At 40.7% G+C, this 144,179-nt stretch overlaps 1 protein-coding gene across 1 annotated transcript; it reads right to left on the reverse strand.

The window, feature by feature from the left end:
- Window positions 1-12,516: 12,516 nt before the first annotated feature.
- Window positions 12,517-107,875, reverse strand: IQCJ (IQ motif containing J; the record flags this gene model as incomplete). Its single annotated transcript, XM_084639896.1, has 6 exons — window positions 107,768-107,875; window positions 26,179-26,243; window positions 24,946-25,026; window positions 20,132-20,185; window positions 16,655-16,805; window positions 12,517-12,570 (listed from the first exon to the last, which is right to left on the reverse strand). The coding sequence occupies exons 1-6, from the start codon at window positions 107,774-107,776 to the stop codon at window positions 12,517-12,519; spliced, it is 414 nt and encodes a 137-aa protein (XP_084496022.1). The 5' UTR covers window positions 107,777-107,875.
- Window positions 107,876-144,179: the final 36,304 nt, after the last annotated feature.

Below are 144,179 nucleotides of genomic sequence, written 5' to 3' on the forward strand. Positions count from 1 at the left end.
GAAAAAAATGGGTTTGTTTAGTTTGGAGACGAGAAGACTGAAGTGGGACATGACAACCTTTTTCAAGTACATAAAAGGTTGTTACAAGGAGGGAGAAAAATGGTTCTTAACTTCTGAGAATAGGACAAGAAGCAATGGGCTTAAATTGCAGCAAGGGAGGGTTAGGCTGGACATTGGGAAAAGCTTCTCAACTGTCAGCATATTTAAGTGCTGGAACAAATTGCCTAAGAAGATTATCTAACATGTTCCTAAAAACCTCCATCATTGGAGGTTTCTAGGAATAGGTTAGACAAACACCTCTCAGGACTACATAATAACTAAACCATTCCTGCCTTAAGTGCAGGGGACAGGACTAGATGACCTTGTGAGGCCCCTTCCAGTCCTACACTTCTATGATTCTATGAAGGAAAAAAAATAACTGAGGACTAGGTCATTAGTAGTTCTTCTATTTTTCTTTCAGCATGGAATGATCCATCATTTTATCACTTTACTATAGTCTATTGCTAAATATTCTACATAGTTCAAGTGTGTTATGGGTTCTTGTAACTATGGAGTTGGAATCATGAAAAAACCAATCCACATGTTCCATGTAAGCCTGTGGAAGCCTTGAATTTGCATAAATTGTTTGTTTTTTCTACTACTTAATCAGTATCTTAGATATACAGTGACAATAAGGTCAATCAAATCTCTTGATGCAGTGTGCTCTGCTTAGAACCTATACTCTGTTTTCATGTGCATGCTAAGCCTTCAATAATTTGAGATTCACTCAGCATGGTTTTCAAAAGAGATGGAAGTCCACTCACCATAATCCCTAATATAAGAGACATCTACAGAGGATACTCTAGTTCTATTAGTAAGAAGAGATTTATATGCTCAGGAGGATGCAGCTATCGGATGAGTATTCTAGGCATGAGACAAAGGAAGTCAATAGGTTTAAAAAAATAAAAGGTGAAATACTGTGAAAAAGATGGAATACATAGGGTTAAAATACAGCCATTGGAACACTTTACAATACATAAACCCCAACACTGCAATAGTAAAATAAATTAGATTTTTCTTTATTACTATGGGCATTAAGGGCCTGAGCCAAAACCACTTGAGAGTCTCTCCATTAGCTTCAATCAGCTTTCAATACAGCCCATATACTAATGCAGTCATCTTAGGCTGGGATTTCCAGAGCAACCTACGATTTTGATGCGTAAATCCCATTAAAATTTCAATTGGAGTTATTTTCAAAGGGGCCTAAGAGTGTTAGGAACCTAACAGCCCTCACATCTGGGCACTCCTCATTATCATGTAAGAAAACCTTTGGTGTTTAGATTATGGACAAATCTTGCAGTGATTGACCATTGAATCTGATGGGTATGTATAACTATGATAAACCATGGTAAGCTGTCCCTCTAATGAGGCCCCCCCTCCCGGCAATTTCTTTATTCATATTTATAGCGTACCTTCACCCTTGCGCCTGAAGTTATTGCTGCACTTTGGAAATTGAAATTAAAAGAATATTCATCCATTTCTTAGTGTTGCCGTGTAGTCAGAGGTGAAAGTAAGTCGGTACGCTGTGCTGGACTGGACCGGCTTCCCCAGACTGGTGATTTACAGGGCCCGAGGCTCCCTGCACCAGCCAGAGCGTCATGCCCTCTAAATCGCTTCCAGAGTCCTGCTGCCGGAGCCCCGGGGTAGCAGCAGCAGAGCTCCGGTGGTGATTTAAAGGGCCCGGGGCTCCGGCCACTGCTGGGAGCCCCAGGCCCTTTAAATAGTCACCCGAGCCCTGCTGCCGGAGCCCCTGGGGTAGTGGCGGCAGGGCTCCAGCAGTGATTTAAAGGGCCCAGAGCTCTGCTGCGGTAGCGGCAGCTGGAGTGCTGGGTCCTTTAAATGGCCCCTGAGCCCTGGGCTCCTAGCCACCTCTGCAGCTGGTAGCTCCAGGGCCTTTAAATCTTGATGTAAAGAGCCTGGGTATTTAAAGGCCCCGCCTCTTCCAGTTGAGGCCACGCCTCTTCTGGTTGAGACCACGCCCCCTGCTCAGGACTCTGGCATACCGGTAAATCCTTTACCTTACTTTCACCCCCGCATGTAGTACATGTTATACATGCGGGGACATGCCATGAGCTACAAGCTTTAAAAGACTGGAACTTTTATTGGAAATCTGATGTACCAGAGTGATATCAAAGCAAAAGGAAAAAGCAACATGAGACAGCTAGAAGTGAGGGAAGAAATGAGGCATGTCTTAGCTGAAACTGCCACCAGTTTGTAGTACCACACTTCCTCCTCTTGATATCTGATCAGACACAGAGAGAAAAGAAGTCCTTAACTAGTAACATACCATTGTAATTTGTCAGAATACTTTATGTAATGTCCTCTCACCCATGCTGAGGTGGTAAGTTAACCTGGTTTTGCTCTCTGATGTTTAAATGCAAGTCCCAAGAGACTTAATACACTTTCCTCCATAGGAATGTGTAAAATCCACCCAGAAGTATGAACATTTTTACTGTATATTTGCCTTCTTGTTCTTCACTGACTAATGGGAAAATGAAAGCTAGGATTGTCAGGCACTGGAAGAAAACAATTCCTGAGGCCCCAATTCCCTCCTAAAATGGAAGATGCCAAAGAAATGTAGGTTCATCGCCTGATTTGAAGTTTTCTTCTATCTGGAATACAGAATAATGAGATAATAATGCTGCTGTCCAACTGACTGCTGCAAGGCATTTGTGCCTGGAAAACTTGCTACATATAACCATACTACCTGCTAGGTCACAATTCCTATTACTCAAAAAATAATTAGGAACACGTTCAATTATTAGGACTTTCAACTGAATGCCTCAATAACTTCCATTATCCCTTCAGTGCACGCCTGAAAGAACACACAAAAACAACCCCACAAAAAATATTAGAATGTAATCCCTCAAACATGCATAAGGTTCTGAAGAACACAAGCACACAGATATCCAAATACAGATACAGTTCTGGTGTTTCCTGATGTACATGGTATGGCTATATAGGGCTGAGAAGCATACCGAACAGCTGACATTACTCTTCATCTAGAGAATATTAGATACATTTAGGAAAGGAAGAATTTGGTGAATACCTGTAAGACAGACACTTCAGTGGTCATCACCAGCGCTGGAATCGGAGGGGCCAGGAGGCCATGCCCCCCTTTTTAAATAAACATAAGTGCAGAAGTCATGTCCCCTGCAGATTCTTCCCACTCCCACCCTACCCCTGGCAGTATAATAGAGTCTGCCAGGGAAGCACCTTTCTCCCACCAGGGGCTGCTGTGGCACCAGAAGAGAGCAGCTGGCTCACTGCTGGAGCAGCCAGCTGCAGAGAGGGAAGGAACACGTTTGCTGTGGTCCCCACTTCTACAAAGATTCCAGTTCCCTTGATGGTTGCTAGCTAATGTTGAAAAGGAAGATGTCTAATAGCATAACATAGTATCTTGTATGTATATATGTACTTCTGCCATCTACCGTACTGAACTTCAGACTTGATCATTGGTCCATCCTAACAGAGAAGTCAGTGGAGCTCCCACTTCCTTGTCTGATAAAAATCTGGTTTTGGAACTAAACTTTGCTCTTTGAAGCAGATATGAAGATAACTGGTAATTATGGAGCAGCCATAGACTATTACAGTACGGGACGGGTCACTTCTAAAAACTGACCTTGGCTTCAGCTGAAATACATTAAATTGACTAACTATATCAATACTCAACATTTACTATATATACAAAGAAAATAATACTGGTATATCCTGCTACCAAGACAAAAAGAACTGAGATGCTAATTTTGCATTACAGTGTTAAAAAGCCATCTGAGAAGCGATTAGTACAACACACACACACAGAGTCATTACATGTCTAAAATTGTACACAAAACCTTTTTGCATGTAAAAAAGAAAATAGATTGGTTAAGATAACTATTACTTAAATAACTGGATACCCCACCACATCCACTGATTCCTCACTGTCCCTACATGTAAACAGTCTGACTGAACCCTGCAAACATTTACCTACATACTTAACTTTACGTGTGAGGAACCCAAGTTACATCAACAGTACTCGTCAGGTGCATAAATGCACGTGGCTGGTAGTTACACAAATTAGACTTTCAGTCACTTAAGTGTATTAACTCCAGATCTTCCCTCCAAGCTCCTCCCTGCTCTCTTGCTACATCCCTCCTTTTTATGTAATGTCTGTTATTAGGTTTATAAGCTTCTTGAGTTATAGATTGTGAAGCTGTCAAGGTTCCTTCCCCACTCTGAACTCTAGGGTACAGATGTGGGGACCTGCATGAAAAACCCCCTAAGCTTATTTTTACCAGCTTAGTTTAAAACTTCCCCAAGGTACAAACTATTTTACTTTTTGCCCCTGGACTTTATTGCTGCCACCACCAAGTGTCTAACAAATATATAACAGGGAAAGAGCCAGCTTAGAAACGTTCCCCCCCCCCAAAATCCTCCCAAACCTTACACCCCCTTTCCTGGGGAAAGCTGAATAAAAATCCTCACCAATTTGCATAGGTGAACACAGACCCAAACCCTTGGATCTTAAGAACAATGAAAAAGCAATCAGGTTCTTAAAAGAAGAATGTTAATTGAAGAAAAAGTAAAAGAATCACCTCTGTAAAATCAGGATGTTAAATACCTTATAGGGTAATCAGATGCAAAACAGAGAATCCCTCTAGGCAAAACCTTAAGTTACAAAAAGACACAAAAACAGGAATATCCATTCCATTCAGCACAGCTTATTTTCTCAGCCATTTAAACAAACAGAATCTAACGCATATCTAGCTAGATTACTTACTAAGTTCTAAGACTCCATTCCTTTCTGTTCCCAGCAAAAGCATCACACAGCTAGAGAGAGCCTTTGTTTCTCCCCCTCTCCAGCTTTGAAAGTATCTTGTCTCCTCATTGGTCATTTTGGTCAGGTGCCAGCAAGGATGTCTTAGCTTCTTAACCCTTTACAGGTGAAAGGGTTTTTCCTCTGGCCAGGAGGGATTTAAAGGTGTTTACCCTTCCCTTTATATTTATGACAGAAGCCCCGAGTACTTGTTCATGCTGTTATAAACAGTAATATAATAACTCCTTAGATGTGGGCTTTCAGAGTAAAACAGTGAATTATAGGACTTTTCTGGCACAGATACTGATAATTTTCTGGCAATGTTTGATTCATACAATATATAAAAAGCAATTCTTCTCATTAATATTTTTTAGATACTTACAAATGTGTGACTCAGTATAGCATAAACACCAGACAGGTAATGTTTTAAGATCGCCATATGAAATAATTTAATTAGTATTCATATATAATACAATCTTTTGGTAATCTAGAATTCTAATAATTACCTATGCCAGTGGGCTAAAGAGTGAAGACGGCAGTGACACACAGAATGTCCAAATCAATGATTCACTCATAACTGAGATAGTGAGGGTCAGTGTTAGAGAAGAGAGCGAAAATGTTACCCCTTCAGCCTTGAACAACCAATGCAAAAAAGTTGTGGGGCCCATAAAAAAATTGTGAAAAAATGTTTTTAATATTATTCTCTGGGTTCTGCTCTTGCTTACCTGTAAATCTGATGTTAATGAAAGTGTCCCTATAACGGGGTGGTTACCCCGCTCCCGAAATAAGAGGAGTGAGAACAGCTGGGGGAAGTTGACTGAGTAGCTGACCACAGGTGTGGCCAGCTCAATCAGGGCCCAGCTGGCCCTGATAAGAGGGCTGGAGGCCAGGAGCAACATGTAGTCTCTCTCTAGCTGCTTGGGAGCAGGGTACCAGAAGTACAGTAGTGCTGGGGAAGGGCAAGAGGAGCTGGGGGGTTCTAGCCTAGCAACTCCCCAGGCTGTGGCCTTGATAAAGGCCGAAAGAAGGTACTAGGGCTACAGAGATGTAGCCCAGGGATAGGCAAAGGCAGCAGGTCTAACCCCTTGCCAATGATGAGTGACCATGACAGGTAGCAGTCTTCCCCCAGAAAAGGGGGCTAGCTGATGACTGGCAGCACCCACTAAGGAAAGGTAGTTTTAGAGGGTTGGGGGTTCCCCTGGGAGGGGAAACCCAGAGAGTGGGGGTACTTCTGGGGCAGAACCCTGAGGTAAAGGGCACTGGGGGCTGGGAGGGACACGGGGCCAGCGGCAGGTGAGACACTGGTCTGTAGAGGGTGCTCCATATGCTGTAAAAGGGCTAATTTCCAGATGAGCAGCAGGAGGTGCTGCACCAGTGAGTCATTGCTCTGCTACAGTCCCCTATGGCATCTTTTGAGAGAATACTGTACATGGGAAGTAAATGGCGGGGAATATGAAGCTTCACTGCTGTAACTGGACACCTTCTCTTGAAAAGATATATTTTTAAAAAGTTTGGGGTCATGTCATCTGGAGCTGATGGGAATTAGAATTCATATGAACTATGTAACTACATCTTGGGAAGATCACCAGTTGCAATGGTGGGACAACTTATCAAGAAATCAGCATCCAGGACCTACCAAAAATTCTATATAGGAATATACAGTATCACCTGCATTTTTGCAGACTCCTAGTGAAAATGCTTTATTTCAAATTGCTTTAGACCAGGACATACAAAAGCTTTAGTCTTGTGTAGGATTTTCCATCAGTGTGAGGAAAAAAGTAGAGTGCAATGAGCCATAAAGACATTTCTTCAATCAACTATTTTGATTCACTGAAGGCTTCTTTTAATAGGTGTGTGTGCAGGAAGGCAGAAGAAAGATGTTGCTTTTTTAAAACTTCCAGACAACGTGCCAGAAACTTTGTACTTAAGATCACAGCTGGTGAAAAGTTTACAAACTTTCTGTCTTCACTTTGGATGTGAAAATACACACTTTAAAGAAGGGGAAAAAAAGAAAATCTAGTTGGGAGTTTCTGATGGAGTGAAGGAATATCCCTTTCAAGACTATGAAGATTCTTTTTATTATTATTTGTATTGCCTAAGGACTCCAGTCAGATCAGTATCCATTATGCTAGGCACACCAGAAAAAACTGCCACAAAAAAGCCAGTCCTTGCTACTTTCACTGTAAGCTCCTTAGAGCAAGTGTGAGTAAGCAGAAATGAGCTATACGTGCCCAATAGTGAGATTAGAGAAAGGTGCAGAAGAAAAAAAATTCACTGCATCCAGAAGTCAAAGCAAAACAATCAATAAAAATTGAAATAATTGCAGCTATTCCTCATTCTAATGCATTACCTTTGATTTCTTAAGCCTTTAGAGAGAGATTCTCAACTCCCAGTCCTCTGCTTTAAACTCCAGGAGTGAAATCCTAGTCCCATTGAAGTTAAGGAGTTTTGCTCTTGACTTCATGGGAGACAGGAGTTCACCGTAGACCTTGCTTCCTACTTCTAAGTAGTACTGCACTTGCAACATACAAAGCAGAGATCATTATTGCTAATGCAGACAACTTCTGAATACATGATGTTAGGAAGATTAAATGATTATTTTTAAGCTCTAGGGGTGACATACAACAGGTGATACAAATTAAGCACAGAAAATGCATGATACTGCACAGGACTTTTTAGAAGACCCTAAATTGAACCTTCACACAGCTGAGTGCTGAGGTGCAATCTCAGACAACAGTAGGTGACAAATGTTATATACCTCATTTAATACATCATCATCATGAATACATGTTTAACTATAACTAATATTAAACAGCTAGCAGCACTTGAAAGAGATGTCAACTTTTACCAAAGAGTTAAATAAACTTTCAGGCAGCAGCAGACAATAACGTTGTTGACTTTATTTTTGCTTTGTTCCATCTACAAGTCTTTACATAGTAAAGTAAATGTTCTGAATAGTTGACTTTATATATGAAGATATACAGCTACACACAGACACATTTTAATGGAAAAGTATACTCATTTTATTCTTAAATTATTCATTTTACATAAATTAGTAAATGTATATAGGCAATTAAGCTCGGAATTTTATCCAAAATGTTTAGTATTATAAAACCTGTTGTAAAGGAAACTGAACACACAAACTGAGTGGTGGGATCTAGCAAGAAAAATTGTATTCACATAACTGTTTTAAATTTTAAAAAATTAGACAGTTCTAGGGAGGAAAAGGAAACTTCTTGTCATTTTATTCAACTGCTCTACCAATTAGCTTTTTTCCAGTTGCTACAAAAACCTTTGCAAATTATTTTGTGACTTCTAAGTAAATGTAATGGATTTACCTGTGCAAAAAGACAGCTGTTACAAAATTGGACATTTGGGCTGATAAGTGCTCTGATTATGAATACTCAGAGTTGCATAAATATCTGTGCTATTCTCTGTATCCTCCATTGTGTGGGACCATTGTACCTGACCATTAAGCTATTTTTTCAAAATACTTTCCTCCTAGTTTCTATTTGTTCTCTCATCAAATACTGGCTACTATATTTTGTAGTAAGTAACAGTAGTCACATTCTTACTGCCCAGAACAGTTTTATACAAAGAATTAGGAATCATATGTTTACAGAGGCATCTTATGTTACTTTAAAACAGATGCTGTATTTTTAGTTATTTTTGCTAAAAATGTTAGTTACTTCCTGCAACATAAACAAAAGTCAAAGACCTGACGATATTAAAGTTGACAATTACTATGAATCAGAAACTCTTTTCATCTGCTTATAAAGCTATAAACATTAGATTCTATTTTTGCTATTCTTCACTAATTTCATTGTTGTATGTATAATGTCTAAGAAATGACCATTCCAAAAAGTGAGTTATTTTTATGTCAACACAAATATCAGATGAAGCATTATTCTATTGCAGAAAATAGTTAAGTATTTCTAGGCAGTAATGAAGTCACTAAATGGGGATCGCAATCCTATTAAAATGCAGTAAATTGTTAAATTCGGGTTTGTGGACATTTATATTCCTTCTTACAAATAATTACTGAACCCACTGTATCTTATTTCAGAGTTTGAGATAAATCCTTAATGCCAGATGCTGCAGAAAGCATGGTGTTTTGTTTTGAACTCATCTGCATATAAACACCCTAGGAAATTTAAACAGGAATATTTTTAAAACGTACATTAGAAGAATATTTGTCCTGGCCACACTTCCACATGATTGTAGGCTGTCCAGAGCTGTCCATGGTACTGAAGAATGCAAGCCTTGCCCATTTGAGTAAATAATTGTTTACTCTGATTTTATTTGAGAGAAATCCATAAGCTGCTATTCAGTAGAATTAACTTGTCTGAAGAATCACACACACAAATCAAAAAGGCTATTGTTACCTTTCTGTTCTCAAGAGGTTGTCTGAAAAGGCCTAGAGACTGGAGAGCAGAAATCTTGGAGTGTTTCCAAAAAGGTGGAGACTAAAATGCCTATAGACTGAGTTTTGTCACTTGCCACCCCAGAAACTGAAGAGCAGAGACTTAACTGCTGAGGTGGAACATATGATTCCAGACAACTAATTTAAAATTATGCATAGAAGAAGCTGCTTCTGCCCAAAGAAGCAAATTTATTTCATTCCTATGCCAGTGCTTCAAATTAAAGTGAAATACAAATAATCCAGGATACCCCACCAATGCTGTGAAAAACTCTGGACACAGGTATGTCTCACACCAGCCATTGCTTGCCTATTGAGGATTATCACAGGAGAGAGAAGGCTCTCCCTGGCTCTGGCAGATTGTGTCTTTCAGGCTAAACCATTTAAAGAGCCACATGACGCTAAATGAGGTCATCAGTAAAACAGGTCACAACCACAACCATATGTAAAGGAAGGCTTTGTGAGAGCGTTTGGCATTAACATTTTTCTCAAAGAAAAACTTTATAATAGGTTTAGCTTCTCTAGGAGCACATTTACTCTTAGAGACCAGCCTCCAGAAGGGTAATTAAAGGTCATTCTAATCTTATCTATCTAGGTAGTTTTTACTTACTGAACTCAAATGGACTGCTCCCAAGAATAAAGTTCACTTGTGTTGCTAAAAGTTGCATTATCAAGCCCTAACTTTTTAATTGCATGTTAGAATCAGTTTTAAACAAAGTAGCTTTGATATTTACAGATTAGACCACCTACTTCAGGGGAAAATGCAGAATTTTCAGGCACAAAGCATAGAAAGAAATGGTTTACCTACCCGTTTCTGCAGTGAAGAGAAATGAACTATTTAGATGCAATGCGTTATTTTAAAGATAACTGCCCTTTTTACCATACTTTATTTTAATTTGTATTTTGCTGTTAAATATTTTTTTTACAATTTGGAAGATTGCTCAAGCATTATCAATATGTTTGCAGTACAATAATCTGTCAGATGTTCAATGGTAATTCCTATCCAACTAATAAGAAAAAAAATCTAGTATTACATCTACATGTTTAGCAATAGCAGTTCTTAATCAGAATGCAAATAGATTTACAAGAGAAGAGTCTTAGCAGAAAATCTCACTCTCTCATCCTACTCCCATATCCTCCCTTCAAGCCAACGTGCCACTTTTCTGCCGAAACCCAGAAAAAAGTGGTTTCTAACCGTGACTGGGATTTTCAAATGAGCTCAAGCTAGTTAGGCACTGAATTCCTATCAAATTTCACTGTGACCTGGGTGCATAACTCCCTCAGGATTCTTTGACAATCTCACCCCCTGCATTATTTTAGCATTCAAATCAGTTATGAACTCTTCTGTATCCTATTAAAGTATTAATTGTATAATGAGCTATAATGAGTTTGTGGCTATAATTCCCAAATGTTACTCATTAATACAAACATTAATGCTAAAAAGATTGTAATTTAGAATTATTGAAGTCTTTGAATGTGTCTGCAATCTCTTCTGCAAAACCTGTGGTTTCTTATTAAGAGACTTAATTTCCAGGAAACACATCTTACATAGATAATTAAAGCAGGTAGAGTCAGAGGCCTTATTGTGGGAGGCCTCTCATGCTTGATCTATTGTTCCCTCTGGCCTTCCTGACTGGTTGTATGGGCTGAATCTTGCTCCACTGAAATCAATGGGAGTTTTGCCACTGGACTTCAGTCAGACCAGGATCAAACCATATGTTGGTGGGGCAAGGTATCTGAGGCAGGTAGAAAAGTACTGGTAATAGTCAGAGCTAGTCTGATCATCCTTTTTTGGAGGAGATTCCCCCCCCCCCATACACATACACACACACACACCTGATTAACGGAGTTTTCCACATTCCTGACAAGATTCACAAGGCAAAAAAAAAAAAAAAAATAGCAACCACCTCCCAAGAATAGGAAGGGTAGCAAAGTGTCAGGGACATGTATGTTGTACTGTATCAGTGCTGTTAATGAGAGTCTATACAGGTAACCTGGAAGGGCTTGATTGGGATCCTCCCACAAGGACTCCTAACCAAAGTTATGATAAAGTCCAAGGTAAGCTTTGGAGAAGGAGGTGGCTAAAAGACAGAAAGAATGTTTTACATATAGGCTGGAACCTTACTACCATGCACAGACACACCACACCACATGGATAAAGTAAATGGAATCACATTGGCATAAGAACAGTGAACAGAGTGCTGAATTAGGCACAAGATTTTTAAAAAGATTTAAAAGAATAAATAAATGTACAAAATTAGATGAAGTTTAACAACAAAAATTTGTTTTAGTTTGTCCACAAAATTCTAAGAAGTGATATCCTGGACTTTAGCACACTTGCAGCAGTACTAAATTAATTGGGGAGTAACTGAAGAATTATATTTGAATTAAGTTTGAATCTGTTATATTAAATGGCAGAAAAGGAGGATGCCTACTATACATTTGAAATCCATATGCAACACTTGCTGCCCAGTTGAATTATGCAAGTGTATAATTTCAGTAGTTTAAGGTTTTTCTTTGAAAAATGCAAATGCATTGTAAAGTTGAAGCATGCACTGTCCTTATGGAAGTTCTGCTGTAAATATAATGTAATGTTCTGTAAATGCAAAGAACAGAAATGAGCTGAAGTCCAGTGATTATATCACTAAGATCTTAGCTGTGCACTGGAGGTTTTGAAAGGGGTCTGATTTTTGAAGAATTCTGAAGTACATTTATTTTCCTACAATAGCTGGAATCAGAATCATGGTAGTCAACTAAAATTACTTGGGATGGCTCAATTTGGTCCTTAATATAGAAACTGCCTAATGGAGAGACCCACTACAGATGGCTTTTCCTCCTAAATAAAGTGGCAATCTATTATAACAGTAAAGTTGTGATTTGGGGGAGATCACACAGAGCTGCAATAAGGATGACATTGCTGGATCATCTCATGGAGGCTTGTTGCTTGTCCATCTCCAGCTGAGGGATGTCCCGCTTGGCAGCCCTGGCCTAGCATGTGTGTCACTTGAAGGCATCCCAATTACATGGAATTATCATTCTATTTAAGCAGCAGTCATCACCATTTATCATCATTAGGTTTAAATCAGGCCTGCCAGACACTGTTGTTAGTCCTCAGAACCACCATAATGTTTTTTCTCTCTCTTTCTTTTGGTTGGTGGGGCTGGGGTGGCAATCCTTTTCCTGACAGTCTAAATTATGGAAATATTTTCTTTTCAACCCTTCTGATACGTTCCTTTTGGAAGTGTATGGTTGATAAAGATTATTGTTGCTTTCCACTGTGAAAAGTTTTAAATTCAGGTCTTTTGTGCTGTATCTAGAGACAAATGGATGCATAGTAAGATTTTAAAATTAAACTTGTAGATTTGATGGGTCCCAATTAAATAGATTTCTTAATGGGAGAGGGTGTTATATTACAAAGTATACTTCTAAATATAAAAAATTCCAGTACATAGGAAGCTGTTCAAAATACTTCTGTATCACGCCTCATAAATCATTCACACTATATCTGTTGCATAGATCCAAGAACTAAAAGTTAGTTAGTTTGTAATTTCACAATCATTGAGTGCCAGAAAATATTAACATATCCTCTCTTCATAATGCATGTGCACCATTCACATACGTTTTGTATGAAGGAGTAAATAACCTGCAAAGTTTGAAATACATTGCATACACAATTTCATTAAAATGTGCAGTCTTTGATTATAAGAAGTTCAGAAAAGTTGGATTTCTGACTACCTATAATCTTTACATTTTAACTAAAGTTACTTGTGACTAAAACTCTTAAACCCTAGAGGTAAGCCTTTACTTTCATTAATTGTCATTCTAACCAGCCCTGGTGCCAGAAGAAATGAGGACAAACATGGCAGCAGTCCAAAAAAATAAATGGGAGCCCTTAGCACTATCTGCTTCTTATAAGCCAGCCAAAAGGAGGAGCAGGCACACCTGGAGGCAATGCTATTGAAATGCCATTGAGACAAGTAGCCCTGGCTCCAGTGGCAAAAGGCCCTATAAACAAAGCCTGCTGACTGGCTTAGTGAGGAGGAAGAGTATTATTTGTTTAACATCGGGGACACAGTGTCTTCTGCATGTATAGCCAGCTCACTGCCCACTGTGGATACTATCTTAAATAATGTAGTTGAAGACAACATGCTAGGTATGAGGGCTGGAGGATGCAGTCAACACACATACAGTTTTTATGTACATTTTTCTCAAACAAAGAAATAAACACTTGTACTGGGAAGAGCAGTGATAATAAAATTATGTTTCTAACTCTTCAAAGATTGTGAGTTTCCTTCTCTAATAGCTCCCTTTCTATAGCATGAGTTTCACGTCAGTGCTTCACTTTAAAAACAAGAGTTTTTTGAATACATGAATGCAGGTAGCTGGTCTAAAACAAGTACCATTGCATAGAATTAAAGGCATTTTAATCAACGGTTTGTCAAGCTGCTGAGATTCAGAGTGACACAGATTCAGTTCAAAGACAAAATGTAATATGGTTATCTGCAGCAAACTAGTCTAAGCCACAGCTCGCTGAAGCCCTATACATATGAATGGTGCATGATCAGAATCAAGTTAAGGAGGGTTCACATCACCATAGATCAATAAGTAGTGATCAAATGATTGATTACGTGTCAGGCACATCATACTGCCCTCAGGGAAATTCGATTTTACTGGCTTTCCTAAGTTTATGAAATCAAATAGCCTTTAAAAAAAACCCACCTTATAAAAACCCACTAGAAATGAAAATTGTGATATGATTGACTGAAGAGAATTTCAACCCAGTAAATTAGGGTTGAGGCAGCTGGTTTAGAGGAAGAAATTAATCTGATCATTTTGCCCCAAAATTCCCATAACTTCTTAATGATTATTTTTAATTATTGCTTTATGTTTCTGTATTCCTGGTTCTAACTATGACCAAAAGAAGGAAGTATCACATTTGATGAATTCAGAGAATTCAAATTATAAATTCCAATTACTATCTGAACTTGAGGTTCAAACAGTGTTAGTCATCCTGACTCAGTTTATGCACATTTTGGATATATCACTTTGCAATATGTACTGTGTATATGGGGCAATGCCTGGCCAATCCATCTCAAATGCACATCTCAGGTTCTGACCAGTTGTGTGTGTGGGGCTTCTTTGTTTGGGTTCCCCTCCCCCTCCCCCCCACTTAGGTAGCCTTTTCATCAGACTGTTACCCTCCATATTTTTCAGTCCTTTGTATGTTTCTTTTCTGCTTTCTTTCATGTCTGATTTTCAACAGGGGGTGCAAAAAAGGGAAATAGGTAAGATGAGAAAGGGGGAAGTAAAAAATAAATTAATATGTTTTAAAATATAGTGACTGCTCTCAGCCTGGAACTTCCCCTTTCCTTGACAGTTTCTTTAACAGCATTTTATTACCTCATAGGATAACTATATTAAAAGATTGTAAGATGCTCAAATGCTTTGGTAATTGGGTCCTGACAAGTACTGTAGCTAAGATAGCTAGTCCTTCACCTTCAAAAAACAGATTCTGTTTTTTTTAAAGGGAGACAATAGAAGAGTCTTAGCATTATCAAAAGTCAAGGAAAATGACTTCCTCTTTCTTTATTCTAACTTTGGCAAGTTTACTGAGGACTGGAATTCCTGAAGTGAGCATTTCTTTAAAAAAAAAAAAAAATCCCAAAAGCAACCCTAGTGTCCATGCTTTATTTTCCACATAAAATAATAAAACTCAAAATATACTAATTTTGTTGGAAGAAGTGAAAGCAATACAAGTAGTTTTCCAGATTAAGTTACCTCCTTCCACCCCCACTGCAAAATGAATTATCTTTGAAATCACCCAAGCCCTTAAACCACAAAAAATGTTCCTGAGCGGGAGGAGAGAGCCATCTTGTGGTATTTCAGCAAATATAAAGCATGATCAAGAAATGGCTATTTAAAATATCCAGTGACATTCCAGTGTCTCACAAACTAGATCTACATTTGTTTTATCTATTAGAGGATAATAACCCATTTAGTGCATATTATATTACATTCAGAACTCAATATTGCAGTATCGGTTCATACTAAGAAAGTGGCCTCTAGGTATGAACAGAAAACATCTAAAAATAAAACAGTAATATTTTATTGAACACTTTCAAGTTTAATATGGCCTAACCCACTATGGTGTCACAGAAGACAATGGCTAGGGGAAACAGTTTATTTAGTTTAAGTTTATCTGGATAATGTAGTTGATGGGCTAAAAAGGGCCCTTCAGAAGAGCTGTGTGCTTAATACTATAGGATTTTGTTGTTTCTGTGCAAAAGGTAGCAGATTATACGAAATTCTGTTGCTTGATTTTTAGAGTGTTGGATTCCTGAATGAAAATTGATTTCCAGACTTAAATTTTTACCAAATCGAGTCATGGTTAAACTGACAAGTATCAAATTCACATGTAAGTACGGCTAAGTATCTTCCATCTACTTGTGATATGCAAGAACAGGTTTTCCAGTCTGTTAGTGAATTTTGAGGTCACCAATTACTGTCCCTATGACCCAATAAGCAATATACAATGTACCTGACCAATATATACTTTCCACTGTTTAGGAGACAATGCCCCAGCCAAAAGCTAGAATGCCCCCTGCCTTGATCTATTTGAAAGGCCTGGCATGCCATGATAGGTTACAATCTCCTACATGTTTTTGGAAGCTATTTGTATTTTTTGTGTTTTCACTCTGAATCAGTTAAGTTATATCAAAATCAATGTAATCGGTCACAGATTTGAAACAGGTTATAGATGAGTATGATCAATTCATTTATTTTTAGATCCAAAGAGTTCCAGAGATGGTCACAATCTTCATAATGTTCCTGAGTATAGATATTGCATTTGGTTCTCTAATTTACCACATTTTAGAAAAGTGTGTAAAAATCTCCCCTGAAGAGGCACAAATATTCCTTCCAAAGCTAGTTATAATTTATGATCATTAAATTGGCTTATATACCTCTCTTTTAGAGAGCAGCATAGGAATCACATTTATATTGCAGAACAGCACCAAGGTTCCCCACCTTTTCCTGGAGAACACAAACACAAAACTCTGAGGATATACTTAACTAAGGATCCATACTTTTTTCAGGAGAACAAAATATCAATGAAAATCTGTCCTCCAGCGGCTGCTATCACCACCTAAAATGCTTAGCAATCAATGTTGTTCCATGTGGCTCTGGGAAAAATGGTCTGATGCACGGTTGCAATCTTACTTGTTTAAACACTTTTGCCTTAATGCATGTTTGAGAAACCATGAAAAGTTTTTACTTTGTAATTAATTAGTCAAAAGCTTAATCCTAAATTCCCCCCACCGGACTTGACTAGTTCATTTATATCAGTGCCTACTGGTGAAACCAGCAAAGAAGTAGTTGTAGAGAGAAACTGTACTTACAGGAGTGCTGCCAACGGAAAAAGTGTTCATGCTGATCGAACTGCTCATCTTGTCAGATGACAAGGAAGGTGGTGATGGACTGCGCTTCTCCAAGTGGTCCTGGCACGGCAAATCCTGACGCTGTAGATATTTGCGCCATGCTTGCTGAATACTGATTGTAATTCAAAATACAAGTGAATATGTATAAACAACAGGTTCTCCATCCAGCACAACTTCGTAAAGTTCGAGGAGACTTTCTCTGGGGGGGAAAGCTACATGCATTGTATTAGCAAAAAGGTATCCAACTTATTTAGTCCTTTTTTGCTTTGTGACTTACTTGTGAACAGATAAGCTTTTACTAATATTATTTATATTTTTTCAACATATATTATGAGAACAGATAACAATCCATAGAGGGTTCTTATATTACCCACTATGTCTGTTGTTTGTGGTGTGCTATTGGCTACCTAAGTCAAATGGTTTCTGCTCCTTCATTGGCTATCTCAAACTTTATAAACAGAGAGGAAATATTCCTGGTGTGAATAGTGGATACTCATATTCATATACAACACACTTGTTCACATGGAAGTTCAAGTATTCACACTCAGAACAGCCACTTACAACCCCAAAAAGCATTCAGAAATATGCCCACAGAGAAGCAAACAATAAAAAGATACTAACATGGTTGACCCAAACAACTATTCAATATAGAGCATTTGCATTAGTCACTCAATTCTAACAAAGATATTCGATAGACGAGAAATATTTATGCACTTTAAAAGTGTAACTGGAAACAAGAATTGCTTAGGAATTCTTGGAATTGCAAAAGTGATTAACTCCTTGAAGACTATAATTACATCAACAATTCTAAAACATCTTAAATAGGTTGTAATAAGTAAACATCTGTCTCATCAGAGAAAAGATGGGCTTCAGAAGCTCATTTGTCAATCTTGCTGCCAGCTTATGATACAGACACAATTAGAATATCAGAGGCCAGATCCTGGCCCATACCGAATCCACTTTGTGCTGCTGTAGAAGGACAAAGGGGACTTAAGATTGTCTTAAATAAGCAACTGAGGAGTCATCTGGAATGGGGCATTTTCAGCTGTCACTGAACTAGAGCTCTATGCCACCCCTTCCATGGAGGGAGCATATTGGGGGCACACCAGGGCACTCCTGGAACATGCTATGGCTCTGTGATTCTTACAACATGTAACTTCCCATAGCTTTTGTGCAGAAAAGGAAAAATATGACCCTATGTGACTATGAGTTATAGTCCATTTCTACCAGATAATTTGTATGATCAGCCTGGGCATTTTCTCATTGCACTAATTTCTCTGTTTATTTCAACATATACATATCCCACTGTAATTTTACCTAGCCAGGACACCAGCAGGAGGGAGTCATACACAACACACCTTAAAAGAACACTAAGGTTCTGATGCAAACTAGCAAAAACTAAAGTCAGAAGTTAAGGCTGAATTGGTCTTGGGAACAGAAGCACCACACTGGCAGACTCCTCCTTCCAAAGTTACATAAGGAGCTTTTCATTCCAAATTTTCAGCTTGAAACAAGTTTATAGAGTTCTCATATTAAATTCAGTAATTTATGAGAGTACCATGTAATGTATACTTGATTTTGGGTGCTAAACAAATACAAACAATAAAAAGACTTTGCTTTCGAAGTGAAATTTTATTTTTAGAGCATGATTTCAAATACTCAGATTCCCCATTCCTAATTATATCTCTGTTGCTGTACTTGTCACCAGATGGCAGTGTGATATCAACTATGCATTTATGGGCGGGGGAAGACAGATTTGTAAGAAATATTAGTCATCAAAATATCTAGAATAGTAATAGCTTTAATGTGAAATATTTGAATGCATTCAAGGTATAATCTACGTACTCCGCAAAAAGTCGGTACTAAAAACTGTTGTAATGCTCCTTATTTATCTATTGTTCTAGTCTAACAGGCTATTTATAACATCTTTTAGGTTTAAAACAATGGAGGTTTTCATTTAATTGGGTGTGAAAATTAATAAAACAATCGATAAAATAACCCCCAGATGATTTTGATATTACATTAATTTATTTTATGCTTCCCTCCTTTTTCAGTTTTTGATGTACACCAAAGATTTTTTTTTTGATTGACAACATGTAAATGCAACAGAGAAGTCAGGGAGAAGGCTGGGGGCTTTAGGTGCTGAGTACAAAGGCAATTAAGATTTTTGGACCTGAGGAGGTGGACATGGGAGTCATGTTGGATTGTGTGATAAGCACATTAGCTGCTTGTGCCTACTAAAATATCCCTTCTATTTCGGCAGGGGAGTGGCCATCCTGGGTGTCTGGTTCAGAGGGAGGGTGTGACCTCTAGTATCTAGGTTCCCTCTCCTTCTCCTTTCCACCTGCCCACAATGCACGTGAGGATCATGCGTGGGTAGGGGTGGGGGAGGCTGGAGTCTCCTCCCCTGGTCACCCACTGGTTAATTCAGTGCATGAAGGAGCTGATTGGCTCTACCAAATCTCCCATCCCCTCTGTATTTAAGCATTCCAAGTATCTAGCACCCATTCTTGCCCCTGGATGCTTCCCCACCCACCCGTCCTTCAGGAGGTATAGGTGTGTCACAGCTGGCTTTCCAGGCTTGCTGGAGGTCTGATGAAAACCCCTGATCCTTCCTTAGGATCAGGAAGGAATTTTTCCCTCTGAGCAAGATTGGTATCGGATGGTGGGTTTTTGTTCTGTTATTATTGCTTTTGGCACAGCATCCTGGAGGTGTGGTAGGTGGAGACAAAGGTAAGGGACATCACCTGCAAGGGTGGAGGTAACAAAGTCCAAAACAGGTAGGATGTGTCCAGTGTGAGTAATACGCTTCAGGGGCCCAGCTCCTGTGAAAAACCTGAGCATAGAAGATAGGAGGTAGTGGTGGACTGTGAACTCTCCTCATCTGCCCTCATTCCCACTTGCAAGGGGAAGGTGGTGGGATTCAGCAATGCACTGAGCCAAACTCATGATTAAGGTGACCAACCCTAATTCCTTGGTTGAATAGCATGAACCCATTTAACCTCTCACAGGACTCAGTTAATGCCCAGTCAGCCCCCACTTACTGTTAAATCTAATAAATGACCACCTGCTGGTTTAAGTTCATTCTCGTGTCTATGTCTTTGTTCTCTGTCATGCCCTGATCTTTAGGTTTCAGAGTTAACAACCCTTTGAGAAAGATGCCAACAGTTCACCTCTCCCACAGCTATTGTTACCTACAGGTTACCTGCAGACTCAGGAAGACATATAAATATTGATTTACATTGGGTTAATATTCTTAAGAATTTATTCACAGGTGTGAGAACTAGAAAATTTTAAAAAACCAGTGAATACTTAAAAAGAAAAGGAGGACTTGTGGCACCTTAGAGACTAACCAATTTATTTGAGCATAAGCTTTCATGAGCTACAGCTCACTTCATCGGATGCATACTGTGGAAAGTGTAGAAGATCTTTTTATACACACAAAGCATGAAAAAATACCTCCCCTCCTTTTCATGCTCTTTGGGGTGGGCACTAGTATAGAAAAAAAAATGCATGAATGAAAATTAGATATCATCTCACTATACCCAAATAGTACAACTACCAAACTTTGTGCAACTCCATGTGAGATATTTTATGAACATTTAATGAGCTTGTGATACTTTGTACCTCGGAGGAAACACCTTACACCCCCATTTTCATTTTTATAAAATGATCGTGCGGTATCCAGTGCAAAGTTTGTCATGTTGAGTGTCTTCAGAAGGCTCATGATGCACTGAGCATGGCTGTTATAGTAATTGTTACAGTAATGTTATAGGTTATAATTTCATGTATGTAGTTATGAGGCTGAAAATGTATCCTGTGGCTTAAAATAAGCCCAGGAAAAAACTTTCCAAGAGCAGGGTGTTGGGTTAGGTAGGTGGGTGGGAGGTGGTTGTCTTGAGTAGCTGGAAGGCTGGATACTATTAGGGTGTGCTGTTGGGAATGGGCTGGGATTGCTGGGGGTGGGGAGGTAGAGTGCTGGACCGGTAGCTGAGGGTCTGATGGCTCTGAGGGTGTGGCTGGGGCATGGTCAGGTGTTTAGGGTCTAGCAGGGAGGCAAGGGTCTGGAGTCAGGCAGAGGGTCTGGGGTCTCTCTAGGGCAGTAGGCTGGGAGTTTGGAGGAACCTGGGCCAGTACAGAACCTCCTCTCTTTCTGCACCTCACAGTGAGTCACCGGCCACTCTTCCCCACTCTGGGGCTGTTCTTCCTCCTTCTCTGCTTGGATGCAGCAGGGAGAGGTAGCCATGAAGCCTGACGACTTGAAGTTTGGCTTCACCGTGGCCGCAGATGGACCTGCGGCACTTGCCCTCAGCTCCACCAAATGTATGATATTCAGGCTGAGCAGCAGGCATGAGTGACCGGGCTGCCAAACATGGGAGTATCACATGAGATGAGTGGTAGTACTGAGAAAGCCATAAAATCATTGCTGACATGCTTTGGATTATTTCCCAAGACACTGGATGGACTGCTGTGTCACATGCTCAGTATGATACCATGCTTCCATCAGAAAGAATGCATAAATGCCAGAGTTTAGGTTCAGATTCTTCTTATTTACAGAGTAGCAAATATTTAAAGATGCAGTATTATATTCTAGATTTTTGACCATCCACTTGTTCTACAAATTCCATCTGCAATTCTCCCATACTTCCATATTTATTCATTTTTGTCTGTTTATACACCAACCCAAATTAATATTAAGCCTAGTGTGTCTTCTGTTTATTCTCTCCTTCCCCCTGAATTGTCCAGGATGTTGCAATTTTCATGGGTCACATTATTTTTCATCTCTACACCTAAGTCAATCTCATCAATTTGTCATTTTCTATAGTCTTCTGTGTTACTCCCCAGTAATCCTTTCCACCACCTAATTCCAGGTGCAAGTCTTAAGATAATGGAGTCCAAATTGCAAAAGAAATGGTTCATTTCAAGAGAAAATGTCTTCTAAAAATGAAGACATGCTCATTATTTTTGTTAGAACAAAGAAATCATCCTGGTCTCATTTGTAACTGGGCGCAGTCACAAATGGGGGGCAGTGACCCAGAACAACAGGCATTTTGAATAATGCATTAACCATGGTGTTAGAGCCTGATAAGTGCCCATTTTAGTCAATGGGCAACTTTCCTTAGAGTCCCAACGTGACACACTGTACTTCAAAGTAACTCCCTGGAACCCCATATTCACCACTGTGATACAATAGGATATGTTCCATACAATGCATGCCTTGGGAGGTATCATTTAAGAAGTCTTGATCTGTTGAACCTTAACATCCTGTTGAATTGCATGTGTTGTTATTGTATGTGAAGTTTCGAAGTATTGCTATATGCACTTGTGAAGGAGCAAAGAGACTGCAGCCAGGCACAGCAGGGGTTCAAGAACACCTATGGGTTCAACTAGCTCTGCCCTGTTATACCTGCAGCCAATGCCAGGCCTGGAGGAAGAAAAAAAGGGAGCCTGGCAGAAATTCTCGACATGCCTGCCTGAAGGCACAGACGAGCAACCTGCTGCCAGTGCAGCCACTGGAGGCAAGTAAATTTTTGTCTGCCGAGGGGAGCCCACAGATAAGCCCCAACTGTGGGGCAACTGGACTAGCAGGGCCATGCCCCAAACGAAAAGGACTTGCATAAGGAGCAGGCCAGGAAAACAGACCCTGAACCCCCACTCACGGCTGGGAGAAAGTCCCATCTCCCCTGTTTAGGGGTTGAGCGATACAGGACCCTGGGCCAGGACCTGAGGGAGAAGGAGGGGTCAAGTCCCCCTACAGCCCCCCAACCAATGATCTAGCCAGTAGGCTACCCGGCCACTGAGGGCCCTATCGGTACTACTGAAATATATTGTGAGGTTAGGAAACACCCAGTGTCAGCCTTTCAGGAAGGACAAAGGAGCACCTATCACTGGTCAGATGGGTGTTGATGGCCCATCAATAAAACAATCCATTCTCCCAGAAGCTCCTTACAGAAGGCATGTACACAATGGAGGCTGCTTTACCAAAGGGGACTGACTGATCCCTGGGTCACAGCAAGGATCTTTCTAGCAGCTGGAAGAAGGCATAAAAAGAGAGACCGTGACATCATCACTTGGCCTCCTCCCCTCATCTCAACACCTGGAAGAGCATCTGGAAGAAAAAGACTTTGAAGTGGGGAAGCTTGGTCCCAGGTCGGAAGGGCTCCAGTCTGTGCATTGAGGAAACGGAAGCTGCCTGTGCCATTTGTTAGAATGAGACACTGCTTGATTTAAATCTTGCTAAACCTGTTTAAGTTAGAACTTAAGAAACAAAAATAAATTGAGTTTAAGTAACCAACTCTGATCTCTATGTCAGCAAGTCATCACTTAAAATCTATCTTTCTGTCGTTAACAAAACGGTTATATTTTACCTAAAATTGTGAAGTGCTTGAGGAATCTTAGCTCAGACCACACAGCCTAGTGCAGGGGTCTCAAACTCAAGTGACCATGAGGGCCACTGCATTGGCCTGAGGGCCGCATCACTGACACCCCCCCATCACTGCCCCCAATCCCGCCCCCACTCCACAGCTTCCATGAGGCTCTGCCTCTTCCCACCCCTTCTCTGCCCCCATTCCAACCCCTTCCCTGAAGTCCCCACCCCAACTCCATCCCCTTCCTGCCCCCCAGGGAGTTGAGGTGCAGGGTGCAGCAGGGGGTTGGGGTGCAGGCAGGGGGCTCAGGGCAGGGGGCTGGGGTGCAGGATGCAGGAGGGGCTCAGGGTGCGGACTCTGGCCGGTGCCGCTTACCTAGAGCGGCTCCAGGGTGGCAGCAGTGTGCACCGGGGCCAGGGCAGGATCCGGCCTGCAGGCTCTAGTTTGCCCACTCCTGGCCTGGAGATAGGCTGGGGCGGGGGAGGAGGAGGAGGGGGTGCGGGCAGGCACGGGCTGCTTGGCTGGCTGCAGGAAATAGCATGCAGCCTGCGGGCAGTGTGTTTGAGACCCCTGGCCTAGTGTATGTTCATTCCACACTGAGGGAGTGGCAAATGAGCTTATACTGGCCAGGCTTCTGACCAGTGCAAGATGTTGCAGTTCATGGGTGCAAGGGTGGAGAGCGTCGGGGAATTGGCTGAAGTCTCCCTATTGATGGTTCATGAGTAACTCAGTTGGGTGTGTCCCTGCCTATTGATGGCTGTGAAAGTGCAGTGCCTGCCAGAGGCTTGTGACTTGACATTAGCATCACAGCATGGGGGACACCCACATTGGTGGGTTTGGAGGGCTCAGCAGTCCCACAGTCCAGGTTGCACCCCAGGGAACTTGTGACACCCAGGTCCGGGTTAGGCCCAAAATAGTGTCCCTTATGGCATCACGAGTCTATAGATACTTTGGAAGTAAACACCTAAGTACATTTGTTTTGACTTTATACAATGATTTGGAAAATGTTTAGAGAATCTACTAAGACTTCAAAACCTGTGTGTTATTGAAGTAGTTAAAAATTATGATTTAAAACTTGTGACTTCACCCATGAAACATTTATATCTTGTTCACTTCAATCAGTTTTATGGTTTAGTGCATTACGTTTATATGGAGATGCACTTATCCGTAACACATTTTCCATTTTCAATAAAGGGAGGATATTAAATTTTCCAGACATAACTATCTTCTAGAAAATTCTCTGAAAATATATATATATTATTGAATCTAGTCAATATTTGCATCACTAAATGACACTGACTGGATTTTAATTTGAAACCTTATGTCCCATTAATATTTTAATATTGTATTAATATTTTAATATCTTAAAAACATTTGAGCTTTGCCTTCCAGCAGAAAGTGAAATTCAGTGTGAAATGTAGTTATGAATAATGTTCTTTAAGTAAATTTGCATTGTATCTTGGAAGTTGAGTGAGGCTACCTGAGGCAATTTAAATTTAAGCACCTAAGTTTTCTAAGGTTTCAAAAATGCTACAAGGGGCCTTCTTCCCTGTCTCTGTTTTCTCTTTCCCTCTAGGGATGTACAAATTCCCTTTACATAGAGTTATCAGGCAGGTTCTGAAATAGTCTGTCAATTTTACATGGTTAAATACGAAATGGGTACAACTGTAACAAGTACAGCATTAAGGCCCCAGTTCAGCAGAGCCACTCATATGCTTAAGTTAGTCATGTGCTTAATTACCTTGCTAAACTGAGGCCTCAGAGATTTTTTCCTATTTAAAGCTACTTAGAAATCCAAAACAAACACTAGATAAATTCAGCTCCACAGAAGTTTAACAGTCTCAGCTGTATTGCTGAATCATTTAAACATCTTATATTACTTACATTTTCACTTTTGATTCCAGGGGCTGTAAATTGATAGGATATTTTTCTATATTATTCTCCACATCCATAGCAATCTGATGGCTATAAAAAAAAGTTTTAATCTATTTCAGCTGACATTTTTATAATCACTATGAAACTACATTCAGACATTTTGACACGTACATAGCAGAGCTACTTATTTAAAAATGCCCCGAGGGGAGAGAGGGGGGGGAACACAGCATCAACCCGACTTAGAAGGGTAACCAAAAAATTTTTTTTGAATTCCAAATTACAATCCCTATCCTGCAACCAGATGCATGCAGAACTACATGAACTTTCAGCACTAGAACTTTCAGTTTCAGATGCTACAGCACCAGAGACAGATATGCCCGGTGAAGAAACTGATGGACATAAAAAACAGTGACAAGTATAACATATTCCTGCTAATTTAACTTCCATCCCAGAGGCTATACTTGAAAAGCTGGCAAGTAAAATGGAAATACTAGAAACCAAATTAATTACAGTAGCAAAAGTCATGCAAGAATAAGAAGAGAGATTCTTATCAACAGAAGTTGACAAAGGAATTTATGATGCAAAGTGTGATAAAGTTAAGAAAACCATAAAAATGCTGGAAGATAAAACTGAAGATCTCAAGAACAGAGGTGAACTCACACAATGGGGACATTGGCTGGGATGGGACTAATTGCATGAGTGAGGACACTGGGCATGAGAGTTCACAAGATGAACTCCACAAGTTCATCCATTTTTATTTTGAAACTTTGGCAACCAATTACATCATCTAACCAGCAGAAGTTTTCAGAAGTTATCCTCCCTTAAGTAAAAATCAGCAAATATTTAGGTGTGAGATATAAAGCCATAAAAATTCTTCGCATCTCTCCAAGTGAAATATAAAACGTGCACACACAAAAACCCAAACAAACCCTCTGCAAGCATCCCTCAGAAGGCAATACTTACAGCTCAAACTTATAAGAGTGCATATTTAAAGCAAGTGATTACTCTTTGCTATGTCCCCTTTTGTGTTTTGCTATTCTACTTTGTACAGCTCCAACGCCTGCTCCCAGTATTGTCAGTCCTGACAATAGTTGTAGCATGTTGAAACATTATAGTTACTTCTTTCAAACTAGCTTGTCCAGTGCACTAATCGTTATACTAAAAATATATTGCTTGAGTGATTTTTTTACTATATTATGAGAAAATGCTATGCAAACCACTCCAAAATCTTTTCGTACGTACCTTTCAAGTAAATATTTGTCATCAATAACTTGTTCTAAGGTATGCTGCAGCCTTTTGGGTTCTTCCTGCAAGGAAAGAAATAAAAGATTTCAACACGCTGACATTATTATTATTAATTATTATTAACAAACATTTATATTGCAGCAGTGCCTGAGGCCTCACCCAAATCAGGACCTAGGCACTATACAAACATATAGTAAACAGCAGTCCCTACCCCAGTCTTTATCTAAACACCTATTCTTAGATTTCTAATCACATTTATTTATCTCAAAGTACCTTTCAAAGGAGGTCAGTATCACCACCACTAGCTATCCATGGGGAAACTGAGGCACAGAGGTGAAGTGACTTGCCCAAGGTCACCCGGCTTTGCACACACAAGAACACACATGTTTCTATCTATAAATGCATCCAAAGGTACTTCAATAAGTGAGCAAAACAGACAGAACCGCCACCTCCAAATGAATTGTATGCCTCAAGGTGTTCCAAAGGCCAAATTCACAACAGCTAAAGGCAGTCGCCCATATATTATCTTAGCCTATACTTCACAATAGCCAACAGCTAGCTACAGAAAGTATCACATACTATAATGGCCAGGGTCACAGAATCAACAGCTCTGATAAATACACATGCCCAAAGCGTGCACAACATAATGTCAAAACAAAACAAGCCTCCCCACGCACACCTCAATGAAACAGGTTTTCAGAAATCCACTTTAACTCCCTCTAAACTGGAGAATCTTAGTCAGCTTTGAAAGAGTTTAAGCTTTAGCAGATATTTCTTGCACAAATTCGAGGGTCCCCCCCCATTTTCTTTTAAAAGCCATCTCTTCCCTCACTTGTTGTGTTTTTATTCTGTACATATAAAAGACTACTATGACACTGAATGCTCCCTTCATAATCCATTATTTGGGAAACTTTGGGCTTCTTACGTGAGCACCTAATTTAGAGTTAGGCATTTTCCCCCAGCCTGGATGAAACGGTTTAATTTCTACACCAGCACGGTATGTTTTGTAATCCAAAACAAACCCCTAAGGGCAACTGAGAGGAAACCAGTAAATTCTTCAACATGCCCAGGACTTTCCCTGAAAAATAGGTACTGAACCTGCAAAAACCAGTCTGAGGGTATGTTCCTATTGTTGCGTACTTATCTTTTCTGATTAAGAAAAAAGTAGGTATGGACAAGAAACTGCCAAGGGTTCTCACTTTCAGCCATTTCCTTTTGTTCTACCATTGAACAATGCTAAGATCTCATAAGTAAGGGAATCACTAGCTGGGAGTTTAAGCCCAACATCTTTACTGTGGCGTCAGCATTAGTCCCTGTTTTTCATAGAGGAAATTCCTTAAAGATTTCTCTTAGTAAAAACAGGTCAGGGATTGTTTAAATCCAAACATGGCCCAGTCCATCTCCCATTCCAGTTAATAGGGGTTTTCCCAGTGAATTCAATAGGAGTTCAATCTACCCCTTAAATCACAGCACTGAGCTACAGTTTGACAAGCAGAAATTGAACCTGGTTGACAGGTTTTTATTGTCCAAAAGGTGTGACAAAAGGAAAAAGTCCACTTACATTTTTAAAATTCCTTTGCTTTTAATAAAACCATTAGTAACCGGTGGGAAAATTGGTTTACAAATATGACTCAAAACAGTTTTGTTTTGCTTGAAACATAAATCTAAGTAACAATAAACTGCTGAATAAGGTTTAAGGCAGCGCAGGACAGGACTATTGGTCACCAAGGTCCCCTAGAAAAGCAATCCAAAGCACCTCTAGGGTCTAGACTGGAATACAGCCATATTCCTTTACTCCACCCTGACAGGGAATGAAATCTCAGAACATACCGCAAAAAGATTCCCTAACACACCAAACACTGCTTTCTCACAATGAAAGGGATACAGAGATGACTATTAGTCAACTTCCATATAGAGATAGATTAACTCTATCTACATCCAATAGTGCATAGAAATTCTAGGGTGCAGCATGGATATTGAGTATTTGCAGTACAGTACAGACCAAGAGGCCCCAATCAGTGATTTAGGGGGCAGAGTGGAGGAGCGGCTCATTATGCTAGGCACTGTACAGGTGTGTAGTACAAAGAGAGTCCCTGCTGAAAGAGTTTACAATCTTGGATAATGACAAGATGCTACAGATGGATGAAACAAACAGGGACGTGTGAAAACTAAGACAGACCCGTAGGAGCATGTTTTTATATAGACTAACTTTGTACACAAAACATAGCTCACTACCAGTCTTGCCATTAGTAACCAGCAGGTTTCTGTAGGCTTCGTGGCAGAACTGAGTCTTAACAAGAGATCTGAAGGACAATAAAATGTCAGTTTTACTTTCGTTTTCCCGGGGAATTTTGGTCATAAGTGAGGGGTGGACGGGAAAAGTGTGTGGAGTTGTTTGTGGTAGAAGGAGCTTGCCTCTTCTGTTGCTTATGGTGAAAGGGCTTCACCCAACGCAATTTTTATGTTTCTGAGTGATGGTTCCAGCCATTAGAAGTCATCAGTGGGAACTTCTTAGAGGATACAACTAACGTCATGGGGCTCCCATTTGTCCCTCTTGCAGTGGGTTTTCCGATTCTTTCACTGGGGTGAGTACTTCATGCAACTGTTTGCACACCCCTCTTTGGGGAAATGGATGTGGCCTATTGCCCCCTTTGCATGGTGAGACCTTCTTCCCAGACAGCTAAATGCAACCACTGTTTGTGATCTACTCCGGGGAAAGCAAGTTCCAGTGTCCGGAGCCTCACTGACCTGCTCGTCATTAAACAAACAAAGTAACGTATTTTACCCCCATAATATAAAGTTATTAAAAACATGGACTATTCAAAAACAGCAGCACTACTCCATCTGCAGCTTCATGTGTCTTGCAGTTTGTTTTTGTGAATTAGTCTCTTGATAATCCAATATACATACTGCACTTGAAGGCCATTCAGGAAGTCAACATGTGGTTTCATGTCATCTCTTAACTCATTAATTTCAGAATAAAAAAAAACAAAACAAAACTAAAAAAAGAAGCCAATGAGGGTCAAGCAAGGATTTTAAGTAAATTATCTCTCCTGCTAGCACAGATTTTCTCAAGGTCAGGAAGGTTAAAGTAATTAAAAAGACAAAAATGAGGAAATTTGCATTATATAGACCCCTCCTGTATCTTAGCTGATCTGAGGATAAATTAAACAAACATTTTGGTTTGCAGTAAAATCATTGCCATATTTAACACCACAACAGCTCAGCCATCCATATGCTCTGCCTTCTCAAATAAAGCCTATATTGTGGAACAGAGGAATTTTAGATGGCACTTTTTAATCTTATACAAGAGTGCCTAGATAGTGTGCTGTATAAAATGAAACAAGATCAATCAGTAGCTGATATACAGCTTTTATTTCCTGGTGGCCTTGGAAGCACTATTATGCATAAAACATAGTTTTGCAGAAGATTTGTAAAGATGGCAAGTTTTTTGCCCCAAATTTTCCCCTCTAATTGTAATAATCACTATTGTTGACATACAGTAACTGCTAAATTGCTGTGCAAGGTTTAGAAAAGTTTACCGTTTCCTACTACTTAGCCAGCAATTTAAACTGGCCGAACCATGAAACATCTGTTTTATTCTTACCTTCTATTTCTACTCTCCTACAAGATTATCTTTTTCTCATGTGATATAAATTAGAAACTCCCTCAAAATTGCCTGTCTCTGAAGTACGATTGAACGTAAAAGATAACCTTTTAGTTTCCTGAATCACTCCACTGGTCATTTTGTTTTCAGTATATCCCAGAGCATCGCAAGGTAATTTAGAATGTGAAAACAATTTGTGATTGACTTTATATATTGCCATGGGTGACAAAACCTGCATTACTTACATAAATCATTTTTGGTGTTTGACATCATTTTATATTAACCTCAGGGTGAAGACAAACTGAAAAAATTGGTTGTGACATTTTTGACCATTCAATCATTCAATTAAATATCATTGAACATTCTTTATGGAAGTTGTAATAAGGCAACTACAAAAGAGGCGAGTAATGTTTGTATAATTTGGAAGAGTAGAAGACATAAAATCTATACTAATTTCAGTTTTGTGTCATTAAACATGAAGTATTGATTATTGCTCCTTGCAACAAAATTTATGAAGCTAGCTATGTTGTTGTGTCCACATAAAGTGATTCTGATGTTTTGCCCTCAGACCCCAAGTGCTATAAATGATGGGTTACAGTGACAGCTGGGATGCTGTTGTTCCAATTCACAGCCTGAGGAGATACATTTCATAGATTACACCAGAAGTGACCCAGCTGCAAACTCTAACTTCAGAAAATTAAATTGGAAGAGATCCAGACCTCTGTTGCAATACACTGAGACTTACAATGCCTCTATAAACCTTGTTATAATGTAAATCTACTGTAACATCTACTGTAGCTTTCTCTTTCTTTACTGTTATGCATGGACATTAATAAGTAATCGGGTTTATAAAAAGTTTGCAATGACAGCTAGAAATGCAAGGTTGCTTTTTAGATGAGGTGGCTAAAATAGCTGTATCCTGTCATTTTGTCAATGAGGTTACACATTCTATTTGTGTATTAATGTTTCTGTAGCCTTGTAGATCTGTACATTTAACGAAGGATAATGCCTAGCTATTGCACATAAATTTGGGAACACTGTAACGTTCCAGTATGGAAAACTATTTCAAGATGTAGATGTATCACAAGCATGTAATCTGCATAAAAGCAAAGCAGGGCTTAGACGATATTTTCATATCCTACTAGCATATTCAGAATACATTATGAGAACTTGCTTTTACCAGTTACATAGGGTCTCAGTTATAGAATAACAAGGAGTGTGGATCTTATTTCTTTCTCTCTCTCTGGGGGATTGCTGGATCCTGCTCTGTACAGCCAAAAGGCCAGCTCTGTGAGGGCCCATATGTAGTGATACAGGCCCTTATCTTGCGAAATTACCCATGTAGAGTTCAGAGTAGCAGCCGTGTTAGTCTGTAGCCGCAAAAAGGAGTACTTGTGGCACCTTAGCGACTAACAAATTTATTTGAGCATAAGCTTTTGTGAACTACAGCTCACTTCACTGGATGCATACAGTGGAAAATACAGTGGGGAGATTTATATACACAGAGAACAGTAAACAATGGGTGTTACCATACACACTGTAACAAGAGTGATCAGGTAAGGTGAGCTATTACCAGCAGGAGAGTGGGGGGCGGGGGGAACCTTTGTAGTGATAATCAAGGTTGGCCATTTCCAGCAGTTGACAAGAACGTGTGAGGAACAGTGGCGGGGAGGGGGAGGAATAAACATGGGGAAATAGTTTTACTTTGTGTAATGACACATCCACTCCCAGTCTTTATTCAAGCCTAAATTAATTGTATTCAGTTTGCAAATTAATTCCAATTCAGCAGTCTCTCGTTGGAGTCTCTGATATTTCTACCTTGAGCTTTGGTACTAACCAACCAGACTCAGATTATGTCGCTGTAGAATGTTAGATACCTTGTTTCAGACTCTATAGACAGCAGACATGTTTTTTTGGGGGGGGGGAAATCAGTGTTCACGTCACACTCCCCGTCAGTACCTAGCCCTGGCAAGCTAATGATCTAACCAGTGAACCAAATTCGGTGATAATTCTGGTCATATGCCACCTGAGGCACATACACTAGGAAGATAACTTGTTTGGCCCATCTGACAACATAAGAGGTGTGAATGGGTAATGAATTTAGGGAAAAGCCTGGTAAATATCACATCTGCCACCTCCCTTGGCACATGGTAAATTCAAATCAGTATTATACTGCAAATGTGGACCATAAGGGAGGTATGACAGTGTGTCCCCATGTGCAATGGCATTACTGAGTCCAGGTTCAAAAATGAGAGATTTTCAGAAAGATTTTGGCTCTTCTGTTACCATATTAAGCTCCACAGCAGTGGAAATATAGAACTCCCAAGAGACTCTGCAACCACAACTGCAGAACCTGTAATATTAAATATACACTTGTACCAAAGCAAACTGTGAAGTTTCTCCATATATATTTAAAACTCTAGAACATCTACTTTTTTTTTTATAGTCTGAGTTCTCTTTTCATCCAGTTTAAGGCACTTAAAGGGTTAACTGTCCCTCATAATAGTGCTGGGGTTGCCATGGTGACAGTTCCTCAATCAGATGGATATATTTCTGAGAATGCATGGGAAGTACCAGAGTTTTGCAGAGATTACTCACGCAAGGTACTTGCAAGAAAGGGGTTTACTTTCACATTAATAAGGAAGTGGGGAGGGAAGGAAGAAAAATAAGCAGCAGCAACAGTAAAAATGTTGGGGGCAAAAAACTGTACTGATTTCTGGCGAGTTGCATTTAACTTTATACCAGAAACTGACAGAAAACTGCCTTTTTATGTTAATTACCAACCAAAACCAAAATGATTTACACTTTGCAATTAAAGGGGACTAAGGGAAGGGTTTTGCACTAATTCAGAACTTACCTCAACGGAGGAAGTGATAGTCTTTGGAATGTGCAGAGAAGAGAGAGACTTATGTGCAGGAACATTTAGTAAAGAAAACATTTCTTGAACATTTCTAGGCCAGGGGAAATAAATAGTCCAAAAATCTAAAGGACAATCTAATTTCATTCGGAAATGTCTGTTTTTAAAAGCAGTTATTAGTTTAGGTTAAAGAAAATCTGTAACCAAGATAAATTCTGTCAAGAAGACAGCTTTCTATTGAGTACTAATAGGGAAGCTACTAATTATGTACATTAGTTTTTTTCCCCATTTTACTTCATTTCATGAAGTCTACTGCACTGAGATGAACTGACTCAAGTTACTGCTGGAGGATACAGAAGAGTGCCAATTCTGGTCCCTGCCTTGGTCCCTATTCACTGCTCTCACAAGGCAAAAGGGGCCCAAAATGACCAAGGAAGAATTGCCCTACACTGCTGCTGTGCTGAGGGCACTATACTGATAGTAGCCTTACACTGCTCTGTCTCCCTGACCCTGGCATAGTGGGATATGGCAGGAGTGGGGCTGGATCAGGAATGGCAGAGGGAAGGCTGCCCCTTAGTGTTCCACCCTACACTGATTCAGAACTGTGGATGTAGCTCATAAGCATGTGTGTGAAGGCTGCTATGTTAAAGCAGCGTAGGTCCACCATTTTGCTCCCCTCAGCATCCCAAAGTCCAGCCCATACAAATGCAACACATGATCTCTTCCAAAGTATCTAGCAATATCAGATAATCTGTCACCACTGCGCACAATATCACCGTACCTATTGCAGACTTCCCTACGCTGAACAAGAGGTTTGAAGTTCAGGCTTTTTGTCTCATGGTATCTGGAAGAGATTTGGTGAGGAAGCATGCAATCCAACAGACTGGTTAAAAGAGAATGGTATGACAACTATCGGATTCTGTGGCAAAGAATTTAAGAGTTTAGTACATGTGATTTGACTTGAAAATATTAAAGCTTTAATGGACATTTTTCTCACTAACCAAATAGCCATAGCTCTGGGAGGATGCAATCTATGATAATTAGAAATTCATTACAGTAAAATCAATCAGTCACAGGTAATGGATTTTTTAAATATTGACATGTAAAATTGCTCATGTAAAATTGTTCATGTCTTTCCTTTTTGTGTCAGTAAAGCATCTAAAACCAAAACATGGCTAATCTTGCCTGCCCCTGCAGCTCCCATTAGCCGTGATTCCTGGCCAATGGGAGCGGCAGAGCCGGTGCTGGGGGCAGTGCACAGAGATTACCTGAATGCCCCTCGCCTAGGGACCGCAGGGGCATGCCAACAAGCCGGCACTCGCAGCTCCACCCCCAGCCCCGTGAATGGGAGGAGGCTCTGAGGCTCAGGGACTGGTGTCCAGCCCATGGCACTGAGGCTTGCTACGGGCTGGATGAAAAGAAGCAGTGCCCCCCCCCCTTAGCCCAAGGCCCTGGGCTGCAGCCCCTAAAGTCCCTGTGTTAATCTGGCCCTGTTCATGAGGTAGGGCTTCAAGAGAACATGGGACATTCAGCTTCTGTACCTAGAGTTTAGGTTTGGGGCCCATGTGAGATATGCTTGGTCAGACATTGTCTGTGGTTTTCTCTGGACTCTATGGATGATTGGGTGTGGGGCAGTAGGAATCCCAGCCAGCTATTCCTGCTTTCAGCTCTGGGGACATAGAGGCTTAAAGCACCATGTGCTGAGCCCTTCATGCTGGTGGCCAGTTGGGAGCAACATGGCAAGAATGGGAGAAGGATCAAGGGAGGGGATGACCCCAAAGAGGAGACAAACCAGGGGTGGGGGAGGAAACCTGCCTTTCTCCCTTACATGGCTGATGATCCTCCTCTGGCTGTGGGGGAACTGAGAGATTTGACAGTCAGAGCCCTTGGTGCTGGTAGCCATGCTGCTGGTTAGCTAACCCTAAATAAATGTGGGTGTTTGTAAATCTGCCAGAGCAATTTCCCAGGGAAAATGAAAGCAAGTTCTCCCACCAGACACAACTACAACAACAATCTTCTTCACCTGCTAATTTGCATTAAGAGACTTTGTAAGGTTTTCCTGGTGTAAGTAGATGAGCAAAAATTCTGATTTAGCTGCCATGATTACAGAATGTGGAGTTCCATATAGCTGTCCCTACACAAGAAAGGGTGACGGGGACCGACCCACAGAGCCATGCCTATCTGGAGGTAGGACAGAGGAACGACAGAGGAACAAATGACTGGAAGGATGAACTGTGGAAACTAGCTCTTTTTCTGTCAGGAGCAAAAGTCAATATTAATGGCCAAGAATCAACATTCCTTGCAACCGAAGTTTTGTAGCAGCTGATGTGGTCTATAGTGTTACGTAAATGTGGCCATGAAGTGATTGCATTGCAGATTTCTTTCCAAGGAGGCCTTTTTGCTTTGGTTCCATGAGGCAGCTAAGGCATGGGAAATATGGCATCTTATCTTGGTACAAATCTTGGCAGGCAGCTCATGTAGCTGTAGAATAGCTTCTTGAATACAGGAATTAATTCATTTAGATTTAATTAACTTCAAAGTCTTGATGCCTTGCTTGATAAGACAGTGACCACATGATCCACACTGGAAGCAGCAAAGCAGATATCAGAAGAGTCTTAGGCAATTTGTATGTTTGAGATTTTAAGGAGAGCAGTCATTGGGCCTCAGTCTTCTGACATGAAGAATGGATGGCGAAAGCTTTCTTACCTTCCTTGAAGGTAATACTGTACAATTAATTCCATGAAAAGAGCAGTTTAGCATCCTCACATAGCGGAGAAGATATTTAAGGTAATCCTAGGCCTTCTGAGAAACGCTGCTGGAGGGTGATGTGTCTATCATCCAAGACAGAATCAGGAGAAGTGGGAAAAGTATAGTCAAGGCATTACTTGAAATAGATGCAAACAAATCTCCAAGGTGTACAGGGGAAAGAGCAACAAGTGCAGAGGAGCCTTATTTGGCTTGAAAGAGAGAGAGAGAGGAACCACTTTGAGGAAATTCTACCCAGATAGTGAAAAAAAACCAGGATTCATTTATCCTTGTTAAGATTATTGAGGTATAGAATACTGGGTAAAAGGATTCAGATTTCTCTTATTTAATTTGTGGATGAGTTCCTATTCTGCCAATGGACAGAATTTCTGGTCTCTAGAAGCTCGCTCTACATTTTCTAGAGAGTTCTGAGCTTGGTCCTCGTTCACATGACCTTGGTCTGCAGTCCAGTGACTGAGATCAGAGTCTCGGGCTGTGTCCAATTTGCCGGGTGGCCAGCTGAGGCAGGGGCACTTCTAGACTGATACAAGGCAGACTAGCGTGGAAACAGGCATGGGCTAGAGTAAGGGTGTACGGAAAGATTTCAGCAAACTAGTAAGAACCCCAGGTAACAAGAGGAGCAAGAACACAGGGAGTCTATTAAAATTACTGGCAATGGGAGTGTTCCTGACTAGGTAGTGACACTGAGCAGACAGGAGAGACCATTTCCCTTAGGAGCCTGTATACCTGCCTTGGGATTACCAGGGTGGGTCCTCACCTGCAGATAAACCCCACCCCATTCAACCAGGGTTCAGCCAATCACAAAATCTGCAGGTAATTGCCTCTGATGACTCACCCCACAGTCTGGCTCAGGGATGACTCATCAGGCTTAAGCAGGCTCAGAGGTAACTCATCATGACGGGACTAGCAACACCGTCAGAGGACCCAACCACATCAGCCACACCATCAGAGGCTCGTTCACCTGCACATCTACTAATGTGATATATGCCATCATGTGCCAGCAATGCCCCTCTGCCACGTACATTGGCCAAACTGGACAGTGCCTTCGTAAAAGAATAAATGGACACAAATCAGACATCAGGAATGGTAACATACAAAAGCCAGTAGGAGAACACTTCAATCTTCCTGGACATTCTATAGCAGATTTAAAAGTAGCTATACTTGAACAAAAAAACTTCAGAAACAGACTTCAAAGAGAAACAGCGGAACTAAAATTCATTTGCAAATTTAACACCATTAATCTGGGCTTGAATAGGGACTGGGAGTGGCTGGCTCATTACAAAAGCAGCTTTGCCTCTCCTGGAATTGAGACCTCCTCATCTACTATTGGGAGTGGATTACATCCACCCTGATCAACTTGGCCCTGTCAACATTGGTTCTCCACTTACGAGGTAACTCCCTTCTCTTCCTGTGTCATTATATAATGCCTGCATTTGTAATTTTCACTCCATGCAGCTGAAGTGGTGTTTTACCCACGAAAGCTTATGCCCAGATAAATCTGTTAGTCTTTAAGGAGCCACCAGACTCCATTGTTTTTGTGGATACAGATTAACACGGCTACCCCCTGATACTTGACAAATATCATCCACATTCTATTTTTAATAAGCATAAACTAATAAAGTAGACATCGCCATTATCTCCTCTACCACTCCTACTTCCCCTTCATCCCTCGCCCCCTTCAGTTGTCTTTTGTGGGTCATCATCCTGATTACTGGGATAATCATGTGTCTTTTTAACATTGCTGCCATTTTACTGCATAACAAGATTTTATTCTTTTGTTAGAGGTAATAATATACAGGCTGAATGTTGTGGGTGCTCTCATGCATCCATTTGTCTTTCTAAATAATCAAATAAAAATGTCAATCAAAAACCAAAAGCAGTCTGAAGAAAGGAAATGTCACATTGAACAGAAAATTAGGCCAAGAGCTAGAAACAAAGGGCAGGCATAATTTAAAGCCTTTCAAACTGGAAAGAGGTTACCTGCTAATTAGAATACCACTGGGAAAAGCATTAACCATCTTGGCTGTTTAGTGCAAATGACTAAGTGATGGTACTGCAAGCAAGATTTCTCGAGATCTAACTGATAAGTTGGACACTTACTGGAGCAGTAGCCATTAAGCAATTGATCCATGCTGTGTATTGCTCATGTTTTAACTATTCTAAATCGTGAGAGATGCTTCACTCGGTATGTATTCTTTTAATTTATTAAGGATCAAAGTTATACTTATAGGGCAGTAATGGCCAGGACCAATTTATTTCTTTGAAGATTAGTACCAGGTTGCTTTTCTCCGCTCCCCTAGAATCACCAATTCTTCATGAATTTTCAAAAACAAAATTATGGTTATGGTAAATATGCTCGCTAATCTCGTTAATGCTCTCAAACACATACCATACAGACCACCTAATTTGTACATTTGCAAGTTGTCTAGTTATTCCCTAACCTACTGTCAGGAATCAGGGCCTGCAGCAGAATCAGTCTGCAAGCTCCAGGCAATCTAATGAACATAGGCAGCCTGTTACAGGCAGGCTAACTGGCTACAATGCCCAAGCCCAGCAGTAGCAATTTAGTGGCTACTCAAAAGCATTCACCCAGGCTGGGATAGCTCCTGTGCATACTTGTTCCCAGCCTTACTCCTGCCCCATCTCAATCTGGGTAACCTGGCTCTGACTCTTAGCTCTGGCATCTGACTCCTAGCTACTGAAGCCTGCTCCAACCACTAGGCTTCACCACCCACCCCCTGGTCAGTGACACCTGTTTTGTAATCACTAACTTTATTTAGAAAATGTTTAAGGTATCATCAATTTGTTATTTTCATTCCTTATTTATACTATATTGTATGTACTTCAATATATTTCCAGTATAAAAGATATAGAAAAAAAATGTATTAGACTAGCCAGTCCATCTCGCTACAATATTTCTGTGTGTTTTATACAGTCTAGTTTAAATTTTCTGCCACATCCCTAATAAAACTATTCCACAGCTTAATAATCATCAAGAACCCTTTAGGGACATTCATGCTTAGTTTTGTTTTCAGCCTATTCTTCATTTCAGCACAGTTCTACTTCTACTACACCCTCATGCACACCTGTATGATAATTGATTCTTTCCCTTGGTGTTTATACCCGTCAGCTATTCATAGGTCATTATTTTCCCTCATTCTAGTTCATTGCTTAGTTAATGACATCTTATTCATAAGTCTCCTCATTTCTGTTGTTCTTCCCAGATGTAAGCTCTTTGGGGTAGAGGCTGTTTTTAATTATAAGACAGCACCTAGCACCATGTATGTACATCACTTAGCACAATAAACTACATCCAGTTGGAGGCCTTTAAGCACTAGCACAAATAATCTCACTCTCATTCGTCATTATTATATAATGAGGGTCAAAGTTGAAATTTCTCGTATGACCAAATGTAAACCAATGATGTGGAAATCTAACAATCATTTCTCACATGTAGGTATGTATCTCTCTGAGGATGCCCTCCAGACCTTTGCTCCGTTTTCCATTAAATTAATAAAATAGTGCACTTTCCTTCCTTCCACTTTGCTAGCATTGGAAGAAATCTTTATTTTCTTCCCCTAAAGCAGATACCATTGCTCTACTGCTTTACTGCATTATACCAGGGTTTCTCAAACTGCGGTCCATGGACCCCCGAGTGTCCGCAAGGGTACGCCAGGGGATCCATGGTTCTCGCTGATCAACTCCTCTCCCACCTTCCCTCAACTCCTGCACACCAAGAAACAGCTGTTCCCCAGCTTGCAGGAGGTGCAGGGAGGAGTAGGGACTGGGCGGAATCATGTCCAGGGCCACCAGCCCCACTGATCAACTCCTCCCGCTTTCTCCCAGTGCCTTCTGCACACCACGGAACAGCTGTGGGGGAAGGGGTAGTGTGGCGGTGGGACCTAGGGCTGAGTGGTGGGCTTGGGGGTTCACAAAAATTTTTAAATCCAAAATGGGGGTCCTTGAGTTGCTAAAGTTTGAGAACCACTGCATTATACCATAGTTGCAACAGTTCTGAAAAGCTTGCACAAGAGTGAAGTGTTACTCAGAGCCATGTTAGATTCCTTTTAAAAAAGGCTTTTTTATGTGTTTCAATAATAGTGTTTCATCTGAGACTACACCAGCTTTTTAACTTTTGCTAAGAAAACCAAACTACATGAATTCTCTCTATAACTGTGTTTTTCCATAGCTGAAGCACAACTAAAAGTTACAACCCTATGGGCATTGAGGAGAGGGAGTGAAGCAATAACAGAGTTACATAAAGCCTGGTGACAAATATTAGAATGCAGTTACAGCATAAAACCAAAGAGAAAATATTCTTTAAAATTTAGTCTTAGTTACACTATTTTTGAGCTTGATGTCTGAGTTGTAGAATCAAGAGAGGTAAATGAAATATCACTATATGATCATGAATCATTGATCAATATCCCTTAAACAACTTTAATTATGGCATAGTAAGAAAAATCTCTACTTTACCCATTTAAAAATATTCAAACAATACTTTTGTTTTAAATTGCTGCTACAAATCTGGCTGAGGTTTAAAACTAGAAACTTGGAATGGACAGATTTCAGTGAAGGCTAGTTTGCCTGGAATGAGAGAGTTAGATTTACCTGAATAATGTTAAGACTTCTTAAATTACAATATGTATGTACAGTAGAAAAGTGTATACTGAGGACTCAATTAATGCAATAAGCACATGTACACTGTTGTTGTTTGAAAGAGTGTATGTGCTCATATACCATGGTGATATAGGCCATATTAAAAAAAATAGAAGTAAGATTGCATGATCACTCAGTATTCAGGTTACTTTTCCAGGAAACATAAACATGAGTGGTCATCTTGCCAAAGAGGTCAATAAGCATTGATGCTGCTGCTGCTGCTGAAGTCTTAATACCCCAAGAAAAACCAATATAATGCTGCTTTCTTCCTCTAATCAAAACCATAGGTGCCGACTCCATGGGAGCTCCAGCTCTGGAGTACCCATGGAAAAAAAATTAGTGGGTGCTTAGCACCCACCGGCAGCCCAGCTGATCAACTGTTCCCCTTCCCTCCCAGTTCCTCCTGCATGCCGCAGAACAGCTGCTCAGCGGTGTGCAGGAGCTGTGGAGGAGTGGGGATGGCTCATGCTCAGGGGATGGGCGGGAAGAGGTGGGGAAGAGCTGGAGTGGGTGTGGGCCTGGGGCAGAGTAGTGGGGGGGGGTCAAGCACCCCCACCCCCGATAGACAGTTGGCGCCTATGCACGTAACATATGCATAATGTGCCCACCAACAGTGTATGTAGTGCAGGAATTGGAGGTAGAAAGGCAGGAGAAGAAAGCTTGATAAACTTTACAGTTCTTAATAATTGACCTTGTTCTCAAATAAACAATGGGCATCAGTGGACCAAAATCACTGACTATGCCTGCCAGCCCCAATGGCCTCTGCTAACGCAGATCAGCAAGTATTAAAAACATGCTGCTCAGAATGCATCTTGCCAGACTGACCTAGTGTTCCAAAAGAATCAGTAAGTAATTATCTCGTCCCATTCAAAGCAACAGGTCAGATATAGCAGTAATAGCTGTTTTTTCCTTCTGAATTAAGGGGGTCAGCACACTTTATACAAGTTGAGAAAAAAAAAACTACTTTCTTCACAGTGTCTGGAGCATGTAGGATCACTGTCCCATTTTGGTGTGTGGCCTAATATAGTCAGAGCATGCATCTTACAGTCAAAACATTAATCATGCACTGTAGCTTTTCTAATTTTTTCTGCTGGCTCTAGTACACTCATGTGATTGAAGGACTATCCCGCCTCTAGCCAAATCAGAGACCAAAACAAGATTCAAACTTTATCACTTGAAATAAATCTTCTGAAATAGACTTTCCACTCAGGAGAACCTCCCCATATGCAACAATTGTTTATATGATTGAAGCTGTGTCATCAGTTATAGTATTAAGCAGTGCAAATGGGTCCTCAAAAGTACATCATCACTTCCCAGCTCATGCAATAGAAGTGCCATCGCAATCTGCTCCCACTTTGAAACATTTAAGGCATATCAGGTAACAGGAAATTTAAGTTCCTTAACACAGGATATTACTTATATGAGACAGCTAGGGTTACCAACTTTCTAATCGCACAAAACTGAACACCCCTGCCCTTGCCCCACCCCTTCTCTGAGGCCCTGCCCCTGCTTGTTCCACCCCCGCTCCCTCCCTCAGTTGCTCGCTCACTCTCCCCCACTCTCACTCACTTTCACCAGGTTGGGGCAGGGGGTTGGGGTGTGGGGGTGGGCTCCAGCTGGGGATGCAGGCTCTGGGGTGGGGCTGGAAATGAGAGGTTTGGGGTGTGAGAGAGGGCTCCAGGCTAGAGCAGGGGGTTGGGGTGAAGAGGGGTATGGGCTGTGGGTGTGGGCTCTGGGTGGGGCCAGAAATGAATGGTTCAGGGTGTGGGAGAGGGCTCCAGGCTGGGGATGGGGTTTGTGAGAGGGCGAGGACTCCAGCTGGGAATGCAGGGTCTAGGGTGGGGACGGGGATGAGGGGTTTGGTGTGCAGGAGGGGGCTCTGGGCTGGGTCTGAGGGGTTTGGACTGTGAGACGGGGTGCGGGCTCCAGTAGGGGGTTTGGGTGCAGGAGGGGACTCGAGGCTGGGGCAGCGGGTTGGGAGAGGACTCTATGCAGGGGGATGGGGTGTGAGATCCCGGCAGCGCTTACCATGGCTCCTAGGAAGCGGCCGCCAGGTCCTTGCAGCCCCTAGATGCATGGGCGGCTGGAGAGGCTCTGCAAACTGCCCTCACACCCACAGGTTCTGCCCTGCAGCTTGCATTTTAATTGTGGTTCCCAGCCAAAGGGAGCTGCAGAGCCGGCCCTCGGAGCAGGGGCAGTGTGTGGGAACCTCCCTGGCTGCCCATGCATATAGGGGCTGCAGGGACCTGGCAGCCACTTCCGGGAACTGCACAGAGCTAGGGAGCCTGCCTTAGCCCCAGGCCCTTACTGCGCCACTGACCGGACTTTTAACGGCCTGGTTGGCGGTGCCAACTGGAGCCGCCAGGCTCCCTTTTCAACCAGGTGTTCTGGTCGAAAACTGGATGCCTGGCAACCCTAAGGACAGCCAATGTTATCAGCAGATTCAAGATCTTATACTTCAGGTACTGCTTGAACAGTTACCTGTCTAGAATGTTAATAGTTCCCCCTCACCCAGTACAAGATATCCTAAGTGTTCCAAAATCATTATCATCCCCTGTAATTAATTATCTCAGTAAGGTATGCTGCAGCATAAAGGTAGATTTCTGTAGATAAGGGGGAAGGGCAATCTATGTAGGCTGTTTGGTGAGTGAGATTTGGGGAACCCACTCAGGGTATTTAAGATTAACTGACTGAAAAGTAATTGCCCAAAAAGCGAGGCCTCTGTCAAAGTGAGATACACCAGAACTGATGAAGACCTAAGAGCTCTGTGTGGCTCAAACATTGCCTCTCTCACCAACAGAAGTTGGTCCAATAAAAAGATATCATCTCACCCACCTTGTCTTTCCAGCACTGTTAGTTATCTGCCACCTGGAAATGCTAAAATAGCTAATTGATAAGCCCAGGTGTGAGCAGCTGTCTCTGCATATTTTTAGACTACAGTGGCTCATGTGCATTTGTGTAAATATTTCCTATGTTATATGCTGAGCTACTAACCAACCAGTTTTTATTAGCGTCTTAATCTTTATGTATAGTGTAATTTCCACCAAACTGTCTTGTTTACCATCAGCATGAAATACTGCTTCTCCACACAGATAGTAATGAAGACACTCACTCATTCTGATAACTATAGCCATGTAGGCACCCTAAGGACCCAACCCACCACTCATTAATGTCAATCAAGGCTGTGCTTGTTAGAAACGGTAAACACATCTTATGCCTCACTCTTTGTCCCCAGTACATTTCCTGCTTCTCTTGTTCAAATTGGATGCTAGCATCTAGGTACATGTAAGAAATACTTCATACTCTGCATCTAACAACTGTTTAGCCACGGGTATCAGTGCAGCTTCAAACAATTTTAAAGAGATGCTGAAACAGGAAAACAGTCCTGCCAAATGGAAAAACCTTATGACACTATCACTGCACTGCGTCTGTTCTGAGTGATGCTGTTCCTAATCTGCTTCCAAGACAACATCCTGCAAAGTAGACAATAATGCTTTGCATTTATATAGCACATCTAATCAGAAGGATTTGCCAGTTCATTACAAACAGCTTCCACACTCCTGGGAAGTAGGTTTGCATATCACTTTACAGGCTGACAGAATAAGGCCACACAGCAAATCTGTCACAGGTCACATATCAATAGACTGCAACTCTTAAGTAAACATCAAGTCCTGGTCTCTGATCATTAGACCACACTATCTAAGGCACCTGGTTACACCAGTGCTAGACTCCTTTATCCAACTCTTATCAATTAGTCAAAGTAATCTTATTCTTGACTGGAAAAATTGAAATTGGAAAATTTTAAATCCCATGTAATATAATTGCCAAAAGAAGGCAATAATAGCAAAAGAAGATTAAATGTCATATGGTAAATAAAAGCAGTTTGATAATGGAAAAAAGAGTGTTCTGGACTCTTATTTAAAAATATTGTTTCTATGGTACCCGAGTATGTGAAGCAGAAGCATTTACAAAGTGAACAATTTCATCAACTGCAAAAGCTGTTTATTCCAAGTGCATAGTAGGTACTGCAGGCCATGACTGGTATTGTGCAATGGAATAAGAGTTTTACCAACCAAAGCCCCTTCTAAGAAGAAATGTTAGTTTGAAGATATGAAATGGCTTTTCACTATTGCCATCGTTTCATAGAGCAGTCTCCAAATAAAAAGGTGTTTTTAGGGGGACTCAAGCAGAACTCTAGTTGCACCGGTTCTCACTCAGATCTGAATAGGAGACAATTAAACTTTTACTTTTATGTAGTGAATAGTTTGCAGGAGTCAACTCTGTAGGATTCTGCAGTGACACGGATATCTAGTATTTAGACTGGATGGCACAGTGAACTACAATCCAAGCAATCCTCTTTGAACCGTGTTTTAGCTTAGCTATGCCATTCCCAGTGACTGGATATTACTATCAGTGTATGGGACCATGGTGGGTTATTGGCTTTCCCCATTTGTCATAATATACAAATGGAACAGCCAACCACAGCTAATAATCTTTCACATACCTTAATAGCGTGATTTGGGATTAGTTGTTTCCTTTGGTCATATCAGCATCTTACAAAGGGTATATTAACATGAGTAGACAATGCATATTATTCTCAAGCATATTCAATTAGAGCTAGATTGTAAATTCATTGAGGCAGAGATCTGGTGTTTGGTAAAACACTTTCCAGATAATACTGTGCCGCATAAATAGAACACAGTTAAATGTTTGTCACCTTTGAAACAATTAACACATCAGTTTCATCCCCAAACAATTTGAAATGTCCAACATGCAGAATACAGAATAGGTGATTACAGCAGACATGCTGACAGGCCCTTAACTTTTGCAGCACTGTTGGGGACCACTATAATATGGAACCATACTAATTTCCCATGTGAAACATCTTAACTACATGTCTGTCTCATAGGTGAAATAATCTCATTTTCATAACACTGAATCCATAGTTAATCATTTAATAGTCATTAATATAATTGTTCAATCTGTGTATAATTTAACATGCCATATAAAAAGCTGGCCATAGATTAGTCTCAAAGGCAAATTACAGCAGTATTCACTGCCTTTTTAATATCTAGGCTACAGTTAAATGAATCCTACAGTTATCATGGAAAGTAACAGGTTTAGGAGGAAACATACGCATCTAATCCACCTATCTAATTTTCTGTATAAAAAAATTAATTTAATTGCCAATTGTAGGAGATTCTGTTCAATGAAAAATAAACCATGTGGGCTTTTTCTTCCATTAATAGCAACAAATGACAGTTACAAAATAGCACAAAATGTTTTGATTAATGAAGCTAGGATTTAGCTACTCAGCAGTTTACGCTAAATTTCTACTGCCATTAAATGTTCAGATTATTTCTATTATATAATTTGACGTGCTGCTAGATCCTAAGCATTCAGTGGTTTCACAGCAGAAGAAATGGTGAAGGTACTGAACCTTGTAAAGATATAATGAAGTAAATTTTAGTCTTTTTGTGCATTCCCACCTTTCAGTATTAGGGTCTAAAATCCATCATGCACAAGCCTCAAACCACAAAGTGTCCTGGTTTACCATGCCTAAGGGGCTCACTTTTATTCAAGGCATTTTTAGACTGAGAAATGGCTTTAAAAGGGGGAGGGGAGCAATTTTCACTACTTTTCACACCCAGTACTGGATTTCATTTAAAGCTACACAGTTCTTTAAACATCTCTTTGGGGCAGACTCTGAATTTTCAAATACATTTATAGAGTGCCTTGCACAATGGGACCCAAATTCTGATTGGATCCTTAGGGAATTTCCAAAATATTTCAGGCAGGTGGGATTTTCACAGGGATCTAAAGTAGTTAGACATCCAACTCCCATTGACTTTCAATATGATTTAGGCACCTAATTCCCTTAGGCACTTTTGAAAATCTTATCCTTAAAAAAAACAAAAACAAAAAACACAAAAAAACCTCCAAAGTACTTCCCAATATAAAAACAATGGGACCCCATCTGTACATTTCTTCTCCTTCCTCATAATCACCACCTCACAATACCAGATGTTTTCCATTTATTTTGGTCTTTAAATAAATTAAATAAACTGACTACCAATGGGGAAAATAAGCATGTCTCAAAATTCAAGAAGTTTTAATATCCTCATGATTTTACTACATTAGTAAAGTTTTGAAATTTGGGGTGGTAAGTGGCTGCGACACTTTATTTCCCTGTAATTTCTCTAACTTTTCTATCCCTGAGGATGAAACCTATTACTTGGAGTCTGGTATTGAAAGGGTGTATCTTTAACTCAAGTGAAGGTCCGTACGATTAAATGATTTAAGTCGCCTTCTAAGAAAGCAGACTGATCTGCATTTACTGGGATCCTTGTAACTGTTAGAGAACAGAGCCTGACTGGCACAGTTGTGGTGAGAAAGGAAGGAGTGGTACAAGGCAGTGGTTGTAGGGAGATGTAGTTGAGAATTTTAATACCTACACAGGTTTCAGAATAGCAGCCGTGTTAGTCTGTATTCGCAAAAAGGAAAGGAGTACTTGTGGCACCTTAGAGACTAACCAATTTATTTGAGCATAAGCTTTCGTGAGCTACAGCTCACTTCATCAGAGCCGATGAAGTGAGCTGTAGCTCACGAAAGCTTATGCTCAAATATGAAGTGAGCTGTAGCTCACGAAAGCTTATGCTCAAATAAATTTATTAGTCTCTAAGGTGCCACAAATACTCCTTTTCTTTTTGCGAATACCTACACAGTTATACTGTGAAGTTACTTGTAGTGCTGGAACAAAAAAAAAGTGATAAACCTCCATCGGCAGAGGATCTCTCAGGCCTTTGTTGCTGTTAAGGCCCCTCAGGTGGGGAGCTTTGTCTCTGAAATATTTTAGCTACTTAACTCAAAACTGAATATCATACACGAGACCATGCTCACTGAAGACTAGTTAGAAATACATTTTTCCTGGGTGGTAAATTGTGTAGTATCAATAGTGCAAGGGATTAGGGCTGTACTGAACTTAACTTTCGGATGCAGTGAAACATATGGAGATGTTATTCAGACAAAATTTAAGTGGAGAAAGCAATAAATGGTTTACATTTGAGCGTAATAAATACTGTAACAATACTCTAGTCACTTAACCTCAAGCACCCAAACCCCAGCATTAGATATTACTTTTGCTTTTGTACTTGCTATTATCATAGCATACCACTAAAGTAGTAATTCAGATGGAACTTTTTGATTTCACAGGAATGAACAGAAGTTCTCATATATTTAATAATTTAGGGATTATTCCAATTTAGTAACTGCAGCCTGAGTCCCACAATGAGCTCCAAGCAGGTGTTGGTCCACACAGAGTGCGCTACAGGATCAGGGTCTAAATCTATTCTCAAAGGACTGTGTGAAATCTATTTAGGACCAGCATTCTAATAAGGCTCACTTCTGAGCTCTAGGAACTATGCAGGAGACTGAGTCCTGTAAACTCCACAGGAGCAGAGCTTAAACTCTGAAGCTCCTTCTCCCAATCCCACCCCCCACCTTTATTTGTTTAGTAAAAATCAACAATTTTTCCCACATGCACAAGAGTGGTGTTAGAGTGATCCCCTGAGAACCTGAAAAGCTTTGGTGACAATTCATTATCATGGGGCAAGCATCCTGAAGTCAAGAGTGTCACCTTTGTCCCAGACAGAACTAAAATAGTTTATGGAAGTTTGTGATACTGTTGATAGAAAATAATAGCTAATGGTGGTAGGAGAGATACTGTGACCATTTATTATTAGGTTCGTAGGTTGTTCCCGTATGAGTGCCCGAGGAGTTAAATCTAATTTCTCATAGATAAATATCTGCAGATATTTAAAAGGAACTTTTAACTGAAAATTGTTGCCTAGCAACTCCACCCTACATTGCATGTTGCAGCTATGATTTATACCTTCAGGAGATAAACATCAATACAACTCTGTAAATCTGAGCAGCAATAAAATTGTTGTCCACCATAACTAAGTCTACCTTCAAGAGTTTATTACAAGTTAGTCTTCCAACATGAACCCCCAAAAGCAAGCAAACTCACTTCTTAGATGAGAAAGCTATTTTCTTTCCAAATGTACTTAAATGAGTTTCTAACCACTGGACCTTGTCAGGGGGAGAAACTTTGACAGGATTTTTTCAGTTGAATTAACATACTTTAATTGAACATACAGAGACACAAAACATTAAACAACTTGGTTTCATGGTCAGATAGTTACCTAAGCCGAGTTATGACAATCTGGAAAGTACCAGAAAGCAAATTTCTAGCACTTGGTGAGACAGGAAAACATTGCTGAGTAATTTCTGTTACTGTACAATGTTTATAAAGATTTCAGTTAAAACAGCTTTAAATGGTTACCTGGTAAGCTTGTTGTCCTTGTTTTTCTAGAAAAACACTGTAAGCACAGGGATAATGCATGAAAGTCCTGGTATTAACGAGACTGCTCACATGCCTGAAGTTAAGCACATGCTTAAGTAATTTGCCCAATAGAGCCAAAGTCTAACTAAATCTTCAAGGCTTGGAAAATGGTCCAATAAAATTGAGTTCCAATTCCTATCAGTGATTAGAACATGAATTGCGGAGTTAATAAAAAAAATCTTCTCATTGCATTTCAAGCCCTGATCAAAAACACATCATGGATTTCAAAATACCTTACTGAACAACTGCCTATAAAGCTCCAGGGTATTTTACATTTAAGGGTCTATCAAATGTTTCTGGGAGTCACTGTCTTAAAAAAAAAGAAAAAGAAAAGAAAAGGTCACCAGAGTTGTTTAGAGAAGGCCTCAGTAGGCAGTGCCTCAAAGATTCTGTAAAGAGAGCAGGCCTCCTGGCCACTACAGGAGACTAGTGGGGAAGCTGCTTAACATCCCCTACGTACTACAGGAAAGGGCCTGTCAACTACTCAAAAAGGTGAATTAGGGGAACAGAGACTGTCTGGCTCCCTGGACAGGCCAGAGAGGCAGAAAAGGATTGAGAAAGAGTTATTACCTGGGAACATCACTTAATCCTGAAAGGAGGTAGGAGGACTCTGAACCATCTCAGGTCAGAGCCTTAAGAGGAAGGTTTGGTCAAAGGATTTTCTAGTTAGTTCTCTGGAGGAAAACTCCTGTGTACCCTGAGACTTATTTAGCTGTGACCTGACTATGGGGTTTCTGAAGCCAAAGATTATTTCTTTGCCATTCTGTTCTTCCCCCTCATTCTCAGTGACCGTGCAACTGACCCAGCATGGATTTGAACTCAGGACCTCCTCCATTTAGGGCCCCAATTCAAGAAGTCTCTATTCATGATAGCACTTAAGCATCTGCTTAAGTCCCTTGAAGCCAGTAGGACTTAAATACATGTTTAAGCGATATCCTGAATGGAAAGGGATTTACACATAGGCTTAAATCTTTTCCTGAATAGGGCCTACAAGCATGACTCTTAATTGTTTGCGTGAAAGGACAAACTCTTAGTGTGGGTTGCACCAGCTTTGACCCAACATTTTAAATGGGTCAATGTAAGGTTGTCTGTGTAATCTGCAGAGGCTTATTATTTTGCAATAGTTTCTCAGCATTGTGTGGTGGCTAACCAGATATAAGCGAGCAGTGCTGTGCATTCTGTTCTCACTGCTTTGTGATAATACTGGAATGTGCTTATCAATGTTCTGCTGTCGTTACTGAGCCATTCAAGTCCTATTGCTGTAGTGCTCATTACTGAAAGGTGGACACAGAACATTATTTAGTCTGAGCAGCACCAGAGCTGTTGCCCCACATCCATTCTTCACCTGCAAGATCAATCCTGTCAAATTATGTGCTGTGAATAGCATACAGAATTGAACTGAAGGCTAGTCAGTTTGTTTAGTAGGGCAGCTTCCCAGGTGCCCCAATAGTAGGGCCTTCACTGTTCTCCTACCTAGTTACTAATTCCTCTATTCCCCAGTCTCTCTGAAGCTCTTCATTCTTGTAAAAGCTGGAAGAGAAAATAATTCTAAGGCATGAGGCTGCCCTCTATGCTTCCAGGTCTAAGGAAGTAAAGTGAGGTGAAAGAGTAGGGTTGGTGCCTTTACACCAGCTATGTTATTTTTTGCCTCCTAACTTAGAGACAGGTGAGGCCACAATGTCTAATGTAAGGATGATGATGTATGGGGGGGGGGGGGGAGAAGACTTGCAGTAATCTAAAAAAAGCAAAGTAGAAGGCATTTTCCTTCACTGAAAATAAGGTTGTAAAGAGCCATCTTAGTCTTAAACGGAATATCACTAGCCACATGTTAATGCACTGGAATTTTAAAGTTTTATTTAGAATAAACAGGAAAATATTTCAGAGCCTGGAAATGGAATTCACTTCTTCAAGCAGTCATCTAATCACAACTCTATAGCTGGGTAATTGCAACCAACATTTGTCATTATGAATGCTGGAAGGCAATCAACCCTTATGCTTTTGGATGCAAGTTCAGGAAGAAGTTTCCTTCTCTCTTCCCCACTTCCTAATATACTGCATTGCACACTTTATTAACTCTGGGCATGGGGCAAGAGTGGAGAGTTTCAGTTTCCTCTGAAGAGTCACAAATTTGCCAGTGAAAGAGACAGGACACCTAACATGAATCATTGGTCTGATCCACTGTGTTAATGCTGCAAATCATTACATACAGATTTTAAATGTCAAGCTGCTGAAGACTCATGTAACATGTAGCACTGTGATCTAAAACTAAATGTGTATTTTCTTAATGCTGGTACTCCAATGTCAAAGCAAAAAATACAAAAATATTTTCAAGGTTTATTAGCTCTTCAGTTACTACATTCCCTGATTTCCCTATTTGCATGGAAAACCTCAGTATTAAACATAATACAGGTTCTTAATGTCTAATGTTCAGCTGATAGAATGCTATGCAGCACCCAGCAGTGTCTTTGACTAAAAGACATCGTATAAAAAAACCTTAAATGCAAACAAAAAAGCAGCATGTGAAACCACACGATGGAAGCTGGTCGCATTCAATCTCTGAAAGCAAAAAGCTACAGTTTATATGAATAATTCAAAAAACAGCCTCAGACAAATGATCCCAGGTCTATACGGAAATAGTAAAACCTCTAGAGTCTGCAGCTCTCTTTTTTTTATTATAGCCTGGTTCTTGATGAATGCCATTTTCTCTGGGGTTATTTTCTATTTTATAAATTAGCAGTCAGCTAGACAGCATATGCAGATAACACTTACAGTACACCCTACAGAGAAATATTTTAATTTTATATTCATTTCTGACTCGTAAATTATTCATTAACATGGATCAGGCAATTGGATAAAAATTAACAAATTAGTTTTCATTTGTTTATGTTAATTATTTAGAGTTCTCCCAGTTTATTAGAAAAACACAGGAAGATTAGTTTCAGAGGGAGATTAGTCTTGTTCTCAGATTTGTGCTTGCTCCGTAGACATCATACAAATTAGCACTGTAACAGTTACTTTTATAGAAAGCTTTTAAAAGTAGAATTCTAGTGGTCAGTTTTTGGCTGAAACACTGTGGTACGCAGTAGATCTCTAAATTACGAAAATGCCTTTAGATATTGTTCAGCAGCATTATGAAAAATGGATAGTAAGTGCTTTATTTACAGAGGAAGTCAGAAGTTTCAATAATTTTTTTATCACCCATTAAAAATTCATATGCAGCTCCCAAATGTGTTCCTTATCAATCTTTAATACAGTCTTTAATATAAATTTTGTTTAGTACTCGGAGAACATTTTAACCCACAAAAAGCTTTACCCGTCAAATTAAGATATAGTCATTCTGTTATGTTAAACACTGACTTCAGTTACATGATTTTTCACTTTTTGTTTCAGACTTACTGTAGGGTATAACCATATATGCAAAAGCTTTGAGCATTATTCACTAACACAACATCTATAGCAGAAACCATAAGCATTCAGAGTATACCTAGGCAATACACATAAGCTGCATTTGCACATTGTAAAGCCCAGTCCACCATGCACAAGTTTTTCCAATGTCATTTGTTGCCCTTTTAAGTCAACTCTCTTTCGAAAGCCAAGAGCTTATCTTACCATAGATATTAGCTGAGTGTCAGTGTCATAGTTGCGAGCCTGCTACCCTCTCTGGTCTCTCCAAGTATATGCGTATAGGTGACAGGTCCTGCACCTTCACCTCTCTCATGGTGGAATCCTACAATTCCCCCATTCTTAGAGTGAGTTCCTGGGCTACAGCACCCTGTGTACTAACTGCAGTTATTCAGCAGGCCCAATAGGGTTTGGTTGTCTACAGTTTTCACCCCTTTGGGTGCTGTGACCGGTGCTGCATACTGTGACCCAAAACAGCTTTTTCAAAACAAAAGTATTTTTTAATCACAAGAGAAAAATGTTTTTAAACACAATCAGACATCTATGTGCATATCTGTCTTCCCTATAGGCATAGGTGGGCCTAGCTTATCCTAGATATCCCAGCCTCTGGGGATTGGCGTTCGGTCTGCTCCCCAGCAGTCTCACTCTCCCCCTTTTCCTTTAAGGACTTCTTAAATCCACCACAAAGTTCTTTTTCCAGTTTTCCCACTTGCATTCCCCCAATGTCTGTCTACAAACTAGTCTGGTGAACTCAGCATGGCCAAATATGAAATGTCAAAAGCAAATGACACATGGATTGTCCTTTTAGTACAAGTAAGTGAAGCTATCTAGAACTATTGCCCCTTTCCTGGGTACATGCAAATAGCTCCTGCTTGAATTAACTCCTTGTAATCATATAGCAGTATGGGAGGAAGTATTGCCCAGTGGTTGGGACAATAGCCTGGGGTGTAGGAATTCAATTTCCTGCTCTGCAATAGGACTTCTTCCATGACCTTTGGCAAGTCACCCTTCCTATGCCTCAGTTCTCCATCTGTAAAATGAGGTTTCAGAGTAACAGCCGTGTTAGTCTGTATTCACAAAAAGAAAAGGAGTACTTGTGGCACCTTAGAGACTAACCATCCGATGAAGTGAGCTGTAGCTCACGAAAGCTCATGCTCAAATAAATTGGTTAGTCTCCAAGGTGCCACAAGTACTCCTTTTCTTTTTGTAAAATGAGAATGATCATGGAGTAGGGAACCAGTGAGTCCTGGAGAAGAGATGGGCACTTCCCATTGAAACATCATGGACTGATACCTCTATGACAGAATCAGTCAAGGGATATGTCAACAGAGTACCATACAGCAAACACCACAAATAGAAAGGACATGTAATATTTGTAAAACATTATAAGCATCCACACTCATCATAGTAAACCCTTAACCATTTATATCCCATAATAAAGTTATCTACATTTGAAATGAAATTCATATTCAAAGAAGCATGTGGGGAGAGTTTATTAAAATTTCTGGAGGCATGATCCTCTATGGGAAAAGTCAAGTTGTAGTTTATGCATTAAAGCACTACACTTTTCCTGTGCTGTAGGGTCAGACTCATGGTTGCTAAAATTTGTCACAGGAGAAACACTAACAGATCCCTAGTCATTTCAGAAGCTACATGAGAGCTACATGCTGTAACATAGCTCCACAGTGCTGAAAATGGATTAATCAGATAAAAACAAAAATTGGTGCAAAAAAAGTAAGTAGCATTGAGAACTCTAAAGCTGCAGATAGATAGTTCTGATATTCTCCCAATTGGTCCCTCACTGCAGGAATGTTCAGAGTCCTCTTGGAAAATGACCTCAGCTAATGAGTGCAGGATGAGGACCAAAAGCCCCTCCACAGTTTTGAAGAGAGGTTTTGGTCAGAAGAATAGATACCAGCACTGGGAAGAGTAACTGTCCTATTCACTCTCCCTCATTTTAAAAATAACTGCCCCTTATTTCTAGAAATGGTCTCATTGACATGAGTGCAGCCTCAGTCTTCAAATGGTTTGCATGGGTGTGTAGCTCTCTGAAACTTGATAAATGTAAACAAACTCACTCACTGCTAGGTGCTCCCTCATGTCCAGGGATGAGACATAGCAGCTCTCTCACTTGGCCAGCACTCCCTGCCAATGGTTGCTCTGGCAGTTCCTCTTCCAGTGACTCAGCCCTCCAACCAGGTCACTATCTTAAGTCCACCAAGTTCACAATTGTCCAAACGAAAGTCCCCTAAATTCCTAAAATATCTTTAGCACAAACAAAAATTCTTCCCTTTCTGGGGCTCTTCTTCAGCCAGTCTTCAGCTCAGCCTATAACCCCCTTGCTGGGCTCAGTAACTATTGTGGGATGCTTATCCAAACCCCTTCCTTAGGGCCAGTAGGGGAACCCAGTCCCACCCTCTAATCTAGGTTCTGGCCCTGGGTCCTGTACAGCTAGTTCTGCTCCTTTACCTGTGCTGCATTTTTCCCTGAGCCACTTCCTACCCAGCCTCTCAAGTTCTCTTCTGAGTCCTTCTGTGTCTCCTCTGCTTAATCAGGATTTCTCTATCAGGCCGTCTTACCCGGAGAGCTTTTCTTACTCTCAACTTTCTGCCTGGCTCTCTCTCCAACCCCTTCCCAGCTGGACTTTATCACCACTAAAGCCTGGCTCTCATTCCCATTACTGTAGCCACCTTCTGTTCTTTATAGGGGATTGCTCTCAAGTGGGGCTCATTCTATAATCAGGTTGGTTTAGCAAGCCACTCTGTTACAGTAAATAATTTGACAATTCATAAGGAATAGAATCCAGCTCATTACTTCTTAGCTGCATGAGCTGTACTGGACCCACAGGAGTAAAAAGTAGTAAAAACTCATTCTGTCACTGAAACAAGCAGCTGAGATTCTGAATACACAGAGTAGGAGGGTGTCATATTCTATGTAACCAATCACTCCTCAGAGCAGAGCTGTCACTGTGCTGACTTGAAGTTCTCCCCTGATGAGTAGAAGTGTTATCCTGTGGACTAAAGTTTTTTTTATTAATAGAAGTTTCAGAATAATGCTCTTGTTTTGTCTATTCATCTGAATTTAGGTGAATTAGTTTTACTGCAGAAAAAAAGAGTAAATACTGTGATAAATATGCCTTCAAATACAGCATAGATCTGAATGAAAATTTACTTACTAATACTGAAGAATAGAAACCTGTTTTTATTTAGTGAGGCTTTAAAAACAGGTTTTCTTCCTTGATCTATGCCTTATGCAATAGATTAAAGTTACCATAAAAAAACCACCCAAGTGTAAACTTAAATGGTTGATTTATGCTTTGCTTTACATAGTCAGACACAATGATAAACATATGCCTAGCTACAGTACGCTGGGGGCTTCCCTGCTGAACAAACAAACTGGGTATTACTTACACATGCTTTCCGATTAGTTTAGGAATGCACCACCCAGCAGTTATGTTATTCAGAGTCAGATGACAAATCACAAATTTTCCTTTGAACCTTAATGGAGAGGAACCAGAGAAGCAGGGTAAAAGTTTACTTATTTTCAAGTAAATTATTGTAGCTATTTTTAAGTGAAGATATAGACAAGGAAACTGTTTATCAACCATTTAATTTAGTGGCAATTCTAACACCTACTCCAATAATCTGATAGGTCCTGGTATTCTCTCATGTGAAGGACTATTGCAGAGGAATGGTGATTTAAATGGAAAATAGGGTGGATATAAATTCACTATTTACTTCTCTAATACACCATTTTGTTTCTCCTTCTAGAGTGCTGAAATTTACAGACCCTTTTGCCTTAATGACTATTGCACGCCTCCACTCAAATTCCAGTTGTAAATAAATGATTGTTCCTTTTACATTAAAACATTTGTCCATAAGCTGAGTGATCTCAAAGTTGTATGCAATGCTGGTCTCAGGATATTAGAGACACAAGCCATAGTGGTCCCAGGATATTAGAGAGACAAGGTGTGAAAGATCAGACCTTTTATTGGACTAACTTCTGTTTGGTGAGAGAGGCAAACTTTTGAGCTACAAAACAGCTCTTTTTCAGGTCTAGGAAATGCACTCAGTGTCACAGCTCAGTAAAAGATGGAACAGATGGTGATAAACAATGCTAAACAATCTGTTCCATCTTGTACTGAGCTGTGACACTGAGTGCATTTCCCAGACCTGAAAAAGAGCTGTTTTCGAAAGCTTGTCTCTCTCACCAAACAGAAGTTGGTCAAATAAAAAGCATCATCACCTCACCCACCTTGTCTCTCTGATCTCACAATTGTCACACAGGTAGGGATGTCTGTTTTTCACTCTGGTGTTGTTAACCCAGTGTAGCTCTCAGATTTCATGTTATAATTCTATTATAACACGATAACAACACTAATGCAAGTGTATTATGTTGTTATATTTGTATGTTTATGTGGAAGTTCCAGAGTCATGCGAATTCCTCTTCATTCTGTCTAAACCCAGACATATATTAGATTGCAAACTCTTTGGGCCAGGGATCATCTTTTTTGTCATGTTTGTATAATGCATAGCACAACAAGGTCTTGGTCCATGACTGGAGTTCCTCAGCACTACCCCCCTACAAATAAAAGTTATAATAATTAAGGGGTCATATCCCAGAACACTGCCAGAGCAATTTGGCCATGGTAGGTTCCCCTAGAAATTTCTTTCCCTGCATTTACATTCTAGTACTAACTGCACCCTAACCTCGTTACATACATTTGCCCATACACACACTGCTTACACCTTGAAATGAAAAGGTGTGCAATAACCCCTGCGGTTGTGATGCTTCTCCATAAACAGTGCTAAAGATCAATGCTACTTATCTCTCTAACTTCCATCCCTCCAGAGACATTATCAGCCCAAGGTCAAAGGCTTTGTCTACACTTAAAAGTTAGATCTACATAGCTACATCAGGCAGGAGTGTAAAAAAAGCCACACCCTCGTCCAACATAATTATGGTGACCTAAACCCTGGCATAGATGCAGCTATGTCGATGGAAGAATGCTTTCATCAACATACCTAGCTTCATTTGGGGAGGTGGTATTCCGACACCAGCAGAAAAACCCCATGCATTGGCGTAGGCTGCATCTACATTATAGGGTTAGGCAGTCATAGCTATACCAATATAGCCTCCATAGTGTAGACAGAGGCTAAGAGTTTGTTCCAAACCTCTTTTTTCTTAATGGTAACACACTGCGCTACCAGCTGTGCCATTAAGCACAGTTTGCTCTCTGTTCACTTTTAAACTAAATAAGATTCCAGACATTAGCAAGAGAAAAAGATTAGTTTTTTTAAAGTATCTAAATAATTATGTTTGGTTGTCAAGATGAATAAGGTTATTAAGATTCTAGAAACAGACTTACAATTTTTAATTAAAAAAATTTTGCACTAATGCAGAAAGCTGAACTTTCATCTAAATTAACAACATACAAATTAGCTTTTGAGGAAGTCTGAATTCTCAAAGTGTAGACTGCAACATCCAGAAGAGTCAACTAATTTAGGTACTTTAATTTCTTTCCAGTGAAAGCTGTTAAAATATATAACCCATAATATTTCCACTTTAAGTGTCACTTTTGCTTCATATTAATTGCCTTCATGTACATTACTCTGCCTCCATGAGAGTACAGTTGTTTATAAAGCAAGTTCATTCACTGGTAACATTCCAGAATGAAGTAGATTTCCATTTTTAACTCTCAATTTCAGTATAGAAGTTTAGGGTGGAATTTTCAGAAGCGCTCAGTATTGATGTAACTTTGATCCCATTCACTGTGAGCCTTTGAAAATCCCACTCTTATGGGAAAAACTCTTACAAGGAAGAGAGGAGTTGCCATCTTTAAAATAAGCACAGACATCTTTAGAGAAATTCAGTTCACCAAAACCCTGTTCTTCTTTCAACTAAAGAAACGCTCTCCAACCTACTTGCTTTAATCTTGGTGTCCCTTTGCAGGTAAAATTCCTTCTGATGTTAGGGAGTTTGGGCTTGTCAGACTGTTAACCATGTCAATCCTGAGAACCTGGACTTTGTTGTCATAACCCTGGTCAGTATCCGCAAGACACTGGTTTCACTTTGAAATTTAAACTTCCATATCCACCTGAGACCACTTTATGGAAACAAGGGTGATGTAGTTCAGAGATCATGCTTTTTTAGTCTTAGAGTTTTGTGGAAATTATTTCCATATTTGGATCCAAAATTAGGACAGACAAAAAAAAAATTACACCAACAGTGCATATAATATTCTCAAAGTTACCATATGAGAGATACTAACTCCCATACTCCAAAATAATTTTGTAGTTTCTTGTAACTCGAAGCTGGCCTTTGGGTGGTAAATATTTATGCTGTTCATGAATTAAAAATATAGTAGATGGGATATATTCTCATCTAGATGCATATGACACCTGATGAGAGTTTACTGTTTCATTCAACCTGGCTTGATACGAGAAAGTTTTTCATAACCAATATCTTGTACTTGTCTCCCCGCATCACCTTCATCTTGTCTCTATCAGCAGTAAGTATCCATAGCAACAATTCAAAATAAATCCATTCAGCTGCTGCTTTCTGGCTGTTACTGCCTTTTTCAGAGGTCAGATTTCAAAGAGGGCTAAAGACTGAGCACCTGTGGGATTATATAGCCTTTATATTTAACCTGACTAATATCAGTGAAAAGAAAAGAATGATCTGAATGTTTGAAGCCTCCACTGAAATAGCTGCTAAAACAGCATTCTGATCTTTTGAGAGACCACTAACCACCTGGGCATTTAAAATAAACAACCACCCATATTGCTCTGCCATAAACTAAGAGAATGCATTTTAATTGTGCATGTCCAGATTCTCTTCTCTCAGTATTTCAGATATTAAAAATAGTTCACCCATATTAAGAATGTTTTTTGTGAAATAAGCAGTTTACAAATATTGGACCTGATCCTCAGCTGGTGTAATTGACATCTGTTTACATAGCTGAAGATCTTGCCCATAGACCATCTACATTTTGTGAATAAGAAAGAAGAACGTTTTTCAGATGGGCATTTTTTTCAAGTCTGATATAACCCTTGAAGGAAAATATATGTTCACTAATAGACATTGATGGTCTCTTGACCTGTAAATCATTCATATTAATTTTAATGAAAGTTTCTCTAATGTTTTAGTCACTTGCAATAGCTGTTCTGAAACTCGTAATCAAGAAAAGCAGAAAAGCAGGTTCCCCTGAGACAAAGATAAAGTTTCATCATGCAGGAGATGATAATGGCAGACAGACATGTTTAAAATCAAGATTATGTGTCCATTATGTTTAATATGTAGCAAAATGTGCCTTGGCATTAGGCTGACTGTTTTTAAGGGTATGATCCTGCAGTGTTCCGAGCTCCATTTAACTCTCCTTGTCTCCATGCTCTCTCCAAAACTGCTCCTCAGCTCCCATCTACAGAGATCCTAACTTTTTACTTTGGCCTTTTATTCAGTCTTTTTCGTGGATCGCTTGGCTTCATCAAGAAGCCAATCCACGTGGCCTTCCAGGGTGTGCATGCTCCAGAAAGTTGTATGTGGGCTGCCATTGCAGTTGAGATCAGCCCTAGATTTAATTGTCTGGGGCCCAGAGACAAGTTGTTCTCAGTGGGTATGGCTCACTGACTGCAGAATTTACACACCAAGCTGATACAAGTGGAGCTAGGGGCTGTTGATTCTTAGGGTATGTCTACTCTGCAATGTAAGCCCAGGGCTAGTGGAACTTGAATCAGCTAATACGTGTTAGGGAAACTGGGCATGAGCATCTACATTATAGTTTCACCTTAGGTTAAGAATTTACTGACGCTGTGCTTGAAGCAAGGGCTCTGATGTGCACAGACCAAGTCAAAGTAACGGTATCCCAGAGTCTCTGCTGCCCCGAAATGTGGCTACTCTAGCACTAGGAACATAGTGCACTTTGGGAAAATTTTACTGCCTGCTCTGCATGTTACCAGGAAGCAACTCACTTTGATAAACACTTCATCAGTTTGCTCTCCATTGCAAACCTAGGAGGCACTCTGATAATGAGCTTGCAGATCAGTGATCAGAACAGAATGGGTTACTGCTGACCTGAGCTGCTGCCATTTGCGGGGAAGGGCAGGACAGGGCAGACTTCTGTTTTCAATAGAGTGGATTACAGATTGCTGGCATATAGAGGACTAAGGAAGTTGTCCCATGGAACTGTAGGCTTACTTCAGGATGACACCTGGGACCCAAGACAAGCGGGGCTGTGGCTACACTGCAAAGCAATAGAGTGCACACTTGGGGTCCCAGCTTGACTCAAGCTCAGACACTCCAACCCTGCAGGGCTTGGGCACCTGGGTCTGAGTCCTGCAGTGTAAAAGTGTCATAAATATAAAGAGAAGGCTAACTACCTTTAAATCCCTCCTGGCCAGAGGAAAAACCCTTTCACTTGTAAAAGGTTAAGAAGCTTAGATAACCTCGCTAGCACCTGACCAAAATGACCAATGAGGAGACAAGATACTTTCAAAGCTGGAGGGGCGGGGGGGGGGGGGGAACAAAGGGTCCTCTCTGTCTGTGATGCTTTTGCCGGCACCAGAGCAGGAATGCAGGTCAGAACTCCTGTAAAGTGTTAGTAAGCAATCTAGTTAGATATGCGTTAGATTCTGTTTTGTTTAAATGGCTGATAAAATATGCTGTGCTGAATAGAATGTAGATTCCTGTTTTTGTGTCTTTTTGTAACTTAAGGTTTTGCCTAGAGGGATTCTTTACTTCTTGAATCGGATTACCCTGTAAGGTATTTACCATCCTGATTTTACAGAGGTGATTATTTTACTTTTTCTTTAATTAAAATTCTTTTTTTAAGAACCTGATTGCTTTTTTCATTGTTCTTAAGATCCAAGGGTTTGGGTCTGTGTTCACCTATGCAAATTGGTGAGGATTTTTATCAAGCCTTCCCCAGGAAAGGGGGTGTAGTGCTTGGGGGGGATAGTTTGAGGGGGAGACATTTCCAAGTGGACACTTCCCCTGTTCTTTGGGTAACACTTTGGTGGTGGCAGCTTTTAACCTAAGCTGGTAAGAATAAGCTTAGGGGATCTTTCATGCAGGTCCCCACATCTGTATCCTAGAGTTCAGGATGGAGAAGGAACCTTGACAAAAGGCAAGACGGGTTGCCTTGAGCCTGGGCCCAGCATGGGTTTACACTGCAGGGTAGACATACCATTAGGGCACAGTACACAAAGTCCTTCTCTTTTTTTAAGTTTTGACTTGAGGGTGGGTTGGGCTGGGTTAGTGTTGCTTTGCACTTTGTTTTTTGTACAAATATTGTATTTTTAGAGGTATGTACAGCACATACATTGTGAGATGAATGCGTTTTCATACATCAGGAAAAAATCTTTTGGATGGACTGAGACCATGATCAGCACCAATTGCTAAAATCCTATTTGTAAAATTATTTAATAATTAAAAAGAAAAGGAGTACTTGTGGCACCTTTGAGACTAACCCATTTATTTGAGCATAAGCTTTCGTGAGCTACAGCTCACTTCATGACTTCAGCTTATGCTCAAATAAATGGGTTAGTCTCTAAGGTGCCACAAGTACTCCTTTTCTTTTTGCGAATACGGACTAACACGGCTGCTACTCTGAAACCTATAAATAATTAAAGAAACAAGTTTTGACTAAAGTTTGATTTATTTAAGAATGTACTTCAGATACTCCAAGACTGTAATGAGGTGAGTTTTATCAATCAAGTCACCTCCACTACAGTGGGATAATTACAAACATTAAATCAATGTTTGTTTTTAATGAGAATTTTAATGTTTTATTATTTGGATTACATCAGAACAATCTTACCTACACTTCTATGTTAGTAAGTCTTAATGCTAAGCAAACTAGCACCACACAGAACTATTCTGTCCATCATATTTACAGTTATGATTGCAAATGGGAAAATCTCATCCTTTCAAAGTTCTTGAGAGTAATTTTGTTATTTAAATAAAAACACTCCTACCCAAGCTCATGAATTTCTATGCAATAAGTGCTTAAAAATTAATCTCCTAGGGGGGAAATTAGTCTGTAGATCTAGAAATTGTGTCCATGTTATATTTTTAACAAATATTTCCTTAATGAATGCTTACCATGCATTACCTTCACTTAAATACTATTTGTTACTATATTTTTAGTCTTAGCTTGTACATGGCAGGGACAAGATCTGTTGTCTGAAACAAACCGTAATGCTTTATAAAGTCAGAAAGATATAGGGGAACTCTTTGTGAAAGCACGTTTGAGGGAGAAAAAACCAAACCAAACAAAATTTCTTTCCCACGGAACTATAAAAAAAGTATTACTTATATAGTGTCACAGTTCAGGGCAATTGCACCTCTATACCCGCTCTGTGGTCCAGCAAAGGCTCCCAGCTGTCACTTTGTTCAGGTGGAGATCCAAGCCCCTCCCACTCATGTCTGGGATATTTCTAGAGTGCACAACTCCCTGCCTATACTGTATGCTCCCCAGAAAGTCAAGCTGGCTAAACTGGTCTGCTTTACTTTTCTCCTCAGGAGATTGTAAACAGTGTAATTGTCACAGTTAAGCTACCAAACCACATTTTCTAAGCAAGCACATTTATTCTTAAGGTGAAAGCATGACAGAAACACCACATTAAAAACAATAAAAACCTACAGGCACTGTAATAAGTTTACTAGAGATCACCCCACAATTCCAAAAAGGGCTGTGGCTGGTGAACAGTCCTACAGACCTCAGGCTATGGTTTTCATATGGTTATAAGTTAGTCAAAGCTTCAGCTCACAACAAGAGCACACTCATGAGTAAGTGAGTTAGTCCTTTATTCAGGTTTCAGAGTAGCAGCCGTGTTAGTCTGTATCCGCAAAAAGGAAAGGAGTACTTGTGGCACCTTAGAGACTAACAAATTTATTTGAGCACAAGCTTTCGTGAGCTACAGCTCACTTCATCGAATGCATGCAGTGGAAAATATAGTGGGGAGATTTTATATACACAGAGAACATGAAACAATGGGTGTTACCATACACACTGTAACGAGAGTGATCAAGTAAGATGAGCTATTACCAGCAGGAGAAAAAAAAAGCCTTTTGTAGTGATAATCAAGATTGGCCATTTCCAGCAGTTGACAAGAACATGTGAGGAACAGTAAAGGAGAAAAATAAACATGGGGAAATAGTTTTACTTTGTGTAATGACACATCCACTCCCAGTCTTCATCATCTGGACCCATGGAAGAGAAGCCCTTGAGGAACTCCACCATGATTTCAACAATTTCCGTCCCACCATCAACCTCAGCCTGGACCAGTCCACACAAGAAATCCACTTCCTGGACACTATAGTGCTAATAAGCAATGGTCACATAAACACCACCCTATACCGGAAACCTACTGACCTCTATACTTACCTATATGCCTCCAGCTTCCATCCAGGACCCATCACACGGTCCATTGTCTACAGCCAAGCTCTATGATACAACCGCATTTGTTCCAACCCCTCAGACAGAGACAAACACCTACAAGATCTCTATCAAGCGTTCTTACAACTATAATACCCACCTGTTGAAGTGAAGAAACAGATTGACAGAGCCAGAAGAGTACCCAGAAGTCACCTACTACAGGATAGGCCCAACAAAGGAAATAACAGAACGCCACTAGCTATCATCTTCAGCCCCCAACTAAAACCTCTCCAATGCATCATCAAGGATCTACAACCTATCCTGAAGGATGACCCATCACGCTCACAGACCTTGGGAGACAGACCAGTCCTTCCTTACAGACAGCCCCCCAACCTGAAGCAAATACTCACCAGCAACCACACAACAAAAACACTCACCCAGGAACCTATCCTTGCAACAAAGCCCGTTGCCAATTGTGCCCACATATCTATTCAGGGGACACCATCACAGGGCCTAATCACATCAGCCACACTATCAGAGGCTCGTTCATCTGCACATCTACCAGTGTGATATATGCCATCATGTGCCAGCAATGCCCCTCTGCCATGTACATTGGCCAAACTGGACAGTCTCTATGGACACGAATCAGACATCAAAAATTATAACATTCAAAAACCAGTTGGAGAACACTTCAACCTCCCTGGTCACTCAATTACAGACCTAAAAGTCGCAATTCTTCAACAGAAAAAACTTAAAAAAACAGACTCTAACGAGAGACTGCTGAATTGGAATTAATTTGCAAACTGGACACCATTAATTTAGGCTTTAATAAAGACTGGAAGTGGATGTGTCATTATACAAAGTAAAACTATTTCCCCATATTTATTCCCACCCCCCAGCCCCGCCCTATTGTTCCTCACATGTTCTTGTCAACTGCTGGAAATGGTCCACCTTGATCATCACTACAAAAGGTTTTTGTTTTTCTCCTACTGGTAATAGCACACCTTACCTGATCACTCTCATTACAGTGTGTATGGTAACACCCATTGTTTCATGTCCGTTATACGGTTTTCTTTTGAACTATTCTCATGTAACAGGTGATCAGCAGATGAAAGTCCCCCCCATCCCCCACCCTGCCCCCTGGGTGGAGCTTCAAAAGCTGAGTCCATAAATGGAAATTTGCAATTCCGTCCCCCACACACTTCCCAGGAATTCCACTTCACATATATTGTCCCAAAAGATTGTGTGTGTCTGCTACATTATACTGAACATAGTCTTTTGAAGCTCACAATACTTTCCAGAGATTTCATTAATCTGGTTTGCCCTCAAAGTAGTCCCCTACAATCCCACAATACATAAATATTTGCAATTTCAATACAATCCGCGCCTAAAATACTTAACTTAATTCAGTCACAGGATATTGCAGGAAATTTTCATATCTATTACATATAGGGTCACAGCTTTATAATGTCCAGTATTGGACTGTACCAGTAGTTTCCTGTAATCTGATAAAATAGCCAACTATCAAATGGACTTCAGAGCAGGAATGGGAGATTTAAAAATTCAACACTCAGTGGACTGCTGTGACTACTCTGCTTATCTCCCAAGTAGCACAGGTCCTTTCCCCTCCTCCCAGTGGTTGGCCTTAGGTCTCTTTGGTGAGCATAGGGCTATTTCTCCATTGCAAATGAAGCTGTGATTTTGAACAGGTAAGCATACCCAGGTTAATTTTATTGTAGCTAGCACAGGTAACAATAGCAGTGTAGATGTGGCTTCAGCACAGGGTAGCAATGAGAGTGCAAGCCCTCATAGTGCCCTGGATACAGTCTTTGGTTGCTAGCACTCGTTGAATCCCATGTTGCTATGTCCTTGCCGCTATTGTTATTTGTGCTAGCTGGATTAAAGACAGCCTGAGTATGCCTACCCATGCTACAATTATACCTTCACTTGCAGTACAGATATACCTAAAGAGCCATTAGGAAAGGAACACTAAACGACTCCTTTTCTGCAGCCTGCTCCCCTCCAATATAAATTCTGCTTTTGCTGAAAATCAAAAGTTTTAACAGGAACTAAACATTTACATATTAAAAGGACAAAGTTAGATAGGGCCCCAAATACAGCTAAAATAAAAATGGAAATATATTTATAAGATATTTTATGTGGCTCAAAAGCAAGTTGTTCAAACTAAATTAAGATTGTGCTCTTAACCAATCTGACCCCCCTTTTTTTTTGTATATGGGAATGGGGCAGACAATACCTGCCTTTTAAAATAATATATTGGTAATGCCTATTGCCAAGACAGCTTAGTACTTCAATTATCGTAATTAAAACAAAAAAACAAGATAGAAGTGGTTAAATAAATGCTAAACAAAATAAGTCTTCCATCATACCCTGAAGGCTGTTTGAATTGAACTGAAAGGAGCAAAATTCCAGGTAAGAACCTCGAAGGAAAAGTCCTACTGATATATGTGGTGTCTTCAGTCTTATGCATTAAAAAAGCAAGTACTGCCCAGATGATATTAACTGCAGTGATGGAGTATAGGGAGAAAGAAGGCTGTCAAATAACCACATTCAATACCACTTAGGACTTTAAAGAGCACTAGCCAATAACTTCTGAAAGCCAGTGCATAGATTTGAACCCTGGCATGTGTTCACACCAACCTACACTACTGAGGAGATGGGCAGCTGCATACTACATAACTAGAATTTCTTGGAGGAGTTCAGGAATCCTGGATTGTAGAGCATATTACTATTTAACATCGGGGTATCATTATTGCAACAAAACAAATCCCAAGCAGCAATTGTACACAGGTTTAGAAAGGCCTCATGTGAAGTTAGGTAACATAATATAGGAGACATTGAGAGAGAACAAATAATATCCCCTCCACAGAAACAAGGTGAGCCACCACACCCATAATCCAGGATTTCATGATTCAAAACTATTTGGTATATGAAAAAGTTATGCAGATGTAGAACATTTATGAAAGTAACTAACAATCACTTTGCCTGTGTGGATTTTCTCTCCTAGAAAACTAACACTGCCCCTTAGTAATGTCAGATTACTTGGTACCGTACTGATTTTTTTTTTTAAGCGATGTATTTCCACACTTTCGTCTTTAAAGGCATGTAAGTACCAGCTCTTAACTATATGTGTTACATGTGTATTTCAAGAGAACAGAGGTGTCCATCTAGGCTAACACACAAAGCAGCAATCAGGAATGCAACATATACTGGAAGTTCTGAGGCAAAATCCTGTCCCCACTCAAGTCACTGAGTTTTGCCATAGACTTGAATGGGAACAGGATTTCACCCATGGTTTTTGGATTATGTGCTCCTCAAGGTAATCAGGAGTACAGATAAAAGGATCAGAAAATGGCTGAAACAAAAAAAAGGGGCAGTAATGAAACTCTGATGCTTGCTAAATAACTTGTGTTTAGAACTTTGTTTAATACAATATATTTTTGTCATGTATTTTATTAAAACTCCTTTGATGGAGCAGCTGAGGTTTATCAGCCTCCCACAGATAGTGAGTGTTAGGGAGGCAAGTGAGAAGACAGTGGACAGAATCAGTAGGATACTCCACATGGAAGAAGGCAGAGAGATGAAAGCAGGAGAAGGACACCATTGCCCTTATTCTGCAACCACTAACGCAAATGCTCAACTTGAAGCAATATTGACTTCAGCGGGATTGCTCACATGCTTAAAGTTAACCACATGCATAAAGTAAAAAGAAAAGGAGTATTTATGGCACCTTAGAGACTAACAAATTTATTTGAGCATAAGTTTTCGTGAGCTACAGCTCACTTCATCGGATGCATGCAGTGGAAAAACATGCATCTGATGAAGTGAGCTGTAGCTCACGAAAGCTTATGCTCAAATAAATTTGTTAGTCTCTAATGTGCCACAAATACTCCTTTTCTTTTTGCGGATACAGACTAACACGGCTGCTACTCTGAAACACATGCGTAAGTGCTTGTCAGATCAGGGTCTCAAGAGTCACATTGGATGGAATGAGAGGGTTATGGTAGCTGTATATATTTCAAGGTTTAGTAAGGAGGAACAAAGGGAAGGTATTGCTTTGATTTAACAACAAAGTGGGAGTGAAATGATGAACCAGCAATCAACAGGAATTGTTACTATAATGAATGTATCATCTTAGCTGGTTTGCTTAAATTTCACAACTAAGGAATAGCTTTACTTCTAACAAAGGGATACTTTATTTTAATGACTTGGTTCAAGATACTGGCAACAGCTGGAACAAATTAGTTGTCTTCCAGAGATGAGTGAAGCTAGTTGAATAAAACATGTCTTTTAGCTGTCGGACCACCAATATGCCTTTAAAAACACTGTTGCTGGTGCAGCAGCAAATACCCAGATATCACAACGTTACTCTCTATATCTATCTATCTCTCTCTCTCTCTCTCTATATATACACACACACACACACACACACACACACACACACTGCAATAATCCTTGTTACTTATGTCAGGTGATTTCACCTTACTCCAAAAAAACAAAATTTAAAAAAAAACCTAACAGATTTACAAATAAATAATCCAAATGATGAAACACAATAGAGACAGGACCGTTACCCCATAGAGAAGCATCAAGTTCTATTAAAGTATTTTCTATTTTAGTGATCATATGCGTATACTGAATTGGGAAAATATCCCTTCTATTTTGAGGCCAACTTCTGAACCAGGACCATCCTCATTATTTCCCAGTTCAGTTTGGGAAGACATCTGTACCCCCGAAGTGTAATGAAAAATAATGCATGACAACATTATCTGGTTGGTATAGTTCTGCCTACTGCAAGGAGTTAAACCAAAGAAGGCTGTTGGTGGGGAAACAAAGAAACAAAGCTCATGGCAAAAATAAAGTATGGGCCAGAGAATACCAACAGACCGATGAAACAATGGGGAAACCATTAATTAGGAATACCCCTGCCTAGCTCCAACCAGGCTGGCTAAGTTTAACTCTCCCCAGACCTGAGCCTAGGATCAAAAGGCATACTAAAACCTTACAAATCCTGGGCTAGGGAAGAAGGGATAGAAGGCTAAGTGGGTTGTCAGCAGCAGGAGACTTTGGAAGAAAGACAAAAACTGCAGCAACCAGGGTCCCTTCCACTCCAGAGATGGAGGTAACTGGGCTGAATGGAATTTACCAAAGTTTGCAAGGAAAGATTAAAGTTTAGGTTAAAGGGAAGTGTGTGTACAGGCCTTTATTTATTTTACCCATTGCTCTGCATGCTGTGTACCATGGGGTGAATGAAAATGTGTTTTTGAGAAGTTGTTTGAGTGTCTTGAATCAGCTGCTGTCACACGCTCCTGGAGGAAAATGGCTTACAGGTGCCAAACACAGTAGGCGAACAATAGGGCTGCAGCCAAGAGTGGTTCCTTCTAGAATGGGGTGATGGTAGCTAAACCTGTCCCCAAAGGGGTGTAAGTAAAGAGGGATGAAAGGGAATTTAAGCACAGCTCTTCCTATAGCAAAGCTCTTCGGAACAAAATGGAAAACCCCAATTCATCATCCTAACCTTGCTCCGGTAATTCCTAAAGAAAATTAAGTAACAAAAACAAAACACCCCCCACCCCTCCAAAAAAACAGAATAGGATAGAGTGCTACAGATCATCTTGTGAGAGATACTTAATGTGATGATGGGATAGAGATAAAATAGTGATACAACCTTTCCTATAAAAATTCTAAACCAACAAACAATATAGTGGCAGTAAGCCTAGTAAAATAGCAAATTGATTGGTGATAAAAGTATGTAGACTTACTAGTTATATTTGGATCAAACCTAATCTTTTCAAAATAAAATTGTTTTTCTAGGGATAGTCTTACAGTGAAACTACATTTTATAAAAAAAAATCTTTCCTTTGAACCATTTTCATAAAGACACAAAAACATGTAATTTGTCACAAAGTTTAATTTACAAACTGAAAATGTAATGTATTGATTTTATTTATGTTCACAACTACCAGATTCATTCTTATTTTAAATCTGACTCCCAAAGACAGAACAGGACTTTAGCTCTATTAATTTCCACTAATATATTTGAATGAGTACAATCATATGTTTAACTCACTCAACATTTATTTAAGTGAACCGAGTTAGGATTATTAAAACACAGAGACTCCAAATGCCTTCGAAATCATGCTTCTTAAGCATCTGAATGTTAATGGTGGAGTACTTTCCCATTCTGAGCATGAATAATGAAATTTTAGAAAAGGAAAATGTGGAAATAAATGCAGATTATTTTATCTGTGAAAATGGTAGTTCTATGCATAAGAAACATCATTTTTCACAAGGTGAGAGTTGTGTACATCAGGTGGGAAGGAAAACTGTATTCTAGCACTGAGTCAATACCAAATATTCAAGACAACACACAAAGCTGAATATTTACAACTCCGTGGGGAAGGGGTGGAATATCTGTGGGGCAAGTACATTTATTACATATTTGTACAGCACCTATCACCATGTCTCTAGGCACTACCCTGTAATCATCATTGGGATCAAAGAGTAAAACTCCAGGATAAGGCAAATCCCCCTGCTGGCATAAGGTCTAGATCTCAAGGGCCACTGAAAAATGCTTTGGTAAACTGTGGAGTTATAGCTATTTAGGTTTTTATACCATACTGATTAGGTAAGTTTATAAGGCTGTTCATTGAACTCAAACAAAGAAAGCCCAGCAACAAACAAACAAACAAACATTCTCTTAAATTCCACCTTGCCTTCTGTTGTGGATTCCCAAAAATGGCTCAAAAACTGTTCCATTTCATCATAGCACTTGGATTTTTTTTTAAATTAAAACAATAAAAAAGAAAATCTAATCTTGACCAGTAGTAACATACAGGATCAGTCCAAAATCCCTTCATACTCTGAGCCTGCGAAGACCTTTACAAGAGCACAGAGACCCATTGACCTCATGGGTCCACCTGCACAAAGCTGCTTGCAGAAATGGGGCTTATGCTATATACATATTATCATGAGTACAATGATCATTTCCCTCCATTTGTGTTACACCTCTTTCCAGACCACAGTCAAATATTTTTCTTGTTTTGTGGTAGGATTCACTGAGACATTGTAACATCTGTTCTCAATAGTGAGAAGTGTACTGCAAAATGGCTTATGAACCTTGCAAAATTTTAGCAGGGTTTTATGAAATGATATATCATTAAAGTTCCTTTAAAGCCATTACCATTCATTTCTGCATGATATCAGCACACAGTAAGATTACTCCACATTACACAGTGTGCAGACTGTTAAGCCTTAGCCAAATTCATTAAGAGTTCATATGAACATTTAATGCCTTCTCAAAGTTATAAGAAAATATACATACTTTGGCTTAAAGTGGAATAGGGCTGTCTCTGAAATGAGTAATTGTTTTGATTTTATAAAGACAAACTTTAAATAAGAAAATGGACATAGGAATCAGTCTCGGATCAGAAAAGTTTAAAATGTACTAAAACTGACCTTTATTTTCAAAAGCCATGTGGTCTCCGTCTCTTCTCAGGAAGAAACACTTTAGTCTAACTTTATTACCCTAGATCTCTAACAAGGAAGTACACACATCTAGTAATACTTGCTGTTATGCTTGAGGCATGGCAGCTCAGTTCAGTGACTGGATCTCTTCTTTCTTGAACTTCCTTTAAATCAGGAAGTCATATATACAGGGCATCGAAGTATATACTTATTTAATGCTTAGGAACTTTAAATCTATGTTCTACTCAACACTAAAGAAACCTACTTTGGGGGTGGGGATGGGCACACCATTGTTTATGTGCTGCCACTATCCTAGTAAAATCATAAAAGATAATCTTACCTCCGTGAAAGACCCCCCAGACTGATGGAAAATACAGAAGCACATTCATAATCCAACTCTTCCAATATTTCATAGCTTTAAACTCTCACCTTCTCTTTACCAAGGCAGGATCAATCAAGTAAAATGTCTGATCTCACCACTCCATGTAGTTTGCAATAGGTTATTGCTCTCAGTAATAGATTTAAAAGAAAAATGGGATAGTATGACTTGCTGCTTGTTCAGAAGCTTTATAGCAAATAATCAAGTCTAGACACTTTGGGGAGAGAAGATTCTGAGCAGTTCCTGGTAGCCATTTTAACAAAAAAACAGTTTCCCTTTGATATTGTGAAAAACTATCAGTTCCTACATCATTGCTTACTCTATTTATTTTCCATCAAATCTAGCTTTGATTTTAGAGGTTGCAATATCTTTCACAAGTTAAGTCAGTCTCAGTGATTGGATAACATCTGTCGTATCTAAGTTGGTTCTTTTTCTCTTAGGAATAGTCACACTCTACTATTTGATCTATTTTGACAATTGCAAATAAGTGTCATTTACAGAAATTCTTGTTCAGATTTTCAGTTCCTTGACAAAGCAAGTCAAAAATTAAAGACTCCTTCTATCCCCAGTAAATGGTAGCAGCAGGTTCAGATTAAGGCAAGGTAGTAAAGGTCCTTATCTAGAGCCCCAGTTCCCTGAGGCACAAGATCAGAATCAGTTTAATTTAAAAAAGTTTCTAGCTTTCATGAATGCAAAGGAAAGCTTGAAAACAAGACTGGAGTGTAACTGATGTAATAGAATCACAGAAATATAGGGCTAGAAGGGACCTTGAGAATTCATCAAGTCCAGACCCCTGTGTGCAGACAGACAGCAACAATAGCTCCAACATGTGCAACCTGCCCCAGACATCTGAACTCAAACTTGCTACCACCCTCAAAAAGGGCTATGGCACAGGGGTAGAGCCATGGGAACCCCATGGTGTGCCTACAGCCCTGAATTGCCCTAATTCAGTCAGGGCTGTTGCTCTGGCACACTATTTACACTTGGGCATTCTTGCAATACTGTGTACTAGCTGGAATTACTGCTGAATGACAAGAGCTTCCTGCCCTTTTCAACTTACTAACAGCAAACATTGTCCTCTCCATCAGTGCACAAAGTACCATAATTTATATGGACCAATGGCTCCACAAGCAGCTGCCACAGTGGTGGATACAAGGAGACAAGAAGAGTGCTCTTGAATCATCATGTTCCTGGACAGATTTTAAAAGATCTTTCACCAGCCTTTTAGGGTCTGCAGAAAACCAACCACGGCTCATTAGCAAATCAGGCAGGCAGACAGGGAACATAGCCTCAGTTTCCACTAATGAGCCACTTCATGTGTGTTATAAAAGAAGCTGGCCAGTAAGGAGAAAAGAGCCTAGAAATCTTTGATGCTGAGAACAATTCAGGATGGTCCATGGGTAAGTTATCAAGGTTTGTTTTAAGATAGAGGTCCCAGCAGCATAATCTGTTGAATTTAACTGTGAGATACACAATATGGCTGGTGCTTGCAGACTGTGATAATATTAAATTTCCAGAAGGGCTACAGCTAAACTTCCAGAAATCATCCGTTTAGTTGCACTGATCCTTGCTATCACATAGCTGCATTAAAAATATTAACTCCCTCTTATCTTAATGACCCTTTTTTGGAATTAACAAAACAAAAAACTTGACTCTTGCTGACAGAAGAAAAATCCAGACTGTCTATTAACAAGAGCCAATTTCCACCACATAGCAGAAAATGGGGTATGGGTTCTCTATGATTTAGAGCACATTGACTCCCACCTAGGTGTTCCCCATGGCAAGACTAACGACTATTTGATCATACAAGTATGAAATGGCTTGCCAAAAAAAAAAAAAAATCACAGCAAAAGAATTTTCCTCTTTGACTTTTAGATCTAAATCCCTTCCCTCCATCTGACAGTCAAATTACTTTTTGTTAAGTGAAAGAAACATAAAAGTAAAAACTGAACTAAAAAAAAGTTTGGAGCTTCATCTCTATAAAGCAATAAAGGACCATTTTATTTTGCAGGCAAAATTTTATGGTTCAGATTCTGTCTGCTTGTGCATGTGTTGTTCATTGGGTATAATTTGTAAAATTAGGCCAGTTGCACCTAATTTTTTTTGTATGGCTGAGCATAAAAATTACAACAGTTTTACATGCTGTTCCACTGGGTTTAAAACATAGAAACATGAGAAACACTGATAGATAGAACTACTATAAAACTTACAGAAATAAAGTCTACAGAAATAAACTGTATTTCCTCAGAAGCTGAAGAAAAGGTCAAACAATCATATAAAGACACATCCTTCCTTACTGTGTGTGGGGGTGAGGGGCAGGGTTAACATTAAATGTTAAGGTGGAGATGCGGCTTTGATTCTATTCTTTGTAGTCTTGGAGACTGCAGTGGTAACAGAATGCATGTGTCAAAATTTAAGATTCAAGGTAAAAAAAGCTTAGAAATGGGTGTTCATATGCTTCATTCATCATGGATTGTCAGCATGAGGAGGTAAAAGTCAAAATCACTAGTTCTATGGAATGCTCCTTACAAGTGGGTAAACTTTAACCATAAGGAAAGAAAGGTCAAATCAAAAATGTTATGTAATGCCTCTCAGAAGCAAGTAAACTTTAATCATGTGAAGGATGTCAAAGATTCTTTTGTTGCTGATGCAGTTAGTAAGCATCAGTGGTTACCAGCAGCATAAGGAGTAGGAGCATATCTTATTATCCATTAAACCTCAAGACATGAATTAGAGATATTGTATTTGTTCTTCTGATCAGACATCCCTAGGGTCAAATTCTGCCCTGCACATTTTAAACTGAATGGTTCCCAGTCTCTTGCCAGAGCATTTTAGGCTGCTATAAAATGTGCAATCGAAAGTCTCTTTTTAGCACTAAACAGTTGCAAAAAAGCAACTGGTGCTTTTAGAAATGCTTGCCTGCACAAATCTAAATTGCCATGACAAATGTGTAATTTGATCCATTTTATTTTTTGACAGCCATTTGCTATGAACATAACAAAACAACCACGGGAAATTTCCCCATTTCCTAGCAAGCCAAGTCATTTTTTGCCTGGTAAAAATGGCAGATTCTTATATAGAAGAAAGACATTCTGCCCTCTGACCAGAATGCCTTGTCTAGGTAAGTCAAAAGCAGAATGAATTGTTGGGAGCTAACAGTAATACAACACAAAGGAGCACATATTATTCGAGTAGCTGAAGTTCTCAAGAATTTGTCCCAAGATTTTTCTTTAAGGTGGTGTTTAAAGAGATACCCAGGAGCCAAGGTAAGGAATAGCTATTTTATCCTGAAAGCAAACAACAAATAATATAAGAATTTTCATATACTTCCTAAAATCCAAGTATTTTCAAATATTTAGTAATCGTGCACTGCAGAATGTACAAATTAAAGACAACATAGATGGATTTAAATTACATCTTGTTTCCCCCATATGAAGAGAAATTTATTAAAGCCTCATTTCTCCAACTTCCAAAATGCCATATCTTTAAATTAATTTTTGCCTTCCAGCTTGAAATCAACCAATAGCTCCCTCTATTACGTGAATCCCGCTTTTCCTAACTGTGTTGGGGACAAACATTTTCCTAATCCTTACTATGGAAATTTGTCTTCATTTCCAACCCAAACTCAGGATCCCTCAGCCCTAGGATGATGGAACTCCATCTCCTTTGCACTTCTGGAGCATTAGTTACTCATATCCTTGGAAGCAGCAAGGGGGAGGTGGGTGCAGAAAGAGAATCCAAGGCCAGCAGCACAAAGTAGAGGTAGGAATTCCGTGGGGGACCCAAACTCATTAGTTGTAGGAGATTACTAAAATCCTAACCACCTATAGAAGCACTATTTCCCCCATTTTAAGGGTAGGAAATGGAAGAAGAAAGGTTAAGTTAATTTGACCAAGGCCACAGAGTTTCAGTGATGGGATTATAGTACAGAAATCTCTCTCTTTCTCTTGTGTTTAGTCTGCTAGATTATGCAGTCTCTCATGCTGTTTTACTACCATGCTTAATGGTTTAATCACACTGATTAGACAGCTGCCAGTAGAGAACCCTAGTACCATCAGCTGCAGCCTGGGCAATCGTCACAGCCGCAAACTGACTTCGGGTCCTTCCAAACATCAAAGGAGTTGTGGCCATGTTTTGCCACAGAACCCAAAGGCCGGAACTGGGAGACTAGGACCTGGCTTCCTTATAACCTGCTTTCCACCCTAGCAGTCACTTAAAGGATATATTTTGCAAGGAGGAAAAAAAACCTATTTGAGAGATAGAACAGTTTCCTTCCCTGACATGGGAAATGGAAACTTCTGATCCCACATAAGTCTGGAATAGTGCAGTATCATTTTAAAAAGACTAAAGTCTTTAAGGAGTTATCTGGCTAATATTAAATGCAAAACTTGACCTAATGTTGGTCTTTTACTACTGATTGGTTTGACAGTTGTATGCAATGAGATAGACAAATATTTGAATTATGAAAGCTCTCTCATGGCTTTCAGGTATGTGGTTAGAGGAAAACAAATGCACTTACTTGGCAGATGAAGGTATTTCAGTCTGTGTACTAAAAATAAAAACCCACAGAGTAGTTTTCATTCAGACCACATGCTCTCACTTACATACTAATCCATCGTCTAGTATGCAATACCGGTACTTAGAATAGAGAATCATAAACCCTTTGTTGTTACAAATGGTGCTGGGAAAAACAGTGATGTTTTTACAAAAGATTGACCATTCAGGATGAGCCAACAGAAGTAGGAAGTGGATTGGTAAAAGCAATGACATCTTCATTATCACTAAATTTAGCACAGAGCCATGGAGAAAGTAAATGCATTTCTATTTAAATCTTATGTTTTCCCTTCTATGTTCACCTGACAGAGAAGAGCACAATATATCAAATCAATACTTAGTGTATTTATGGTGGAATCATTGCTATTCTTGCCACAGTACATTAAGTTGCTGAACATTTTAGGACATTAAATTTTAGAAATGTAGTGCGTGAGAGAGATGTCTAAGTGGCAGCCCTATATATATAGTGCAGCATCAAGATGACCGATCCTAGTCATCCAGGTATGACCCTCTTTTCTACTCTAATCTCATTAGCACCCCCTGTTCAAACATTAAAATATAAATTAAAAAAATCATTTAAAAGTTATACATAGAACAGGTAAAATGTATCTAATGACTGCCATCTTGGTCATCACTAGGGATTGAACATGGGAGCCCCAGAGTGAACATCTATTACTTGAGCCAAAGTACTAAGTCCTCTAACTGGTAGCTGTAGCAGGCTCATATGACAGATTTTAAGACCAACAGGGACACTTACGATTGCCTAGTCTGACCTCCTGCATAACATAGGCCATAGAGTTCCACTTAGTAATTCCTGCATCAAGCCTATAACATCTGTCTGAGCTAAAGCATCTTTTCCAGAAAGACATTTATATTTGAAGACTTCCAAGTAAATCTACTGGAAAAATCTACTGTAGCCCTTGGAACACTTGTCAAATTGTTATTTACCCTCATTGTTGAAATTTCCACCTTATTTCTGGTTTGAATTTTTCTAACCCAGGTCACTGGCCACCTCGAAGATAAAGAATGGGCTCTTGAGCTTGACTTGATATTCTATTGGAAGCCAATGTAGATAGAGGATGACTTGTCTGATAACCTTGCAATAGCCTATGTTGTTGTGAGATGCACGTCCTCTACAACCTGGAGTTTCCCATAGGCAAATGCCTTCCTAACCAGGTGCACTGCATTGCTGCTGAGCTTCAGGAATGCATATGGAGGGGGAGTAAGTTGGTGTGACACACCCCATAATGCTTTATGGAAATATGCTTCTGAATGTAAATATGACATAACTGGAACATGTTTTATGCTACATATGCCATGTAACATATCTCTGCAAAGTTTATGATCTACTGAATATATTCATCCTATTTGTATGCATGTATCATTTTTGTATTCGAAGTTATGAATATTGGCTGTGTACTTGTTTGATTTTAAGTAGCCTTAGTAAGGCATTTGGGCAGCTGCTTTAGAAAGGAATTTGCAAGTTAAGTGCCCAACCAAGAAACACTTAATGGATAATGGATCTTGGAAGGCTCCAGTCCACATAAGAAGTCTACCTGAGGACGTTCAAGGTAGCATGTGAACAATGGTTGCTACCTGTAAGTTCTGAGTCATGTCTAGACATGTGACTTGCCCATATGACTCCAAAACTCCATCTTGCAGCTGGGATTCTACACAGGGAGGAAGGGGTGTTCACCCACAAGATAAAGTCTATTTAAACCACTGGGAGACTCCTCAATTTTGTCTTCAGCTGACTCGAGATAGCCTCTCCACCCCAAAAGGATACCTGAAAGAAACTGGAACAAAGGACAGTAACCACGGGCATGAGAGTGATTGCTGGACCCATACTGGAAGGAGGCTAGTCTATAAAAGAGGCTTATTGGAACATCTCTGAAGGTGAGATTTTATCTGTATTCAGCTTCTTACTGTATTAGGTTTAGACTCGTATGTTTTATTTTATTTTGCTTGGTAATTCACTTTTCATTACTTGGAACCACTTAAATCCTACTTTTTGTATTTAATAAAATCACTTTTTACTTATTAATTAACTCAGAGTATGTATTAATACCTGCGGGAGGGGGGGGGACAACTGTGCATCTCTCTCTCAGTGTTATAGAGGGCAAACAATTTAGGAGTTTACCCTGTATACGCTTTATACAGGATAAAATGGATTTATTTGGGGCTTGGACCCCACTGGGAGCTAGGCATCTGAGTGTTAGAGACTGGAACACTTCTTAAGTGGTTTTCAGTCAAGCCTGCAGCGTTCAGGGGACATGGTTCAGACCTGGGTGTGGGTTTGCAGCAGGCAAGCATGTCTCAAAACCAGGCAGTGTTCTGAAGTCTCAAGCTAGCAGGGAAAACAGTTCAGAGGTAGTCTAAGCACATCAGTTGGCAGTTCCCAAGGGTTTCAGAGTAGCAGCCGTGTTAGTCTGCATCTTCAAAAAGAAAAGGAGTACTTGTGGCACCTTAGAGACTAACAAATTTATTTGAGCATAAACTTTCGTGAGCTACAGCTCACTTCATTGGATGCACATGCTGTAGCTCACGAAAGTTTATGCTCAAATAAATTTGTTAGTCTTTAAGGTGCCACAAGTGCTCCTTTTCTAGTTCCCAAGGGGTTTTCTGTGATACAGCCCGTCACAGTTGGGTATTTCCATCATTATTTATTTGCTAAACTGTCAGTGTGCCCTGTGATGTAAGTGACAGAAAATGAAGAAATTCCTTGTTCAGAAGAGCAGACCTAAAAAGCAGGTTTCACTGTGAAGCACTGGATTTAAAGACATCAGATGTAATTACTTTGTACTTAGTCAACATCACAAGCAGAACACAGATGATACTGTTGCTGGACTTCTAAAAACATCAGAACAGATGGCCAAGTGATTCTAAACCTACCACCAAGGCACTGATTACAGAATGACAGGTTTCAGAGTAGCAGCCGTGTTAGTCTGTTTTCGCAAAAAGAAAAGGAGTACCGTTTGTTAGTCTCTAAGGTGCCACAAGTACTCCTCTTCTTTTTGTGATTACAGAATCTATTTCTTTGTGCTAGTCTATTCTTTATGGATTGTGCTGTGACTCTTTCACAAAAGATTGTAAGAGGATTTAGCTACACACCTCCCACTAACCTGCTACATTTTGACTAAGCCTCCCTGGAACCATTTAAAAATGTAAGGGGGCAGGGGAGTTTCACATTATGTAGTATAAAGCAATGTACCATTTCCCTCCTATTTTCATCTCAGCCAGGACAGACTTTATTGCTGCATTACCCAAAGCTTCCCACACAGCTGGTCTCAGACGAAAACCCCTGTTACTAGTGGTCATAAATATAAGGGAAGGGTAAACACCTTTAAAATTCCTCCTGGCCAGAGGAAAAACCCTTTCATCTGTAAAGGATTAAGAAGCTAGGATAACCTTGCTGGCATCTGACCAAAATGACCAATGAGGAGACAAGTTACTTTCAAAGCTGGAGGGGGGCAGGGGAAACTAAGCCTCTCTCTCTCTCTCTCTCTGTCTGTGTGATGCTTTTGCCGGGAACAGAACAGGAATGGAGTATTAGAACTTAGTAAGTAATCGAGCTAGATATGCGTTAGATTCTGTTTTCTTTAAATGGCTGAGAAAATAAGCTGTGCTGAATGGAATGTAGATTCCTGTTTTTGTGTCTTTTTGTAACTTAAGGTTTTGCCTAGAGGGATTCTCTATGTTTTGAATCTAATTACCCTGTAAGGTATTTACCATCCTGATTTTACAGAGGTGATTCTTTTACATCTATTAAAATTCTTCTTTTAAGAACCTGATTGCTTTTTCATTGTTCTTAAGATCCAAGGGTTTGGGTCTGTGTTCACCTGTGCAAATTGGTGAGGATTTTTATCAAGCCTTTCCCAGGAAAGGGGGTGTAGGGTTTGGGGAGGATTTTGGGGGGAAAAAGACATTTCCAAGCGGGCTCTTTCCTGGTTATGTATATCTGTTAGATGCTTGGTGGTGGCAGCAATAAAGTCCGAGGGAAAACGGAAAATAGTTTGTACCTTGGGGAAGTTTTAACCTAAGCTGGTAAAAATAAGCTTAGGAGGTTTTTATGCAGGTCCCCACATCTGTACCCTAGAGTTCAGAGTGGGGAAGGAACCTTAACACTAGTGTATTAGCTCAGTAGCATAGGCACCCAATCCACTAAGCATTTGCTATGAGGAACAAGCATCTACAAATATTAAGCTGCAGAAATGCTTTTCAGGAATTTTCAATTCTCACCCTGCCCCACATCACAATTGAATTATTGCCTTGAAAAATGATGCTGTTCCCATGACATCAACTCTATAGAAACAGTGACCTGTTCTATACAAGTTTTAATACTCACTGTTGTTAAGATACCTTAAGAGCTTAGTTTATTGCAAATACTGCTGATCCATTTAATTAAAAAGGGCTGTTTATTCCATGATAATGTAATGAGACAAGGTGCTCTGAGGTGCTTTGCAAGTTATGAGAATGGCAAGCAACAAATAACTATATGAAGCACTTACCCCTTCATGTCTCAAATAATTACATGTAATCATGTGATACATGTAATCATGTGATACTTTTTAACTAGGCAACAGTAATAGCTTTGGGAATACAATTCAATGACAATAGTTTAATCTTAGTAAATCAGCTCTGTAGGGTTACAGTATGCGGAGTATAAATGGGAAGCATTTGTTTCACTTCTGTGTAGCAGCACATTTTATAGGAGCATCACTGAGGGTCTCCCACTGTTATTTTTAAATTAAACATGAGGCCTACTAAGTTAATAAGCATGCAATTAGTAAAATCCTTTCAGAAATTTCTGTAACTGTGTACACAATAGTTTGTAGTAAAAGATAACAAAATTTGACAAACTATTCTGTAATTACCGCTCTGTTTTCTGGGATATTATTAATACATGTAATAAGTCACTTGGTCTAATAAATTATCCATACCTAATAACATCTGGTATTTTGTTAAACAGAAGTCACATAAATGTAACTGAGTTCAGTGCACTGTTCCAAATTGTAACCCTTAATTTGATTTGCTGAAAGGCCAAGAGTTATTTTTCATTCCATATCTGGTGAAAAAAGCATGACAGTCACACTTTCTCTCGGATATAGATCTTATGATACAGTTGTCTTCTGTGCCTTTGTCACCTTAAGATTGGCCACTATAGTATGCTCTACAAGGGGTTAACCTTGGGACCTCTTGGGAGATGAAATTAGTGCAATACTGCCTATTAAGAGGAGCTTTGGCTAGAAAGCATATTACAATTGTGCCCTGTGATTTGCACTCGCTGTTGATTGGCTTCCACATGGAGTTCAAGGTGTTGGGTTTAATGCAAAAGCCTAAATTGTTTTTGATCAAGTCACCAGAAAGATCTCTTCTTTTCCTGTTCAACAATACACCAGATGTAAGTCAGCAGATATGTTACACCTGGAGCTCTCTCAGCTTAGTAGCTGGAGCTGTGGGCATGTGGAATGGAGGGTCAGAAATCCTGGAATTCACTCCCCAGTTTGGTCAGGCCAAAAATGATATTTATTCCTCTCTATTTCTGATGTGAAGGTTCCTGCCTGTGCCATGTGTGTTCAATTGTATTTTAGGGATTATTATTAGTTTTGTATTTTTAATTTTTATATCACTTAGAGCAATGAAGAGGTGCCCTATAAAATTAAATGAATAGCGAGCGAGATCTGTATGCATTCTAAACAAGCAATAACCCAGAGTGTACATTAGTGAATCTCAGTATAGGTACAGCAAGGCTGTGTTATGCAGAACGATCACTTTAGAGTGTTACAGTACTTATACAAGTCTTTTTTTTAAATAAATCCATTTTGAATACAGTTCACAAAGCATATGCTCATTAAATTTTATGGATATTTTAGAAAATTATTTCTTTAATGTTTCTCCCCAGCAGCAGAATTTGTGTTAAAACTGCATAACAACTAATCCCCTAACTCCCCAAAATAGAAAGCACATATTTTACCCTTAAATAGATACACATGTAATGAATGCATTTCACCTCACTAGATTTAAGATTACCCACCTTACCCCAAACGTAGACACTCTTTCTTTGTAAGTCTACGGTGCACACTCAGTTCTGCAAAACCATTATTCTGTTTCCCACTCCCCTCTATATCCATAGACATTTTTCTATGAAGTTTAAAATGGGTTCCACACCTTGTTACAAAAAGAACAGGAGTACTTGTGGCACCTTAGAGACTAACAAATTTATCAGAGCATAAGCTTTCGTGGGCTACAGCCCACTTCAGATGCATAGAATGGAATATATAGAGGCAAAGTTCCTCCTCTGCCTTTGTGGGTCCTGCGCTTATTGGTGGATTTGCTTGCCTCAGAGGTTCACGGCAGCCCTCAGTTTGGCCACTTTCGTGGCTCAAATCTGCCGTTCACTCAGTTAGCCTCATCACTGGACAGCAGGGGGAAAAGGAAGAACAATCCCTGCAGTCTCTGCTGATCCACCTAATGGATTGGGGAATAGGCCAGAGACCTTCCCCTCTGGTGGAACCCACAGTCCAGGTCATGGACAAGGATGCTGGTCAGTGGAGCTTCATACCACACAGGAAGAACAAGGTACAGCCCACAAAGGTGCTTAGTAGCGGTCATAAATATAAAGGGAAGCGTAACCACCTTTCTGTATACAGAACTATAAAATCCCTCCTGGCCAGAGGCAAAACCCTTTCACCTGTAAAGGGTTAAGAAGCTAGGATAACCTTGCTGGCACCTGACCAAAATGACCAATGAGGAGACAAGTTACTTTCAAAGCTGGAGGGGGGCAGGGGAAACAAAGGGTCTGTCTGTCTGCGTGATGCTTTTGCCAGGAACAGAACAGGAATGGAGTATTAGAACTTTTTAGTAAGTAATCTAGCTAAAAATGCTAGAGACTTCCTTTTGTTTAAATGGCTGGTAAATAAGCAGTGCTGAATGGAATGTATATTCCTGTTTTTGTGTCTTTTTGTAACTTAAGGTTTTGCCTAGAGGGATTCTCTATATTTTGAATCTGATTACCCTGTAAGGTATTTACCATCCTGATTTTACAGAGGTGATTCTTTTACTTTTTCTTGAATTAAAATTCTTCTTTTCCTGATTGGGTCTTAAAAAGAATGAAAAAGCAATGTTTGGGTCTGTGTTCACCTATGCAAATTGGTGAGGATTTTTATCAAGCCTTCCCCAGGAAAGGGGGTGTAGGGCTTGGGGGGAAGACATCTCCAAGTGGGCTCTTTCCCTGTTCTTTGTTTAACACGCTTGGTGGTGGCAGCATAGGGTTCAAAAACAAGGCAAAAGTTTGTACCTTGGGGAAGTTTTTAACCTAAGCTGGTCAGAATAAGCTTAGGGGGCCTTTCATGCAGGTCCCCACATCTGTGCCCCAGAGTTCAGAGTGGGGAAGGAACCTTGACAAGCACCATTAATTTATGCTGGCTATTATGGAAGAATAGCTTTGCCGTTAGACAGTAGTAGCTGAAATATTTGTTTATAGGGCAAGTTGTTCCTTTATTACATCAAATCTTGCTCCCTTTTCAATGATACTCAGTCCCACATATTGCTCCCACAGATTTTTGTATGTATAATTTCTTCCAGATGGTGGATTCAGTGCAGACAGTAATTTACATAATTTAAATCTGCTTACTCGAATAAATTATACAACACACATGGGGCCAGATTCTTCCCTCAGGTCTATGCACAGGCTCTCACTGAAGTCAATATGAGCTGTACAAGCATCTATGGACCAAATGTGGCCCCTAACATGTATGAGAGGGGAAAATTGAGCCCTTCAAGTCTGAACTAAAAAAACCAAGTTCAGTTATCAGCAATATGAGAAATTTCACAGACATAAAGGCAAATTAGGCAAGATTTCCCCAGGATGACATTTCATATTTGAATGTACTCCAGAATGAAGTTTATTGTATCAAACTGAACTATTTATTACTAAACTTTTTACCCAACAGATACTTTGATGCAAGGAGGATCAATGAGTGTTCACTGAAGTGTTTACTCATCTTGCTTTGTCTTGCATTTTCTTTGTAAGAAGAGTGTTTTCCAAGTAGACTAAAATAAATGAACTCTCTCAGTAATCATCATCATCAGCTTCCCCCTCACTGCTAAAGAAAGATTTTTTTAAAACTAAACGGATTGAACATTTTAGCTCTATTTACTGACTAAGAAAGCTTTGTGCACTGCCTGGCAAATTTTGGCACTGAAACCCAACAAGCTAAATTATTCCCAATTAGTTGGATCTGAGTTTGAGTAGTATTAACCTCTATTTTTATTTAGAAAAAAAAAACATGTTAGAGCAGAGATTCTAAAATTGGGGGTCGTGACCCGAGCAGTCAGTCTCCACCCCCAAACCCTGCTTTGCCTCCAGGATTTATAATAGTATTTAATATAAAAAACTGTGTTGAATATAAAAAACTGATTTTAAGGCAGTGATTTGGGCGGGAGGGGTTTTCACACTCAGCGGCTTGCTGTGTGAAAGGGGTCACCAATACAAAAGTTTGAGAACTATTGTGTTAGAGTTAGAATGAACAGCAAGGAAAATGTTAAACTACAACTGTGATTTTAAGGCAGTGATCAGATTCTCATTCCAGATGGAGTTCAGATCGAGTGATAAGGAGCCTAGAATATCTAGGTATAAATACAAGAATAATCACCTTACAAAGTATTCTGGACAGAAAATCTGGATACTCACCCTCATGTCTCCCAGGTTCAATCACTTCCATGCTAGTTTGAAATCCAGACTGAATAGTGGTGTACCTCAAAAGGCATCAGAGTCCAGCTTGATTGGACAATAAGCAGCAGTTTCAGAGAGGAGAAACCCTGCCGCCCACCCCCACCTCAACTGCAGGTAGGCAAACAAGAGTATTCCCACTGAGCATTAAGTTCTATTAACTGGGGAAGTGGCAGTCTCTGGATTACTGAAATCCAAGACCATTTAGTACATCTATAAATACATCGCAAATTGCGCAGAAGTGAAGTGAAAGCCAGTGCAGAGCACAGGCACGATACACTCACATTGACCTGCTCTATGTAAGCATGTGGTACCTATTTTGCATGAGCTGAAGCTTAGTGAAGGACAGGTGACCTCAAAAGGTAAATATATGTCTGCAGTTCTTATAATGGCTGTGCAGGGGATGGCCTACATGCTCCATAGTTAAGCATACATTATAGCCCTGCTTTAGATCATCAAGTTTAATAGATCAGGCTGCTTTGTACACTAGAATGCATACAAATTTCTCACATGCTTTTTAAATTGACTTGTATTGCTCTTTCACACTGTTCTAAAAAACAAGTTTCAGAGTAACAGCCATGTTAGTCTGTATTCACAAAAAGAAAAGGAGTACTTGTGGTACCTTAGAGACTAACCAATTTATTTGAGCATAAGCTTTTGTGAGCTACAGCTCACTTCATCGGATGCATACTAAAAAACAAGCCAAGTTTAATGCCAAAGATCCACCAGACCAATGAAGTCCAACAGAGTAAGGTCAGATATCACTAACCAGCAGGGATAAAAACAGCTGCTGTATAAGACTGAAAAGCTGGGAGTGCCTGCAGCAGTTTGCTAAATATCAGACCTTAAATCTATATAATTCTGAGTGACATCTTGCTCTCCCCCTCCCTCCAATTTAACCATCTGCTAGACACGAACACTTAGAAAGAGGAAGTTGCTCACCTTGTGCAGTAACGATGGTTCTTCGAGATGTGTGTCCCTATGGGTGCTCCACTTTAGGTGTCTGTGTGCCCCTGCACCTCTAATCGGAGATTTTTGGTAGCAGTGTCCCGTTGAGCCTGTGCATGTGCTCTCCCTCCCTTGTGGTCTGCCTCGAGATTATTTAGCACTGCATAGATGAACCTCCCCCCCGCGACTTCCTTCTCTACCACAGAGCCCTATAGAGAACTCCAAAGTAGAGGGGAGGAGGGCAGGTTGTGGAGCACCCATAGGGACACACAGTTTGAAGAACCATCATTACTGCACCAGGTGAGTAACTTCTTCGAGTAGTGTCCCTATGAGTGCTCCACTTTAGATGATTCCGGAGCAGTACGCACCACTGGAGGCCGGGACTTCAGAGCGGAGTCTTTTACTACAGAGTGCTGTGGAGTTGAAGACGGTGTCAGCAGCCAAATCTTCACTGATTGCATAATGTTCTGCGAAAGTATGGACAGAAGCCCCAATCATTGCTCTATAGATTGGGGAGATAGGGGTATCCCTATGGACTGTGATTGAGGTAGGAACTGATCTCATGGAGTGCATATGGATGGAAGCAAGGTGCGCCCTTGCTAAGTGATTAATGCAACTAGAGACCCATTTGGATAGTTTTGGAGGAGATATCACAGAGCTTTTGGATCTTTCTGTGGATGAAAGGAAGAGTTTAGGGGATTTCCTGAAGTCCTTAGTCCTGTCCAAGTAGAATGCTAATGTCCTTCTAATATCTAGCATATGCACAATTGTCTCCCAGTTGTCACAATATGGTTTTGGGAAAAACCAGGGAGATGGATCTGTTGATTCATATGGAAAGTGCAGAAAAAGTAGGGAGAAACTTGGGATATGGCCTTAGATTTATTTTAAAAGACAAAAGGCCATGAATGATGGGTGTGCCATCAGGGCCACTATTTCTCCTATGTGCCCAGCTAAGGTGATGGCAATTAGAAATGCTGTCATCATGGACAGGTGTAAGAAAGAACAAGTTGCCCTGGACTCAGAGGGAGGTCTAGTCCAAACCCTGAGAACTAAATTAAAAGTCCCAGGTGGGGGCAGGTGGTGTCACATGGGGAAGAGAGTCCCAATGCCCTTAAAGAGTCTACGCATTAGTGGTTAAGCAAACTCCAAGTGGGAAGCCATTTTCGCCATGAGATGTACCTTAAGGGAGCTGAGTGGGAGTTTAAAATGTAGTGCAAACTCAGAGGGAGGAAAGAGGAGGTTGGGTCTGTCTGGAATGGTACAAACTTGGAGTTGTTTCCATTTTGTAGATAGGTATGTGGAGTGGTCAACTTGTGGTTGTGTTGCAACATGTGTTTCAGCTTGCCAGAGCATTCTGCTTCTAAGCCTTGGAACAAAGAAAGATCCAAGCCTGGAGGCGGAGGACCCCTGGGTTGGGGTGAAGGGTCAGCCCATTGTTTTGAGAGAGCGGGTGAGGAATGGGCTGACGTCAGAGGAACAGGAGGGGCATATTGCCATATGCATCAGGTAAGGGAGCCAGACTTGTCATAATCAAGAGGGGCAATCACAATAACTCTCGCTTTGTTTTGTTGAATTTTCAACAGAATCTTGGATAGGGTAGGAAACTGGGAAAAGACATACAAGTGGGCCCTGTCTGCTGGGAAGATGAGGGCAACTGCCAGTGAATATTTTCCCAAAGGGTGGCTATATCTTGAAGAACCTGTGAATTCAGTATACACTCATTGTTGTGAGAAAATTCCAACTGAGACGGTTGGTTATCTTGTTCTGTATCCCTTGTAAAACAGACAGCTGAGATGAGCACATTGTGATGGGTGCATCAATTCCAAAGTTTGAATGCTGTCTTGCAGAGGGAGGGAGATCTGGCAGCTCCTTGGCAGTTTATACAAAACATACAGGTCACATTAAGTCCATCATAACCTTTGTGTGTTTTTGATGAAAGGCAGAGTTTGTGCACGGGCACTCCTGGCAGCCCTAACCCCAAAAGAGTGATATGGAAGGTCATTTCTGTGAAAGGCCATTTGTCCTGAACCTTGTTGCTGTGTAGGTGAGCTCCCCAGCATATTAGGGAGACCTGTGTCCCAGGGTGGTGAATGTGAGTAGTGAGAAGAGTGCTCTTGCTTGTACTGCATCAGGTTGGTGCTGATCAAGTCCAGTTACTGTACCGGGGTTAGTATGTCACTACAATGAAGTGAACCTTGGAGACTACCCTGTGTGGAACAGTCTGTATCTATAATGATCCTACCCCAAAGGTAAGCAGTAGGAATTCTCCTGTACGATGGTTATATTGAGATATTGAAGTAGGCATCCTGTAAGTTCAGGGCTAGAAATCAATCTCTTTCCTCTAGAGCTGGTCCTAACTGCTGTGAAGTAAGGTAAGGTGACTTCTGAGTGGTGTCACAGGTGTATAGATGGCAGCTGATGCTGTAAGGTATCATTGTTCAGGCCCCAGACCAGCTCAAAGTGCTTATAAGAGGCAGTTTGAGAGGTCATGGACTCGGGTGCAGACTGTTCTCACTTTTGAGCCCTGGGCCTCTTACACTGTGGCCCATAACTGCACAGAGATGGTGAGTATTGAGAAGATTGTGATCTGTGGAGTGGTTGAGAGGTATATCTTCTCTTCTGTTCCACAGTGTAGATTCCTAAGGAGTGTAGTGCAGTCCAAGAATCCTTCAGGATGTGGAGAGAAAATCTGTCTTCTCTGCAAAGAGTCTGGCCCTTCAAATGGGAAGTCTGTAACTCTTTGGGCAATCTAGAGAGGTGTAGAGAACAAAAAACACCCCACAACCCACCTCTGTACCACTGTCATGGAGACTGGGAGGGCAGCTGTAACAGCTATATCCAGTGGTGTCTCTAGGACCGGTCTGGCTATTAACTGACCTTCTCTAAGAATGGTCTGAATCTGTTCTTTTTGCATTTCCAGTAATATTTCAGAAACATCCTGGGTTTCCCAAGATTACCAAACTGTCATGGCCAAAACAATTTTGTTAATTAATGACTCTAAACAGTAAGGTTGTTGATGAATACGCCATCTTGCGAAGCCTGATCATATGGAGTTGACTTGGCATTATGTTGCTTGCTTCATGCATTAACCACATCCACTATGATGGAGTTGGGTTGTGGATGTTGAAAACAAAGTCTGCCTCTTTGGGTAGAGATGTAGGGTTGTTTTAGTTTACACTCTGTTGCTGGTTGGTGCGATGGAGGCTGGCTCTGCCAAATGATTTTGGTAGGATCCAGAATCAGCTCATTAATTGGGAGGACAGTTCTTGATGAGAAGGTAGCGTGCAGAATTTCCACCAACTTGTGATGTGTATCTGCCACCTCCTGTAAGGGAATCTGCAGCTCGTCTGCCACCCTCTTGGTAAGATCCAGAAAGTTCTTAAGTCTTCACCTAGTGATGAGGAGTGGGCAGTGTTAGGATATAGATATTCAGGCCTGTCTGCAAAGGCCTGTACTTTAAGAATTTAGGTGTATTCTTATCGCTTGGCTAGTTCTAGAGGTATAAAAGAAAGAAATCACTGTCTGCCGGTGTAAGGGCCTTCTCTTACTGTGACAGTTTGTGGCCCTGTGCTTAGGCTCAGGCCTTTGGCTAAGCAGCAGAGGCAGCCATAAGCTGGGAAGCGAACGGTCACATCCTCACATTCCAAACTAGTCACATTGAAATAAGGGGCTATTAGGCACTATCAGGACAGGATTGAATTCCTATCACCTCCAGAGAAAGGGAAGTGCCTAGAAAATGTAAAAGGAAACTTAGTTTGATAGCATTCTGTCTGGCAAGAACTCACTTATCAATAGCTGGGATGTGAAACCCTCACTTCTGTATTGTCTTGTCATTATAGTTTCCACTTTGCTATTGTTTGTCTGTATAATCTGTCTGGTTCTGTGATTGTTCCTGTCTGCTGTATAATTAATTTTGCTGGGTGTAAACTAATTAAGGTGGTGGGATATAATTGGTTACATAATCATGTTACAATATGTTAGGATTGGTTAGTTAAATTTCAGGAAAATGATTGGTTAAGGTATAGCTAAGCAGAACTCAAGTTTTACTATATAATCTGTAGTCAATGAGGAAGTGAGTGGGTGGGGGTGGGCATGGGCATGTGGATAAGGGAGATGGGAACAGGGAATGGGGGTAAGAAAATTGGAATCATGTTTTGCTAAAGGGGGAAATGGGAACAGGGAATGGGAGTAAGGAAGTTGGAATCATGTTTGGCTAAGGGTAGGAATGGGAACAGGGACACAGGTGTAAGGCTCTGTGGTGTCAGAGCTGGGAAGGAGGATACTAGATGTAAGCAGTGTCAGGATGAGCTCCACCCTGACATCTGGTGGTGAGGTGTGGCAAGTTGTGGAAAAGAACTTCAGGGGCCGATCTCATTTGCATAGGCACACCCACCACGCCTAGAATGAGACCATAGCTGCCCAAATGGTCACTTTGGCTGCTGTGGGATCCCCAGTGTCTCTGTTATTGGGGCAGGAAGAATAAATTGTTATTACCCTGATTATGGGAACTGTGCTTGGAACTGTACGTGGCCTTTTGTTACGATGGAGGGATTCACCATCATCTAAGTAGCACTCGCTAGGCAAGGGTCATGGGTTCCAAAACTGTGTGAATGGAGAGAGGCTGGGGACAAGTATTAATACTTGGTGGCATGGGCCCCTTGGTGAGGGCCTTACATGCTGATTGCACTTCCTCCTCTCTCCACTGTGGAATATCAGAGCTAATTTTGATTTCATTAGAAGTCTAGTTATAGGCTGCTGAGCTCACTTTGGGCTGACAGTGCACCAGCACTGGGGCTCCCCTACTACAAGCTGAATTCACCTAAGAGCTGAAATCACTGAGTGTTGTGTTAAGTAGTGGGGGAGCCTGAAGATATATTGTGGAGCAGTTTGCAGGACGGCTGGTGAAGCAGTTCGACACGGAGCAGTGTGTGGATGGCAGGAGCTGCTTGTGGGCCGTGGAGCTGAGCGAAGGAGTTCGTGGGGCTCCTGGCGGAGCGGAGGACAGCTGAGCGAAGGAGTTCGTGGGGCGGCTGGCGGAGCAGAGGACAGCTGAGCGAAGGAGTTTTGTGGGGCGGCTGGCGGAGCGGAGCGCCGCTATGGAGCTATGGGGCGGTCAGCTTCAGATCACGTAAGGTGCCTCTTACCCCCGTCCCATTTCCACCCAGGTTGGGAGGTAAAGCTCCGCCGATAAGCTTTCGAACTCTGGGGCTGCCCTGACCAGGGACAGAGACTTTTGGGGCATTGGACTTTTGGGGTTGCTGGACTCAAGAACCAAAGGGAAAAGGGCATGCCCCAATTTGCCTGGGGTGGGGTTGTTTTTGCTCATGGGTTGTGTTATGAATCCGGTTGGTGGTGTTTCCCCAACATAATGCCACATTGTTTCTCTCTGTTATTAAAAGACTTTTGCTACACTCAGACTATGTGCTTGCCAGAGGGGAAGTATTGCCTCTTGGAGGCGCCCAGCGGGGGTGGTATATATTTGTCCCAGGTCACTGGGTGGGGGCTCGAGCCGGTTTGCATTGTGTTATTGGAATGGAACCCCTAGATATTGAACCCGGCCCTTGTTGCTGCCAACTCTGACGGGCAGAAGGGTTACATTTGGAAGGAAACTGGAATCATGCTTGCTGGAAGTTCACCCCAATAAACATCGAATTGTTTGCACCTTTGGACTTCAGGTATTGTTGCTCTCTGTTCATGTGAGAAGGACCAGGGAAGTAAGTGGGTGAAGGAATAAGCCCCCTAACAGGCAGCACAGTCTCATCTGGGAGAGATGAGGAGAAGTGTGCTGAAGAGGTAGCTTCCTCTTCAGGTGTGGGGTTTTTTTTTTTTTTGGTTTGGTTTGTTTTTCCCCTTCTTTCCTGTTCTGAAGAAGCTTTCTCCTGTCCTGGCTCAGGTGCTCTCCTGCCCTGGCTCAGGTGACAGGCTATAGCAAACCATCTGGTGGACTCTCCCTGAGAGACACCAGAGATGGTTGTGCCATGTGTGTGTATATATCCGAAGAGTTACAATATGGCCTTGGGAGGGAGAGGCAGGAAGGGGCGTGATGAAATTGGGGATGACCCTTATAGCGTGGTGGTGGGCCACCTTGAGGGGCCAGGGAATGATCTTCTCCTAGCCAGTGTCAGATTCATCAGTGGGTAAGGGTGCCACTGACTGGGGTATTGGCAGTATACAGCCCAGTGCTAAGAGCGATTCTGGGTGCCGGGACGTGCTCGATACCGGGGTCCTGGTACCAAGTAATGGAGATTGTGGTTCTTCCCCAATCATCAGGTCTCCAGGGTACCAGAGACCATGCAGTACCATGGGTTCATTTGGTACCACAGAGGGGGGTCCATGGTACTTTGTCAGTACCAAGAGTTGGGCAGAGCACTCCCTAAATGAGAGTTTTTCCCAGTACAAAAAGTGCCACTTTTTTAGAGATGGTATGATAATGGTCTCTCCCTGGGTACTGAAGCCACAGGTCTCCAGAGTACCTGAGCCCCAGAGGAGTGTCTGTAGTTGGTATCAATCGTTGGGAAGGTGCAAAATACTTCCTAGATGGGAGTTTTGTTGCATCTGGTACCAAAGGGTTTCCTCTATGCCGCTCTTTTAGAGATGGTACGGTAACTGTCCCCTCTCCTTAGGGGACGGTACCATTGCCTCAGAGCATGACAGTGGAAGCCTCTGGTGTCTCCCTGCCAAAGCAGAGTGGACAACAGGGCTTCTCTGTGTCGCTCTTTTAGAGATGGTACTGTAACTGTCCCCTCTCCATGCAGTAGTTGCCCGGAGTAGAGCTCAGAGCAGCACAGAGCTCACAGAAGCCCCCTGTTGGTGGGGAGAGCAGAGCTCAGCTCAGAGCAGGGCAGAGCTCACAGCAGGAAGACCCTTCTCAGGTTTCAGCTTCCAGAGCTTGGGTGGGGCAGCTGAGCTCACAGCAGGAGGTTCCTCTGCTGGTATTGTCCTACCAAGATGGCCGCACTGGGGAATACCCCTCTGGCTGGCCAGTTGCTCGGAGGATCCTTTCCAGGGGGAGTCTGCTGGTGGCTTCTTCTCTCTCTCTCTCTCCTCCTCTTAACCCCTTTTGAAGTGAAGGCTCTGGGGATGATCCGGTTGGTGATCAAGACCCACTGGAGTCCCCTGCAGACTGAAGTGTTTTCTCTATAGGGAGGAATTTTTACTTCAGCTCCCAGCTCCTGTGAGGCTGCAGTTTTAGGTGTGGCAGGTAAAGCACTTCTGTGAGGGTCTCCCAGGCACAGTGAGTGTCTGGCCATTACAGGAACTGACTCCTGGCAGGAGAGGCACTGCTTGGAGCAGAGAGAGCCAGGCAAGCCCCTGGGCAGGGGTGTCATCCTCTAGCAGGGAGGAATATGCAGAAGAACATCTCTTTACTTTTTTTTTTTTTAACTGAAAAAGAAATAATTATGAGTCTTCTAGATACCGGAGTGGGGGGGCAGGGGGTTATGCCCCCAGACAGGGCAGGAAAGTGAAGTTCTTTTCCTTTTTCTCTTTTCTTTTTAAACCAAAGAAATAAAATAAAACAAAAACACTAGCATGAGTACTTTTAGGGAGAACAAAGGTAAAACAAAACAAAACACTACTTATGCTAACGACACCGACAAGGAAGGGACAACTGCTCCTTCCATCAGAGGCCAAAGGCCATAGAGAAGGAAGTGAGGGGGCGTTCGCCCATGCAGTGCTAAATAGCCTCAAGGCAGACCACGAGTGAGGGAGAGCACTTGGGGGCTAAACAGGACACTGCTGCCAAAAATCTCCGATTAGAGACGCCGGGGCACACAGACACCTAAAGTGGAGCACCCATAGGGACACTACTCAAAGAAGAACAAATACTTTATGCCCTGAAAGTTGGCAATCTCCGTTTTAAAAGTATATGAAGTATCAGGCTCTACATTAAGTGATTTAGGGGATGAAGTAACTGCTAAACTTACGTGGGAAAGACTTTCCTGTTCAGGACCAATATGTTTTTCCAAGCTGTTGTCCTGACCAACAGTCAGAAAAATCTGGAACCCTGTGACTAAAAAATCAGCCAGGATTGGTATTGTTTCTGGGGGTTAGTGTTATATCAATAACTTAAGCACACAGCACTCACATGAATTAAAACATGCCAACATAGAAGACTGATACAAGCAGCCAGCTACAATTTTAACTTACAAAGGGGGATAACAGCCCCACAACTCTTCTATTTAATGTAAGGATCCAGTGTGAGGGAAGAATTGGCTTTAATCCACCCCCAGCAAATAGGGAGGAAGGTGACTTTCCACCTATTTTCCTCAAGCAACCCCCAGACTGTTGAGGGAAGATGAGATGTGCCTTGATCCGTGAAAGACATAAATGCAGCCACTTCTCAACCCAAACGGGGTCTAGCCACAAATCTCATGGATCCCATCTCAAGAGTTGGGCTCATGATACCTACCAACCCTCCCTCCCACCCCAAAACTGGTATCCAGCTAAAGTTTATCATCAAACAGCCCTTTTATTCTTAAGGAAACAAAGTCTCTACAGGGGTGGGGGGAGGCAGAAACCCTACATGTCACCAGTCATTTTTGTTTGGTACGATAATTTCTTCCTGATAATAAAGGAGCAATCCAGTCAGGCCCACAGCATACCCTGAGCGTTACTGTAACTCCTACATTACCCATGGATAGAGTTACCACTTTTGAAATTAAAAAACCAAACAAATCTAAAACCCAGTACCACCCTCCCCCAAGGAAAGCCTGCCATAATCCCAACCCCCAACCACAAGGCAACTCCGCAATCTCCTGCCTTCAACAGCCACTTATCATATCTGGAGAGATAGCACACATGTATATATATGATCTATAGCCTCACATGTTTCTTCATTCTTGAGTGACTCAAACCCTCTCTCACACACAGGTGGTGCTCTTGCACATTAGTGGGCAGACAGCTGCTGTATTTCAACAATTTTGATCTGTTATCACTTAAACTGCAGAAGTGGGAACACTGCAGCATCCATAGCTGGACACACAAACTTTTAACATTAGATATCCCAGTGTACTGTGATACTAATACAACTCTTTAGACCCACATTTTAAAAGAAAAAAGGAAAACAGATTAAATTATTTTCCTGGCAACTGGTAAATCCATAAAAACTGCCAGACGGGTCAAAAACTGGCCAGGTGGTAACCCTACCCATGGAAGGGGAATGGGTGTTATGCAGAGCACCAGGACGGTGACCTCAGCCCAGGAGGGGGGGTCAAGCTACACAGTCAGATCACCTGTGAACTCCATATCATCTTGAGTGCCTCATGGAAATGGAAGGAGGTAGACATACTTCTTACACTTCAGAATTTCTCAGCACCCAATGGTTGTCAGTGCTCTGCTTGTCCAAACAATACAAGCCACACTGAGATGGGGCATTTGTTGTTGACTAGATATTACAAAGGTTGTAATAAATACATTTATTTCATTTCATGATTTCAAAGAAAAGCAAATGCCACCTACCTCCTTGGTTAGGTATATAGAAGACTATATAAAGGCCAGACAGAACAAAAGCACTCAAAAACAGCCTTGCTGACAATCATCAAATACAAAATTATTCACCTTCCAAAGAGTTCTATTAAGTACGGAACATTTATTTTGAGTCCCAAAATAAACCAAGTAACCAAACAACATACACATTTTGCCCCTCTTTGAGCAATTTAGAAGTGTAATCAGTTTACACAATGAACATATACACTGTATTATGGCTAGACAAGATTTAACATTCTTTTGTTAATTTGGCAGAGGAGAAAGACAATAAGAGAGAACACTACAATTTGCAGCCATCTGTGGTACTGAAAACAGTAATAAACCTGAAAAGTGCTGTTATTATATACTGCTCAGTCCTAACAAGCCATGATTTCAAATATTTATGCCTAAATTGATACCTCAACTTTTGTAGGAAGAGAAATATTTTTACCATTTTACCATTAATCTTGTCCACCAGTCCAAGATCCAATAGTACAATACAGTTTACACAGTCAGAGATCACTGGGTAAGTCATAGTCAATTATAAATGTAGGATGGTAAGTTACATAATGCTTTTATTTTTTAAACGTATGATTGACACCAGTTGTAATCATTGTCTTAGGTCACTTCATCTTTGTGCACAGAAGAATATTTCTACATACTGAGTTTTATGGGGCATATCTATTGTTGAACTCATTGCTTTGCTTACAAAATTTACAAAATTAAAGGAGGAAAAGTCAATATTTTACATTAAAATTCATGTAGAAATATTCATATACTGCTTAGTGTCAGAAGTTGTCAATAAGGTCTATATATAATTGCTTCTCACCACTTGCCTCCCAATTGAATAGGTTCAGTGTCCTAATGATACATCTAGAAATCTATACTTTGCCAAAGGAAACCTACAGACTTCTCAGTATGCTAGTGCTACAGGGCACATTTATCAACTTCAGGCCTCTGCTTTACTTTCTAATTACAACACTTCACCCAAAGATGTTACTTCAAGTCATAAACTTAGAGGAGAAAACAGACTAATCTGCAGATCGGTAGTTAAATCTTCTGCTTCAATGACATTAATTTGCTGGTGCACTTCTCACTAAGCAAAAAAAATAATGTTAACTTGCTTCATGATTTAGGTTTTTGTGAAAACCTAAGTTTCCTAAATCACAATGTTATGTTGTTCTAAAATTACACTAATCCTTGATCACATGCTTTCTATAGTATCTCATGTTAACTTAAACCATTACTAGAGAATCATTTTCACAGCATAGTGTTTAGGGTTATTGCCTCAAGAACGTGACTTAATTTAAATGGCAAAATGATTTGGTTTTGATGGACATTTAAGTGCAAACTTTTTAAAAGTAGAGGATTTTTGTTTGGTTGGGGGTGTTTTTTTTTTTAAATAAAGAAGCAGATCTTATTTTTGGGAGACCAAAGAAATGAAGAGGCTGATACCAGTCACTAAGTACTAAAGAATGGATCGGGGAAGCACTTGCCTTGATATCATAGGTGCTTGAACTAGGAGTGCAGGGGGTGCTCGAGCATCCCTGGCTTGAAGTGGTTTCCATTATATACAGAGTTTACAATTTGGTTCAATGGCGCTCAGCACCTCCACTATAAAAGTTGTTCCAGCACCCCTGTTTGATATCCTCCTCCTCTACTTCTTTGCTGAATGTAAAACTCATCAATATTTCTAGCCAAACCTATCTCACCTTGCAGGAGAGAGATTTTTCCATTGGGGCTTCACAGTGATTATAAAGCTGCACGTTTCTAGATCAATAATTGTCACAATAGGATTTTTGTTCCGTGGCAAGCTACACAGCAGTCATCACTGATCTTGGTAGCTGGTTGTTAGGTCCTCTTTAGAAGAAAAGGCACTACCACATAGTTTAGGACATATCTTTAGCATTTGAAAGATTGGGCTTTTACAGAATCAAAGTTTTGCTGGGGTGTTTTTGAGGGGGTGGGAAACAGTAAAGTTACACATTCCCCTGAAGTTGTGTGAACCTAAAACAGAATAGCAAAATAGCATGTAAGGAACAGAAAGCTCCTCTGACTAGCCTATTATTCATTTATATTATGGTAGCACCCAAAGGCCCTAATCAGGATTGAGAGTTTCCTGCACCATTTCACAATTTCCAAGTATACGGTCATGCTGATTTTCTTATTTAAGAGAACAGGAGTAGTGCACATTAGCTTAGCCAGATCAGAGTCTCACTTTTTATCTACCCTTTCTTTGCCTTTTTGTTAGCAAAGACATCCAAGTATGTCAGTATGAGAATTCAACCTCACACACAAGCATCATCCTCACATATAGGGAGTACCTGTTCTTCCTCCTGATGTGGACTCCACCTTTCCCTCTTAACCTTCAAGGTGGCATCCTTTCCCTCTTTGTCCCCTTATTCTCCCATCTCCAGCAATTTCCCCCAGTTTTATCCATCTTTCCCTGAATACATTGTAGCCCTACTCGCCCTTCTCCCACCAGATTCCACCTCCTGACACCATAGCCCTGATTAGCTCACTCCACCGCACTACCTGATAGATGCACACTCCCATGCATGCAGCAGTTCAGTTCTACTCCTCACTCCCCGCCAAGAGCTCCTGTGTCCCCCATCCCACTCCCACATCAGGCTCCGATATTCCCTTCAAGCCCCCTCCTTGGCTCTGTTGTCACACCGCAATGGCCCCCTCCCTCAAGGAGTCCTCTGGGGAAGGCAGATCAGTATTTTATATTGCTAACGCTGTTGCAAGCAGTGCAGGATATTTTGGGAAGAGTCAAAGGTGTGAGTAAGTGTGGAATGGAAGATTTTTTTTGCAGGCTGCAAGAGGCCAAAGGGGGAAGGAGAAAGAAAGCAGAGAACTGGTTAACTCAACACTGTAGCTAGCAAGTTCAGGCCAACGATAAGATGCTGACTCCAGCCCTAGGATGCTGTTCACAGCCGAGACTTGGCTGACAGCTGAGAAAGACGGGGGCCTGAATGTGCCTGAGCAGCCATAAGAAAGAAACCCCAACCGCAAAGACCTACAAGGCAGCGAGGCCAGCAAAGAAGAAAACAAGGTCTGCAGAGATTGAAAACATTGGCGAGACGGCAAGACGGGGAGCCAAGCCTTGCATTCCTGGAGCCGGGGTGTTTTGACAAAACTGAAGACACCATGGAAAGCTGGTTTGGGCTGGCACAGAGGGCACCAGGAGCAGAGGTCCCTAAATGAAACACCCGCCCACACCCCGTAGCCTGGTACTTAAACCTCTTCTGAGAGCTGGAGCAACTTGGAGATCACAGCGGATCCTCGGATGACCTGAGCCCAGGACAGAACTCCCGTCCAGCCTTCCCCCTCTTCTGCTTACGTTACACCCAGGCTTGGTCAGCCTCGGGTAGTATGAGTGTGAGTATGAAAGTGGATTAGGGCTTGGGGCACTAACGCTTTCTTCCTTGCTTTGAGTGATGTGGGAAGCACCCATCACTCTCCACTTTATTTTATTAATAAAGCTTTAAAACTTAGACACTTGGTCTGTTCCGTTATCTTCTCCCTTAATGATCCTGTGGCCTCAGACTGATCACCTGACGTCTCAGGCAGATTGGTAACAGAAATCTGTCACACCGTCAGTGCCCTGTAGCTCCTGCTCCCCTTCCATGCTCCAGTGAGCCCTCCCAGCAGGCTCCAGAGGCTGCTCCTGTCCACAAGGTAGCACATGTGCTGGGGGCAAGGAAGAAGCTGCCCAGCTAGAATCCTTAAGGCCTCCTATCTCAGTGGCTCCGCCCCCTCCATATATTGCAGAATATTATTGTGGGAGTCTAAGGCTGCTGCTGTACACATCAGTGGGCTGGAGGTAGGTGGCAGTTCCTCACTGCTCTGCCTGCTCCACATTCCTGCCCTGATCAGAGCACACTGGGAGCTGGGACACCTGGAAACTGCAGGCAGCTGTAATGGCTCCCCATGTTCTACAAATGATACAGTAGCCTCTAGTAGAGAAAGCATGACCTACAGGCAAGTTGGAGCAGCTTATGGCTTTATGTAAGATCATGTGCAGTCATAAAAGTCACTCTTGAAATTGCACTAGTCATGATAGTTTCCATGAGTGCTGGCAACATTAAGACTCTTAGTTTTGCAGACAGAGACATTACATCAGTACATGAGGAAATAAATGGGAACAGAAGAGAGAATATAATGGTATTGGATCATCAAAATGCAGACTTTTTAAAAATGTCTGGTAAGTCTAGACAGTTGTTCTACAATGTGAAGATAGTTTAAAATATAACCCTATTCATCTGCTACATTATACACAAATGACAGACTCCTATGCCCAGTGCCAACTTAAAAGGATGGAAATGGGAAGGAGACAGTGAATAGGAAAAATAAAACTGACACCTTTCACAGTGATTTCTTTTCTTTATTATTTTTATCTTTGCTTTTTGTTTTCTCTTTGGATTGTTACTGTTTCCCTCTAAGAAAGTTACAAATGAGAAAAATTATATTAAATATAATTTACACATTAATTTCTTTCCTTTTTAAAAAAAGTTTTTAAAAGTATATTTAAACACCGAAACGTGAAATGGTCTATTATAATTTATTAAATTTGATATATTTGGGATAGTATTAGCTCCTAGATTTCAACTACAGTTCCTTAGCATTCAAAATGTGAGAGTCATGTCCCCAAAAGAGTTATGGGACTGAATTAAATATGAGATTTTAAACGAATAAATGTTGGATTCTTTTTATTTGTCTTCTGGTTTTTGAGCCTGCAGGATTCACATTTGCAAGCTCTTCTGGGCAACCATGACGGTAGAAACTTACTTTATATTAAAAAATGAGAGCAGAGATTCTCACACAATGAGGACTTCGGGAACCAGGGCTTGAAGAAAAACAAATATCAAGAGATGCACAATGTTGCAGGAGTTGGCAACAATACATCTCAAGGGCAAGCTGCAATTTCATGTTGCCAAGAAGCCAAAATATTTTTGGATCATTTTGATTAAACAAGCAACAGTGCTCAATACAGTCCTCAATACAGTCCTGCAATAGAAGCTACATGACCAGACACTTAGTCTCTGCAGAATCCCATTCAAGTCTAGGTACCCCCAGACCCCAACTCCTCCCCACCTTTTTTTTTTTTTTTTGAATGAATCAGCATTTCAGTGACACCAAGCTCTCATGACCCTCACTATATAGATCTGATTGCAGGCTCAGGAACGATGTGCTGGTTTGAGAAATGCTCTGGGGACCATTTTATGGCTATAAAACAAAACATTTAGAAGTTGTAATTAAGGGAAACTGTTTGACAAGAAAAAATTATATTTCATGAACAAGTCAAAAAAAGTGTCCCAGAAAAAAAATTCATAACAGTGTCACAGAAGGTTATTGTTTTACGAAAGTACTTGGAGGTCAGATGTATTCTGAACAGGGACAGACTGATTTTTTGCTTTTCATCATATACAATAAATTACCTGGGACATAAATAAATGGAACAAACCTATACAGGAAAGTTTAGTACTTCTTATGCAAAACTGAGTCTTCTCTGTCATCACCAGTTACAAGGTTCTGCAGGTCAAATTATGCCCTCAAAGACAGTTCTCTATCCCACTATCTCCAAATTATGCCAAGACTGAACAAGGTTATTTCATTGCTTTTAATTAAGTTGACAGTTTTAATGGATGGGAAGCTTGGCCAAAGCAATTAAAATATAGTTAACAATTCTATTAATGATGTGCAAGCCACAATAGACTGCAGATTATTCTCCCAAAGTTTATTATTAATTAAGACGCAATAGTGTGCTAGGTCCTGTACAACAATTATTTTTGTCACCCACAAAATTCAGAAAAACACTAAGTACACAAGGAACACAGCAATTGAGGGAGAAAGTCATTTTACATAGCTACTTTTCCAACAATATTTCATTGTGTTGTTTTTAAATCAAGTACTAGAGATTAAAGAATCAGATTGCCCAGAACATCAACTTTCAGAGCATTGCACTCAGCTTTTCTAGAGAGTAGAACTTCCCTTTACTAAGTATTAGAGGGGTATCTGAAGAAGTGGAGTTTTTAACCCACGAAAGCTTATGCCCAAATAAATATGTTAATCTTTAAAGGTGCCAACGGACTCTTCCTTCCCTTTACTAATGAGTTTAACTGTTGCTTCTTTCTTCCAGGGTTGATAGGTGCTGTAAGTAAATGCTGACTAATAACCTTTGTGACTATAGCTTCATTTTAGAGATGAAAGTGAAAAAGGAAAAACCTCTAATACTAGAGGCAGACCGAGCAAAGCAGGTTTGTTCAGTGTGAGTTGCAATCAAATTAGAGCACAAGATTAGTATAACACACTGAGAAATAGCTAAAAGTTCCAACATTCAGACCATGGTAGTTGGTCCAAGAGCCAACTATTCACCTGGAGAAGACAGACAGGGTTATGGGCAGTTTAACCTATCTGTATCAAAAGCAGGTGGAGTTACAGATGCCCTGTGGTGCAGTTCCTAAATTCTGAATCTGTGTATGAATAATGTCCTGTTTCTAAAGTATATAAAGAACAGATGGCAAATGCTATCGTCAAAGTCAGCTGCAGAAAGAACATTTTACAACCATAGTAGTAAGATGCTTTGTCTCAAAGCTCTTTACAAACATTAAGCCTCACACATCCCTGTGAGGAAGGGAAATATGGTTCTTCAAGAATTCTGTCTGCAGCTTCCCACTCTGGGTTGCCTCTTGGTCGGAGCCATCTGGAAAGTAGTTACCACTGGAGGCCAGACAACGGTCAGTCCTGTGGTGTAAAGGGAAACGTGGCCCCTACTATGCTTTTCTACTTTCCTGCCACTGTTGTCCCTTTACCTTTCATGCCTCAATCGCTTTCTAGTAATCTGTCCCTTGTGTTTACATTAGGCCACAGTGGTTTTCAAACTGAAGTATACGAGCTCTCATCAGCGGGTACATGAGAAAAATCCTGTAATGGCAGACAACACATTTTATTTAGTACAGAGTTTTTGAAACTGTGGGGCACAGAGGAACATTTGGGGGTCAGGGGAAGCAGCCCTGAATTTTGAGCTGAGCCCCCTCTGAGTTACAATTTTGGTTCTGCCTCCCCCAACCCAGACAGGCAAGGTGGCCTGCTGAAGTCAGTCAGGGGGTTGAGGTGGCACTTCCTCTCAGAGTCCCGCTGGGCTGGGCTGGCTTGAGCAGCCTGGTGTCGCCCTTCCCACCACCCCCCACCAAACCTCCCTAGGGGAGTGTGCCCCACAGTTTGAAAAGCTCTAGAAGCTGTTGCTAAATGAAAGGCAGAAATTGGGGGTGGGGGCACATGACCCCATGTGCCCACCCATGTCTCTCTGGGGATATGTGGTAGACTACATTTGGAAAAGAGTCTGCAGCCTGAAAAGTTTGAAAACCACTGTAATAGGGTAATGCAATGTAGACACAAGGTACAATAGCTGTAATAGATATCCAGGTTACCAATATCCTTGCCCTATTGTTAAGGTTTTCGTGCCGAGTCTGCCCTTTTACAGAGTTGACCTCTATCATTTCTGGTATTCTCCTGTTTCACCTGCAAGCGTTGAGATAGTAAAGTCCACTAAACAATCAGGTCTTAAACATTGTGCCTCCTGTAGAACAGGGGTATGACTGATCCACATGGTGCTTGAATAGTAACACAGAAATGACTTGCTTAGAAAAATCCTGATTATAAATACTAATGGAGTGAGAGCAAAAAATTGAATATTACAAGTATCCAAATAAAAATATGAACAGTTGGGTTTGTTTTTGTATTTGTATTACTATTTCCAAATTGACATATAAGTTAAACTCATTAGTCCATTTGTTGAGGTGTGGACATTAGTTTTTCCATTTCCTGGCAAGACAAATGTTTGGCTACTTGCCAACTTGTTTGGCAAGTAGCTAGTATAATCAAGAGTAATTTCTCTTGAAAGCATTCCAGTCCTAATGTTTCTGCTATTATGCCCAGGATAGCAAGAGAAAGAAACTCAGTTACCTTCCATGCTACAGAAACTGATGTAAAGACATCTGCCAAAACACTCCTAATTAGGGGCATGACCACAGTAGACAAGTTAACGTTCCCTTATTCTTTTAGGCTTATCAAGAGTAGGTAAGGTGGCTGAATTTATGCAGCCAACCTGGGATGCACAAATGCAGTTGGAGATGTAATGGAACGCAGGTGAAAGTATCTTCAAAAACATCTTGACCATTTTTATTCATATTTCAAATTCTATTTTCAGAGTAGCTGGCATATTCTAGTATTAAACATATGTGCTAAAATATTTCTGTCTTCCTACAGCATGTAATTAATACAGCATGTTAGTGTTCTCAAACTCATTGTAAAAAACTCCTGCTTGACTGCCACTAATCCTATAGGTGCCTAAACTCACTCGGCACCTAACTTTCTGCTGTAAAAGTTTCCGAGGTGTCTAAGTTTTAGACCTTCGGGCACATGCACTGCTGCCCAACTCTAGGCATCTGGGACTTAGGCATCCAGAACGCTTCACAAACTGGGCAAGATAGGTGTTTTGCCGTCTGAGTCACATGTAGGGCCTGATCTGATACAGTAGACTTGCTCAGAAGCTGTGTATCAGAGCCAGAGAAGGAGGAGGTGCTCGCTCTTTGAGATTTGTGTTCCCTAGCCTCTGCAATTTTTCCAAACTATTCATATTGAGCATCTATCTGCTCATAAACAAGTCCCTCCAGTCCTTCATTGTTGCTCTTCTTCTACTGATTGAAATTGGTTGGTTTTCTTAAAGATATTCTCTCAAAATTTATTTTGCAGAAGTTCTAGGACGACTGTCTTCTGGCCCTCGAATCTATGATGCCCAGAAATAAAAGCTACACTTCAAGCATGTTCCTGCAGTGATCATCATTGGAGGGACTATTACCTGCTTGCGAGATGTGTCTATGTATGCAGTACAAAACTGCACTGACAACCTACTGCATTGCAAGCTTCTCTCTAGTTTAGATCTTTAATTTCCAACTTTCTCCCTCCCATATATGTTGTATTACATTCTACACCGTCCATCATATTAGTTTGTAGTTTTACCTGCTAAATCTCTCTAGGATCCATTTTATTCTCTCTCCATTTTCAATGGCATCCATACATCACTAAATTTAGTGATCACTGCTGCTACCTACCAAATATCTGTCCTTCCCCAAAACAATTTATTAGTCTTTCAAACTAAGAACTTGATCCTGCAAAATACTAGGTGTCTACAAATACCACTGATGGCAGGGGAAGTGGAGAACACTTCACATATCTCATGATTAAGCTCTAAATAAATTCCAAGAAGTAGTAAGTATGTCATTGTCTTGTGTTGCATTTGAACAATGGTTCAATAATTGCCAGGGGTATTTAACATTAAATGGTATGTTTTTAAGATAAGCTCTACTCAGGTTAGATCTGTTAAAAGTTATACAATGGCAGAATAATTGTATTTCAGGAATCTAATACAATCTGACAAATGACAAATCAAGTGTACTGTACCATATTTACTTGGCTAAAAGTATTGCATAGGAAAATATTTAAAACCAAGTTACTCGGTAATGTTCAATTATTTTCAACATACATATTAAAAAGAACGACGAGTACTTGTGGTACCTTAGACTAAAATTTATTTGGGCATAAACTTCCGTGGGCTAAAAACCACTTCATCAGATGCAAAGCTCTTAAAAGCTGTAGCTTTCAGGTGATGAATGTCAGAAGATATTGTTCAGTATACTGTATCTTGATGGCAGGTCAAACAGTAAGAAACACACTAGTTTTAGGTTCGTTATCTCAGATATTGAATTATGTGAAATAGTTTTTACTAACTATTGAAAACTCATCCACAGACTGCTAACATAGCAACCTTTGCTACCAGTTGGCCAGATCCTACATCTATTGAGTCAATAGGAAAACTCCCATTGACTTCACTAGGAAACAGAAGCACCATCTTTCTAAGTTGCCAGGGAGTACTCGACCCCTGCTCTGCCCCAGACCTCACCCTCACTCCACCTCTTCCCCCAAGGCCCACCCACGCTGTGCCTCTTCCTGGCCTCCATCTTCCCTCCCCTGTTCCTCCACCTCCCCGCCAGTGCCTCCTGCACATTGCTGAACAGCTGATCCGCAGCAGGCAGGAGGCGCTGGGGGAAAGAGGGAAGAGCTGATCAGGGGGGCAGGGGCTGCCGAGTACCCACTATGCGCACCAGCTATTTTTTCCCCCATGGGGAGCACCTTGGGAGTTGATGCCTATGCTAGTAGCAGGTTCAATATGCAGAATTTACTACATGCACTGCAAAACAGCAGTATATTTGCTTCTCCAGCTACTGCACAACAAACCGTACGTTTCTGGGGACCAGAAGAAGTTACTCCAATCCTCTCAAAGTTATTTCCTGTTCAAATCCAACAAGAAGCTAGAGAGTCATCTCTTTTAAAACATTAAGGAAAACTAAGAGTAGCCATACCAGACTGTAAAAACCTAGCATTTATATATTTATAAACAATATGAAATCACCAACAAAATCAGATTGGCACAAAAACTTTGACAATACAGCTTCCTTGGAGTGAAGTCAAAAGTCACTATAAATGTTGAAGTTTTTGTTAAATTTGGTCTCTTTTCCATATGTCAGGACTACAGAAAATTTTAATGTGGAAGTTGACTTGATCCTGTGAGCATTAGGCATCTGAATATTTCCATTGATTTCATTTAGATTAGTTGAGTTAATAAACTGCTGGAGTGAGTAAGCATATGCAGGATTGAACCCTTAAATAGCATAAAAATACAAGATAAGATTAGAAAGCAAGATAAGAACTGGTAAAATATCTGTACTTTATAATGGTTAGGATGTGAACAAATTGAGTATTGTAATTCACACAGTGGATATTACTTTTCATATAGCCATACAACAATTTGATTCCATTTTTAAACACTTAAAATTAACTAAGTACTGAGGTAAATTCTTTGTGTTTTTTTTTTAAAACACTGTCCCAATTATATTGAAAGCAAGCATACCACCTTTAGGTAAGACATATATTGAAACTTCAACTGGACAATAAAGTCAATATGTCCAACTCTAGATAAATTATTTTCCTCTAATGCATGTTATTTCTTGTTCAGTTTAGCAAGTTCATTTATAATCATCTAATGCAGGGGTTCTCAAACTTCATTGCACCGATTACTACACAACCCCTGGGGAGAGGATCGAAGCCTGAGCCTGCCTCAGCCCTGCCGCCCCGGACTTGGGGGAAGGGTGAGGGGGCAAAGCCAAAGCCTAAGCCCCCTGCCCTGGGTGGGAGGGCAGGGGGCCTATAACCTTAGCCCCGCCACCCAAGGCTGAAGCCCTTGGGATTTGACCCCGGGTGGTGGGTCTCAGGCTTCGGCCCCGGATCCCAGCAAGTCTAGCACCAGCCCTGGTGACCAAATTAAAACAGGGTCGCAACCCACTTGGGAATCCCGACCCACAGTTTGAGAGTCGCTGATCTAACAAATTGTCCTAGAGAATGTAAAGGCTCATGTTAATATTTGCTTCATATAAAATTTATCAAATATTTGTTCTCTCGTACTCACACTATAACTACAACCCACATCCTCTAACTATACCACGTCAGATATATCACTGTGTGAAACCAGATCTCTTCCCCCCTGTGCAATTCAAAAGGAGCAAGCCCAAAGTGAAGAAATAGCTAAGTGAGAGCTAGATACTGCCTGCATAGTGTATAAGCCATTTTAATTTGCTTGCTGAGAATCCTAAATTGAAATGTCAGAACTACCATTTGCAATTAGGTTTAATGCCAATTTACTGTCTCCAAAATGTGTTACTTTACAACATCTCTTCTCTTAATTAATAATACTTAGTTTTATATGCGACTTATATATGTTCATTTCAATGTACTGTATTTCAGATTAATAGCTTTTTATTGATGAATACAGTATTTTAAATGTCCTATATTTTAAGTGGTAGAGAATGATACAAAAAGCCGTATGGATTATTTCTAAAGTCTATTAAAATAATTCATATCGTGCAAGTTATTTTTTACAACACACATGGCACAAAACTGAATATGCTCTACTTTGTGGAGGTATTTTTAAAATGGGTAAGAAAATTTGTTTTCATAATAATGCCTTTCATGTGCAAGGTAGCTAATAAGCACCTCAGAACAAAGTCACTAGGGACAAGAACCACTGAACTATTCTCTTGAGAATGTCAAAAATATGGTTAATTGACTACAGTACAAATAATTTAAAAATCACAGATTCACACTTACAGGATATTCTGTAAGAGTTCAAATTAATTTATATATATTTTGTGTGTGTGTGTGTGTGTGTGTGTGTGTGTGTGTGCTCACACATGACCTTGCATATGGTTTTTTACATATTGGCAAATAGATTAACTCTTGGCTACAGAAGTTTTACATTGATCTAATTACTATTCAAGGTCTAGTATTTAAAATAGCTAAACTGCTTGCTGAATACTGAAGCTCAAAGCCCTGTAGGGTTACTATGAAGCGTAGCCACATTTTTCTCCAGTAAAATAAAAGGCAGTTTAAAAACCCTACAGAAATTCTGCTACCGCAGCTGAATCACCATTCTTTTACAATTTAGTGAATTCCCAGACATTTCTTCAAACCCCGTTTTAATTCTGTTACAACAAACACACATTTCTCATTTCTGTGCTCACAAATATGAGTTTGAATAATATAGTCTTAATTTAAATCTAATAAATGTACTATTGCTTTGTGTACATTATAAATTGCATCTGCTTATCAGTATTTGTAAGCCTGCTTATCTAAAGACAAAAGGTCCCTTTATGAAATCTACCTACACATCTTTGGCTGACAGCTAAAACAAACAGCATCAGTGTTTGCAATAGGCAACCTCCCCAGCATCTTTACATTCAATTAGTTTAAAAACCCAGAACACTAGAGTACCAAAAATACCCACAAAGGAAACACCTAAGTGGCTTATTTAGAAAATTAAATACATTACCAGACGCATCCTGGAGTTTCTGAATCACCTGCAGGGAAATCAGACTAAGAATCTGACACTGGAACAGTATTCCTTAGTATTACAGAGCCTGATCTGACTCTTACAGAATATCAGGCAAGTCTGAGGCTGTAAACCTTTGAGTTGAGTTCATTATAGGAATCAGAAAGCCACAAAGAAAAAGAAAGAAAGAAAAAAGAAATGCAGCCCACAGACAGCCAGATGAGAAACTTCTGGCACCTCTCCAGCTCAGGAATTAATTCACTGTAATTTGGAGATGTATAGTTTTGGAAATGAAAGGAAACTTGAATTTACGGATGAATTTGTTCCTGCCTTAGTGGCTCTGCAGAAACGTGCATGTTACATCTCAGCTCGTTTTTAAAATGTTCATCCAGGAACAATACTGAATCAAAAGTTAATGGGGGGTGGGGAAAAAGACGGGGGAGCAGCATGTGCACACATACACACCCCTTCCCAAGATGCCAATACAAACTTCAAATGGATCATTCCTTCAGCTATTTGCTGTGAATTTTATTAATCCCAACACAGAGGTAGGGTTGCCAATTCTGGTTGGATGTATTCCTGGAGGCTTCATCATGTGACATAATATTTAATTAAACAGTAATCTTTAATTTCTGGAGACTCCAGGACAATCCTGGAGGGTTGGCAACCCTACACATTTAATTCCTTTATTGTATCGAAGTGGATTCATGGCTTTTTACAATGCACTTTGGACAAAGAGATTTTTGTTTTTTGTTGCTTGTGCAATACCAGGCAGCTAAAATACATCATTAAAGAGAGATCATTCACAACTTTTCAAGCAACTGGAAAAAAATGTCAGCATAATTATTTGTTCAAGTATTTGTATTTTCAGGAAATAGTATCAAAAAGATTCAAATCAACAGTTCAAGTGCTAAAGAAGATATCTAGCAACAAATGTTGTGTATATAGGTGGAAGGGTCTGTAAAGGCATAAATAACTTCAGTCATTATAAAAACTGCCTCTGCCAATGCAGTCTTTCAAATGCAGTTTGAGCTCTTGATTTTGTTAGCAAAAAGGATAATTTCAATTGTTTGCATTGAGCATTTGCTTCAGATTGTCTAAGGAACACTCTGGTGAATTTTGATATTTCCCACTCATGTAAGCAAAGTGCATGTTAGCATGCAAAACATTTTTAAGTACACACTTCAAAACATTATGGTAGATAAGGAACAATAGAATAAGAGGTTTCAGAGTAGCAGCCATGTTAGTCTGTAGCCGCAAAAAGAAAAGGAGTACTTGTGGCACCTTAGAGACTAACCAATTTATTTGAGCATGAGCTTTTGTGAGCTACAGATCATGATGATGATCCGATGAAGTGAGCTGTAGCTCACGAAAGCTCATGCTCAAATAAATTGGTTAGTCTCTAAGGTGCCACAAGTACTCCTTTTCTTGTTTTAATGGTAACTATTACTAAGAAAATAATAATGGCCCTCACCGTTAGATGTATGTTAGTTATGTTAAATTTAACTCAAATCTACAGGGACCAAAGATGTTAATAATGAGTCTACCCAGCCTAAAAAACTGGAGGGATTCTTGAGTCTGTCGTCTTCTTAACAAATCAGTTCTTTGAAAAAATAATATTAGAAACCCTATTACTAAAACAGGGAAATGCAAAAATCCTTATATTAAAGGGTGCCTAGCTAGGATGGAGAGTCATATAGAGTGTCCCAAAAAGCCAGACAGTCAGCTATTCACCAACCAGTTTTGGACATGCAAAGCAGAAATATTTAATATTTAGTGAAGCCTCAAAGTTTGGATCTGGAATCAGTCCTCTAAGTTCTGTGGCTTCTGGAGTTATGGCTCAGATCCCTCTTTTTAAAAATAAATATGACATTAAATTATGGAGTAATTGGAAGGAACCAATTGTGATCAGTTGGGCAGATGACAATTGCAACTATATGCCCTGCCCTTACATTTCAGAAATAATTATGTAGCAAGCACCATGCTCTTAAACCTTATGATCAGAGATGACTGCAAAAGTTCTCATTTAAACCTGTAAACAATCCATTCTCACCTACAGAAGGCAGTGCCTGTGTTCTATTCACTACCAATTCATATATAGTATTATAGTGATCACTGGTCTCACCCACTCTAATTAAGGTACCATCAGAACTTTCATTACATCTTCCTGTGTTTACTTGCTCATCTGGCCACTAAGTCCTACCTCTCTAGCTCTCATGGTTGTGAAGAAAACCTGCAACCCGTGGACTAAGCGTAGCCAATGTGTTTATGTCTGCCCAAGTTTTCAGAGAGCCTGAAACAGCAGCTTTGAGATGTGTGATCTGCTCCTTTAATCTCAATGAATTTTTAACTCAGATAGCCACTGATGATAATGTAAATATTAACTATTTCACTGCCGATCCAAACCAATAAGAAAGGAGAGGGACAATTATACTAAGATCAGCAATATCTTATTGTCACACCACAAGTAGAAGGTGTTTAGAAAAATAGCATCTCTCTCTCCAATCCAGATGAAGCCAAGCTTTTGAGGAACCCAGCAGATCCCATGGTGTAACCACACCCCACTGAGATTAAGCCATATCCAAGGAACTTAACAGAGCACCTGTGATCATATTTTTAACATATACACAGCCCACTCTGAATGGTCTCTCATTCTGGCAACATTATGCAGCTTGGAAGACCACTGACATTTATCCCCAGTTTTGTCCCCTTAGCTCTGCCAAATTTTAAGGATCAGGGGAAAATGCATGATGGGGGAAAGTTTCTCTAAGACAAACAATAAAACAAGGAACCCTAAGAAATATACCTTGTGTATATAATTCTTTAGTACATTTCTCTCAAACAGCTGGTGACTCACTACAATAATAAAGTTATTTTTCAAAAGTGTCTAGTTGGGTCAGATTCTGGAGCAATGAAGCTGCATCAGAGCAAGCTTCAGTGTTGGCTAGCCCCAGGAGTAATTACCCAGGGTTCCAGATTCACTTGTATAGCCCTCATTGCTGCCATGGCTTCTCTGCTCTGGGATCTGAACTAGCTAGATTAAAACTAGCTTGGGTATGTTGGCTCAAAGCTGCAATCACACCCATTGACTGCAGTCTAGACATGCCCTTAGTGACTTGGGCTGACATAGGACCAGCTAACATTTACAGAAGAGCAAACACAATATCTCAAACTTACCTATTACTGTTTCCATTATATGCATCCTTCCTTTGTCTTTCTTTACAATGGGAAATATTTTATTTAATGACACAAGAACCATATCCTCCCTTAGAGTCCTTAAGGGAATTTAGGTGCATTAAAGTTAGTGCTATGCAGACCTGTTTAGGACCAGGTAAACTATGAGACCATTATATCCACTATCAACTATTCACCCTAAAGTTTAAATTATTTAGACAAAATGAAAACAAGGACAGCAAGGAAGTGCCACTAAATTAGTTAATGCTAGCATCATGCAAGCAGTATCTTTTATATGTAAGGAGGTTTAAAACAATTCATTTTTCTAAATGGGACTTCAGAGGTATCATTCCCAAAGACAGCCGTTTGGGTTTTGTTTGTTCGTTCTTTGCCTGTGTCATCCCAGCTGTACTTATCAGAGATTACAGCATTCAAGGTTAAGAATTAGTTTTGACTCAGAAAATTGACCTCTGAATTTTGTAGATATATCGTGACTTTCAACAACACCATACTTTTTGATAGCTGAATCTCTCCCATCTCAGTTGTAATGTTTACATTTGTAGAACAAGAAAAGTTGGAAAATGAATACTAGAAGTAGCATTAATGTAACATTATTTTGAATTTAAAATACTCAAATGTCACAGCGACAAGATTGATCACCTTAACACTGCCCCAGTCCATATATGATCACTTACTATTACATGATCACATATTACTCAAATGCAAAATATCTTTCTTAGACCTCTAAATAAGCGTGTAACATTGCAAATTTTGTCATTCTTGTGCTGAACCATTGTGACAATGAAATAGACTGTCTACACAAACAGATTTATAAAGGTAAGCTTTAATATATTTTATTCTTCAGTTCTGACACCACATACACACAATAAAATAGGATTTTTTTCCTTTTTGTAAGATGCCTTTGAACAGTAGCTATTATTGTAGTGAGTCTCCAGCTATTGCAAAGAAATACACTAAGAATTATATAAACAAGATATATTTCTTAAGATTTCATGTTTTAGTATTTGTCTTAGAGGAACTCCCCCCCCATACACCCCTCCAACCGCATCATGCCTTTTTGGCCCTGGTCCTTTACACTTGGCTGAGCCAAAGAGACAATTTGGCGATAAAAGAAAAGCAGAGGTAGTCTTCCATGCTCCTACAAACCAAGTTCTGCCTAAATGTGGCCAGAATGAGATACTACTCAGAATGGGTTATGCAAATGTTCAAAATATCACAGGCACTCTGTTCAGCTCCTTGGACCTGGCTTCTGCTCAGTGGAGTTTGGATACATCATGGGTAATCATGGGTTCATCAAAAACTTGGCTTTTTCTTGACTGGAGAGAAAATGGGTGATGATAGCATTTCTAAGCACCACCCAGAAAGTGCACCTTCAAGGATGCATTGTGTGCCAAAATTCTTGCAGTGCAGGGGATGTGGACATGGAGATGTAATGCAGTAAAGCAGGGATGGACATGTGGAAAGACTAAAGCTAGCTAGGGTATGTCCATGCTGCAATCTAGCTAAGTATGTTGGCTGAGGCAGCCGTCAGACCCAATGATTGCAACCTAGACATTACTGTCCATTCCTCAGAGTCCCTCCACCTTCTGTTTATGAAATGCCATCCTGAGTCTCCCCAAACATCTACTCCACTGCAAAAACCATTCACCAACATGTAGGAGCAGCTCATCCAATAGATCCATGGCTTTCCCCGGGTTAGAATGGACAGAAATTAGAAGGATCCAGAGTAGGAAGTACTGGAAGGCTAAAACCATTTCCAAAAATGGGCCCACGGAGAGCAAACAAGTTCCCCCACAATACACTAGGAAACAATTCCTAGACTGGTTCCAGTCCAAGAATTCTGAGATATGCCCCTAGAAATCCTAGCACCAGACACCTGGAGCTGCATTGCCTGTGTGGACTCATGTATACGGGGTATGGCGCAGCAACGTGGACTCTCAGAGGCAGGATTGGCTAACTCAGCATGGGTGTAAGCAGGACACCCAACAAGCCTGCAGCATAGACATAAAAACTGACAAAGAGCTATCTACGATATAGTCCAGTTAGTTCCCTGACTTGGAAGGATGCATCCTAATATGTCAGATCCCATAGATAGTTGTATTATGGTCTATTACATTTAGAGGTTACTGTATTCTGAAACAGAGGCTTAATGAGCTCCAATGGGTCTCTGACAGGCTACCTCAGCCTCACTCAAAATAGTTATCTTGGTGAGCAGGCTTCTGGTTACCACTCAGTCATAGAAGAAATCCTGCTGAAACAAAGCCAGTAGCTACAGACGCTTTGTGAAGTGGGTTCTTGATCAGTGTCTGATTAGTGGCAAAAAATGCATGCAGCTGTAAGGCTAAAGCCTGTCCAAAATATACTAACTAGCTGTTATTACAAATCCTATGTGTTTTTGCTAGAAAAGCAAACACTATGGGTACCCAGTCCAGTTTACAGATTTGACAGTTTGTACAAGCTAAAGAATGTGCATTCAGCTAGATAAGGAAGATCAAGTATTCCAGGGCACTGAAGTAATCCCAGCCAGTTTTTGTTTTCTCAAGGAAAAAATGGAAAATCATTCCTTATTTAAGCATTGGGAATAATGTTGCTTGATCCTTTTTCTCATCTAATCAAGTAAAGACAAAATCTACTGCCAAGGAAAAACAAAAACAAAAAACACTAGCGGTTCTTTCTCAAGACAGATAAAAATTTAAGAAAGGAATACGTTAAAGTCAGCATTACAGGCACAAACAAGGCTGGGGAAAAAAAAAACCCAAACCAAACCACTTAACACGATCAACTGAACTCGTAGAAAGAACTGTGCCAGCATGGGTGCGGGAGGAGAAAATCACTGCTGATAAAAGTGCTTAAAAAAATAAAGAGGCCTTGGAACCTGATCAAAGAATTTAGAAACACACGTTCCAGATCCAAACATGTTTAAAATTCACGTACTAGCGTGCAGTGGGGCAAATGCAAACAAGAACCAATTTCAGCTGCCCTGTTCTCTGGCCATCTCTATGTTGGCTTCAGTGTTGCTAACAGCAGCTAGGGACAGCTTTAAAATGATGCCAGCAGTGGCCCCAAAGGGCCATCTGCTAGCTGAGAACAGCCAAAGCACAGCAGCTTCCTGGCCATGCCCCACAGATCAATTGGGAATTTCCCCCTCTAAAGATATTGGCCAATTTCTGGTCCCTTCAAAATATCAGAATGACAAATAAGAGGTCGGAGCAATCCTAACGATCCTTACATCGCACTTTCCATCTGTAGATCTCCAAGTGCTTCACAAAAGTGGGTAAATATCATTATCCTCATGTTACAAATGAGAAAACTGAGGCACAAAGCAAAAAGGAATTAAGCAACTCTCCCAAGGTCATTAAAAATAATAATAATCAGTGACATGGCTGGAGATAGGAGACCTGGGTTCCATCTCCTAGTCCTGTAAGCTAGCCACTGGGCCATGTGTCCATCCACCGTTTAGGCCCTTTCGATACATACTGTCTGTCCTTCACAAATGAATACTTGCTTCAATTTTGTTGGGTTTTTTTTGTTTGTTTGTTTTAGCAAAGAGGAGCTTTTTCAAAGTCCTTGAAAACCACAATGACTTATGCCATGAGAACATCCAAACAGGGTCAGTCCAATGGACCATCTAGCACAGTATCCTTTCTTCAAACAGTTGCCACTTCAGAGACTTCAGAGAGATTGAACTGAACAGGGCAATTATTGAGTGATTCATATCCTGTTGTCCAGTCCCAGTTTCTGACAATCAGTGGTTAAGGGACACCCACAGCATGAAGTTGCGTTCCTGACCATCTTGGCTAAGAGCCTTTGATGGACATATCTTTCATGAACTTGTCTAGTTCTTTTTTGGACCCAGTTATGGTTTTGTCCTTCACAACATCTGCTGGCAACAAGTTCCATGGGTTAACTGTGTGTTGTGTGATGAAATACTTCTTTTATTTGTTTTAAAACCTGCTGCCTATTAATTTCATTGGGTGACCCCTGGTTCTTGTGTTATCTGAAGGAGTAAATAGCACTTTATTCACTGTCTCCATACCATTCATGATTTTAATATACCTAAACTGAACAATCCCAGTCTTTTTAATTTTTCCTCATATGGAAGCTTTTCAAACCCAAAATCATTTGTTGCCCTTCTCCTACCTTTTCCAGTTCTAATACATGTTTTCTGAGATGGCATGACAAGAACTGCAATATCTTTCTTGAGTTATAAAAGCTAATTTAGACCCCATGATTTTGTATGCATAGTTGGGATGATGTTTTCCAATATGCATCACTTTGCACTTAACACTGAATTTTGTCTACCATTTTGTTGTCTAGTCACTCAGTTTTGTGAGATCCCTTTTAACTCACAGTCCACTTTGAACTTAACTATCTTGAGAAATGCTCTACAAATGTTGCCACTTCACTTATGAATTATACTTTTAACTTTACTTGACAGACTTTATGCTCCTTTCTATTTTCCACAGTAAGATTTCACTTCCAATTGTTTAAAGGTGCCTTTTTGCCTGTAACTGCCTCTTTTACTCTGCTGTTTAGCCAGGGGGGCATTTTTTGGTCCTCTATTTTTTTTAATTACATTAAAAATTAATTTTTTTAACCTTTAATTTTTTAAAATATTCATATAGTTTGAGCCCCTAAGAGGTTTCCATGCAGGTTGCAGGCATTTCACTCATGACTTATTTCCATTTAACTATCTTCCTAATTTTTGTGAAACTCCTTTTGAAGTTAAATGATACTGTAGTAGGTTTCTTTGGTATTTTCCCCCCACCAGGATGTTAAATGTAATTACATTATGGTTGCTATTACTAAGTGGTTCAGCTATATTCCCCTCTTTGAGCGGATCCTAGGCTCCACATAAGACTAAATCAAGAATTGCCAAAAGAGTTGCTGGACCAGCTCCCAGAAAAGTAGTCATTAATGGAGTCTAGAAATTTTCTCTCTGCATCCAGTCCTGGGGTGACATGTTCTCAGTCAATATGGGGATAGCTGAAATCCCCTATTATTGGGTTTTCTGGTTTTGTAGCCTCTCTAATCTCTGAGCATTTCACAATCACCATCTTGTTTAGGTAAGTCAGTAATTTGCTGTACTCTTATTATTCAAGCATGGAATTTCAATCCATAGAGATTTGTGGTACAGATTGATTCATTTAAGATTTTTTAATATATTTGACTATGCTCTCTTTCACACAGAGTGCTAGTCCCCCACCATTTGTACTCTATATTGCCATGTCCCATTGCTTATCATTCCACCAAGCTTCTGGGATGCACATTATATCAATTTTCTCATTTAATACCAGGCATTCAAGTTCAATCTTAGTATTTAGATTTCCTCCACTTGTGTACAAGCACTTATAGAATTTGTCAATATTTAGTTGTCTGCCTTCATATGATGTAATTGAATGGGACTATTTCATTTAACTGTTTCTCTTCAGTTCCTCCCCATATTTTATCAACTTCTTTACTAGAATATAGAGAATCCCTTTAATAAATCCTACCCTAAGGGATGTGTCTGTCTGATCAGCATACTCTGCACCTATTGGCTTTCCCTCAGCCCTTGGTTTAACAATTCCTCTGACTTTTTATTTTACATGCCAGCAATCTGGTTTAGGTGGAGCCTATCCTTCCAAAAGGTTCCCTAGTTCCTAATAAACCTAAATCCCTCTTCCCTGCACCATCGTCTCATCCATGCATTGAGACCCTGAAGTTCTCTCTGTCTAACTGGCCCTGTGCACGGTACTGGAAACATTCCAGAGAATACCACCTTGAAGGTCCTGGATTTTAATCTCTTACCAAGCAGCCTAAATTTTGCCCCCAAGACCTCTCTCCTACCTTTTCCTATGTCACTGATACCCACATGTACCACAAACACTGGCTCCTCCCCAGTACTGCACAGAAGTCTGTCCAGATGTTGTCACAATAAAGTGCCCCCCCGCCCATGGGGTCCCCTGGGTAAGCACCAGCATTGTATATTCTTAACGGCTTTATTTGCTTTGGGAAGTATCTTGGGAAGGGTTAAAGGTGTGAGTGTGGAATGGAAGATTCCTTTTCAGGTTACAAGAGGCCCAAGGGGGAGGAAGGAAGGAAGAAAGGAATGGGTTAACTCGACAATCCAGCTAGGCCCAAAGATATGGAATGAAACTGCAGTCCAAGGCCAGCGCACACAAACAAGCTCTCTGCCGCCAAACAGCCAGAAGCCTGTATCTCAATCCCAGCCAGCCGTGAGAAAGGAGAACTGAGCCAGACAGATCTGAAGGGGTTGCAAAACCAGTAAGATTGTGAAGGCCAGTGAGTTGAAAGATAGTCTCATGACTCTGAAACAGGGTGTGTTTTGGGGAAACTAAGGGAGCCACGGAAGGCCAGTTTGGACTGGTACTGAGAGCACGGGGGAAGAGGGTCCCTGGACAAACCCTGGGAAGAACCCAGGGCTTAAAAACCCTCCTAAGAGCTGAAGCAATTCAGAGATTTACAGCGGATCCTAGATGATCTGTGCACAGGGCAGAATTCTCGTCTACCCTTCCCTTCTTATGTTACACCCAGGCTTGGCCAGCCTTGGGTTGTGGATGTGTGAGTATGAAAGTGGGTTAGGGCTTGGGCACTAACGCTTTCTTCCTCACTCTGAGTGACATTGGGCGCACCCAGCACTTGTGAAAATTAGGACCGCTGTTATTTGGTTAATAAAGCTTTAAAATTAGTGGCTTGGTATGCTCCTTCATCTCCTCCCCTAAAGATCCTGCGGCCTCAGCCTGGTCAACTGAAGCCCCAGGCAGATTGGTAACATAAATCTGTCACAATATCACCATGCAGTTCTCTCAGTCATCACAAACAACTATTTACCTAATAATCAAATCCTTATTACTGTTACCTGTCTCTTCCTAATAACTTAGGTCCCTTCTCCCAGAGGGATATCCCTCAGTGTGAGAGGATACCATGAAGTCATCTGGAAGGAGGGTCCCAACTTTGTTTTCCTTCACTCCATCTTGATGGTCTCCTTCCCCAAAACTTTCATCATCCTCGACAACACAGAGGCTATCAGACAGGGTGGGGGTGGGACCACTCTGCTGTGTCCATGGAAATCTTCTCTGTGTACCTGTCTCCCTTAGCTTCTCCAGTTCAGTCACTGTGGTCTCAATAGCACATACTCTGTCTGATGGCCATGGGTTCCTTGCACTGAACGTACAGATATGCTATTTGTTCATGAGGCAGGTAATCATACATACTGCATTCAATGCAATAAATTAGATATCCCCCATTACACTGCTGGACTTCTACCTGCATTTTAACTCTTGCAGGTTTCTTTATTTTGCGGGTGAGGCGGAAGGAACCAAGCATTGGTTTAAGATTAAAGTATTTTGTTAGGTGTATATGCCTCTCGCACTCCCTCTCTAAACTCTCCTATTCACTAGCTCCTCTTGTTGCTTATGAGGAGACTTTTTAAACTCCTGTTCTCCCTAAATTGGCCCCACCCACTTCTCAAGGGATCAAAGGATAGCAGGCAGGAGCCTAGTTAGTAAGCTATCAGCCTAGCCTAGTAGTCCACCTGGCTCAGAGCACAGCCTACTAAACTGACCACACTATAAAATTCAAGCACACAAAACAAACTCACCTCATATAGTGCTCTTTCTTCACCTGGAGAACTCCCTCACAAAACTCCTGTTCGCTACTCCTGTTCCAAAGACCCTTTTGGGGGGGCAAAGCAAAATAATTTCTCTGCAGTTTATCTCCACCTCTGATAAAGGTAAATTTTCTAAATTATAAGCTGTAAACACATTTCCTTTGAGAGCTGTGTTCTTAGCCAAGTGTAAAATCAGATTGGAAAAATTGCTAACATCTTTTCCTTATTGGCTCAGGTCAGAGGGGACAGAGAAGGGCACTGGTTGCTGCATATCCCTCCCTAGCTAATCTTCTAAACCATATCTACTTATTTTTCTGATAAAAACATGTTTTTATTATTCTCACCGCAGAGCCAGGAAAGCTGCAGAAAAGCAAGCTGTATTCCATTCTGCCTCATAAATCAACAAAATTGCCAGCTCACTTCTGGTCCTGGAATCTTTATTGTTGATAATGATGTATGAAGCAGAAAGCAAATTTTATTTTCAGAGCAGATTGAGCTTGCAGTGTTTGGATTTTGAACAATCTTACTTTGACTTGTACACTGAACAGGGGCAATACAAGAATCTGAGAGAATGGCTATTACAACTCACACATACACACACCAAGAAGTCCATGTTTACAATCGCTTCTCTGATAAGCTCATTTTAATACCTGAAGAACTCTATTGCTTACATTATGACCAGCAGCCTTCTGAACATTTAAGTTGTATTAAAACAGGATGTAAGTTAGCAAATATTCCTGTCTGCTGGACAGAAGATGAAGGCACTGAGAATGGTGACATGCTATTAAAGGAGAAAATGTGGAAAATAGCCACCATTTAGACTTTGTCCGAGGTTTATAACATGAGTCTGCTTTTATCAAGTGTATTAGAATTAGTTGCTCTGTTTTCTCATTTATCGAGCCTTTCCTTATCTGTGTCTCCTCAGTAATTTCCCATGGAAAGTTGAATGTTTCCTGTTTGTTTCAAACCCCATCTTTCTCTTGTATATTTTCTCCCAGGGAGTCTATATTCTCTTCTGTTTAGTATTTTCTTTTCTCCATTCATTCTGAGGTAGTTTTATTTTAGCTGTTAATTGGCATCACATATCCAGTATCCACATTTTCAATTTTGTAAACCATGAGTCATTCCCCACCCTTTGCTGTGCCTCTCACTCTCTCCTACAATCATTCCACCCAGGCTTGTGAATGTTCCATCTTTCCCTCTTATAGTCCTGGATCCCAAAATACTCCCTTTGCTGCAACCCTTAGAGTTATCCATTTCTACTTCCACTCCCCACAACAACCCAGTCCCTCTTCTGACTTAGAAAGTCCTCCATAGTCTTCCACACTCACAACAGGAACAAGTAGACCAGACAAGTACTGAATCATTGAAGTGTGCATCTCTAGTCTACTTGTTTCTCACTCTGTGCAGCACTGGAGGAACACAGAAGTCCCCAGAGCGAAAAAGAACTTAAACCTTTAACAAATCAATTTCACAATCCATGCAGCTCCCTCACCAGGCAGGTCAAAAAGCATGACAGGGCTTAGAAGTGGCTGGAATCTGATCACATGCGGAAATGCAATAGCTGAGAGAGAGACTATAAATGGATGAGAAAGGATTGAGAAGAGTTAAATTGAAGAGAGAATGAAATGGAATTATATTTAAAGTATTGTTAGATATTTAATCTGAGGAATAAGTGTGAAGTTCTGTAATAGACTTTGTACACATTAGGTTAAATATATACACAAATATGTTTTTATACAATTTGTCTGCTTAGAGTCCATCCCAAGGGACCATCTTCAAGAAACCCCAAAACCCCTAACTCAGATGTTATGGGAATTTTACATACCCCCTACTGAATCTCTGTAACGCATATTGTATAAAATAGCATCAAAAAGCCACATATGTAAATCAGCTTAGCATATTATTCCTGAGGGTATTCTGCGCTAAAAAATAAAGTCTGCATACAATATTTTAAAATTCAGCAAATTTTGTCAAATAAATGTGGAGGCTCCAGCCTGGCATTGGGGAACACAGGCCACTGGCTGCACAGAGGTGGGAGATCACTGTACAGCTCCCCTGGGACACTGACTCAGTGCTGAGACTCCACCCAACCCTAACACCTCAAGGACTGGGCCTGCCCCAGAAATACCACAGGACCGTGCCCCTCTATGCCAGGGGCAGGCTCAGCAAGGCAGGATCCAAGTGTGGAGGGATCCAGGTGTGGGTTGTGAGGGTTCTGTGTGGGGCAGTCTGGGTGCAGGCAGCTCAGTGGGGGATCCAGGTGCATGGGAGGGGCTTTTGGGGGGGTACTGGGTGCAATGGTAATGGGACTCTGCAGGGGAGTTCAGGTGAAGGTGATTGGGGCTCATCAGGGGGGCATGGGTGTGGGGGGCTCAGTGGGAGGTCCAGATGCAGCTGGTTTAGGCTTGGTGCAGTGGGGATCCAGGTGTGGGTGGCTCATCAGAATGGTCCCAGTTCAGGGGGAGTGGGGCTCATCATGGGTGGAAGGGTTCTGAGTGGGGGGAAGAGGATCAGCAGGAGGGTCTGGGTATGAAGAGGTCTGAATGAGGTTGGGTGGATGTGGGAGCAGCTCCCTGTACAGGGATCCTGCCCCCTGAAGCTGAGGAGTGATGGGTGCAGTAAGAGAGCTTCCTTCAGCTGGGGGAGAAATATGGGGGTGGGTCTGACCCAGTCCCAGGTGCAGTGCAAGGGAAGAGGAAGTCCCATCCTTCCCAGCCCAGCTAGACTAGTAGCTGAGCCTGACGCAGGATAAGAGCCACCAGCCAGGTCTTCCCCAGTCCCAGCTCCTGCCCTACAGTGATTTACCTCTCTGCCTGCTGCCCTGGACCCCTGAAACATACTCCTGGCGAGGGTTGCATGACTGCTCTTGTGGCTTCCCTTTGCTTCCCCATCAGAAAGTTATTTTTCTGCAGGGAAGCAAAGAAACCCGTAAGGGACATAAATTCTGTGAATGCTCAGTGGTGCAGAATTCCCCCAGGAATAGTATACATAGAATGGATAAACATTCAGAAAGTATCTCTGCCCTGAAAAATATATATGGTTCCTAACTGTGTGCATTTAGAAAGCCTGTCTATATCAACTATATGGCATAGGAAAAGAAATACATACTTTTCTGACAAGGAAGATGCTGAAACTGTCATACGTTAGTTATATGCTCTGTGATGCTGTGCATTAAAACAAGAGGTTTTAAAGAACAACTGTGTATTATATTTATACTATTGATTCTTATTAAGAGCATCTGAGTTCTGTCTAAGTTACAACTCACATTTAAAGTGCAGTAGGTTATTTTTTTTTTAAATTTGTCTTGTCTCCCTATGACTGAAGAGAGATCATTACCAATAGGTATGGAAAGTTGTAAAGCTGAGTAAGCGTGTCTTGCTTGAAGCTAATATAGTTTGATTTTTTTTGCTGTTTTTCTATTGGCTATATTACAGCCAACTGTGCACATAACTAATCTGAGTTGATGCATCCCAACAGCTATACCCGAGTGGCCATAATTTATGGCTCCTGCACTTGCCCATTTAGACTGGCATATAATTATTCTTCTTGCAGCAAGATAGAATATAAGGGACCTTGGAAAGTATGTGTTTTAAGGGCTCTGGGCTCAGGCAAAATGTTATGTATCTTTTCTATGTTTATCTAAAATAGCTTCTTGTTTAGGTGCTACATTAATTTTGCTTCAAGCCTCATATTATAATGACTGATACCATTGCAAACTGAGTGTATAAATAGTCGTAAGTAGGCTAGTTTTAGTCACTATTACATATGCTTAGTGAGAGACAAATTAATATGAGCTTATCGTTTCAGGCCAGAAATATCTTGTGTCACATCCCCTAAGAATTTAGGGTGCTACATGTGCTGAATTACTGCTTTTGGTTTCAGGTATAGCCACTACAAGGCACAAATTTAAGATCAACTGCGTATCTGGGGGTTTACTTTTAGCAATGTTGAAAATTGTTTGCAAAACGGGGGGGCAGTTGATGTCAAAGATTTACACACATGCTGGGAGCTCACCACTGTGATAAATGAATGTGGGTCTTCGAAAGACGCTAATTTGACATTGTTCAAGCCAAGCCCTTTTTCTAAAGGAAGCCAAATTTTTCCCTATAAAACCAGTGTGAACCCACAAACTGTGGATCATTCCTCCAAATCAGTAAAAATCCATAGACTTCATCATAATTTGGGCCAAACAGAATTTTACTCGAAATTATATAGGCATAATTTGCCTAACTAAAAAAGCTTTTAAAAAGGCATGTACAGATGAGTGTCACAATATATAGAGTGTATGCTATTTCACGGATGACTGCAGAACAACTTGAAAGTAGTTTAGTCTGTGCCTTTCCCCTTCCCCATGCTAACTAGAACAGGTCAAAAGTGGGTTTTCCACCTTTCAGGGGAGGAAAAAAGAGAATTTGAAATCCTGTCACAGAATGCCTCATAGGAGCTGTAGGTCAGATGCCTCAAGTTCCCATTCTCCTCTAAGGGTTGGGCTTCTGGGTCAGACTACATCTCTCATGATGCACCATGGTCTCCCCTACTGGAGAGCAGAAGATTGCATCATGGGAGCCCCTGGCCATGGTGCCTCCTGGGAGATGTTAAGTCCAGTCATGGAGCCTGGGTCAAGGAGGACAAGAGGGACATGAGACAACTAACCAATAACTCCCATAAGGCACTGTAGCAGCATTTTCAAATCCAAAATATTTTGAACAAAAACAGAAGTTGTGTTTTCTGGCATAAGGTTTTTAGATAAAAATGGAAGTTTCTGCTGAAAGCAGATGCATTTCATGAAACATTATATTAAGCAAAAACCCAATTTTCCCATCAAAACCAAACAGTTTTGACAGAAAATTTGATGAGAGCCAATTGCCTCAAATTATAGAGATTCATTTCTACAAAGTTTCCTTTGCAAAGCAAAGGGAGACAAAAATACTTGCCTTACTGATCAATCACATCCATCCCCTTATAGTCACCTGGTCTTTCCCTCCACCCTCAAACTTATCTATTGCACCCCTGCTTGTGTTATGTTTTTCAGATTGTATACTACCTTCAGAATGGTTTGAATTTAACTTGCTTTGTGAGACTTTGCCTAACACTCTTTGGGGGTTCTTTCAATAAACTAGAAGAAATAGGAAGTAATAAAGTCACTGTACTATGGCTACTGTAGCCTAGCTTTTATTTGCCGGGGGGACAGGACACCAGTCTCTGCAGTGTAGACACAGATAGGAACTTGCAGCAACCAGAGGTGACTGCAGCACATGTAGTCATACCCAAATTAAATTTAACCTAGCTAGTTCAAACAATACAGTGAAACCATTTCGGCATAGGCAGCAGCATAGGCTGGCTTCTCAAATATATACCCATGTTGCCATGGCTTCTTTGCTATTATTATTTGAGCTACCTAGTTGAAAGCTAGCTTGGGTATATCTACACATGCTATAATCACACCTCTGATTGCGGTGTAGACTGGTGCTATAAGGAGGACTTTGAGATGTTTGGCCACTGGAAGGCACTCATAGACAACTGACTGTTCTCATGGGGTGGACTTCACCTGAATAGGGAGGGAAAGACTTCAGGGATGGGGGTTGACAACTGATTAAAAATTAGGAATTGGAGGCGGGTAGGGGATAGTTGGGAGACATTCAAGTAATCTCCAGGCCTTATTGTAAACATTGAGCAGCAAGAAAATCAAGTGAGAATACAGCAATGGAAAAAGGAACAGAGGGAAGGAGCCTGGACATCAAGAGGAAAAAAGAAAAGGAGTACTTGTGGCACCTTAGAGACTAACAAATTTATTTGAGCATAAAGTCCTCCTTTTCTTTTTGTGAATACAGACTAACACGACTGCTACTCTGAAACCTGTCATCAAGAGGAAAGATTTGTATTGGCACTATGACAGTAACAGTCAGGCAAGAGACACTGGCAGTAGAATTACTGTACCTAATCAGGCAAGGAATCTGGTCAGAGCCAAGCTTAAACAATTAAGATGCCTGTTTACCAATACAAGGATGTCATAACCATACTGCTAAGAGTAGCCTAGAATTCCTCCTTACCTGTAAGGGGTTAGGAAGCTCAGATAACCTGGTTGGCACCTGACCAAAAGGACCAATGGGGAAAGAAGATACTTTCAAATCTTGGGGGGGGGGGGAGGGGCGAGAGAAAACAGGGAAGGCTTTGTTGTGTGTCTTCTCTTGGGAAGCAGAGAAGCATCAGGTTAGAAAACTCCTTCTCCTATAAACCATCCTAAAAGGCTCTCTTATTAAAAAAAATTGTAAGTAAAAGTCAGGCAAGGCGTGTAGGATTATCTTTTGTTCTGCTTGTGAATTTTTCCTTTGCTGGAGGGAGGTTTATTTCTGGGTGTGGGGTTTTTTTTTTTTTTTGGTAACTTTGAAACTAAGCCAAGAGGAAGTTCTGCTGTGTTTTTGAATCTTTTGTTACCCTGTACAGCTATTTTACATCCTGATTTTTACAGAGGTGATTTTTACTTTTTTTTAAATCAAATCCTCCTTTTAAGAATCTGACTGATTTCTCTATTGTCCTAAGACCCAGGGGTTTGGGTCTGTTATCACTTTGTAACCAATTGGCTAGGATATTATTCTCAAGCCTCCCCAGGAAAGAGGGTATAAGGGCTTGGGGGGGAATAGGAACTCCAAGTGGTCCTTTCCCTGACTCTGTTAAATCACTCTGTGGTGGCAGCCTACCCTCTAACGGCAAAGAATTTGTGCCTTGGGGGAAGTTTTAACCTAAGCTGGTAGAAATAAGCTTGGAGGGTCTTTCATGCAGGTCCCCACATCTGTACCCTAGAGTTCAGAGTGGGGAAGGGAACCCTGACAGAAGCCTATGTAACAAAATGGAGGAACCAGAACTACCGCTTCAGGAAGCGAAACCAGGTATTATAGGGATAGCAAACAATGGAATAGTAGTCATACCTGGAGTACAAGTGTTGAGGGGTATGTGCTGCTCAGAAAAGAGACGTGAAGGTAGTGGAATAGCATTGTAGATTAATGATTAGGTAAAGTAAAGAAATTAGAAGTGATTGAATGGATAAAACTGAACGTTTTGGTCTGTAGCAAAGACTCACCACCGCAGCACCTCCTGCTGGTCATCTTGGGAATTAGCTCTTTCCAGCCTTCGGTGTGCCCTCTGCCAGCCCATGTCTCGCCTGCCGCAGGGCCCCGTGTCCCTCCCAGACCCCAGTACCCTTTACCTCGGGGTTCTGCCCCAGCAGTACCCCACACTCTGGGTCTCCCCTCCCAGGGGAATCCACAACCCTCTAAACCTACCTTGCCTCAGTGGCTACTGCCATTTATCATCTAGCCCCTGCTCACTGGGGCAAACTTCAGTCTAATAGCCACTCATCATTGGCAAGGGGGTAGGACCAGCTGCCTCTGCCTGTTCCCAGGCTACACCTCTGTAGTCCCAGTACCTTTCCTGGCATTTAGCAAGGCCACAGCCTGGGGGTTTACCAGGCTGAAGCTCCCCAGCACTGCTCTACTTTAGGTACCTTACTCCCAAGCAGAGTGAGACTCCTCCAGCTCCTGGCCCACAGCCCTCTTATCAGGGTCAGCTGGGCCCTAACTGAGCTGGCCACACCTGTGGTCAGCTACTCAGGTGCTTTCCCTCCTTTTCCCAGCCACAGCCCTCTCTAGGGCTGCTTTTACTATTGGCTCCTCAGGGCAGCCCTCTCCCAGGGCTGTTTTAACCCCTTCAGGGCTGGAGCAGGGTGACCACCCCGCTGCAGAGTCAAAAGCATTTTGGGGAAGAAAACTAACACATGCTCCACTGGGATAGCGCTTGGTGTCTGCTATTGTCCTCCAGGATCCAGTTTGGATATGGATAGAGATCTCTAATATTTTTAATGAAATAAATACTACTGCGAATTGTGTGATTGAGAGACTCATTTTCCCCATATATATTGGAGGAAAAGGGCTACTACAACAGTAGAGCCCAGATTTTCCTGGATGTGATAGTGGATACATTTCCCCACCACATAGTCACCAAACCAACAAGAGGCAATGCTATTTTAGATTTAGTATTGGTAAGTAGTGAGGACCTTATAGAAGAGCTAGTTGTAAGGGACAACTGTAGGGGCAAGGTTGTGGAAGATTGGCGAGGAGCTAAGTGGTGGACTGAGTATGTGACTGAATGTAAGCGGAAGATGCAGGCAGTTTCAATGAACTTTGTCCAACAGACCCTGCCAAAAGATATTATAGCATAGCTCAGTATATTTTTGCCTGTAAACAAGTCAGTTTATGTAATAAGCATAAATCGTACATATAAGGATGTAGCCAGCTGTTGACCCCATGTAACCACGAGATAAGCGCAGAGAATATAGCGCTGCAGAGGACTCTTTCTCCACCCCCCCCCGCCCCCGGCGGAGTCCTGCCTGGTCAGCTGTCCCGAACGGCCAGAGTCCCCTGCAGCCCCTCCGCACTTCCTAGGGCTCCCTGCGCAGATTGGAGTGTAAGTTCTTCCTTCAATAAAGCATAGTTTACTATTGTTAGGCCTGAGTGTCCTCCTTTCGCTGGTCTCTTCCCCCCTCCCCCCCTGCCCGCCTGCCCTTGCGGGCACAACAACCTTCATTCAAGTGATCATGAGCTAATTCAGTAAATGGAAGGCCTGTAAAAAGGGGGCTTAGAAGGCCAGGAAGCCTAGTGGTTGGAGCGCTTGACTTTGGGCTTGAGTGTGTAAGGTGCCTCATTCTTTAAGTCCTCCCACTCCACTGAGGCCCCGGCCCAGGGCCCTGTGACAGTCAACCCCTGAGTAGGGGACTTTCCAGCAGGGAGCCTACAGCCACTGCCCCAAACTATTTCCTATCATTGCTTTTCATTTTGGGGGCATGGCCCCTCTAATTTAAGTTGTTGTGGTGGCATGTCTCTAGTAGCACCCCCTTGGGGACTTTGGGTGGTGTTCTGCTGTGGTCCCAGTTCCTCAGGGTGGGGCAGCTGTAAGTGTGGTGGTGGTGTAAAAAACCACAAGGTCTCTATGCTTTGATCACCCAGTTACCTCTTAGGCTGGGTGCTCCTAAATCTCTTTACCAATCACCGTTAGCCAGGGAGATGGTGCTTACTTCCTGGTGGCTGCCTTGGCTGGCAGGCTAATGACCCTGCCCAGTGCTAGTTTCTGACTCTCTACCAGCCAGCCCTGAACTGAGCCAGGTTCTCTCCCCTCACACCCTGGCATTGGCTGCAGGTATAACAGGGAGGGGCTAGCTGGACCCAAAGTTTCTCTTTAACCCCTTCTGTGCTGGTGGGTGGATTCTCTGCTTTTTCTCAGTCTGCAGTTGGCATCCTTGATTTCAAAAAGGCAAACTTTAAAGAGTAACAGGAATTAGAGAGGGAAGTGGACTGGACTGAAGAACTCAAAGACCTGGATGTGGAGGAGGCCTGGAATTACTTTAAGTCAAAGTTGCAGAAGCTCTCCGAAACCTGCATCCCAACCAATGGGAAAAAATTCACAGGGAAGGTTCCAGACCAAAACTTGGATGAGCAAGCATCCAAACATGTTATCAAGAGAAAGCAGAAAGGGTACAATAAACTGAAGATGGGAAGGATCAGCAAGGAAAGCTACCTCTTGGAGGTCAGAGTGAAATTGCCAAAAACCAAGTCACGTTGGAAAGGAAAGGAACTTGCAAAGGAAATAAAAACCAATAGTAAAAGATTCCATAGCCATATAATTAACCTCCCCCCCATGGAAAAAAACTAGGACCACTAAGCACTGAGGATGGGGTGGGGATTAAAGATAAAGGACCAAACACCTAAACAAATACTCTGCCTGTTTTTAATAAGGAGCTTTGCAGTAGTGGCAAGGTCTTGGAATAAATTTTGAAAGGAATTTTGAAAGAGAAAGTAGTTAAGGATAGTTAAATGGTAATTGAGATAAAATAGAATACTGTTTTACAAAAGGTTTCAGAGTAGCAGCCGTGTTAGTCTGTATCCACAAAAACAAAAGGAGTACTTGCCTAAGGTGCCACAAGTACTCCTTTTGTTTTACAAAAGGTAGATCATGCCAGACCAACCTGATCTTTCTTTGAAAAGATAACTATTTTATAAACAAGAAATCCAGATCTAATCTACCTGGATTTCAATAAGGCATTTGATACAGTTCCACATGGGAAATTTAGTTAAATTGAAGATGGAGATTAATATGAGAACTGGATATGAGGTGGATAAGGAACTGGTTAAGTGGAGACTACAACAGGTCATACTGAAAGGTGAATTGTCAGGCTGGAGGAAGGTTGCTATTGGAGTTCCTCTGGGACTGATTTTGTGACCTAGCTTATTTAATGTCTTCATTCATGACCTTGGCACAAAAAGTGAGAGTTTGCTAATATAATCTGCGGATGAAAAGTTGGGAGGTGTGGCCAACACAGAGGAGGACCAGAGTGTCATACAAGAAGATCTGGAGGTCTGACAACTGGGCTAATAGAAATGGGATGAAATTTAGTAGCGCAAAGTCATGCACTAGAGACTAACAAAATTTTTTGTCATCAGCTCAGGAAGTATCAGTTGGATGTGACCAAGAAGGAGAAAGACCTTGGTCTATTGTTTAATCACAGGATGACTGAGCCTCCAGTGTGATGTGGTCATGAAAATAGTGAATGCAATCCTAGGATGCATCAAGCAAGGTATTTCCAGTAGAGATAGGGAAGCATTAGTACCATTATACAAGGCACTGCTGAAAAATCCGGGATGCTATGTGCAATTCTGTTCTCCCATGTTTAAAAGATTAATTCAAACTGGAACAGCTGCAGAGAAGAGCTACTAGGATGATCAGAGGAATGGAAAACTTACCTTACAAGAGGAGACTTAAGGAACTTGGCTTGTTTAGCCTAATCAAAACAAAAGGTGGAGGGGAGATATACTTGGTCTCTGTAAATACAGAGGGATGAGCTCCAGGGAGGGAGAGCAGTTATTTAACTGAAGTGCCAACACTGACACATGAACAAAATGGATATAAAGTGGCCATCAACAAGTTTAGGCTTGAAATTAGATGAAGTTTCTAACCATCAAGGGAGTGAAGTTCTGGAACGGTCTCCCAAGGGGAGTAGTGGAGGCAAAAAACCTAACTGGCTTCAAGACTAAGCTTCATAAGTTTATGGAGAGGCTGGTATGATGAAGTTGATTACAGTGGCATATGGCCCATCTGCAACTGCTAGTTGCAAATATCCCCAAGGACTGGAGATGGGGCAACAGATGGGGAGGGCTCTGAGTTACCACAGAGAATCCTTTCCCCGGTGTCTGGCAGGTGGGGTCCACATGCTCAGATTCCCACTGATTGTCGTATCTGGGGTGGGGAAGGAATTTCCCCCCAGGTCAGATTGGCAGAGACCTTGGGGATTTTTTGCCTTCCTCTGCAGCATAGGTTCTTGCTGGTTTAAAGTAGAGTAAATAGTGGATTCTCTGTAAATTGAAGTCTTTAAATCATGATTTGAGGACTTCAGTAACTCTGCCAGAGGTTAGGGGTCTATTATGGGAGGGGGGTGGGTAAGGTTCTGTGGCCTGCAACATGCAGAAGGTCAGACTAGATCAGGGGTTCTCAAACGTCATTGCATCGTGACCCACTTCTGACAAATAAAGTTACTAAACAATCCCAGGAGGGGGCACCTAAGTCTGAGCCTGCCCCAGTCCCACTACCCCACGTGTGTGGGGCAAAGCTCCAGCCTCGCTGCCCTGGAAGGGGGGGCCTGTAACCTGAACCCCATCACCCATGACCAAAGCCCTTGGGCTTTGGCTTCAGCCATGGGTGGTGGGGCTCGGGCTTCAGCCCTGGGCCCCAGCAAGTCTAAACCCCAGCCCTAGTGACCACATTAAAACAGGGTTGCGACCCCACTTTGGGGTCCCAACCCACAGTTTGAGAACTGCTGGACTAGATGATCATAATGGTTCCCCCTTCTGTCCCCATTCATAGACTTTAAGGCCAAGAAGTGTAGCTTTGTCTTGTATCCCACAGGATCTGCAGAAATATTAAACTTCCTTCTAAAAACTATAGCACAGAGTTTTCAGTGTTGGGATTGTGCTGAGTTTGGAGACATCAGCAGTAGGGCTAGGTGAGCCACTCCCATAAACTGCACAAACATTTGATATTTGGTTTTTTGGAAAGTGCTTTCTCATAGTTAGCTTGGTACCTAGATACTTCAGTGACTGGTGCCATGTAAGATACTCTGGATATTGAGTTGATACCCAAGTGTATAGGGGCATGTTGTCAAGAGATTTCCAGCCCAGTTTTCCAGACTTCAGACATTTGATAAGCAATTTTACATTTTTTAAGCTTATGCAAAACAAACATTTTGAAGTTCTCCTTTTGTTAATCTAGAGGCATTGGCTGAATGTCTTTTATATAAAAAGATGAATGTGCATTATATGGTCAATATCTGAAATCATTTTCAAATACAAGTACCACCTAATACTAACACAATCAAAGATCTTGATCCTTCAATTTGGATCCCATTGCAGAAGTGGAGCTCAAAAATAAATTTATTTTATCAGTGATATCTGTGGGTAGAAAATATCCACTTTTTGTTTAACCAGGAATTCTAATATCGTGTAGCAGCCTCTGCTGTCTTCTGTTTTCCATCTCAAAGGATCTTTGGCAACAAAATCCAGTCATATAAAACTATGATAGAAACTTCTTCTAATCTCCCCTGGAAGAAGTCAAGAAAAAAAAGGGGGGGACTTTTTCCCCCCCCTTAAAGAAGCAATTTTAAAATTAGTAAGTTGAATGATTCCATTAAGAAAATAACACATCATTAAAGAATTCAGATATTACTCCATTTTAATAGCTAAAATTAACTGAGGTTTAATGTAATTTAAACTAGAATGTTCATAAAATCAGATTAGAAAAAAATCATTTATATGGACGTACAAGGTCCACTCAGATACAAAACAGACCACCTTCTCTCCCTTCCACTCCCTTTTGTTCTCTGAACCATTCCTAAGCAAACATTCAAGGCCCAAATACTTGATGCATCATTTATGCAAGGGTGGGTCTTTGTTTTTTTAAAAAAAACACACTCTGCATCTTGGCCCCTCTCAGGAGCCAGCCATTTTAAAAACAAAGAAGGAAAACTTCCTTCTATCTATTAACATATGTATATTCTATAAAAGCCCTTTATAATCTCCTTAGCATTCCTGTTTGAATCAGGATATACATATTCAGATATTCCTATGAATGAAGAATCTGCACTATAGTTTGATATTGAGGTTTTTTCCTTTTGAAAAAGCACTTTCTTTAAAGAAAATACACCAACATTCCAGAGTATTACTGAAAACTTGACAAATTTTGCAAAGGAAGCCAGAGTGCTGGTGTTCTCATTGCTACACACAGTAACCTGATGGCTAAGAAACTGTTGTAACTTTTATCATGCCCTGGTTTTCCTAAACAGAACTGAGAACATTCAGTCCCAAAAGACTTCAGCTTACCAGCAGTTCAGTCCACAGGAAATGAGAGTGCCTCCAAGAAAACTAACATATTATGGTATGAATCATAGAATATCAGGATTGGAAGGGACATCAGGAGGTCATCTAGTCCAACCCCCTACTCAAAGCAGGACCAATCCCCAACTAAATCAGATTGTGTAACCCACGGATTAGCATGCTTTTTATATCCTCTGTGCCCGATCCACAGAGGATGAGAGTCTGTTACAGGTCACAACTAGACAGCCTGTCTCTTGAGCTCAAACTGTGGAGTTTCATTCATTTAGTTCTAGAGGTCCCTGGTTCAGTCTTCAGTGAGTTAGTCAGGATGGCAGCCATCACAACAGCAGTACTCAGTAGCTTAGCTTGTTTGGAGACATTTGCTTAATATAGAGCCAGAGGTAGGTAGCTCTAAGGTCAGCAGAAGCTGACCCCAAGGGCTCACAGGGGTGGAAATGGTATTGCCCAGTATTTTCACACACAGCTGCTTATGTTTAGAAACCTAAGTGACCTGATTTTTATCCTGTAGCCCTTCTTTCCCACCAACCCATGCATAAAGATTCTCTCTACCCTCCATGATCATTAATGATAACCCTTCATTGGCACAACCAGTCTTCGGGAACACAAACAGCTAAAGAAAACCTTTCTGAGATGAAATTTATCAGTTTGAACAGTAGACTAATTGAAAGGTTACAGGTCCCAAGTATTGGCTGCTTCCTGTTTTAACAAGGGAAACCTCAAGTTAACCACAGCCATCCCCATAAAGGCTGAAGGTACAGAAATATGGAGACTTTAAGTAAATTTAGTATCTAATCTGAATATTTGGTGCATGTTCATTACCTTACATCAGTGACACATCATGACTACCAGAATTTAATACTAAGAAGTCTGCAGCAAAGAACTAGATTTTAGGAACATACCTGTGCTAGCCAGGATCATAGCAGTTATCTCCGCAACCAGATGTCCAGAAAACTCTTATCCTTGACTGGGTGGAGGATTGCAATTGGGTCACCAGCCACTCATGCTGGCTGCTTCTTGCTCTGGGAAAGAGAGGGATATGGCTGCTCCCTGCTATCAGCTGGGGGATGCTCTGGATGAGCTGCTTGCCCCAAGCTCTAGCTGTTCCTTAATGAGAGAAGGGGGTAAGAAGGCTGCCCTTTGCTCCCCGGCTAGCCAGCTCTGCCCCCAGCCTCTTGCTCCCTGACTATGGGGGTTCTTTCTATGGTTATCAGGTTACTGCCTGCAGCTAGAGATAACTAGCATTGCTCATCAGCCTCGAGCCATAGCTCTGCAGCACAAGCCATAGGTGGGTTGCGCAGGCATGTTTTAGATTACATCTCTATGGTTAGATTAAACAGAGATTGTGCCTCTCCTCAGAAGCCCAAGTCAGGAGAGTAAGTCTTAGGCAGTAGCACTGCAGAAGGTAGCTAAAAACAAGAGCCATAAACAGGCCTGGCCACAAGTCCCATGTTTTCCCTTTCCAAGGCTCTGTAGCCAAACAGGCTGCAATCTCATTCATGTGTTACTTGGGAAAACATGAGGCTATCCAGGAAGGATGAATGTGACAAGTCAAAGAAAACACCCTCCCATCCTCATTCAACACAGATACATGAGATCGACAGGTAGCCATTTCCAGTCATTAAATGAAATATTTGTCTCAGACCTAACTTGAGTTTATAAGTGAATTTTGGAATCTTAAATCAGCATGACGGTCAGTGCTGGATTTATGATGCTACAGATCATGCATTAAGTCCTGCTAGGCTAATGGAAGTTTATTTACCACTAAGATATTATCTTAGTGGGCATTAGAGCTGGTCAAAACATTTGTGGATTGTTTTTCCCCCTGTTGAAATGGAAAGGTTTTGCGGAAAGGTATCAGAGCTAGACCCACCTGAGAATAGCCAATAGCCTGGTTGTTGGGGAAAACTCATCGGGGGATCCTGTATTCCAAATGAATGCCCTAACCACTGAGCTAATGACTATTTTCATGGTTTTTGCAAAAAGTTTTGAAAGGTTTCATATTCATTCCGCATTGAAATGAGAAATTTCAAACCTTTATAATGTTTCATAAAACGAATCATTTTCTGGCCAGGTTTCCAAGTTTCCCTAGCCTGGGAACTTTTGTCAACAATATGATTTCTGTATTTTCTAGCTTATAGTGTATCACTACTATTGCTGCATCAATACCAGGATAGATACTCAGATGATACAAGTCAGGTCAGCTCCACTGATTTCCATTTAGCAGAGGATCTAGCCCACTGCCTGAGGAGCTAGAGCACTTCATTTTTCCTCTCTGTTCTAGAATATATTTGCGAAGTATAACTTTGATATATAGTACTAGCATACTTGAGATTTAAATTAAAAACTTAATGTATCCCTGCAAGTGAATTTGCACACTCTATCCTTGACATTCTGGGATAGGAGGAGAACAGATTACACTTGTATTAACACACAACAGCTTCATGGGACTATCCTCCTAATGCTGAATTGTTTTGATGCTTTTAAGCCTTAAGCCCAACACTATTTTACAATGTAATTTGGCTTAATAAAACCTTGAAAGGATGGCTATAGTGTGCTGATTTTCTTCAGTATACATTATATCCTATAAATAACATATTAATCATTTAAGGCTATCAGCTATGGTTTCTGATTTTAAACAATACACTCCTTGAATATCAATGGAAAAGGAAAGCAAAGCTGCCTCCTTCTGTTCAGAGCTGAAGCCAGAACAAAAAATCTCTCACCTCTTGGGAGCTAATTAGTGGAGAAATACTTTGCTGGAAATTTCCAGCAATCTCCTAGCACTGTGTCTATTTGTGATGTCACGTCTTAGACAGCTCTGAGGCCACTTTGTTTCATTATTTTCCAGATGCCAATTTTATACAAGTTAAAGCAGTGTTTACAGAATTCAAACATTTTTCCTACTGAATTAGTGAAAAGAGCATTTGTTAAAAAAAAATTTCCCTATATTGACAAGAGACAGTTGATTCTACAAATATTTATCAAATACAAAACAAATAGTGATCTAGCTTTATTTCCTGCTACTATACTGGAATAGATAGAACTTCTCTGAAAATATTCAACTCCAGTTTACACCAGGATAATGCAATTTTCTAAAGTTTATGAAGATTATCCATTTATTGCTAAGACAGGCATCACCTGGTGGCACTGTTATAGTCTTCCAATTTTTTTCTTAATGTTCAAGAAAGTTTTGGGTCTTGGCAAGATTTGCTGTGTTAGCTTTGGGCTATGCAAGGTTTTGGTGTAAAGGGAACTTTAGGAGAGAAGAAGCTGGGCTAGCAGCAGGAGAATTTGTCCTCTATCTTGGGCTCTGAGTAGAGTAAGTTCTTGAGACAGCTATTATCTGGGAGTGGGCATTGGTGTTCGGAAGAGATTCTTGGAAGAAGGGATACCATTAGACCAGCTCATTTCAGGACTAGGGTAAATAAAACAAGTTACACTTAGACTTCTCCTCCACTGGAAGGTCAGCCAGACACATGCCACCTCTCTGCTGAGCAGTAGCACTGGTGTCAGAAGAGACAATAGCATTAATGAACAGGTAACAGGCAGTATGTAAAGCTAAAGTACCATGGGTCTGTGTACAGACCCACTAGTCTAGTAACATAAATATGTGAATCAAACTAAACCAAATTAAGCCCATTTTCATTCTTAATAAGTGTCCACATAAGGGTTTAATGCAATTTAACTCATTCACTTTAATTTTCCTAGAGCGTCCCTGCATAGAGAAGCCCTTAAATTCCTACCAGGAAGCCCTAAACTCAACATGCATGATAGTTAGGTACTGTAAGTGGGAACTGGTTTCACTCTCCCAGAAGATAATCAGTATTACACAATCACCACACATTTTAGGAACATTGGTACGTAGCCCCCATAGTAATGGGGAATTCCAAGAATTGACTGATGTGAACGTAAAGACCCACGAATGCAATATAAAGAGTAATTGACTAAAGTGAAACTCCACTGCATTTCATGACTTACTGCAATGTTTGAGTTGCTAGAGAAAGTTAATTTTCATGTTTAATAAATGCATAAGTTGAGGAAATCTTACAATTTAATAACAAAGTTATTGTAAATCACTAAGTAAATGGTGCTAAATTATTCTTGTCATACTGTAACTAATGCAGAACTGGTTTCCCATGGCAATGTTCCCAGTTTAGTTTGCTATACATTTATTGATTCAACTATATTCCTCACATTTGTTTAATATATTGGAACTTTTCAACAGATCAGTTCCAAACAAATTCGTGGCACAAAAAGAAATTGCTTAACCCGAGAGCAGAGTATAGTTAATTATAGAAGGAGGGTAATATTTTAAACAGGGTAATATTTTAACCCCCCCCATAAGTACAATTTCTGTCCTCATTTTCTGTGAAAGGGGATAGAAATAATTGACTCACTCATTTTTCTTATAACTCAGTTCTGTCACTCATATCCTTTATCAACAGTCAATTATAATTAACTAGCACTCTCAAGATCTATTACAACTGCATTCTCCTTCCAGTTTTATTGTGGACCTTGCTTTGTATAAAGTCTACAGTGCTTATTTTCATTAATTACTGCTCTGAGAAGCCTCTTATTTAACTGTGCCTTAAATGAAAGATGAGCATTGTAAACTAGTTTGTCTCAAAATGGTCTATTTTAATACTTCTTACAGAGAAATCAAATGTAGGATGCAGTCAAAGTAGAACATTTTGTTCACTGGATATTTTCATAAAGATGCTATAGGTAATTTAGGGCTCAATCCAAATCCCCTTGACTTCAACAAAAGTTAGCCTGGGCCATTACATCATAATAGCTAGTCCACAATAGAAATAAAGCGAACACCTTCAAAATACTGTACCCTTGAAATCAATTTAAGTTTTGAAAAATTTACAAATCATACTTTTAGGCATTCCATGATTGTTAGAAGTTGAAGCATCTTATATTTATGAGAACAAATAAGCTTTTTAGTTACTGTAGCATTTCCAAATGACAGCAAATGTGAACAAGTATTTATTCAGAATAAATAAAAACCTTGACTCTGAGCAGGCAGCCAGTTGCAGGTTCGAGGCCTAACTTGTAAAGACATACTTCCATTTTATACACAAATATGGAAACTATCCTTGCCAACAGAGGCCACAATTCAGAAAAATATTTAAGCACGTGCTTAAGTCGATCACTATTCAGGATGCAACTTAACCGTGTACTTATGTCCCATTGACTGTAGTGCAGCTAATAAACTAAAAGCCTCCATCCTTCTTTGACTAGTCTACCAAAAAAAAGTTTTTTAAAGTTAAACATTCATGTTAAAAAAAACCCAAAACAAAAGAAGAGTAGACACTCCCTGGGGAGAAAGAGGAGAACTTCTAGGAGTGGTCAGGGTTGTGAAAGCAAAGCTGAGTGGGTACTGAAGGCACTTGATAGAAGCTTGCTGGAAGAAGAGAAACCCTCTCAGAGGCTAAAGACACCCAGAACCCAGATTTCAGAGAGAGCTGCAGCCAAAACAAACTGAAAACCACTGAGAGGAAGGAGTACTGAAGGGCTCATTCCTTCACCCCTTATTTACGATGTTATTGATATACTCTGGACGTTAAGAGCCCAGCCTCCTGACTCCCTGAGTCTCTGCTGGCTATTCCTTCACCCTGAATAGTAGTCTCTCCAAGACCTGACAACCCAAGCCTCCAGAAGTCTGGCCTTCTCCTCTTCTCCATCTGGTGCAGTAAGAGGGAGAGAAATATCTTTTTTTGGCAATTAGCCAGCGGTTTTACCTCACTCCGTATGGTAGATCTCTGAATTCATTCCTTGGGTGGCTCCTTGACAGACTGCTATTGAGAAACCTCCTTAAATAGTCTCCAGCCTCTCTGGCAGCCACCCCACTCTGTTTGAACTGCAGCTTTTTACCTCAGATGTTGCTAGTCGGCCATTTAGTCACATCTTGGGGAAGTAACAGTTCCATAAATTGACCCCTTCGTGGCTGCTAAGGTTGGGAGTTTATAACTCCAACGTGATACTGACCATCCCTGTATTAAATCCTACACACTAGTCTAATCTTTGTACAAAACATGTCTTGGGAAGACAGCACAGGGTCTACACCCAACACGAGAGACAAGCTTGGTCTGGGTTTTACTTTTCAAAGAATATGTTGAAAGATTTACTGGTCTATAAAGCTAGGGTGGGGATCTAAATTTCAAGTGAAACTATTCAATCAATTGGTTGTATACAATTTTACTGTACTATTAAAGTGCATAGACAGGCATTTTCTAAAAGCTAACACCATTCTGGTGATTAATATCATTGTGAAATGTATATTAAACACAATATAAGGAATTATGGATACTCATTGATTTTAGGCTGTACAGTTTGCCCAGATAAGAGGCAATTTCACAGCTCTCTGCCTATCTTCTATAGAAATTAAGCACAGTGGATCAGAAACAATGGAAGTCCCTTTTACATAGAAATCAGCTGAGGGATGGGGAAGCCCACAGCCCATCCTGCCTCTTGAAACAAGTTCACTGGACTTTTAAAAATATATAAGCAAAGCCAGAAGCCATCTTTGACATCCATCACTAGACGAATACAGGGGACTAGAGCTCTTGTGAGCAGAGAAGAATGAGTCTGTCAACCAAGGGGACAGAGGCTGAAGTCTCTGGGAACTGAATATAGGAGAGAAACCTGCTTATCCAAAGATTGTACCTTTTTAGATTAAGTTTTAGACTTTTAGAAGCTTGGTTTGTTTTACCTGTAACTTTATCTTCATTCCTTATACTTGAACTCACTTAATCCCATGTATATTTTGTTAAATTTATTTCATTTTTACCATAAGCCAAGTCAGTACTGTGTTAAGGAAAAGGTGTATTTACCTCAGTTAAGTTAATAAGTTGTGATGCAGTTTGGTATCTTTCTAGAAGCAATAAACCTTATTATTTCTCTGAGCTATCCACAAGAGGACTGAATACTTAAGGGCATGGTTTTGGGGAAATTTGGGACTGGGAGTGTGTTGTGGTCTTATTGCTGGTTGTAACCAAGGAATGTGGAAGCCAGAGTGTCTCTGGTGTGGTGTTGGCAGGCTGCTGTGGTCAGAGTCTGGTTCACTAGGCCTGCAGCCACACACTCAGGGTGTGACCTGCATGCTAGTAGGCTGGTTATGAGCATCCTAGGCTTGGAGCTACAGCATCAAAGCATTGTGAGGCACCCAGGGTTACAGAGCAAGTGGCAACACAACCTCTCACGGGTCTGGATTTGCACCTCCTTCCCTCCCCCAAGTCCCAGAACAACCCTCACACCCATCATACGCACTAAATTGGGATCAACAAAGTATCTATCCCAGAAATTACGTTTTGTTTAAACCTGGATTCTTCTCTACTATGGAACATAGCACCTAATAAGCTCCCAAAGGTGAAGAACTGCTTCTGACTTCTACATCTCATTCCCTTTTGATATACTCAGCCATATTTTTATTCAAGCATCATTGGGACAGACTTAGGTATGGAAGAAGTCAGCTCACTTGTGTGCCAGAGACACTTCTAATGTAACAATTTAAACTTAGTCATATTTAGTTATTGCCAAATGGACCACAGTGATTTGGCAACTCCTAATGCCAAATTTCTCATCAAGTCCTTACTCTTGGATGCCATTGTTGGTCTCTGAGTAATGGATTATTTATCATCTTCGCTAGTAGTTTCCCCCTCAGTGAAGGGGGGATAGAAGTGTGTCCTTCTCTTTCCAGTGCATACTCTCTCACCTTAAGTCATTTCTTTAGCACTTCCAGACTGGAATATTGCCATGTGCTCTACCTTAAATCCACTCAAGAACTAAACCTACTGCAGAATGTGGCTGTCCACTAGAGAAGAATCAAGCTCTGAGCATATTTAACTAGTTCATCATAATCATCTGCATTGGCTGGCTGGGGGCTTCCTGGGGGAGTTTAAGATACTAGTGTTGAGTAAGAACATCCCACTCCTTGTGTCACGCCATGCTGCTACAGTTGACATCTGTAGAGGCATTGATCTGGACTCCTCAGTATAGAAGAGAGGGGGCTGCTCGCAGGTGTTCACCACAAAAGTCCCTTTCCTTAGGAATATATAACCTTCCCCTACTCTGAAACAGTCTAGATCTCCCTACCATCAAGGAATACCACAAGGTTCATCTGGTTAGGAGAGCTTTGGGAAAAGAAAATGCTGTTTCAGAGGTGGTGCGTACTGTGGCTAGGATATGTATTTTATCTGACTGTATGATTTGTTTGGGGTGGGTTGTTTTAATACTTTTGCTTATGTTAACTATGATTTTAACATTGTCAGAGGCACCTGGAGCATGATAGATGTTCCTTCTGGATCTAAAAGTGTAAATAAACGCATAAACAAAATAAAAATCCACACACCCAACTTCTATTTTCTTATTAATTGTACAGCTGCATACTATGTACTCTGATCGAGCAGGCTTGGGAGCAAAGGGTTGTACTAGAATGCTGAGAGTCCAAGTCTACATTTATGGTGCAAGGGTAAAGCATAATTTTGGCAAGGTCACAATGCAAGTGTTAAATTCAAAATCTTTTCTAGCACAGAAGGATGAGAACTTACATGAAAGGTTCCAGGATATGTAGAGAAATAAGGTGGGTATATTTTTATTGGACCCACTTCTGTTGGCAAGACACAAGCTTTAAGAAGAAGTTGATCCAAAAAGAGGTGTTACCTCACCCACCTTGTTTCTCTAATATCCTGGGATCAACACCACTGCATACAGTAAATTAGGCCATACAATTCTAACTTCAGATGTAGTATTGATTCAGAGGCCCCTGAGAATGCATCTTGATTGCTGGCACAATTTTCAAGACCTGCAGGAAGCCCCAGAATTAAGGGCTCTGTTATATCTGCATGCAGCTGGAGCAAATGCCATGGCATCCAGAGTGTGTGTCCAGTAAACAGGTCTCTAACGCAGACTGAAGGAATCAATATCTGGGCTATAGTGCAACACAGATCTGTGTCATCAACATAGCAGTAGGAACCACCATCATTTTTGCAAATCAATTGTCCCAGTAGCAACATGTAACTAAACAGCAAAGGGCCTGCTATAGATTCTTGTGGATTCCAACAGGTAAGATGAATAGAAAGGGAACAAAAAAAAAGTCTGTTGTAAGAGGACACTGCTGGTCAATAAAATAAAGTCTGTTCAAAGCAAAGCAAATTTTAGAATGGTTCACAAAAATTCTGCAAACATAAGTGGCACTTAAATACACCCGACAGACATTGTAAGTCAGACAAAATCAACAAGCAACTAACCTCATCTGAAGTGTTTTTACTGTGGATCTTCAGCTGGTTTAAAATTGGGTAGCTCTGTTGAAGTCAGTAAGTCCGAAAACTTTTTTCTGATGTAACATGGGGTCATGGTATAGGAGAGGTGAAGAACCACTGGTTTAAAACTTGGGGTAATACCAGTAAATCCAGTAAGCTTGTTATGACAAAGTGACCTAAGCTAATATCTGTGCATTTCTGCACTGTTTTGCAGAATGAAAATATTATGATGGATAAAGATCTAGTTCATGCAGGTAAGAAAACATTGATCACACACAGTTTTCATTAACTGTACTGAAGCCAGCAAATGGGAAAGCTCTTTTCAAAAGATACATGGGGATTTTTCTATTACGTTAACTTATTTTCCCTTATGAATCAGTGGATGTTAGCATTCCCTCCTGAAGAAACCAAAGGTGAGAGTGAAGCAAAGAGAGATTTAGATATTGTGTATCTGTATGAAATATTACAGTCCCATTATGAACAAGAGCAATTTAAAATATTCTTAACAAAAATATGTATATGCATCCCACATACTCAACCTTTGCATGCATTTATCAAGGAAGTGAATCTCTAATACAACCATTAATTTCCTGGAGAAGAGCTTATTTTAGATTCCTCTTGTTGTTACTGACCCATCCTTAGCATCATGCTGAATAAAACAAACCCACCCTGCAATTTAGCTAATCGTATCTCATTTGACCAAAAAAAGTGTGCTTTTTTTAATATAAGATTAAGGTGAGCTGTCAGACTGCATTTCTGGAGACCGACTGTCATATATTATTATTAAACACATATATTTTGGTAGCTCCTAGAGGCCTTAGCCAAGTCAGAGATCCATTGTGCTAGGTTTATTTTATATGTATCATGATACTAGATAGCTAAATAGACTGGTCAAATATTTTTAAAAAGCAGGCTTCTTTCCTGGTTTTACTAACACCTTAGAATATGAAAAGTTAAAATTTAAGCTGAGTATGATTTTCATATGGTCTGGATCATTGTTGGGACATGCAACATGGGCTGTGTGACCTAGTGGTCAAAGGCAGGAGTAAAGTCAGAGTCATGGTCACAGGTCAAAGCTGGAATCAGGAACTGGGGCAGAGGGCTGGCTCAGGCCAAGAGGGAGGGATGTGGTCTTAGAGGTCTGACAAGCAACAGACCTAGCAACTAGTTGCTCGGACAAGGGATCGGACAGGAACAGGAAGCTTTATACCCAGTGGTATCCAACCAGCAGTCTTAGTCTTCTAACACTCCTGAGTGTCAACAGGTGTAGCTGCTAGTGATGGGGTATAAGCAGCAGTTCCCTTATCAAGCCTTGCACCTTGGTGATGCAGAGGGTAATGCTTCCACTTCCTGGGTTTGGGACCCTGGGTACCAAACTGATAGTCCTGTAAAATGGAGAGATAATGGACACATGAGAATTTAAGGAGGAAAACTATCTCCTGCACAGCTAACAATTTGAGACTCAGAATCCATGGATGATAATATTACTGCTCAGGTTGGAACATGATAACTGAACCAGTCTCATCTCCATCCTATGCACTAGCATTCTGAGCCACTATTACTTGTATAGGTTCTCATTTGCCAGGATTGCATGCTCCCTTCAGCTGCAGTCTTCCTGGGTATCAAATGTGGGTTTTGGAGGGAGGGTGGACCCTAAAATCACAATGTTATAGAATACAGAGAGCACACATTAAACAAGAATACACCAATGAGACACAAAAATGTATTTGCAACTTCACATTCTACACTAGAAATGTTTTATGAAGACTTTCACTAGCAGGGAAAATGACATTTGTAAGACCAAGTTTTCACTAAATTTGAGGCATGCCACTTTAAATAGCAAATAAAATGATGGCTCTTTTAAATCATTTTGCTACTGTGAGAGTTTGAAAGAATGAGCCTATCAAAATTCAAAAGCCTCTCTTGTATTAAAAGCAGGAGGAAGTTGCATTACTTTCCTGTCCACAAAAAGGTTTCTCCTATTTTGTAATAGACGATTTCAGCATCTATTTGCTCTTTACTTTATTAAAGAGCTATTCATTTTTAATGACTATTTGAGAGAGAGGCCACACCAGGCTCACATCCAAATGCCTCCACATTTTGGGGGTGTTTGGATTTGGGTAACTGGATCCAAGCTACTTTCTGCATATTTTGATCCATCTCAGATCCAAAGCCCCAAAATGGAGTATTTCCGCTTATAGGTGGAGGGGATCTTGCTCTCATATTGATTTAGTAAGTGTCTCATTTAGTAATAACTCTGCCACTCACAGTGTAAAACTAAGTTGCAGTGGTGCTGGAACACCTTTGATATTACCAAAACAAAACAAAAAACCCACCACCACCAAACAACTGCCAACACGGCAACAGCTCATCCTTTGGGTCATCACGTCTCCTCAGTTTATGACCCCTCCCTACCACAGCACAACCCCTATTTCAGTCCCCACAAAAGAATATCCTTCAGTCTCCAGCTGAAAACGAACAGACATTTCCAGGCACACAATTTCAAACAGCAGTCTTGTCTTTTGGAGGCAAGGACAGCTGCAGACTCTAAACTCCCCCAAACCAGTATATACCTTCAATCACATTTCATAATGCACCATGCTCCCAACCATGAAAAATTTATTCAAATAGGTCACCACAGGATGAAAGTTAACCCTTGTTTTCTCATACCTTTCCCCTAGAAAATCTTGCTCTTGAATGGATTGTGTGTATATGTGTGTGTGTATGTATGTATATATATATATATATATATATATATATATATATATTTTAAAGACCAGCTGAAGTAACCAAATCCAACTTAGTAAACATACTGTGATTATGGAAATACCACCCCTACTTCCATGCTAAAACACAGGTTCATTCCTTTAGCCCTAATTGCATATATTTTGGAAAGGCATAAC

The sequence above is a fragment of the Lepidochelys olivacea genome (genome assembly GCF_965140295.1).
Source record: "Lepidochelys olivacea isolate rLepOli2 genome assembly, chromosome: 9".
NCBI classification, from domain to species: domain Eukaryota; kingdom Metazoa; phylum Chordata; order Testudines; family Cheloniidae; genus Lepidochelys; species Lepidochelys olivacea.